The sequence below is a fragment of the Brachyistius frenatus genome, unplaced genomic scaffold (genome assembly GCF_029030835.1).
Source record: "Brachyistius frenatus isolate BFR_SWC_R1_liver_20210118 unplaced genomic scaffold, ASM2903083v1 Contig_38, whole genome shotgun sequence".
NCBI classification, from domain to species: Eukaryota; Metazoa; Chordata; class Actinopteri; family Embiotocidae; genus Brachyistius; species Brachyistius frenatus.
Genome location: NW_027210637.1, coordinates 99,023 through 220,918, shown reverse-complemented (window position 1 = coordinate 220,918; position 121,896 = coordinate 99,023). Strand labels below are relative to the sequence as shown.

Sequence of the window (121,896 nt, the reverse complement as noted above, 5' to 3'; positions counted from 1 at the left end):
GTCTGTCATTTTTTTTTTTTTTTTTTTTTTTTTTTTTTTTTTACAAAAACTATTGCAGCCAGATATTGAAATAGAAAATTCCTCTTCATCCTAATGTAAATTTGAGATGCAATTCCCTTCGGACGTTATATAATAATTCTCTATTCTGTCAGAGTCACAGTGAAAGCTGTTTTGTACATAGAGCTGCAAAGATTAGTGGATTCATTCATACGTTTATTGACACAAAATGAATTGCCAAATTTTTTGATAACTGAATAGTCGTTCTGACCCCTTTTTAAATAATACAAAACATGTTTAAAAAAAAACAAAAAAAAACTCCAGCATCTTCAATGTGAATATTTTCTTTTATTTGCTTTGACTCATAGAGAACACAATCGACAGATTAATCGATAATGAAAATAATTGTAAGGTGCAGTCCCTGTTGTGTCACAGCAGTGTTTGCACTGGAAGCGGTGGCTGCTGAGCATGAACAAGTACTCGCTATCTAGCAGTAAAACACGAATGAGCTCCTCTTTGAACCGTGGAAACAGTTTTGTAACACTGCAAGCAAAAGTTGATACCTCACCAGCTGCCCAAAACGTGTTTATAGGAGTTAGTTAGATAGCTGTTAGTTTATGAAACTGAATACCAGACTTTCTGCTCCTCAAGATATAATAATAATAATAATAAACTTTATTTGTATAGCACATTTCATACAAGAAATGCAGCTCAAAGTGCTTTACAGAAAGAGAATTACGTGCAGTGTTTCACATAAAAACAGATATAAATTTTCTTTGGGCTGTTTGCTGGGAAACCTCCAATAAACCAGCAGCAGATGATCTCAGTGTTCTTGAAGGCTCGTAGTTCACCAGAGAATATATATATATCCCAGTCATAGATGATGCCAGTCCAAACTTTGCAAAAAACCCTGCAGACGCTCACTTTACTCGGTGATATTCTTGTCTCTCTGCTGACCCCTGGTGGAATAATCGGGCAGGTGCTGAAAAGGAGGGAGGCGGAGCTTCTCAGGACAGGTCTGCTTGCGCGTGCAGTTTGTCCCGAAGGTGTGTGCTCACGCGCCGCTCCTCCCTCCGGTTTCTCCAGCTTTCTCTTTCCTGGATACCAAAAATACAACTTGGCGGTTTTCTTTCGTGCTGTTGTTCCCGACAGGGTCTGTGTCCTCTTGACATCCAGGAGCGACAGCACCGCCTGTGTCTGACAGGACTCTGAAACCTGGACGGACAGTCCGGCAGGTAGGTTACCACCACTACTATTACGTTGCTGCTTAGGAGTCAAGAAATAGGCTCACTTTTCTTGTTAAAAAAATCAAATTTTTCTTCGTTTGTTATCCAACATGTTCAACAAGTTGCGACAATAGTAGTTTTAGCCTCTATATTCAAAATGTTAACAATGTTTATTGATGTAATAATGTCAGAAATATTGTGATAAAAAACTGTATTGCCTATTCAGTTTATTTTTTTTAATTTTTTTTTTATATTTTTATTCCGAGACGCAGTAGGCTATACATTAATGGCTCTATTAAAGATTAATATGATTAAAGCCTGGAGGGTTTTTCAAAAAAAAAAAAAAAAAAGAAGAAGAAAAAAGATAACTGTGCATTTCTATCTTACAGATAGTTTAATTTCGACAAAGATGCACATTCAGAGATTTTACATTTAGCTTGGAAATGTTCTAACATACAGAAGAAATGCAGTTTTTTAAAATTTTACTCACTGGGGAACCAAAAAGAAGAAACACCGGGTGATTTATTTACGACTTGAAATTTATTTCTAAAGGGCTATTTATCAATTTTCTTGTGGTAAAATAATTTTAAATATAAAACCAAAACAGTTGACAGTCTTCCTGGAGATGGTTAAGAATCTGCAGCTTTTTTTTTTTTTTTTATTCCAACATGACAGCAGATTAATTCAGGGAAACCACTTCCTGTAGTGGTTGATTGAAAGCAACACCTGCACACTCTCAGTGTTATGATTTAAAACAATTGAAAGTTCTTACTAGTTCATACAAAGCTAATGACCACCTTGTACCTGCAGGGGGTGCCAGAGGTTAACGTTGATGTCATTTGTTTATGGGGACGAATCACGCACAGCTTCATGTCTCCTAATGCGATCTGAATTTAGAAGTAGAAGTCAAGTTTGAGCCTTTTGAAGTCCAGTCATTGATGGACCAATCGCAACGTGTCCAAACCAAGTCAAATCTAAAGAGTCTAAAATTGTGAAGTTTGAACTCGTGCATACAAAGACACTTTCAATCATGGAGAAATGACGGCGGCATTCATCTGCTGAAATTAAATGAAAATTTGCTTCTTTTTTGCAGAAATAAAATGCAGAAGGAGAGCCAAAACTGCAAACTTTCAAATTCACCTTTCCAACGGGGTATTTAAAATTGTTTCAGTGACTTATTTGACCTCCACAAACTGATCTTAGCTTCTCTATCTTTTAATCCACACGTTTGAAGGCTTCTTAACGGGTTTTTTTTCTCCCCCCCCAGCAGTTATTCAAAATGTGGTTGGTCGCCGTTTCCCTGCCGCTGCTTCCCGCCATCGTCATGGTCTCCAGGCGTTACGGCGCGCAGGTGGCCTCGCTGTGCCGTCGAGCTCTGGCCTGGGCAACGAGGTTGGCGCGAGGGAGGGCTTGTGTCAGGAGCACCCACGCCTTCGTCTTCTCCAACTGCACCCACGGCAAAGCCGACAGCGTCCTGACGACCTTTGACCTTTACGCCGAGACGCACCGGTCTCTCTGCGTCGGCCCTCGGATCGGTGAGCGAGCGTTAGAACGGGTGCATGAAGTAAGAAGCACCGAATCAAATCTTTTTGACTCCCACTTACTTTGTTTTTCCATAAACCTCAGAAATATATTGCAGATTTTCTTAAAGGACGTTAGAAAGGCAAAGCTAAACATTCTCATGAACTGAGCTTTAAAGTCAGGGTTCAACCTCGGATAGCACAAAACGTGGCGTAGTCGTAGGTGGAGTGATGGTGACGTTTGTTGCGCTCGTCTCCCAGAAGTGCAGATTGGTGGCAAAAAAAAAAATAATATTTACAAGTAGAAAAAGGTACCAACAAACAACAACAATGTTTCCAAACAAACAAATTCTAAACCGAAAGGTTGCACAAGTCAACAGTGTCTCAACAAAGTAGCTGTTACCTTCTCTAACTTGGCCCACACTGACTCCTCCATCCTGAGGAGACCCCTTTAAATGGAGTAAGCCCCTCCCATGAGGCTAATTGATTATAATAAATCTATGGTTTGTCTGCTTACTGCAGAGAAATAAAACAGAAAACAATTTTTTTTTTTTTTACTTCGCTGCACTGAGCCCAACAAATCTCTCAGATAAAATCGTGAAGCGTTGTTGTTTATCGCCCGGGTTTATTAGTTTATTAAGTCATTGCATGATGCTGTAACATAATTTATGAGCAAGTTTCAGAATAACTAAGACACTAATCAACATCACGTGCTGCTCTAAATTCCTCATCCGTGGCGTAACAGCCACCGTTTATGATCCAAAAATGTAAACTCCACTCCGTTGATGTAAGCTGACGAAGAAGGATAACGCCAGGTGTGTTTCTTGCGGGCTCAGGTGAGGCGTTGGATGAGGCGGTGAGGCGCGTCCGCCCCCTGCGGTCGCTGGAGCTGGGGACCCACTGTGGCTACAGCTCAGTCCGCCTCCTGCGTCTGCTGCCCCCTGCTGGCAGGCTGATCACAGTGGAGCTGGATCCGCTCACAGCAGATCTGGGGGAGGAAATCATCCTGGTGGCCGGCTTCAAACACTCTCAGGTACAGTCGGGGAAGGATTCAAAAAAAAAAAAAAAAAAACATCCCAATGAAAGACGAGCAAAACTGACAACGGTGACTGAAATCCAGCTGTGAAATTTTAAACCTTCTTTTCGCTCTCCCCTCATTTCTGATCTTCCTCAGTTCCAGGTGTTGACGTGCAGCTCGGCTGAGGCCATCCCGACGTTGCGCTCACGTCTGGAGCCCGATCGAGGGGCCGGCGGCGAGGCCTTCGATCTGGTGCTGATGGACCACGATCCCCAGCAGTACCTTCCAGACCTGCTGGCCTTGGAGAGAGAGGAGCTGCTCTGCCCCTCCGGCTGCTCCGTGCTGCTGATCAAGAGGAACCAGAGCGCTGACGACCTCGTGGGCATCCTGGATCACATCAGATGGAGGGCAGACTGCTACTGCATCCAGACTGAGCTGCAGTTTATGATGGAGATCTTTTACCGCAACGAAGGTAACAGCTAAGGTGTGGACTTTACATACTACTTGTGTTAAGTATTTTATAATGTGTTAGTGTTATAAATGGGGTAATGAATGGAGTTTGAGTAAAGATTTATTTCTAGTAATTAAACAACGCAAGGTTATTTGTACAGTACATTTCAACGACAAGGCAATTCAAAGTGAAATAAAAAGAAATTAAAAAACAACAACATTTAAACGGTGCGTAAAACATTAAAATGAAAAAGAAACAAGATAAAATAGGATAAAAGGAGTAGTGGAGTGTTAAAATTTAAAATACAGAAATAAATTGCAGTGTAAAAAAATTAATAAAGACTGCTCTTCTCTGATTGGCTGTTAAACACAACAGGAAACACACGTGATTCCGCCAAAATAAAACGACAAAGGACACATTTTTCCATGACAGCTACACTTATAAATAACAGTCGGTAATTAAATCGGAATCAAAATATTTTTTCGCAGGCTAGTTGGTTTCATGAAAGGCAGCAGCAAACAGAAAAAAAAAAGAAGTCTTTAAGCGTGATTTAAAGGAGCTGAGAGTTTGCAGCAGACCTGCAGGTTTTCTGGGAGTTTGTTCCAGATAAGCGGAGCATGAAACCTGAACGCTGCTTGTCCATGTTTAGTTCTGACTCTGGCAACGGTAAAGCAGACCTGTCCCAGACGACCCTGAGGGGGGTCCGGATGGTTCATGAGGAAGCAGCAGATTGGAAATGTATTGTGGCCCCAAAGGATTCAGATGATTTATAAACCAACAGCAGGAGTTTATAGTTGCTCTGTTGTTCGACTGGAAATTAGCCTCAGAACTGGAGTGATGCGAAACAAGTATTATTTTTTATTACAGTATTGTATGTAAAACAGCAGTCATGCTATAAATGACCCTCCAGTTCTCAATCATTTTTAAATGACAGATGGTTTTGGTGGGATTCATTTTTTTGTGGCAGCATAAGAAATTATGACATATTTCAATTTTAAACATTTCACTTCAGCTTATTTCATCTGCACACTGAATCATATGCAGTTTAGCCCTCCCCCCCCCCATACAATTAAGCCCATACAAGATACAAAACAATGTTTTTTTTTTAACGTTAGAAAAATCCCAAATGTGCTCACTCGCAATCACGTCACCTCACAACAAAAGAAACAAAAGAAATTTACCAGATGTTGGACCACAGAGGAACCACTGGATGGCACTCTCTGCTTTTTTTAAAAGAACATTAGCTCAGATCTTGAACTGGCTCTGACATGTGGAAGCCTTTAAAGGGAAATACCACCCATTTTAAGGACCTCCGTGTTATCTTTGCACACCAGGAAATCTTAGTTTATACAAACTGGAAACATAACCTTGAAACTTATAATGTAAACACCCCCCCTCCCCCTTTTTGTTTCCTGATTTATTCATCTTGTTTAGACACACACTCTGTCTCCTGTCCATGTTGTGATATTTCCCATCAAACCCCAGTGTCAGTATAAAATAAAACATTTGCAGGGAAAGTGCTCCCAGTCATTCATCTCTCTCCCCCCCCTCCCACCCCCTCCCCTCTTTTCTGCTCATGCTCAGCTCTAAATGGCTATCACGTCTAAGATTCAGCGTCCCAGAAAGCATCTCAAAGAGACTCTCGGCGTTGTTCTTCATCGGTGGACTTTTTTTTTTCTTTCCCTGCGTCTAATGGCGCCGCCGAGGCTTTCAACACAGCTGGAAGGCCGTTACATGCTTTACAGACAATTTAGTGCCCAATTTCAATAAATAATATTTGCGCAATAACGATTTAATTAAACGCAATGTTTCCGGGAGCCTCGGGGTGGGTTTAGGTCGCAATTGTTGCACAACGGCACGATGAATGCTGTAATAACTCAAATTATACGAAAGTTAGAGCAGTTAAAAGGGGGAGAAAACGAGCGTTATTAAGTTTAGGGCCGTACACAGGAAAGGGACCGGAGCCGTTCAATGTGTCCACAGAGCAAAAACGGGTAATGGGGGGAGGGGGGGTGTGTGTGTGTGTGGGGGGGGGGGCTTTCATTAATACTTTATAATCTGATACTTTGATCACTATTTTGCGCAGCGGGGGAAGTCGTGATTGTATTTTCCTGATTTAAACTTTGAGGGGAAAAGGTGTTAGACTTCCAGGAAACTCCGATATAAAGTTTTATTTTTCGTTTATCAAGACGACTGCCCGGCCGTCTGCGTTTATAGCGGTGACCCTTATTTCAGTTCAATATGAATTATTACCATACGAAAACAGACCGCGGGCATGAGGGTTATTGTTTGTGATTGTTTGCTCTCCATCTGGTAACACCACCTCTAATATGGAGAACTGCAGCAACACAAACAAAGTGATTAGTTTTACAAAGTTTTTATCTTCACAATAACAAAATTAAAAAAAAAAAAAAAAAACTCCTTTAATTCCAAATTAAGACGTAGCATTTGGAAAAGGAAAAAAGGTGACGCCCACACCGAGGAAGTGATTGCCTGCGTGCAAGCGAAAGTACTGAATATTATTATCGCTAATTAGCAATCTGGAGCGTTTCACTTAGGAAAGAAAATAGCAACATCCTGGGTGCGTGTAATCATCTTTTCATCCATTGTAAGGCGTTTGCAATTTGTGCTTTGGAAGGAAAAAAGAGCTCGTTTCTCGATGGCAACAAAGGGTTCTGCTTTTTCCAGCTTTGTAAATATTTACAGCGCGTTTATGAGCCGGTTAAAGCGTTGTGTTTGAATTCTACGACAAAGAAAACCAAAAGGAGAGATGTGACCGTAAAAACAGGGTTTTAGGGGCTTGCGCGTATCTCTTTCTCGTCGAGTCACATCTCGGTGGACAAAAGCTACGTGTATTTATGCATTTCTGTGCAGCTTTTGTGTTTATATTTACATATTTGGACATCTTCTCCGATCTCAGCACGGATAGTCCCCGAAACTTCCCACGAGACGAGCGTTCCGGCCAAAAAAACGCCAGAGGTGATTTAACGTTTCCTTTCCCTCCATTTAGAGCACCGCCAGTGTACACACTGATGTACAAGCATATGTAAACACCGTGCTCTGTGACCACCCCAACATTTGCCCCCTTCTTTCAACTCTAACCTCCCACCCCCCACCCCACCAATTGAAAAAAAATCTCCAATTTTAATGGGTTCAATTTTCGGTGTTCCTCCCTCGCCGAGCTATGAAGTGCACTCTGTGCGACGGAGGCCCGAAGAGCGGATGTAAACACAGCTTTCAATTATAAATCAAACCCCTAAAAGAGCCACGCTCTGCTGCCCTCGGGCTCTCCGCACAAAGGCACGGCCTTCATACCAAAACAACCCACGTTGCACTGCTGGGAACTTCTGGCCGCCTATTCACTGGGATAAATTCATAACCGAGACAGACGCTCCTTCACTGGCTGTGATTTTTGTGAGTTATGCGGAGGATGTTATGCTCATCTTTTGTGTTGTGCCGGCTGCTGTGTGGCTGCTACGATCCTACGTGACACTTAAAGCAGAATTTAGCCTGATTCCTTTGACGTATGTGCAAATTAAAATGACCAGATGCGAGATATTCTGCAGCTTGTATATATATATATCACAGTTCATTTTAATTTCATGAAAAAAATGAAATACTATTTTCTGACCTAATCTTTTAGATTAGTAGTTCTCACCTGGTCCAGTCTCAGGACCCGTCATTAAGTCATGATCCAGATTTTGGAGCCATTCAAATTGATTTCCAAGAAAAACTGTGAGGTAATCCAAAATATGCAGTTAAAAACACGAATTAAAAATGCAACTAAGCCTAAATGATATAAAAAGGCAACAGAGAACGGCAACTGGACGCACGCTGCATTATGGGAAACATGTCCTTCAAAATAAAAGCGGAGCGTCATAAATTCTGGTGATTTCATAAACAAAGTTAGTTTTTTGGGGGTTTTTTTTCCTCAACTTTTTTTTTCATGCACACATCTGATACCCACATAAAACGACCCCGTGACCCCGTTTTGGTTTGTGACCCACCACTTGAGAACCGTTGGTTTTGACACAAAAAGGACTTGGTTATAGTTTGAGAATGAGGTCAGGAAAAGATGATAAAAAAAAATACTCCTGTTCAGCTGACAAATGAGCAAACTGAGATGTGGTTGTAAAAAAAAAAAAAAAAAAAAGCTTTTATTATGAACCCAGAGTCCAACTACTTCGTTAAACCTGCACTAATTAAAGCCTTTGCACCAGACGGTGACATGTCATGACCTTAAAATATTTACAGTGAAAGTGTTAGCAACGACCGACACGTTCAGCCAATACAGAGCAACGTTCATTTGAAGTCCTGCCTCGAGTCAGCGGACGCATTTAGATGCAACATCACTTTGTACTTCCATGTTTTCTCCAGACAGCCGAGAGTCGTGATTCCCACAAACAGCCCAGAGGACCTCGTCACATAATTGTAAACAAGCAGTGGGCCACACGGGGATTTTAACAACGACAGTAAGAAGTGAATGAAGATGACATTTCAAAAATAATATTCAGCCACAGAAGTTTTATTGTGCCATTGTAAACAAAGGTTATCTTTCCATCATCCCACACCTCATCACAGTGCCTTCCCATCTCGATTCCGGTTCTGCGTCTTCATTTCCTTTTTTACATCCGCTCGTCTGATAGCACCATAAACATTTATTTTACAGCGGCGTAATTTTTTTTTAGTTTTTTTTAAAAGATTCATATTTTATTGAGTTTTTAAGAAAATGATAACAATAAGCAATAGAGCAGCTTCATTTTTAAATTCACACCATGTTTGCTCTCGGTGAAGGCATAAAGCTTCGCCCTCTGCGCCCGGTTCATCAACTGGAGTGGGCAGAGCAGCAGGAGAACGGAGACGCTTGATGGGCTCTCCAGAGACCAAGGGACTTCTATATTTGGTGCACTTTGAGAGGCTGCGATCCCACCCCACTCACACGCACACACACACACACACACACACACACACACACACACACACACACACACACACACACACACACACACACACACACACACACACACACACACACACACACACACACACTTCATTTCAGAGTTGTGTAATGATGCTGTCACTTGAAAATCTTGTTTGTCCGACGTGTCATCTTTCCTGGGGGAGGATGTCGCCTTGTTGTCAGATTGTCACCTCTTTATTTTAGAGATATCGCTGTTTCTTAATAAAAGAGTTCGGCAAGCTGAAGGTTTGTTATAGTTTTCCAATCAGTGACTTTTTAATTTATACTATATTTATCATTTTGCTTGATATAAGATTCAGTGTATGCTGCTATTTGATTGCCCTGTCCCTCCCACACCTCCTTTCATTTACACTTTTCTCAGTCTGACATTATTAATAGGAAAATATCTCTGGTTGCCAAGTGTGCAAATATGCAAAGAGAGACTTTCCAGATTTATAACATGCCTAATTAAACTGATAAACTGGGTAGCATAAAGATGGCTTTCTGTGAGGGGAAACCACTTTGATAAATGAATAAGCTGGGATCAGATCCAGGAGGTCTGTGTGACCTCTTCCTTTATTTCCTATGATTTTGATTAGTGTCAGCTATTGAAAAATGAAAACACTCCCGCTCCCTTTTTTCTTTTTAATCTGTGGAGGGATCCGATAATATGAAGAGACTCCACCGCCCGCCTTTGACCCAGACTTCAACCTACACACATACACAGAACAACACATATGTAGTCACACACACAGAACAACACATGTATTCACACACACACACACACACACACACACACACACACACACACACACACACACACACACACACACACACACACACACACACACACACACACACACACACACACACACACACACACACACACACCACCCCCACCCCTGTGGAGAGATGGAAGATTGAGAGAAAATAGACCTCCCACCATGTGGTGTCTTAAGAGGGCTGAAGCCTCTCAGAATGTACTTTCTCGGCTCCAGGTTTGAAGAGACCTCCTACGCTTGACAATCTTATTTTCGGGGTGGAGGGGAAGCAAGACATGCAAAGCACGAACACGCTGAGGGGCTGAGGGGGAAATTTGACGAGCACTACTGCAGTCTTTAGACATTTTCGCTGAAATGGTGACCGTATGTCTCCATTTGGGGACAAAATATAGAGCATGCGGTGCTGTTCAAAGATTATTTAACTGGTTATTCATTATAGTCTGCATTGTAAAAATGTATAAATAAATGCAAATAGATTTTCAAAATCAAAAAACAATCTGGATGTTGTGTTCTTATTCGCTACCAATTGTAAGCATTCTAAAGAATTTACATTAAAATTGGAGAAAAGTGAGTGTTTTATCTTTAGTTTCAGCTTGATAATTTGCTTGGTGTGCACATTGACAGGTGTTAACCACCCAGCTAATTACCTGGAAAATTGCACAATTAAGCAGCAACTGCATAATGACAGTAGTATTGGTTTGACGGTGACCTTCGCAGCGTGTCACTGCTACAGCACCCCCTGGTGGAAGCTAGAGGACCCGCACGTCCACGAACACGCATTCAAAGTATATAATGAAAAGGTTTTTTTATTTCATTTTCATGTTCATTTCCTAATGACATTAATATTTTGGTTGAGTAGTTCATAAAATGGTAAAGAAATTAAACATTTATATCTGGTGTAGAAATCACGTTTGAGGCCAGATGGGTCAGAGGTGACTTGAACAGAAACCGGCACGTCGCGGGAAAAAATGGCGCCGCGTCCAAACGAGCAAACGCTCCGTTTTAAAACTGTACAACGAAGGTGATGAGGCCTCTATAGGTGCCAGCCAGGGGTCATGATAGCTTGTCAGGAAAGGGGGCTAAATTACACACGGTGCCGAGCTGCATCTTAAGTTAAGCTTCAGGTTCCCAGCTTTCTTATGTTGTTTACCACAGACACTTTTGACCCGCTATCTCCCTCCAAAGATCCCGTTTTATCATCTTTTCTTGTGTAAATCGGGTTTCATGAGCCTTTATTTTGTGTCTTTTCGTACATAATTATTATTATTATTACTTTCATAGACAAATATTATAGGTTCACCAAAATATACGACTTACTTTTTGAAGGGTCATAAACGTGCATGTAAGAAAACATGCACAACCAGTGTTGAATTTTGCAAATACGATCAAGATATTTCCATGGTAACCCATATTTAGCTCAGGCTAAATGCATTAATATCTGCTAAGCACAAGCTAATGCTATCGACCTGCTAACTGCTGGTCTAAAAGGTATCGTAATTTAATTGTGTCAAGCCACACTTGAGCACTCCAAGGCGAGAAAATATGATCAACTCTGATGTCATAGTTTTAGTTAGAGATATGTACAAATTCACTTAAACCAAGTCAACCTGCTAACCAGCTGGCAAACTGGTGGTTTAAAATAAAATTTAAAAAAAGACTGACCCCTCAAATAAAACATAAATGCTTGATTTATTTATCAACAATGTGTCCTTTCTCCCTATGAAGGTTGGAGCTTTTAAAGTCAAAATGCTGCAAGGTGGCAGATCGATGTTCAATGTCAACAAGGGGAAAAGTCGGCATTGTAAAGCAGGAGAGTGTTGTACTTTGTGTTTGTGTGGTTCGTGGCTGATGAGGGCACAAGACTTTTAGTCAGCAAAGCAAATTTGTTTGTGACTTTTGTCATATTCTGCTTTTAGTGGAAGAAAGTGGACAGAATTTTTTTTACTTTGGTGTTCTTGCTTTATGTTGGAAAGCCTTTTCAGCTTCGGAAAAAAAAAAAAAAATATCCGGCCAATTTTCCTGTCAGAACAGTCGTTATTAAGGCGTATATTCAAAACAAGGCACAAAACTAGAGTACAGAAGAGAGAAAGAGCCAAATGGGACAGAGAGAAGGTCGATGAGGGGGATGCAGGAGGAATACTCTCGGTGAAGAGATGGAACAAGTGCAATTAGTTCAATAAGCGCACATTGGCAGGACATCTTATTATCATTGACCTTTTATGTATTATTCAAGCGTTTGGTCGCCCACCGGGGTCGAAAAACAGATTGTGTGTGTGTGTGTGCATTCTCTTGTTCACTATGGATTGAACTCGACTGCATCATCAACCTTTCAAAGCCCACTAACGGTGTTATTGATTCCTGCACAAAATATATACAAAAAGGTGGAACGGTGAAATGTGAAGTTGTTGATCTATAAGTTAGCGGGGAAATAAGAGATGAATAGCTACTAAATAAAAAAAAAAACAAAGTTGCTCAGCGGAGAGCAGAGAGGATAATTTGACTAAAATGTACAGTGTACACTCCATCATCCCTTATTTTGGAAAATACAGCACAACAATAATTAATATGGTATTTTGATGTTTATATCCGGGATACATATAGTATGTTTTCTCAAATCGATTCAGCCTAAAACTAGGGATAGGTCATGATTTTTAAAACGTCATAATTTTTTTACATTTCTTTTTAAAATCCAATAGTTTCTGCGATTATCGTCTTGTTTTATTTCCTTTATTTTTTTCCCACTCCTGGTAGTAATGCCTTACTTTCACCAGAAGGTGGTGTTAATACACCTAAAAGCTGTTTAAATAATAGTCAAATAGTTTACAATACTATCAGAAAGTATTTTTGCAGAAAAACAAAGATCAAACTCAAATGTGACTTTAATCATACTCTAGCAGCTTTGTGAGCAGCCATAACATTTACCATGTTAAATATTATAGTTTTGTATGTTTGCATGCAATCAATGACAAATTGGTACGTACAAGTACAGCTGAGGCATTTCAAGCAAAACTACTATTTGCTCGGAACTATTCCATTTTTAATCGAATATCCCTGAAAGCAACATGTTCTTCTTCTCCTTATGTTATTTAAAGGCGGCTGGCAGGCAGCTTTTAGGTGCATTACCGCCACCTTCTGACGGGAGTCCCGCATTACATCCAGGCGCTGGTAAAAAAACAAAAAACAACAACAGGGGAAATAAGGAAGAACGATAGTCGCGTATACCAATCGATTTTGTAGATTTTAACGAAATTTGTGCATCATCCCAAGAACGTACAAAATGTAGCAATCCCCGTAGTGGTTGTTGATATATTTCAGTCTGGACCAAACTGGTAGATCGATGCACTGACTGACATTACCATCCCGAGCTGCTGACGTGATCAAGAAACCCCCGTGTATGTTGGTGGAAACGGTTGCTAATTATGAGGTGTTTAGCCCGCCGCACAGGTTGGTTTCCACAATTGTCAGGTCTGCTCCTATAGTTTCAAAATGGATTCACAATGAGCAGTTAACGAATGACCAAATTAAAAGAATTTCTCTGGCAAATGGCAAAGACGGTACCCTCGCGCTACATGGTCCACCGTGCCCCCAACAGAAAAGGCCATAATGACCTTATTTCAAAAGGGAGAGTAATTCCAACAAACTGCCATGGGTGGAGCAGAAACGGTTATGGAGCCGCTGAGTTTATTTCCCATGAGTCCATTACAGTTGAAGTAGCCATAGATATATTAAGCCTCGAAGCAGGAAAAAAAAAAAAAAAAAAAGCAGCATGTGATCCAAGACGACTTTCAGGATAGCTGGTAGAGCCACAACATCATATAACATTTAAATTGTATTATTATGATTTTTTTTTTTTTTTTTTTTTTTTTTTTCCATTTTTGATCAGCACATGGGAACTGAGGCTATCTTTCTGAATCCCTAATGGCCTGAATTCACTTCCAGAGCCATGTTTTACCCACACCCCCCACTGTTCAACCTCTTTGCTATAGCTGTAATTTCTGTTTGAGATCCCCCCCCCACCCCCCTTTGCACACAGCTGCTAATGGCTGCTGTGAATGTGTAAGCCAATGCATCTCCGCGGTGTTTCATCATTTCATTGGGGGTGGGGGGTGGGGTGGGGGTGGGGACGAGGACGAGAGTTCCTCAAACCCTCTTGTGTGTAGACCCTTCGTTTTAAAAGCCCACATGAGAAGAGGAGGGCTGCATTGCTCTGTCGTCCAAATGGACTTTTCATTAGGACGCAGAAATGGGTTCGGGTCACGCTGGCGGCATCACAGATGATCAAATCTCAAACAATGGAAGCGCTGGCTCCGCTCCGGGTCTTTGTTTACTTGTGTGAGTCCAGGTGTGTGTGTTTGTGTGTGTTGGTTGGACCTGAGCCCGCCTGTGATCAGCTGTATTAACAAGTGAAATTTAACCATCAGTTATTTATCACGGAATGGGATGAAGATGATTTTCTCAACATCAAATGAATATTTTGAGGAACACAATATGTGTCGTCATTTTCAGGTTTTTCAACGTTGCTCAGTTTCTTTGTGATCACAACATATTGTGGTTGCAATAAATCAAAGCTTAAAGGGATCGCAGCTGTGAAGATAAGAGGACTGATACCACTCTCACACCTGTCCATTCAGTTTAAGGCTCCGGCCGGCTGCCGGTTGGTTAAACTCAGCAGGAGGACTGGAAACAAGTGGGTGAAAAGTTCTCCTGGATCTGTCCTGAGGTAAAAAAAAAAAAATGCACACTTCGGGGGAAAAAAGTCATCATTTTGCGCTACAGATTGTCATTTTGAGAGGGGACCCTAATTAACAGTGATCTCACTCTACTGGTTATAACTTTAAAACTGAACAATTAATAACCCACAAGAAAGACGTGTTCATCGCAATTGATCAATTTTTTTAATTTTTTTTTTACCTATGTTTTGTCTAGTTGGCAAATAGTCACTTTGCTCCCGTTTCCTGCACTGAAACACATTATAAATGAGTTGTTACTCCCCTATGCCACAGGAGTATACCCTTAAGTGAGCGCTTCTGTCGGGCGTAAAGCACATATGATAGAGCGAAGAGAAAGGCTGAAACATAAACATGTAGAGATGGGTCTGTGTATTTTGCAGAAGTGAAGGAAGAAATAATTTCGTGCAGTATATTCATTCTTTGTACTCCTGACAGTAGAATAAGCCACGACAGTCCGATATATAAAGGCCCAGTTGTAAAAAGAAATATACTCTGACATACTGTAAAACCGCAAAAAAAAACACAACTTAAAAGCAACTTAGCTTAAGTATCTGTGGATTTCTACCAAGACTTTAGGAAGTTATTGTCCCTGCCAGGAGATAGTCCCCTCAAATAATCAATTTATTTTTTTCCATTTTGGTTTGTGTACAGATTGAACTAACAAGATCTAATGTTTCAATTAGTGAGACTTGGAGATGGAGCTAGTAAGCTTTGGACAGAGTCAGGAAGATTCTTCCTCTTGTTTCCAGTCCGTGTGCTAAACCACATTACTGGCCAGGCAGCAAATAGCTACCATATTGGAATCGTAATGGTGTTTTCGTCTGTCTCGCGGCAGTAAAGTAAATACAAGCAATTCTCAAAATATGCATTTCAAATTTCTGGTTTCCGTTGTTGTTTAATTATTTCTTGTCTATATTGGCTCAGAAATTGAGGTTCAAAGTTATTTCTTCGCCCTAAAAACAAAAGGAGAAAACAATCACACCACGTGGTCCATTTAGTAGCTGCTGTCAATTACACCTTCCGGCCTTTTCACAGTTTTTATGCAGACTGATTTGGAGCTGAAAATATGTGTTTGTGCAAATGAAAACATCAGCATGAGCACATGAGCAACAAACAACCCCCCCCCACACCCCCCCAAAAAAAATCACTCTTTCGGGAGGGTTAATGCGTCCCGCTGCCTGTAAATTGCCTGCTTTCGGATCGTTTAATTTTCTAAGGCATCTCTGCGCCTGAAAATCCATTTCCTTACACCATAACACCCTCATGTTGTATGTCTAATTGCAGGGCAGTGTTTGGTATTGTTTGGGATTTCTTTGTTCTATCTCGCTCGGTCCTCCTATTTCATGGAAATTATGCTCCGCGAGGGAGCTGAGAGAAGCGAAGAAAAACACTCCAATCCAAAAAATAAATAAAAAAAATGTGCTCCCCCCCGCCCCCACAGGCATATTGTAGTTCTTTGATAGGGAAACAAATGAGTGTATCATGTGAATGTGGCACGGGGACATACAGTGGTTAGAGGTTGTAAATCATAACCCTGATTAAATCCGTCTGGGACCCCAGTTGTCCATTTGCCTTGAGTGCAAAAACCGACCTGATTTGGGTGATTTTCCTGACAGGTCTGTAGATCACGGCCGTAGCGGATCCGCACGGTGCTAGCTTTTATGCCATTAAAGCTATCTGTGTATATTATACGCGAGAAGTACAGTATCCTCGAAAAAGCACTTATATGACTCGGGGACATCTTTCAACTGTAATCGTCTCTTCTTGTCGGGTGCATCTTATCGTGATGTGCAGGGAGTGAGAGTTGCTGACAACGTTAGCATGTATTTCCGACTGTCTCCCCTAAAACAATAAAATCATAAAAAAATCTGTACTTTCTTCTCTTGCTGAGTTTTCTGTTTTTGCAAAACACAAATTTGAATAAAAGGAAGCACCACGTGCTTTGTTCTTTTTCTCTCGCAGCATTTCATCAGCCGAGTGCTTTTTCTTCTTTTAGAAATGTCAGATCTGTCAAGGCCAGTTTAAAATTGAATACTTTCTCTCCTATTTTTCTCTGCGTTCTGGGTAGAAAGTAAAAAAATATATACGTTTTAATGAGTTAAAGCACTTTGAAATCAGTTGTATCTTCCACTACTCGTTTTTTGCCACCTATGGTAGATAATTTCCTGGTACAATACAAATGCCACTGATGCAGACGTAATAATATTACATCTTTTCTTATTACACTTCCAAGATACCAGTTTTATTCTTCATCTACTTTGAAGGTTTCAGTACAAAAGAAAACCTAATTGATGAGATATAGTGAAGCTGTAAGAACTTTATCACTTTTAGGTTAAATGCAATTTGACTGTATTGGTGGAAGCCATTGACAAAAATCGAGCAAAAGTTTTTTTTATTTTTTTTTTATTAGCATCGAGCTCTTTGGACTTTAATATTTCTTCCATGTTAATTGTTGCTAGCAATTTATGTATGTCTTAGTTCAGGCTCAGAGTTGAACAAGTACAGCTGTTTTATCACGAGGCCTTCACGGTAAACTGAATCGTTACTTTCCCCTGATGTTTTGCTCATTCTACTTCTAAGTGCGGCTCTTCTGACACGTCTAAAAAAGAAAAAAAAAAACAGTAATGTGTTCTCTGCAAGCTCTCGGCTAAAAAAACACGTGGGGTACTTTTTTTTTTTTTTTTTTTTTTTTTTTTCATCCAACTCCTGAAAGACAGATGTGAGAGTGTGTTTAGAGGGCTGAAATTTCACTCTTGTTTGTTTTTTCACACAGCATTTGGAATCGGACTGCATTCTGCCGTCACGAGTAGGATACGGGGCTTGACCTTGTTTTTCGCACTATTCGCATTGCTGCCCATTATCATATGTTATGCAGCTATTCTTGTCAAGTGCAGAAGCCATTATAATCTGTGGACGTTCAGGGGGGACGGCATCTACTGTAATTAGACCAATCTGCATGCACGCTGTGTGTTTTGCGCTGTTAGTTCTCAGATTTAAGATGCAAATTCATTCGCGCAGAGTCTTAAGATCACCTAATGAACCTCTTAATGCAAGCTTTGATTGCATTCCAGTTGTCATAAAAAGTGATTTGAAAGCTCCTCTGTCTGCATTAAATCTCCATAATGAAGCCAGACAAAAATGCCATGGCCATTAGCGCATGGATTACAATTTTTTAATATGTTTGAAGCTCGTTACGTTGAGGCTCATGTACAGGAGGGAGGAAACTGCCATATTTCTTTAAATATTGGACTTAACATCTGGTGTTTACTACAAATAGGATGCTGCACGGTGCAGTAACTTCAATACAGTGCCAGTGCTTAGTGTAAACTTTGCAATTTATTAATATCTTTTGTTTGTAGAGTATACAGAGGCAACGAGGGCAGAGGTCTCCAACGTTTTTTTTTTTTTTCCTCTGAGAGCTACTTTGACAAAACGAAAGCGCCCGAGAGCTACTCATGTTTAGTAACGTTTAATCACATAGCTGAGCTCCGTCCAAAACCAGCTGAATAAGATTATTTTCATGTGAACAATAACAAATTTACTCTTTACACATGTTTTGTATCACAACACCTTAAATTCAACAGCATGTGCTTTTTTTTCTGTACGCATTTCAAATTTGTTTTCAACACATATTCCCTTAATGCCTACTGCAGTGCATGTAATTCTTCTGTAGTCGTCCGAATGTAAGATTTAACCAGGAAAATCCAGTGTTTCCCCTTCGATTGGGACCCCCTGCGCCTCCTGAAAAAAAACACCTGTCAAAACGTTGTACACGTCTGGACTTTTAATTTGAAAAGTCGCAGCGTTTTGACCGAACTGCGGTGTTACTTTGAGCTCTCCCTCACTCAGTGACGGACACTAAGCTTTATAGCTCCAGGCAGAAAATATTGTAAGTATGTTATTTAACTCAGTTTTGAGCACCCGTTTCTTTTTCAGCTCAGTGTGTGAATGTCTGCTGTGTTTTGCAGGCGTGTCGCAGGTCGCTTTACGGTCATCTGATCTCTGTGCGTTTCGTGAAGGGCGGAGCTCAACCTACTTAAGTAGTTAACCTGGATACTTTAGTTAGAAGGAAAGAAGTGAATTCAAAATAAGTATGCCACAAGGATACTGTAACCTGTTTTTCTGATTATAAGATTGCAAAATAAGGAGATTGATTACAACATGAACCCTCTTATTCGTTTACACGCGCCCCACTTTAATAGAACTTGATGAGCTACTCTTTTAATAAGACAAACTGATCAGTTAGATTCAAAATGCCTCTTGTTTTCATTAGCTAAATATAATTCAGTGGCAAAGCGGAGATGCACTTTAAATGATGATTATTTTAAGTAGGAAGTCATTGAAGTGTCTGTTTTATTGTACAGCCAGCTGTTGAAGGAATAAGTTAAGCTTCTTTGCCTGTTCAATGGTTTGCGTGCGGTAGACTTATGATGACCCAGCTCCAGTGAATCCTTTCAGCTCTTAGCTGAAAGCTCCTCTTTGCTTCTTATCTACCTAGCTGAGAAGTCTGCCTCGTTCTTTTTGGAGTTTTCTTAGACAATTGGCCACAATTAAGGGCGATCATCCTCGGCTCTAAATCACCTCCATCGATTGACACTTTGTGTGGCTGTGGGCCGATGATTAGCCAAAAAGTCTTTGACATTAATTTGTAATCCTTTTTTCCTGCTTCGTGCAAATCCACAATTCTCGATCTTCTGAGATGTGTTATTGTGCTAGATGAAGATCTGATCATATTTGAAGACAAATTTAAAAGCAGATAGCTCCGAAGACTTCCTATTTTCTTGCTCGCTGTGAGTCCGTGAGTGCGAGAGACTTTGTTGTTTTTTTGATTCGTAACCAATCGAACTCCAAAAATATAGCAAAAGTTAACTTTTACAACTTGTGTTTGGACCCAAGAAAACCAACCGGTTTCTTCTTAAATTAAGAAGCCTAACAAGCGAAGAAGCTGAACTCCAGCTGTAAGCTCTAAAAGCTTTTCTTACATTTTCAATCTAAACTTTTCTGTCAAGATCCCCCCCCTCTCCCATCCCCACTTCCTGCCCCCCTCCCCACCTCCCCTCCTCCTCCTCCTCACCTCTGCAAATATCCAGCAGTAACAACAGCTGACCTTGCGGGTCTCACCTCTTGACAGAGCTCCGTGTTTGTGTCTGTGTTATTCTATAAATACGAGATAAGGGCCATGGCAGATCCCATGTGTAGCCGTGTGTGTTAATTGAGACCCGGCGTCGGCGACCCCGGTGTATGGCCGAGCCCTCCACGCCACCGCCTATCACTCATGCTGGGTAATTGGTAGCAGTGCAGCAGCAGCAGAGAGTGAACGTCTGCAAAAAGAAACCAAAAAAAAAACCAACTGAAGAGCCATGACTGACAGTGAACTGTTGAAGAGACTCGTTTGGACAAAAGGATGTGTTGCTTTTTTAGACCGAGTTTCATTAAGGAAACTAGAAGGGGGTGCAGGTGCTACTTTTGTCTTTTTAAACGTGTTCGTTTACACGCACAAAGCTGCACGATCGCAACACTAAAAAAAAAAAATCACACGGCGCTATTGGAAAGAACATCTCCATTTTTTCATCCATACTGCATGAACTCTCCCTGTGAACTATAGTGAAGCTGTGGTGCCAGATGTTCGTCGAAAGACGAGGCGAATCACTTAAAAAATACAAACTGCCTTCCTAAATAACAGCCAGTGCTCCAGCACAGAAAGCTGCACGCTGTGTCTGAAATCACTGACTCGTTTGCTCCTTCAATACTCCTTAATAATAGATACGATCGGTATGATCGGTGTTGGAGTTCACCAGAATGTTTTGTGTCTCTAAAATGCAACACATTGCATTGCGAATTTTATATCCCAGTGTCCTAAATATTGTAAAGCTTTCAGAGTTGTTGAAGATGGATAGTTCACTGACATCACAATGCGTTGGCTGCCCACGATTAGGGAGAAACTCCATCACAAACTTCATAACACTTCCCTCAGAGCATCTGAGCATCTTGAGTCTATACACTGGCCTTTTAAAGATTTTCTACTTTTTACGGGGTTTTTTTAAGGCTCTGCACTCAACAGGACATTTTGCACGCTAGTGTATTTGAAATGTTGTATTTATACAACATATATTTATCATTATCTTGTTTTGTTTTGTTTTTCTATCCCGGTGCATACGTGAGCGATTGTGGTGTAGTAATTCCTCCTGGGGGAGATTAGAAAAGTATTTCTGATTTTGGATGTTCAACCTTATAACATCTAGAAATGTAGTGCAGAAAACAATATTGACCTCCTGAGCTACGTTTCAACCCCTATGTTGGTTTGTATGGATGACGACCGGGTTGTTTGTCACTTTTCTGTATTCTGATAACAGAAAATGTATCTCTATGGACTGTACAATTAGTTTACATCAGCTGATTCATTTTTGTTTTTTTAGAGAACACAACCCAGAAACAAATTTAATTTCTTTTTTTTAATCTGCAAAGCCTTCACTGTGATCATTATCTACATTATAAAAGCATTATTAAGGTTTTTAATATTAGGTTTGAAATAGAAACAGTCAACGCTGACTTGAATATTAGCTTTTTATTTTTATTTTCCATATGATGAAATCTATACTGTGCATCAGGAGTAAATGTCACCAGTGAACGTAATGCAGGCAGTAATTACTTTTCCCCCAAAGTGTATTTGGCAAAGCAAATTAGCAGCCTAATACCGTGTATAACTACATTTAGCAGCAGATGTGATTGGCTTTTAATGAGCAGCACTGCTCAAAGGTCCGTATGAATAGAGAATTTGAAATGAAACAATACTGTGTATGAAGTTGTGTATCTCGCTGTCACACACTAAATTAGTGGGGCACTGAAATATTTTGTAAATTAAATTTGAAAAATAAAAAAAATATTCTGCATCACAACTGAACCTCGCTTGCATCCAATATTCATCCATCAATAGTGAATATCTTCCTGAAGATCTCCGCTGTTACGTTTCACTACTTTATATATATATTTTGTTTTGCCATTCAATTAGCATGACCCTCCAAAGAATATGCCCTCCGTTGTGACTGCGCTCACTTCCATCCTTCCTGAATGCCATTTCCACCCATTGGAAGAGGTGACACAATGAGCAGCCCCAGGTATTTTTCACCCCTCCTGAATGGGTGGGTTGTGTGTGTGTGTGTGTGTGTGTGTGTGTGTGTGTGTGTGTGTGTGTGTGTGTGTGTGTGTGTGTGTGTGTGTGTGTGTGTGTGTGTGTGTGTGTGTGTGTGTGTGTGTGTGTTGTATAGGGGAGGGAGAGATGGGGGTGCAATATCCCCGGGGGAGGGCAGCAGAAATCCAAGGGAACAAAAACGCATCCATATTTGGCAGGGCTTTTGTCTCCCCTGACAGCTGAGTGTACCGAGGGGGGGGAGGGGGGTAATAATGAATTGGATTAAATGTGAAAGTAAGAAAGCCTTGCTCCTCAAAGGCCAGGAATAAGGGGATGGAGGGAAGGAGGAGGAGGGCAGAGGGGGCTGGGGGGTGCTGTGTGTGTGTGTGTGTGTGTGTGTGTGTGTGTGTGTGTGTGTGTGTGTGTGTGTGTGTGTGTGTGTGTGTGTGTGTGTGTGTGTGTGTGTGTGAGGAGGGTTTGATGGGAGATATGCTAATATGTGTACAGTTTCCACATCACGGATGTGTTGTTTAAAAAAAAAAAAAAGTTGGCTCCCTCGAGAAGATTAGTGATGTATAGGAAAACAATTTCCTGTTCTTTTTTTTTTTTTTTCTATGCTCATTAAATGCGCTCTCTGGAATTTGATTTGTTTCCTAAATGCTGTCAGAGCTTCCCCTTTGTTGATTATTGTATAGAAACACGCAAAGAAGCAAAAGAAGATTGTCTCCCTTAACGAGTAAAGATGAGCTCGGGCAGCGCTGCAGCAAATATAGGCTACAGTGTATGAAGTGTGTAAAGCAAGCTGATTAAAAACACCTGATACCGTACATTACAGTGCGCAGATAATTTAATCCGCCATCTTGCTCATTCTATATTCCATTACTCTACACTCTTTCCACATGACCTTAAACCTCAGCGGATCCCTTTTATTGCTGCACTTTAATGTATAAATCTCCCGAAGAGCGAACAGCACTGAGTTTGATTTGCATTTTATTGAGTTTTAGATTGTGCTGGGATAATGATGAGGTGTGTGTGTGTGTGTGTGTGTGGACAGTGTTAATGCTGTTAATGTTGACCCACCACCGTGCACCCTCTTTGTCTTCACTGCGTAGATCTGCTGCTTGTAATTACTTTCAGATTCCCACAGCTTTGGTTAAAAAAAAAACAACAACAAGGCGGTGTGACCGTGGAAAAGAGCACAAAGAATAACACTACTTTTTCTGCGTGTGACACCACAGAAAGAACACTCGCCAACGCATTAACTCCTTTCTAATATCGAGAAAAAAGGAACATGTGCTAACGCGCAGAGACGAGCGGACGCTTGTTTGGATTAAACCCGCTTTGAATCGCTGATTTGGTCATCCGTGAGTTTAATTTTTTAGAATCGGGCCAAATTTCTGTCAGCTCAGCCCGTAACGTGCCAAAATGATAAATGTGGGACGAACGAATGGCATGTTAATTAATCTGTTTCGGTTGTCTTTATCAGATCTGTGGCGTAGCTGCTGTAAAAAGATTCATGATGAGTTTGTTTTAATATAACTGGAGTGGTATCAGTTGACTGTAGTTTTGACTGAGGCTGTGCTGTGATCTTTGCACAGGAGATCCAACTCCTATTTTTTGCATCTATGAGCCCACATTTAGACTTGCGCTTACAATGCGTACCATATTTTTGGTCAAAAATGTGCACAAGGGTTGTTGTTTCTACCTCTTACAAGCAGCTAATGTGATGCTGCATCCTTTGAATCAAACATCGTTGTTTCACTGATGACAGTCGGAACGTGGCGATTTGGTCCTCAAAACAATATCGTGATATTTCGAAGGTATTTCGGCGGTGACGACGTTCTCGGCGAGATGAGAAAGTACTTAAAAAGGTTTTGAATGTCAAGAAAATAGAATTGCAACAAAAATAAGTGTCATGGTTTTGTATGTCTAAACAGTTATCCTTCAAATATGAAATAAAAGCTGAACAAAAATGATCTCGGTTCATTAGTCGGTAAACAACAACAATAACTGTATCAAATAGAGTTCCTTTCAGTCATTCTTGTTGCTGCTGCACCCGAACTAGGCACATAATATATTTGATTCCCTTACATATTTCAATCTTCTTAGAGTACAGCTATTATTGTCAGTCTGAGATCACATTCGCCACAATAGATTCCTCTGGTGATGCGTTTCCACCTGAAAAAGCATCAAAGTAGCTGCAGAAGCTCAAACCAGTCGTGTAGCGAGATCAAACTCACCGTACAGTCACAGTTTGACGTGTCTCCGTTTCTGAAGCAAGACCTTGGTGTCCTTGAGGAAAGTTCTGTTTCTTACCGTGCACGTCCGGAGATTGACATTAAAACACTCAACTCTGCCTTAAACAGTGGCTTTCACCGAACTAAATTACAGCTTAATGTTTCCTCGTTTTGTGGAAGCTGTTATTCATATTGTACAAGAATGAATGGCAGCTAACAGCCTCGCTCGGAAGGGAGGAAACAACTGCGGAGTTCCAAAACATAAATGATTGACACTAATGGAGAAAAACACTCGTACTACTGTTTAATGCGATCCATCACTTTTGCCGGTTAAATGTCACATTTTAAAATGCTGGTGGAAACATTGAATTAGATCTGGAGTGGAAAACTGGCTGAACCCGTTGTACATTTTCTGAAAGTGAGCACACTGACAGACTGCTTCTGCAGAAAACTCAACATCCAATATAACATAAATAAATGGTATGATGAGTCTATTCCATTCTATTCTATTCTATTCTATTCTATTCTATTCTATTCTATTCTATTCTATTCTATTCTATTCTATTCTATTCTATTCTATTCTAACATAGACTTACTCTCAGTCTGTTAGAATAAAGACCGGCAGGTGCTCAGCAGATTTACAGATACATATTGAATTTTATTTATTCAAGGTGTACAAGGACGAAAAAAAAAAAGAAAAAAAAAGAGGCTGCAGGCGTTTTAACGGGACGCCATCTATTTTATATGAGAAGAGAGTGTTATAACCTGCAGGGTCTGAGGCTACTGCTAGGATGAGAGAGTCACGCCGCACATACAGTATGTGATGTTGGGAGCGCGGACAGTGATGGATATCGGTCACCCACGAGCCGCCCAAAACCTGCCCGTTAAGCTTTTGGCCACTTTTCGTTGTGCTGGTGGGACTCGGATTTAGTCGTCTCAGACTTTGCTGAATGCCGAGACGCATCAGCGTTTCTTTGAACTCTTGTTTACTGTTGTCAGATCTTTCCATCACTTTATTGTTCACAATCTTTTCAGAGCCCCCCCCCCCCCACCCTCCCCGAAAGCGAGTCGGTGTTACTATGACAACTAGCATGAGCTGTGGCAAAACTGCAGAGTTTTAGCCAGCCGTTCATGAGCTTCAGCTTACTCAATGCAGTCTCTCACGTAACAATTCTTTTAGGTAAATATGAAGCGGGTTCCTCAGGGGCTACTCACCATTTTAGGATAGAAATTTGGTGATTTTTGACAGCAAAGATGAGCATCGTTAGCACAAGAGGAAAACGACTACAGCTCCCACGACGCTCGGCCTGGTGTGACGACGTGGTTACGTCACCCCAGGCCGAACGGGAAGTCTGCAGCGTTCGGTAACCCGAAATAGATGAATAGACTCAACAGAATCCCGGCTTTCTCAGTGGTTCTGCAGTTAGCATATTCAGCAGGTTCAAACTGAGATACTTCTTAGTTGTGTAGTACTTTTTTTTTTAAAGCGCACACTTGCTGTTTTGCGCTTACCGGAAATAACCGCAGCATTTGAAAGCATCACCTTGCCAACATTATATTATCCCCAAAATATATGTTCTGGTGCCTTCTGTTTAACACATTCAGTGAACACACTAACGGCTGTTTGTCCCAACAACAGTATGTTTCAGATGCCGTCATCAGACGCCAATCATTTGAAAATGATTTACGTCATCGGGCGGTACTTGACGGTGTGAATGCACTAATGCACTCAAAATAGTGTGCAAGTAGTGTGCAAGTACGCCATCTGGAACACAGCAAAGGACTTAACTTGGGTTAAGTTACGTGCACATGCACAAAGTAAAGATTTAAGCACACTGACATCCCGTGCGCTGCAGCTCTAACGTGGTTTTCCTTCGTCATCCACGCGATATTACAACGGTAGTGCAAAACCACCTGCTGGGTGTATCCGTTTGTCACCGAAAACACCTCTTTGTTCCAAGTTCAGTGGGAGTAATACCCGAAAATTACGCACTCACGGCCTCCCTCGACACGGTTAAACTACGCTGGAATTGCATGATATTGCCCTCAAGCTGCAACGCTCTTGAGAGCCCCCCTCTCCCCCCTCTCCCCCTTCCCCCTCTCCGAGGGTAGCACCTGTCCTCTGTGAATTTTAAAGGTCGTGGCAGTTTCACTCTCTCCCTCTCCTCCTCCCTCCTCTCCTCTCTCCCTTCCTCTGTGTCTCTCTCATGCGACTGAGAAAAGAACATGAGCCGATGGCCTATTGAGAATATCGTGCTCCATCTCGGGGGCCCCTATAGCGCATTTCCAAAGCTGCCCTTGGAAATGCGTTGAAAGGCATCTCGCAGCATGGCAAAACACACAACACGCTCTTGTTGATGCCCTTGGTGCCTCTCAATATGCAGACCATAGATAATGCCATTCACCGCACAGTTGGTACCGACTTCCTCTCCCATCTTTTGAACGGGTACACTGCCTCACACTGTGCTTTGTGTTTTCGCTCTCTTGGTAAACAAGGAGAACTGCATCGACGGCGCAGAAAACGTGCATCGTATCTAGGCACCGGCAAAACCCCAGGGAGGACGAGCCCGTGTCGTTATTAAGCAATACCATCATGTATTTTTCAACAGGCAGCGGCGCTGGGACACACAGGACACAGCTCGGGTAGACTGACGTTGTCTTGCCACAGATAACGAGCTCTACTTGCCCCCTTCGCCGTATCTCGGCAAACGAAACAAGATATCGTCCCAGTTTGTTGACAGTCAGGTTGATCGGATCATTTTACAGCGAGCCGGCCAAACAGATGGTGGCACGTTTGGGAAAACAGTGTTGCACTGCGGTGAAATTTGCTTCCCCGGTTTTGTTTATTTCCATTTATCTGGATCAAATAAGCAGCGAGCAGAACAAGCAGGGAGTGGAAATTGAAGACCGGCTGGTTTAATCCAGTGGGATGTGCTGTTGACGTGATGTTTTTTTTTTTTTGTGTGTGGCTTTATTATTTCAAACCAGGCTTCAGTTAAACTTGAGCATGCTGTCGTAGATTTTGAGGCTTCCCTATAACCCGAGTAGAGGTGGGCGATATGACTATAAACATGCCAGGTATCAGGCCATATCTTGTAAATACACCTCAGTCCACTAGAGGACACCTTTTCGGTGTCACGCATTGCCTTGGGAGGCCAGGCTAAGGACGGAGGTTACGAGATCAAGTACAAAGAGTGCTAAAGTCCGAATAGGGAGGAGATTGTATTGGTCGGATGGAACAAAGTCAAGACGGCTGGTGTTTATGTCTGTGAGAAAGCAAAAGTTAACGTGGATTTCCTTTAAGTAACTTAAGTAAGTTATATACAGAATGCAAGGTTTTTTTTTTATTGTTTTTTTTTAAATATTTAATATTTGTACTACTTCTATTTGTATTGCTTTTACCCTGCATCTTTCCATGATGCTGTAGCGAAAGAATTTCCCCTTGCAGATCAATAAAGTATATCCATCTATCCATCTATCTATCTACCTACGTTATTCTCTAGTGGACTGAAAGGCATGACAGCAGCTTGTTATATCGTAAAACAGAACAGATTTGTCTTTTTTGTCTCACATAAATTGATAGACCTTTTATATTTGGCTATTTTTCTTTTTCGTAGTTATTCGAATTGTATTCAGCCATTGCGGGCAATGTGTGATGTTTCGTGACTTCTGTGCAGTTAACTGGGTTAGAGGAAAAACCCACTTGCACCCACTGCTTCATATTCTTGTCCGGCATTTGTTTTTAGGCTCGTTAATGTAGAAAAATCTGGTGTTTGTCAAAGTTTATACCAAAAAAAAAAACAACAAAAAAACAAAAAAAAGTAATTAAAGCTGGGTTGTTTGGGTCATAGTGACTTAAATCGTAATGTGTGCTCAAATCTCTTCCGAAGACCTACAGTAGGTGTTACCTTTGTTAACAAGCTTCAGAGTGTCCTCAAACTTTAGAAGATGTAAGGCACATGAACACTTCCCCTGAGCGGCTGTGAGTTTTAAAATATACATGTGGGAATAACTGCTGCAATTTATAAACACTCACTGGGCACTGGAAATCTGAATAATTTATATGTGTTCGTGATAAATGTGATAAACACTGGCATTGTTTTATGAAATTGTCCAACAGCACACTCTGGAATACAAACTCCCATGTGCACAACACAGACGAAATTAAAAGTTTTAAGGAATATTAAGAATTAATTTACTATTTATACTCGCGTAACCTTTTTAATTGCTTGGAAATGTCATTATGTTTTAAGCGTTTATAAACTGCCCTGCCTCAGGAGTTGTTTTACAAGTGCACGAACACTTAAAACCACGTCCACGTATATGTTCACAGCTCACGTTTTCAGTGTGTTGTGAAGCATTTGTAGATTTCTAAATGGGGACGATATGAAATTGTGAAGACTCCGTACTTATTTTGGCCAGAAGCCATATTGCCATGATCGCGCTTTGGATGTCAAACAAACAATATAAGCAGTGTTTAAAATTCTAACAGTTGATCAGCCAGGCAGGTTGATTACTGTCAGCACACAGCCTCATTTGCAGCAGCAGCAGCAACAGCTTGGAGGAACAGCTCCACTGGGAGGGAGCGACAAACACACACATGCATACGCATGACTTGTTGGAGCACTTCGATGGTACTTGTTGAGGGAAAAGAAGTCTGTTGTTTATTTAGATGAGCACTTGGCAAGATTTACATATAAAAAAAAAAAATTAAAAAAAAAAATCTTTTATAGATAACAGAGAAGATCAATCTCTATCCGACGGAGGAACTGAAGGTTCGTTTCCCCAACATTAAGTTTGAGTTTAGCTATGGTCTATACATACAAATAGTCTCTTAAAATGTATTCCTAGTTGCTGAATCTGCCTTTATCGTCACTTCTTGTGACCTTTTGACAACTGGCCAACATGAGCAGGCTGCTTGCACTTTATTGATAAGCACTGAAGATCAACTTTATCCTCACTACTATCCTAGGAATTTGGGATCATTTTGTAGTTATTTGCCTAAAGAAAGTAACCCGTTTAATCCCAACTTTTTCTTTGCTACTGGAGTACATGCATACATTTTACTCCTCAGACTACACAAACTGTATGCCCTTTTTGATTTTATGTTAGTTACATTTGTGAAATATCAGGTTTTTAGCTTCAATCACAGTAGTGTCTTTTAACAAATTTACATCTCTTATGAGTAAAATATATATGCAAGAGTTCAATTCTCAAAATCTGTCAGTATTTGACACTTGAAAGAACAGATGTACAAAAAAAAAAAAAGATATTTCTATCTGCTAATTAAATGTGCCAGAGGAAGACATCTTCGCCTCTAGAACAGGCAAGCAGGAATGAAACTGATTTGGCCTTTCACACCAGTCACATGATATTGATACACTTAATTAACATTTTAAAAGTGGAATTTCTTCCCCATAGCCAACAATAACACTTTTAGCGCTTAATAATTAAGCAGGTTGATCTATAACAGCAGCTGTGACTTCTAACAGTTTGGCAAAGACAAATTGTCAACTTGTATTTATAGTGCAAAAAAACCCCAATATGAGAGTTTAGCAATCTGAATGGCTGGTAGTAATCATAGCAGCAATGTGGGTAAAAAAACAATTACTCTTCATCAAAAATAAGAAACTGAACAGAGAACAAACATTAATAGCCATCTATCCATTATTATTATTACAGGGTCCTGGGAGGCTGGAGCCTGTCGCAACTGACTAATAATATAATAAAACATGAAGAATGAAAACAATTTTAAACAGAATTTACTGTTGTTGTAAATGGGTAAATAATCACTCCAGACATTCCATTAAATGTGCTGTAATCATACAACATGCACTAAGAGAGACCGAATGACGAGATTGTGACTACCTGGTTGGTTGTGAAAACCCTTAAATGGATCGTAAACATGCTTTTGCTGAAGGGGCCACTGAGTGAAGTACGATACCCTTCTGCCTCCCTCAGCAAGCCTTCGGTTACATTGAGCAGCTCCCAGTGTGAAGCTGTGCAGCTCTGTGAAGGCGATCCTGCTAAAAAATACTGCGGATTACATAAAGTGTAATAAGTGCAGTTACAAAAGGAAACGAAGGGCACTATTAATTCACAATTCATTTCCCCCACATATATTCATGCTAGAATATGCAGCGAGTACATCTACACATTTATGAACGTTGCCTAGCTACAGGGTAGGCAGGTTCACATTTAAGGATTCATGGGGACTGACACTGGCTAAATAGCTGCTGCCGAAATCTGCCTCTCCCAGGCTGATTGTTGACTGCAGTTTCATTTAAATATTTATCATATGCATATTGGACCCCTAAGGGCAGCATTTGAAATTACAACAGTCAGTCCGTTAATTGCCAAAAATGCCACACAAGCTTTGGGATCTAGATGTTCTATTTTATTATTAATGAGCCGTAGAGTGCAGTTTGACATTTATGTTGGGCCTGCAGATGCAAATGAGTCTCTGCATCGGGAGTCCAAAAATGAAAGCATATGCACTGATAATCTGATTTGTGCTAAAAGAGGACTGCTGCTTCCTAGTGGTTCTTTGGTCAGTTTTTTTTTTTTTTTTCCTGCTTAACGCTGCAGACGTTATTTAGAAATCTAATAATAATTCAGATATTTCTTTCAATCTGAAGGACCAAAGTAAAACACAATGTCTCTTCTCAATAGACTGTATATAAAAGTGGATGTAGCTTCCGGGTCTGAAAAATGAAGCCGATGCGGAAGTGCTTTAAACTGCGATACCATCGACTGCCACTAGAGGTCGGCTCCAAAAAGCCTCCGGCTCCATTGACTCCCATTGAACTAGTCTCATAAAATTCTGAGTCAATAAAATTTCTCCACAAGTTATCTCGGCCTTGCTGGCTAAAGTCGCTCCTTCTTATTAGTTTTCTGGTTGCCACTTGGGTTTGAATCAACACTACCTTATTGAAATTCCTGCACTACACAAGTAAGATTCCTAACATGTAAGAGTACTATTTGTCTGTGTGCCAAGGGAAGTATGCCGTTTGGAAAACGGTAACAGTGTCTCTTCCAAAGGGTCTTTTTTTCTTCTTCTTTTAAATAAAAAATGCCTTAAGACCTTTTTGGGGTTAATTTTAAATTGACCTCTTCCAAAGGCTCACAAAAGTCCGCAAAAAGTCCTTCGTGTATACGGACACAAACACTTCTTTAAACTTCAACTTTGCTGCAAGGGTCACTTACAAACACAATTCTGACGCAGTCACAAGCCCAAGCTGTTTCTTTTTTTACTTTTGCAGTCCCAAACTGACTACTTATGAGTTGCTCCCCCACCGCCCCGCCCAGAATTCAGACATCAATAGACGTCCTAATCCATTCAGACTCAAACCGAGCCTAATGCCTGCATGCAGGTAATGTCGAAAATGATGAAATATAGCACAGGCATAGGGCTTAAAAGGTCACTTCTAATGCAGTCTCTAATGGGCTTTCCATATGTTGTTAGTGCCTGCCACCTGAATTCCATCAAGCCAGCTAAATGGGGGGGGGGGGGGGGTCGGCCCCTTCCGTAAACATCTGCCATTAGAGTTTAGGCCGCAGAGGGCGGGATTAAAGTCGTCCCAGGGTTCCTGACAAGATAACTTGTAAAAGCTTGGCTGAGGGTCAAAGGTAGCGGATATCAGATGAGGTGCATTCCCCCAGTCCTGCAAAGACATATAAATCAACCTGGAAAGCTTCTGCTGCCCATTTGTATCTGTCCGTCTCTGTTTTATTTTTTTTTTACTTTCCTTTCGCAAGCCTGAGAGATTCACCCAGATAAATCCTCCACTGTAACTCCCTGAACTTTGCAGCTTACCGAAGAGAGGAAATGAGGACAGGGGAGCCGCTGACACGACGACATTGATGAAGCACTCCACCAAGGCCTCAGACCAGCACAATTTAGGAGAGATTGATTATCCAATTAACATCTGGCAGGGTGGAGAGCTTCACATGTTTGGAGCGGCACTAACAAGATGCAACTGTCCCGTCACGCTTTCTCCGCACGTTATGCAATTCCTCATCAGCTGCAGAAATCATGCATTTTCATAGAGGGCGGAGGGCGTTCGATATTTTTCATAATTACATTTTTATTGTCTACCAATCTGCATTTGGATTATAACCATTCTTTACTGTAATATATTCAGTTTATATTGGCTTTGGTTGCCTAGGGATTCTTCGTATTTAGAAATGCAGAGGTTCTGGAGGATGTTGTTATTATATCTGCATCTCAATTAGGCAATAAACCTTTCTTAAAGGCAGAATCAAATGCTGTTCTAACTCAGTAGTAAAATTAAATGCCCTCAATTGTAAAGGGGAGAGTCACGACGAAACCTGCAGCTACTCAGTCTTCAGTCTGGGATATTTTTTTCACACCAAAGCAACTAGATAATACGGTCTAAACATCTCCAAAATAACAAATCTCTGTACTTCTGTTTTAACTGTTGGGGTTTCAGGCTTTTTTTGTAGCTGGATAAAATTTGTAGTGTTTTATAACATGAATATGATTAGTGATAGTGAGTTGATGCAGTTTCAGTAGTGATGAAACCTCAAAAACATAACAAAAAACAAAACCTTTGACGACAGAGAATTTGGTGCCTCATTGAAATACTTGATGTAAATTTGTGCAGCGAACTTGAGGCAGAAGATTTCCTGTGTTTTGTCTCGTTCTCCTTTTGTTTTTCCTGAAAGAGTCCCCCCCCCCCCCATTTAGAGGAGTTGGCGTCTTCTCTAATAAGCAGAAAATACTATTATTCCTTACGTTGAAAAAACTGCACACTTCTGACTTCATAATACCGTCAGCCGACTCGAGTCGAGCTGAGACGGGACAGCTCACACTGCAACAATTTTTTTCCCCCCTGCAAACAGTTAAGACTCGTTGCAAATCTTGGGTCTGAACTGGGCTCAAGTTTAAGCCACAAGGAGTCAGATTCCAAGACCTCAAGTTTAAGTTCAAATCCACTCAAATGATTTCCCTTTTCTGTAGTGTAGACTTTAATTCACAAAAGACATCATATTCTTTATTGTAATAATAAAAAAAAAGAAGAAGAAAGATTGTTGACTCGGGCGGTGAAACGTCGGCATGTTTTTTCTGCTCGAAGGGGTTGGTCACACGTTTCAACACCGACCCGTCCGTGCTTCTGTCCGACTGAAAGATGAGATTAAGGGCACTCCTCGTCATCACCATTCATGGTCCTAATGTCACATTACACAGGTCATTAAGCTAGCGGGATAATGAATGATTAGGAGAGGACTACATTTGATCTCTCTTGCTGAAGCAAATTTGTGTCAACACGATGGCGACAAGCCGCGCCGCGTCAAGTCGGCGGCCGAACAACAGGATTTAAGGTCTATTGTGTTTCAGCACGCTTGATGTATGTGAGGGAATTCGGGTTCAGATGTTCCTAATGACTCCCCGCGGGGAGTGCATGTGTGCACTTTATTGATTTTATGCTTGCCAGTCCATGTGTGTCCACAAAAGCTTTTAAATAGCGGAATCTTTTTACCACTGCTGTTTCTTTGATTGTCACATTGATTTGTTCTGAATGTTCGATAAGTACACAAATAGTAGTTCTAAATGCACATTGATGAACTGTAGTCACACCATTGGGAAGCCCCACAAATAGAAGCTTAAACTTTGAGTCATACCATCTGTGTATACTGTAATTGGAGGGCACTTTGATGATTGTTATTGTCTTTGCCCGTTTTTCAAGTTTAGTTTCTTTCAGCTGCTCCTTTCATATGTCTAAAATTAGAGGTGGGGAACTAATGGGGTGTTGAAAACAAAACTCTGTAACATAATCTGATTTCTTTTCATTAAATTATTTTGCCTCCAAAACCCAAAGGATATGGGCTTTAAAAAAAAACAAACAGCAGATGGTGACAGGACTAGAGTTTCTTATACAGTCCCTAACAGACTACAGCTGCTAATATTTTGTATTCAGATTATTGTAATCCCCTTTACATAGAATCTGTTACTCCTTTAACCATTCACCTCTTTCTCTGGGAGCAATTAAAACAAGCTCTTGAAGCTGCAGTCCAACAGGAAGCATTAGCAGACTTATGACATCAAAGGCTCAGCTCGAATATACTACAGTGAGATGCGTTTCAGTCGTTGCTCTTTTACAAAAGAGAAGCCTTTTTAAAAAAAATTTTTATCCCTTCTCCAGAATTCACAATGATTATTCGGTCTTCAGTGTTATCTAAGAAAACAGGAGGGGGAAAAAAAAAAAAAAAATCGGCATTTTAATCCCGAAAAAACAATTCAACAGCTGAGAGTAACTATTGCTGAGCAGCGAAAGAAACAAATGTAAAATATGGAGTCAGTCATTGTGTCCTGAGCAGTTTGATTTGCTCACAGAACCTCTGGCAGTTATTTTTCTCATACATACGAGTGATATGTAATTTTGCCCAGCAATGGGTGAGAGCCCAACAAGTCATGGGCTGTGAATTTTGACAAGCCTGTGGAAATGTTGTTTTCTTCCTGAAACCATCAGACCAACACCTTTCATTTCTACTCTGTAGTGTTTGTAAAGGGTTTTTACGCTCTTGTTTTGTAATGCAGAAACATATTCTGACATATGTTGTTGTGTTGACACAAATTAGCTTTGTTAAATTCCCTTTTTTTATTTTTTTATTTTTTTTTGGACCTTGAGTGATACTATCAATGAAATTCTTAAGTTTTTAAAGTAGAAGTATGTATTTCCACTTCACCCTGCAGCTCAAAGAGTTTACAGTTCAGCGTCTCCCCTCCCGTTGTCTTGGGAGGGCGTGCCGCCAATGGGACCTGAAAGAAACAAAATACAAACGTATACTCGTAGAACTGCAGTTACGTCCAGTAACTACTATTAATTTACTTAATTGCTGTGCACCTGTTTCATTTCAGCTCGGAGTGAGAGTCTAACCTGAAAGGGAAGCTGTTAATCAACAAATCTCGATCTCAAACTGCTGAAAATTTAGTCCAGAATATCAGCATTTGTTTATATGCACTTAGGATGCTAATGGATAATGCTGTCAAGCCAGCAGTCCAACCTGGAACTGCACCCCCCAAATCATCCCGTCTTTTCAAGGCCATCTGTCTAGGGGAAACAGAGTTCCCAGACAAAGCTGTGATTAGTTGGTGCTATTTGAATAGTTTTTAATCTGATGCTTTGGTAAGACAGTAGGAACAATTATATATTTCTGAAACCTTCTTATGTGCTCACAAACGTATAGCAGCATCTATTCTAATCTTAACTTCCAGGTAAAAAAAGCTTTTGTGTGAATTCCGGATGGGAAGTTGCCTTCTTGTAGTAAATTTAGCTGTGACTGTTAAACCATCCTCTTTGGCAGAAAGCCAGTTCTCATCTGGTAAATTTCATTCTTTGCCCATACTAGACAAAAATAAAATCACCTGTGGCTGTGAACTCACTTTTCTTTTCTTTTTTTGGCCCTCTCTGTCGATTGTGGCTGCACAGATGAAAAAAACAAAACTTTCCCGGCTTTAATCCTTTGATGCATTTTGCACCAAAGGAGGACAAATGTGCATTTCCTTTGTTGTGCACCACCTTTCACTAGGTCGCCTCAATGCATGCTTCCGTGCCACTTGAGACATGCTGCCACTGATTAGGCTAATTGCCTGCCACCCCTCCCACCCCCCTCTCTTTCTTCCCAACCTGCCCTCCCCATTCCCAAAATTCAGCTGGATCATCCATTTGTCTTTGTGTAATGAAATCCCATGGGCTCCACAAGCTGCAGCGCCCCATCGCTGAAGCTATTAAATACAGAGATGGCGCTTTCTGTTGCCCTCTTATCACTGGCCTTGTTAATCCCAGGCCTCTCCCACTCTGCAGCCCAGTTGCCGCTAATGTAATAACTCTAAATCAATGAGACGAGCAGTGGGATTTCACCGTGATGGAGTGGGGGTTCAAAAAAAAGAAAAAAAAAGAAGAAGAAGCTGTAAACAAACTGAAGAAGGTGCGATTGTGTGGGCAAGCTGGTGCATTTCAGTCGCCTATGTTTTGTGCTGCTTATCTGTTGGGTAATTTGATGCTATTACTAGACCTTGGCGCAGAGGCACTTGCCAAATGAATAGTGGAGGATGTTTTGACTTGGAGCACCAGATGAGCGGTGGAGTCGGTACAAGCACGATTTTGGGTTTTTGGGGATTTAGTTTTCAGCTAAACTTTCTGGCACTTAGAGGGAAAAACTATTTGCTGTTTCACACAAAGAAATCCCCCTCAGTGTTCAAAATGCAATAACTGATTTTTTTTGTTGGGCCACTTGGAAACAAATCCAGTTGATATAGCAGAAATGCCTTCAAGCAGTTGCTGAATTACATGTCTAACAGTTACACAGTTATACAGTATGACAGGCTCCAGTCATTTATGCAGTTCATATTCAGGCTTCTCAAGAGCATTCAATGCCGTGTTTCTTCTGACAATGTTTCCATAAACGTGTTCAAAAATAAATTATATTATCCTTTTGACAAATGTAAATGTTGCTGCAGTATGACAATCATTCATATTTCCCTTGAGAAAAAGTGAAGTTAAGTTTAGTTTTCAGTTTGACCGTAACCGTAACTTCCCGGTTCTTGTTGAAAGTAATGTCAAAGTCAGAAAAGGACAACCTGATCTTTCCCCCGATTTTTATTAATGACCCATACATGTCCTTGAGGAACAGTTAGCCTTTTCCCTCTGAAAGTAATATCCTTGATTAGATGATAACAATGATGATTGTAATGGACTGTCTTCACTTCGCTAATTACTTGTGTCATTAATATGCAATAGTGCGCTCTTACAATCAGCATTGAGAGCCGGGCAGAAACCACTGATTGGATTTGTAAAATCCATTGCTGCTGTTTTTCTTCTTCAGAAGCACAAAAGATTGCATTCACTTCATCAAGTCAGACACATTACCCCTCAAACGCAAACAAGATGATGTAATGCGGAGGCTTAATACAGTCATATCGTGCTGCTTAATCCACACCGAATGCAGCACATCGGGAAACAAATGGAAAATGGGAGCATGCGGAGGGAGTGGTATTATATAGTTTCTAGTTCACTGGGCCCTGCAGTGGCGCCGGGGTATTATGCGAATGCATATCATAAACCACCAGCACACCCCCGGCTCCCTCTCAGCGGGAAGACCTCCCCCCTCTTCTCATCACCAACGTGCAAAAACATGATGAATGGCACCTTCGTCTACAAGTGGCGTAATTTTCACCACTTGCATAAGCAGAAAACAAGCTTAGCCCAGCACTTGGAAAATGAGCTTCAGTATTAGGAGGATGCAAGTGCAGCTGATGCTATTTGCTGTAATTTCATTAATTGATACCGGGCGTGCTTCTCTCGTGTGGCGGAGGAGGCGCGCGTGTTGCCGAATCAGGATGAATTCAAAGGGGGTGCCGGGTTGGTCGAGAGGTGTTTATTTCACGGGCCCCCGGACCCACTGACAAGCCTTTTCATATCTGGACATGATATAGAGCCTTGACCTGGGGGACATTACGCCTCTGGGGGAGCAAAGATAGCTCTTCCTTTTGAAATCCAGCAGACCAGCAAATGCAGGAGCCGTGAAGCGGCTAACCCCTCTGTCTTGTGTTTCAGTTGAAGAAAAAAAAAAAAACAAAAAAACAAGGGGGTGGGGGGGGGGAGTAGGGTAGGTAAAGTGTCATCAAAAGCAGCACAAAAGAGTCCGATATTGCTGTGGTCCAAATAGGTCAAGCCTGTCTGACAGAAGTGGGAGTGTTAGGAATCCGTATCTCAGCCACCCGATGCGATTTATTTGACACTACATAGAGCCTACAGTACAAGAGGGGAGTTCAACAGGAGGGAAAACAACTCGGCGGCTATCGGAGTGTTTGTTTAGAAATTTAGCACAAACTAGGGCGGCGTGATTCTGGATCAAATGACAGACGAGAGCACGATTCTGTCTCGTGATTTTTTTTTGTTGTTGTTGTCTCCAATATAAAAGTATAAAACGCATCATAAATATGACGGTGAACTTTGGACAGCAGAAAAGGGGACACTCTTGTCTTTAGCTCATAAGCAACAGCATCGTTAATTTGACAGTGAATCTACAAAACAATCAACAATCAGTTTGTTGCCTTCTCTTAATAAACGCAACCTCTGAATGAGGATTTTTTTTTTTTTTTGCCCCGTGCGATTTCTTTTCCTCTGTGTCTCTCACTGGGTTTACGTTCTTTCTGCTGTTCCGCATCGCGTGGTGTAACGCTGCGGCGGCCATTTGTTAAAGGAAAAAGTAGGAGCGCTTGTTTTGATGCAGCTCACGTGCCGAACGCAAAAATGCGTCAGTATTGTCGTCATTTAGAAAATGAGTTTGCACTTTGAATGTGATTTATTGTTTAGCCCTAGTTTAGGCAATTATGGTTCCAAGAGGATTTTCTCTTTAGCGCCAACAAGAGGTTGTGGTTTGAGTGAACGTCACTAAACCCCTATTGGATAGAGAACCATTCAATTTTGTACGTTATTTTCCCCTCAGAATGAATTATAAATATTAGTTACTTGTTTTTTTTAAAAAAAAATTTACTGATGCTACTCTGATCAAAGTATAAATCCTACAACACTTAGATTTTTGAACAAATTCCACTTCCGCCTCAGCCGCACTTTGTTTAGGACCAATTAGCATGGTAACCCACTAAACTAAGACAAGCATTATATCTGCTAAACAGCAACATCTTAGCATTGTTATTATGATGATTTCATAATAGCTTCAAAGAGCCACTGGCATGGCTGCAAATTCTTAATAGACAGAGTGTCTCTTTAAAGCAGTATTCTAACACAACTGGCAGCTGCTTTATTGAAAACCATTGCTCACATTATAATATGTTAAAGAATTTAACTCCTAACCTAACAGTTATGGTCTGTTTTCCGTACAAGCCTCAATATCGCATCTTAATTATATGTGATTGTTCCCCGAGCAGAATGTGAGCAGTAGGTGACAGTCCATACTGCATCTTGCCTTGCACTGCAGTGAAATGTCACATCAACTTTTCTTTCTTCTTCCTCTCTTTTTTTTATTTTTTTTAAATTTTTTTTGCTTCCCTCCACTCCACTCCCAGCACACACTTGTAATCCAATATCCACTCCAGCATGGAAATGAGAAATAACAAGATTAGGAAACAATTTATATGAATCGTCTCATGTTCACTCACTGTTTACGCTTTCTCAGGAGGGAAAGGGAGGCTGTGGTCTCCATGGAAACTGCGGCTGGCCAATGGTGGGTGTGTTTTTTTTCCCTTTCTGTCTGACCGTATGACGTGCCTGCCTTTTGAGATGGGTATTGAAGTTGGCAGCTGGAGTGTCTACCCATAATGTTTTATAGCAAAGAAAGTAGGAACCAGGGAAAAGTGCATTACTGGAAAGATCATTTGTATTTTTTTTGCTCATCATGCACAAGCTGAAGATGTTTGCTTTTGGGTCGTACTTCTCCTCTTTTAGTATGTTTAGACACCAAATACACCCACAGCTATATTTGAATATAGCTGCTGTCGTTGTCATTGAAAGTAAGTTGAAGCTGAAACTGCAGTTGAACTGATTCATTTTATGATTTTAAAGAAACGCTGTTGCACTGCTCTGAAAATTGGATCCGCATTAATATATCCAAAGAAAACGCATTCATTTGTGTTTTTATCGAGTACCTCCCTGGTTTTTATTGTTTATAAAGCACTTTGTAGATGCGTTTTTTGTGGCGTGCCACACAAATAAAGTTTGTTATATAATTTAGCAGGCAAGATACAGCTGAGCCCTCAGGAAAATGTGCTGCTCCCCGTTCTGGGCAATATGAGCAGCGGCCTTGAAACTACCTGTCGACATTGATCAGTCACGCGCCGTTTTTTTTTTTTTTTTTCTTCCTCTGTCTGAGATGGGACTTGCAGTTATTAGAGCGAGAGGCTGTTAGATGGAGAAACCTGTCGTCCGCTGCCTCTGATGGCTCAGGTAAGCCCCCTGAGGGAAACTGCTCCCCCCCCCCACACACTCCCCTTACCCCCCACCCCCCGGTGCACATCAGCCCTCGCCATCACTCGAATTTCAAGTGCCGGCCTGATGTATTGGCTCTCACTGGCGGGCTCTCCAGAAGAAATTGCATGACCCATTCGGCGCCACAGCTGCGTAAATTAGGACATCAAACCGTACTGTAGATGCAGCTTTTAGGACGGTGATAAGTAAGGTTTTTTTTTAATGTTTTTTTTTTTATTACTGCACCGTGACAAAGATGACAATATGTCTGTGGGGAGGTTTCATAGGGGTTCTTGATCAATACAGTTGCCTCAACAGTTACTTTTCTTTCACTGTAGATTATGTCTAAAACAGAGCAGGTGATTTCCCGAACAGCCAGAAATAAACTCAGCTGCAGGTTTTCTGAAATGGTGAATATTTTAGCTACACGAATAAGTTAAATCAAGCAGCAGCAGCAGCAGCAATTATAATTCTCCTTTTTTTTTCCTGGTGACATTACCTTTTCAGACATTTTAATTAACTTACCCTTCTCTGTTGTGAAGATATGAGTTTATAATGTGTATCAGGTGATGCAAGGAGTGTGGGATTTATCCAAAAAAAATGACACTTGTCCAGAAATGGAAATTTTTTTGCTGGAGGTTGTTCTGCTAGAGTTTAGAGATCACAAAATGCACCTCACGTATGTTGACTTTACAGTTGCCTCTTCAGGTCAATCTGACTCCTTCAAGTGCTGAAGCTCTGCAGTTTAGTTTGGTTTCAGAGGCGTATGTTAATCTTGTGATATCATCTCTAAAATGTATTCTCTCAACTATCTCTCGGATATTATCTCTCAGACCGTAGTGTGTGAATCAAAGGTTTCTATTCATTACATTAATTTGAACATATTTAAGCATGTCTTCCCACCCTGGAAACCGTCTAAAAATACTGTGCAACAAAGGAAGGAGATATTTGTGTTATTTCATGTTTGCACTGACAGTGGATAATAGGCCTGTGCACTTTTCCTCTTGTTTTTGTCCCTCATCTGTCAATACCACTCAAGTTATTCAAAGGTGTTAGAAATATTCCTTAATGGCTCCGCAGAAAGCGTCACCCAGCAGTCGCTCCCTTCCTCGTTCTTATGCTTTGTCGGTGTTTCTCTGAGCCTCTTTTCATACGACCCATCTAGCCGCTGTCTTTAGAAACCCCCCACCCCCTCCTCCGTCCTATAGACCCACACAGCAGGTAATATCTCACTGGGGCTGCCAGCGCCGATGTCTTTCATGCCGACGCCCCACCATACGACATAAGAAAGCAGCCCAGGGCGTGTTCGCCTATTCCCCGGGTCCCTCCGCTGTGGTCCCGCTCCATCGGGAGGCGGGTATCCGCTAAGGCTTGGGAACCCATTTAATCAATTGCAAGAGATTACAGTAGTCACGACCAGCTGGCGCCTGCTCAACACAAACGTCTTTGGTGTCCTCGCGGGGGCCTGTTCCCCCACTGCCGACTCCGCAGCTCCCTGACTACGAAGGGGCAAAGACCACCAGTGGACCGCAGTCATACACTGTGCCTTATGATTGACGGCGCTGTTGTGTCACATCCCATTGAGCAAAAGGTCACATAGTTTAGCCTCACAAAGCCGTCTTACAGTGCATTGTGAGGCAAAAAAAGTCGTGAACTCGTGTTTACCTTCTTGTGGTGACGGGTGCACGATGCCACATGTTGTACTTATTTGTGTAGAGTTTTGTTTTTTGCCAGCTCTCACACCGACGTGATCTGCAGCGGATGGTTTTGCACACATCAAATCTGTGATTAGATGCTGCCTTCGCTTCCGTCGCTGAGAGATTTTCTCTTGCCGGCACCCCGTGGCATCCTTAACATATTTCCCAGCGTGCAGCAAAATAACATTCTGAAAGAGACATCTCTATGTCCCCCCGTGTTATTTTTCAGCTGCAGTGATTCCTAAAATATTCACAGTCATATTGGGTAAACCTTGTGCTCCAAGGTTGCCAAGCAAATGTTTATAGAATTTGTTTCCCCCCGCAGCTGCTCTTCTGAACTCGGGAGCTTTTATACAACATCACTGCTGGGCTCCATCACACGAGTCACTGTGACTTTTTGAAGCTTTGCGAAGAGACTTGTTATATTCATTCAGAAAGAAATCAAACTATTTCATTTTTAATGATATCCTGATGAGCGCCATTGATTTCCCATGGGGTTGATTGTGTGTGTGTGTGTGTGTGGAGGGGGGGGTAACTGTACTAAGTTTACTTTTTCTGTTTGGAATACAGAATATGGTCCTTAATTACTTGTTGGTACAAGTAAAGTGCCATTTTATTATGTAGGTAATTTGATAATTAGGGACTGAAATACCTTCAGCAAACAAATACAAACGATGTACTTAAAACTGCTGCTTTCAGTATTTTTATATATATATTTGTATAAGTAGACGCGTAAAGGCTACTAACAAATATCTCTGGGCAGAGATCTCAAAGACGGTTTGCGAAACGGCTGTCCTATGTGGCTATTTTCTGTGTTTCTGTTTATAATAATTCACTGATTCATTTCAATCACAATTCAAGGTACTTTATTCAAGAAAAAAAATCCTGCATCAGTTGCCAGGTGTGAGTTTTTGAATGTCCATTGGGGAAAAAAATGATGGAGAAAGCTCACGTGATCGAGGACGCCAATGATCATCCTAAGACTCCAAATTATGGCATTTAAAATGAAACTAAAGAAAAATAAAGTATACAAACAGATGATATGTTTCGTATTTAGCAGCAATATGAAGCCGAGTGGCCTCATTAAAATATAAATTACACAGTCTGACTGACTTTTCACGGTTCTCCTGAAAATGACCTTGGACGACTCATCTGACAAACTCTCCAGAGGGAGTTTCCTGGACGAGGAAACAAGCAGCGGAGTGAAAGGGCGCCTTGTCCCCGCAGTCAGGTATGAGCTGTTCAGTTTAATGAATGTGCATGTTATATCCTCAGCCAGGTGAGCGTACAATCCGCTGGCTTGTTGCTAGGGAGTTTTCTTTGGCCCCGAGCTTGCAGAAGAGCGATAGACTCAAAGGGGATCATACAGCGCTTGTTGGCCGCCACCACCTCTTGCCGCTTTACCCCGAAATGATGATAGAGAGCAGCTCCTCTGGTGATGCTTTGAATTTTTATGGAGCCTTTATTTTCTTTGGCAAAAAAACAAGAGTGCAAGAGAGGGGATCGTTTGGTTGAGCCCGTTCGGTTTACCCCGCAGTTCTTGGCATGACGTCTGAAAACGGTGTCAGTCATTTTTTAATTTAGTTTATGTTGATTAGACGTGCTGCCTTTGGCTTGTATGTGACCTGTCATGTCGTTGTAGATGAAGTTTGACGGCAACATATTACACGATTCATGGCCTCTACATTGTCAACTGTAGCATTGTCCACATTTTGTTTTACTCACACATTTTGCGTCTATCCGGTTTAGTTTCTCAATAAAGAAAAAATGACAAACTGGGTAAATGTTCTGTTATATGGCCTGATTACCCAGTGTGTGTGTGTGTGTGTGTGTGTGGGGGGGGGGGGGGCTCTCGTAAGCTGCCGGGCTCCCATTAATCTTTTCTTCTATTGTCTAAGATTTTCTTGTAAACTTGAATTTCAAAATAAGCTAAAATGTAAAGTTCTTTGAATCTAGATTATGAGAAAGGACCCTCTTTTGGGTCTTTTCCGTATAAATTTCTATTGTCCTTATTTGGTGCATATTCCCAAACTATTTCCAAAGAAATTAACTCTATCCTGTTGCCAAATCCTGACTTTTTTTTGGTGCCCTTGTCATTTGGGAAGTAAACCACTTGGCCTGGCCTTGAATCCATTTAAGAATATGGTCTTCTAACAGTATTTTTTTTACTACAGGTCAGGTTGCCAGTGAAGTAACTAAACATTCCCACCTTAATCCCAAAAGTCCTCCAAGCTGAATGAGCATAGACCTTATTTTTTTTCTCCTACCTTCTGAAAACAACCCACGGCAGCTTCTCCTGAATTAGGAATTAGCAACCCTACAAGGGGCAGCCAATTAGACAAGACACAAATGAGCAAACACTTACCAAACATCATATAAATTCTAATCAAAAGAGCGAGAGGAACGCACTCCTTCCACGCAACGACATTGATTGAAAGAAATGACATACTAGGAAAAAAGAAAGTGGGCTCCATGTCACCCAATAGAAAGTAATGATATGAAGCCAAAACTACAAAAATGAGATCTAAGTTTTAAAGAACCAGAAGTAACCTTGAAAATAATTCATCTTCACGATGAGAATGTTTTTTGTCCCAGTTTTTTCTTAGTCATAATCATAAATTCAATAAATTTATACATGAATGTAATTATTTGAAATGACAAATCATTTGATTAATGATCGTCGAGCCGTCTTGCCGCCCTAAAACCTGAAACATAAAGCATAACTCCGACAGTTACTGGACAGCACAGACCCCTGTGTATATGAACTTAATAACTGAAGTTCCTGTCGTAAATTTTTTTCAGAGAAAATTGCTTTGAGTCATAAATGCATCATGCGAACGGGGCGGTGGGGTGGGGTGGGGGGTGGGGTGGGGGCTGCAGCCAGACCTCCTGCAACAGGGCAACACGATATGCATCACCTCATAAGTGGCACCAATTAACAGGGACCGTCATATATCAACTACTACCCACTTACAAAGTCATTGCCTTCCTTCCCCTCTCTCATTATCATCACATACAGTAGGAACCCACAAGAGCGCACTTCACAGCAGTTGAAGAGGGGGTTAAGGGTGTTTTTTTGGTGTTTTTGTTTTTATATATCAACGAGGGTTTCCTTCTGTGTTCTCCAGGGGCGGAGAATAGGGGGCTGCAACGTTCCACACGTCCCTGTGTGACATCTCCATTGTGCCGGGGAGAAAACACTCATGCAGAGCGGCGCAGACGGCATCCTGAAGTGTATGAATTTTGACAGAGAGACATATATCAAAGCACCTGCTCTGCATATCACCCACCCATCAGGTTCACTGGTGAGAAACAATGAGGCGGTTAGTAGCAGGCTTCACTCAGAGTGCTTGTTATTTTCCTTCGACTCAAGGGGGTCAGACAGTATTTGTGTCAAAGGTCGCAGAGGCCTTTAATAGCTTGTGGACTTCGTATTATTACTTGAATGTTCATCACCGTCGTAAGGACATGAGAAGAATGGGCAAATTAATACATATGAAAACTACACTTTGAAATCTTACAAAGCTTCAGATTAATTTTAAAGTATAACAAATGTCTCGTGTAGAAAATGCTATTGGTTAAATGTATGACTGCTTCTGCCTTCTTTATCAAAGTCTTTCTGGTTACCTCCCAATTTGAAATTTATGAAAGGATTAATACCTGGACTTTTTAGAAAATGTAAGACCAAGTGGTGAAACGTCAAAAAATGTCATGTAAACTTGTAACTTAGAAACTTAAAATCATAATATTTGTTATTACAGCACATTACCATACATTTTTCTTTCTATCCACACTGGCCACATGGCTCTAAGGATGGTTGGTCCATCACCTTGTTTCAGACTGAAACATTCACACAACTACTTGACAAAATGCAATGAAATTGCAACTGGAATGTTTTTCATGTATCATTCTTTGTCTTAAAATGGATTTCATAAAATTTAAGATGTGGTTTCGCAGTTTGTTGAGCATCACCAGCAGGTCAAAATAATAATAAAAAAAATGCTGCTACTTTGGTGTACTGTATAATGAAAGAGCTGCAAGCTAATAGCATTCCAATCATGATTATTTTGCTATTACAGTGGATGTTGAAAACAGTGGATGTTGAAAACAGTACAGCCTCACAGAGCCATTAGCGTGCCTCTAGACTGAAATGTGTTTAGTATTTATCATCACAGCCAGAGCACCATTAAAAAACATTCACTCGCGCACAAAATCTTTAAAAAAGTCTCCATTACCGAATTTAAAAAAGTTCGGCTAAAAAACATTCTCACACAAGTGCAGCTTCTTTTGCCAAAAATCAAACAAAACATCTCGTTCAAGCTCAATGGAAATCCGACTGAGTGGCACTTTGCTGGAGCGGTGGTGCGGAGGCAAACAGGAAAGTGAAGCAGCTTCTGATTGAGATGAAGAATGTTCCTGTGTTTTTATAGCCTTATATCTCCTCGCAGTAAATGGTGCTGCGCGCCATATCTGCCCCCTGCGTTATTTACACCTCGTTTTTATTAGGGCAATCTTGACATGTGTACTCGATGATCGATGGGGGTGCTTTTTTTTTTATTTTTCTTCCTTTTTCTTTTTTTTTTTTATACTAGCCCTGTAGGGTTGCCAAAGTGGGACAAGGGCTGAGGTCTTCTAAAAAAATAAATAAAAAAAAAAAAAACTGGTGAGGGGGGTTAAATATAATGATGGCCTGGAGTATATTTACTGCCTTTGTTTGGATTTTTTTTTTTTTCCGAATAGCAAAGACTGTTTTTGGTGGAATGAATGTTGTGTTGTAACACCCAGAGGGGGGCTTTCAGTATTTGATGTCACCGAGTCAAAGACAGAATGTAAATACACCTCTTAGTGTAGTAAATGGGTTGACCTGAGTCAACATGCATCCAATTACTTCTTAATTTTAATCACACACCAAACCAAATCCCCAACCTGCTATTCATCCGTGACCACGTGGTATCTAATTTGCAGTGGGGCGAAAAGGTCACTCCAACAATTCACAGAGTCCGAATAAATTCATTTAACAAGTGTAGAAAATGAGGAAGGAATTCCCACCCCTGTGAAACATGTAGAAAGACTTTATTGATGCATAATGAAACAAACAGAATTCGAGGACCCCCCCGCCGCTCAACTTAGACGTAATATACTCCACTCATTATGCAGTCAGTGCATATTGCTCGCTTTTCTTGTTGCCATCACGACTGACACGTCCATACAGTAAAGAGTGAAGAGTGGAATTCGGGAAGAAGCTCGTCTCAATAATACATATTTATATTAGCTGCTGTTGAAATGCTATCCAAATAGATCTGACCTTGCCACAGCTGGGGAACAAAAATGAATTATATATAACCTATACAGACTTCACTTGGCAAATAAGGGGGGAATAATACATACTATGAAGCGCTGAAGATGCACTTTTCAAGCCGTTAAGCCAGGGGGACATCGACATTGGTGAAATGTCAAAGCCTGAAATCCACAGGAGATGCATTCCTGGATTTGTAAAGGGGATTTTCTTTGAAGCATGATGCTGGTGAATATTAATGTCCAGAGGAACTGCGGTTGTCTGGCTTTGTGTGGCTCAAAATGGTCACGACAGTATGGAGAGAGGCTGCACAGGTTGTATTCTTGAAAACGGGCATGAGAAATAACCCGAAAATGATCTTAAAAATGACTTCTTTCCTTACCTGAGGTCAAATTTGGCTTCACCGCATTGAACCCATTCAAGAAAATAACCGAAAAATGTTCTCGGCGAAATCAGCTTTTAAGGCCTCGGTGGTATGAGGGAATGGAGGGAGTAGTGGAAGTTGAAGTCACCTGCTCTAAGGTCAATAAATTCATTATTTCTGGAATACAGTTTATCCACCTTTTAGGTTATATCAAACCATGTCAGTATCACGTTTTAAGTCACCCGGCGTGGAAAGTAATGTGCTTTCGATTTAGGCACCAAAGAACGTGGTTAGATTTAGGAAAAGATCCTGATGAGGCTTAAAATATATAATCGTCATGTCAGTTACCTCGGTTGAATATGTTATGCGAGTTAATTACTCGCTACTAGAAATCTGCTTTGACTTTTGGCTTTGTCATAGATTAAAACTCGGGTCTTCTGGGTGAAAGTCCGGCCTTTGCTTCATCCAACCACCCCCGACCTCCTCCCTATGCGGACTTCATTACTCTTTGTACCCCTGGGAATGAAAACGCACTGTGGTTACACACGTGTGTACTTTTTTATGGTCATGATTCTTTATTAATCCAAAAAATATTGTTTAGTTTTAGGAAGAAAGTATTTTGATAAATGTTGATTTTTTTTTTTTTTCAAACTTCAGTCTATGAAAATTGGCCACATTTTTTCTTCTTCTTCTTCTTCTTCTTCTTCTTCTTCTTCTTCTTCTTCTTCTTCTTCTTCTTCATCATCATCACCATGTCCATTATGAGTAATGTGATGAAAGCGAAGGTTCACCGCTGGATGACTGAAGGTAACTCCTACGCCTCTATCATTTCAATCAGATGTTTTATGTTCTGTCTGCATCACTTTTTGAAGGAAGTCACATGGTCACGGTGCAGCAAGGATGAAGTCATGACTCCCATTTCATATTTCAATCCCGTCTTCTTTGATTTTCCTCTGATGGTGATGACGGTGTTTTGCTGCGGCTTTCAAATGAGAACACGGCTGCCTTGAAATGACTGATACGTGCGCAACAAAAGTGGATATGGGTGAGGGTGAGGGAGTAAAAAAAAAAAGACAAAAAGACAAAACTCGAGGTAGAAATGCTTTCTTTAAGCATAAAAATGATCAGTTCATGTCCACAGGCTTATGTTTAAAACTAAAAACGCACAGGTTAATTACAAAAAACCTTTACAGCAAACGCAATAATAACAACAACAATAATACCATACAATACAATAATACCACATAATTATATGCACCCACTCAGAAACGTAGCCACACTCAGTCGTGTTTGCATCACTTCAGAGGACATTACATTGACTTGCATTCATTTTCTGGAGACTAACTCTAACCACTACTATAATAACACTAACCCTTAACCTAAATCTAATCTTACGCTCCCTTAAACCAGGTCTTCAGCCGGAAATTTTAATATTCAAATTATAGGGACTAGTTGGTTCCCACAAAGTGACTAAACAGATTTCTGTCCCCACAACATGAGTAATAATGGCACACACACACACACACACACACACACACACACACACACACACACACACACACACACACACACACACACACACACACACACACACACACACACACACACACACACACACAGTAAAACATTTGCAACCTGTGGTCTGAATATGCCATAAAGACAGAACACAATACTACATCATGTGATGTAATAAAGAGCCCCATGCTTAACCTACTTATACTACTAATAAGTGATGTTTGCACAGTGTTGTATGTACACAGTATAAAGACGGTTATATCATCGCAGGACATGCTGCTATATTGTATCTCCTATAATATTTGTAATTATATGTTCTTGAAATTAATAAGATCATTTTCTTTGCCATCAAGAATATTGTTATTGCGGAAAATGTGCTGATATATCTGGATGTTATTTTAGGACCACAATGCCCACCCCCTGTAAAGTGCATTATAGGTGCAGCGTATTATGCTACAGTGTATTACAGTATAGATATATCTGATCATGTTTGCATTATCGAGTGACACTAAAACTGACGTTAGGGTTTTATGTAGCATAAACCAGTGCCACACACCACAGCATTCATAGCCGAAGATAATTTGCAATGTCTGCCCTTGATGGGCCTTTAAAATACATAAAACTCTCATCTCATACACAAAAGACAGCAGTCAAGTCAACAATAAGTGTGTACATTGAAAACACAAAAGTCAACAAGAAAATACACACTCTGGTAATAACCTACAAAATAGTAAATAGTTAAACGAAGTAGTAGGGTGGGGGTGGGCGGGCGGAGGGGGCGGGTTCACTGGGACAAACTCCTCCTCTTCCTTCATATTCATTTTTGTTGCTCTATCTCTGAGGTGTTTGAAGAAATTAGTGATTATTCAAGTGTAGTACGAGTTATGCTTCGGCATTGAGGACTGTAGATGGGTTGTCATTTTTGTTGACAGTAGAAAGTTATAATCAAGTGATATTGTAATATTTAAGCCGTACAAGAAGAAAAAACTGAAAAATACAAAGATCATAAGTAGCTGGGATCTATTATTCCTAATAGATAGATGAAAATCTGAAGCACTTTACAGAAAAAGATAAAGTATTGCACAATCAACTTGTTCATTATTGATTTAGAGCCACCTCTTACTGAACATGCTTAATCTGTGGTAGGACTTTAAATCCCATTGAAGTGATGTTTTTAACAACAGATTTACAGCAACCATGAGTGAACGCAGCACAAACAGGCCTCCAACCTACAGAACGACAGATTTTTAACGTCAGCTTCTCGAAGAAGAAAAGGCATCAACACCTTTAAGATTGCCCAACTGGAACTGACAAGTGATATGTTGATAAAAAAAAAAAAAAGAAAAAGAAAGAAAGACACCACAGCAATAAACACTCAGCAGTGCCAAAATGAACAATGACAAACAGCTGATAAACAAAATGAAATTTAAAAAACAAAACAAACAGCTTACTTATCAGGGCTTGATATGAATAATAAACGTTTAAATGGCGAGGACATGGTAATTAATTCCGCAATGGTTAGAAAAAGGTATTCGAAAGTCAAAGCCTGGCAGATACACCGCACTACAAGGGCATTTTGTTTTTTGTTTTTTTTTGTCTTGAAATTTTGAAGTAAGACCTTGAGAGTCTTTAATCATGAGCCGGGCACTGCTGCAGAGAAAGAAATAATGATCAAGACGAGGCTCCGCAGACATGAAGATGGTGCGCTGCTGCATGCTGCATGCTTGGGCTAGTAGCAGGAGAACGGATGAAAGAGAGAGAGAAAGAGAGAGGGACTGGGATACGAATTTCAGTGATTTTGTTTTGGACTGGGGGAATTGCCGGAGAACACCATTTTGACATAATTGCCTCCATATGGGGAAAGGGGGGGGGGGGGCTCTTGCGATGTAGCCGCGGTGCTCTCAGTTCTTCTTCCCCCTCCGTCAGATACCAGTGTCTACAAAACCATTTAAGTCTAGCACAGAGACCCAGGACCTCATGCCTCTTCCAGCTCTAAGTATGTCACGCTCCCGTGGAGAATAACGCGAGCATGTGGACCCGGTTGAGGAAAAACACTCCCATATGTTGGCGTGGGCATGCTTTCCTTTCAAGATTTATGAATGAATAAGCTTCAGTGGCTCCTGAGTCTATGTAGCCGAAGACACGGTCACGTTTGAAATCCCCCAATGAAATCCATTTGCTCTTTCTGCAGTGTGTTTGTTTGTGGTTTCTCCACAGTACCGTCTTGTAGCTGTGCGTCTGGGATAGTGGAACTGATTTCTTTTTTTTCCTCTTTTACAATTATACGTGGTCATACTGTGACCTGGTCTTGATTGTTCACTGCGCTGAATGTAAAGACCCTGCATATGGAAATGACTAAAGAAGTTCCGACCTCGAGCTGTAACTTAATAAGCTCCTCTTTCACTCGTTTGTTAGCGGTTCCAGAAACTGTTACGTTACTTTTCTTTATTTCTACTTTTATCAGTAACACATTTATTGACATGACGATGTAAATGTTCCAGATTTATCCACTGTTCTTGGGCAGATTAACACTAAAAGATTAAAACAAACAATACGTAAGGCATACAAACAAAACCAAACTATTTCACATGATAAGTCCTTCAAGCTAAACTACAAAACATGTCGTTTCTAATTGCTGTTTTTGGATCCGATGCCTCCAGATGTCCTCGTAAAACTTGCGACCTCTAGTGGTCGTAGTATTTATGACGAGAAAACGAAGGTCGGGTGACTCCATTATGAGGAGTGAGAAAGTCTGCTCAAACACAGACTGTGATTTAGGACACTGCTGTTTCTGCTGCGTATAAAAACAAAAGTCAACGTTGAATAATTTGGACTTTACGAAGATAAGTTAACGTATTTAACTCACATCATGTACATAGCTTAATGTACATACCAATGCGAAAGTTAAGTTGCGTAACTAACACTTATTTTAACCCAAACCATGAGTTGTTTTTTTTTCCTAAACCTTAGCAAGCAGTACTGTGACCATTTCACAACGCTAACCATGTGTGAATTATTGTTCCCATGACGATGCAAGTTATTGGTACGCCTGTCGCTGATACTCTCCAATGGTCATAAGCTTAATGTCGTTTTGGCAAATGAGCATTTAGATACGAGAACGTGTTGGTCCTACAGAGGTCGCTGGAAACACTCATGTACTGTATGCAGTTGTTTCGGTATGAGGACATTATTCGATGCCTCAGAAGGAGAGGTGGTGTTTTTTTTTTTCATCGCCTTCCAGAATTGAAGATTCATACTATCCTTTCATCTGCCACTATAGTTAATGTTTGGTTCGGTTTTGGCACAAGAAGACTTGCTTAGGGAAAGACCGTTCAAGAAAAGATAAATGGTAAAATATTCTTTTTAAAACAAACGTTTTTTTGTTGTCATTTTTAGTCATTTAAACAGACTGATGGTGTTGTTTTTCTTGTCTGACAGTCTCAGCAGGATCTAGAATAAATGGTAAAAGAAAGATACAAAAAAAATTAGCCTGTCGACAGGACAAAAGTATTAAAGAAATAATTGACGTCGGTAGGGAGTTGCTTTGCACACTAATAGATGAGTTCATATCGATCGATCTAATAGGTTATATCTATTCTACTGTTTACTTTTCTTCACGTTTCATGAATTTATCAGAAGCCAATTCATCTTTACTCTGTACTTTCAATCACAAATGGCTGCATTTGTATAGCGGTTTATATCCAAAGTGTTTTGCCCAAGGTTACGTTGACATAGAGTTATTAAAAAAAAAAAAAAAAAAAAAAATCCACTGACTTGTGATTCTTATTCTGAAAACGTAAAAACAAAACAAGCAATGATAACAATAACTTCATAAAAACAAAATGGACTCAACATTCAATGGAGAAAACAAGACAGCAGCATGAGGAAATAGGAGAGGGACATGGGACAAGCACAAACCGGTAAGACACAGACGTTAAAAATGAAATCCATCAGTTTATTTAAATCGTTACCTATCTCTACCCCGACATGTTCAGCTCCTGTCTGACCTTTGTGGTTGAGGCTCGACGTTGCTTTGCAGAGTCGCCCTGAGCCTCTTGAGGGCAGTGCACGCAGCGAGCTCTGCAGAGGCTCGGCCTCCGCCGCCACCAGCAGACTCTCCCAGGTTTTTTTTTTTTTTCTCCAATTGACATTTCCCATCATGCCCACACAGCCCGCATCAGTATTCACAACCTGAGTGGAGGAGGCCGCTGGGGAGAGGGGGAGGAAAGTCAGAGTGAAAAAAAAAAAAAAAAAAAAAAAAAAATAGAAGACAACACAGCAGGAATACAGTAGGGCATTGAGCCCGAGCTGGGTCATTTAACTCCCCATCTGTACTTTCCTTATTCACTCGCTGCCGTTATCTTTTGGCTGCGGTTTCCTGCTTTTTCTTTTGAAAGACTGCTCATTGTATTAAACACCGAAATGGGAGTCGAGAGCGGGACAAAAAAACAAACGGGGAGAACTGATAGACAGGAAGACAAATACAGATAGGTTGAGAGGAAGAGACGGATGATGTGGTCTGAGTGCCGGAGTGCTATCTCAGGCCCAGGCCCGGCCCCGCATCAGCATCTCAGTGTCTCAGGAAGTGTTTAACCCTTCTCAGATACCACCGGGCGATGAGTACATGCGTGTTCGTCTGCGAGCGTGTTCGTGGGTCGGGCTGGAGAGTTGGTGGGAGTCGGGTGTGGGCAGCCAATCTCTAAGCCCTTCTCCTGAGGCTCTCCCTAAAAGTGGGGTCATCACCTCCTGATCTCGAAATTGAATTCCGATGATTCTGGTGTTTCTCCCCCCCTCCCCCCTCTCCCCTCCCCCCCGCCTCCATGTAAATCCTCTTCCCCTCAGGGCCTCCCACCCACACCCACACACACACACACACACACACACACACACACACACACACACCGTGCAACAAGACGTACTCTGCAGCTTCTATCTTCTTCTTCTCAGTTTCATCTAAAATCTAATTCCAGCTAAATTAGATCCTCTCTTTAGCATGCTGCAATCGAGAAAGTTTTCTTAAAACGATTTCTTTTTGCACCTACTGTACTCACAGTCGGCGCAGGAGCCAAATTACTTGATTATTCCTCGATGTAAATCCTTCTTTCACAGCCTGTAATCCTCACCAGACACAAAACCGAACCCGCCAGCCAATGAGATAACTTATTTGCAAGTCAATGTTTCGGGTAAAAAACATTTGTGTTTTGCGCAAAAGCTCGGCATCAATTTAATCTCAGCTCAGAGGCAATTTAATAATTTCTGAGATGACACCAGCAGCGGCGGCAGCCAAGCGCCTAATTTAGATTCCACCGTTTTTTTTTGGGGGGGGGGATCCGACCACGAGCGAATCTTAAGGTGCTCTGCAGACAAAAGCAGCACATTTCGCCGGCTGTAATTCGCTTTCAGGAGAAGGGCAAGGCAGATGTTTGTGTGGGTAAATCTGCCAGACGAGGGAACCCGGCCAGCGAAGCGAGTGAAGAAATTGCGTACATCGGTTTGGTGTTCACCGCAGCTCCAAACACACACCGGATGCCAAGCGTGAAGCACCACATGCCAGAATGAACACAACAAAACAGATGCGGCAGAAGTGTTTCTCTCCAAGCGGCAGCCGCAAGCCCACTTCGACCTATACAGAAAACCTTTTTGACAAATAAACACGTAAAAACCTCACGTTGCATGTGTCTAAACATTATGGTCATAGTGTTTAAACCTCATTTTCATTTGTATGTTATGTTTTGTAAGAAGTGCAGCGGTGCCCGCATTCGTTTCATTAGGATGAAACGGTGGATTTAATATGAAATGTGTTCAGTTTGAAGACGCGTAAATAATGTTCTCCGTGCATGTACAACTGTAATTGATGCAACTGAAGGAGCGACATGCAGGTCGAATTATTCCCTTAATTGGCACTTACTTCTTGAAAATGATTGTTTGAAGCATTAATGCGAGATTCGATGTGCTTTTAGAGGCTTAAAGGCACAAATTTGGGTGAAAAAGTTCTTTTTTTCCCCTCCGTAACGCGTCATGTTGATGTCATATAAGGGAGTTTTCTCTGCCGCAGTGCACTGGTCAGGTGCCTCGTATTTGGTAGCGAGAGTGAGTGGTTGGGATTTAGCGAGTCGGAGTTGAGTTGAGCATCTCACGACTTTTTATCATGGTGATTTAATGTGTTGGGGGTAGAAATGCTGCAGCTTGTTTGCGTTTCTATAAAAACCAATCACAATCGTCTGGGTGGCGCCAAGCGCAGGATGCAGCGACGGCACCTTTTGCAAAATAGTTTCAGCGAAAACTCGGCGGGAAGGCGAGCCGTGGCATTAAAATGTCTGGATCTACACCAGAGTCGGCTTTTCACTGCATTATGTGGTTTCGCTTCAATCTTTATAATAGTTTGCGAAAGTGAATACAAATTTGGTGGACTTTCTTTTCCGTGTGTAAATACTAGCCATAGGTTTTCCAAGCAAAAATACTACTCGAGATTCGCTTTGGAACTATTCGACTATTAGCTGACTTTGACACGTTTGTTGTTTGCGCTGCAGCGTCAAGTCCACTTCCTCTGGCCGTCGATTATTGATCCGTGGGTGGACCGTTTGCTTGGTGCTTCCCTCTAATGGTCGTCGCTTCGCTTTTGTGGACACGTACGCCAGCTCTACCTGCAGAGTTTGACAGCACCTCGTCTCCATTTATGTTTTCCGGAGGAGTTCCACGCCGAACTTTCTGACGGCTGTAGTCGCCTTTGTGTGTTCCTCCTGTTCGCGCAACTTCGCCCAGTTTTACCCGGCAGAGCTCCGGAGACTGGTAGCAACGTGTTCTTCTTCTCCTTACGTTGGCAGACAGCTTTTAGGTGCATTACCGCCACCTTCTGATGGGAGTGGAGCATTACTACTTTGGCAACTATTTTTGGAACGGCACTTCGTTAACCTCTCTTAGTAGTCCATCAAATACATAGAAACTAAAATGCTCGCGCATCCTTACACCTGTGTGGTGAAAGCAGCACTGTATTATTTGATCACTGTCAAGGAATTGATTTGTTGTACAAAAAAGGCCTACAGTACACGTCAGCTGGGTTCAATCTAGTAAACATCAGCTGCTGTCGCTCTCTTAAAAAAAAAAAAAAAAAAACTCTTTGAAGTTGAACTTGAAAAGCTGAACGGACTCGCTGTTTGTTCTCAGAGAGAATCGTCTCTCTTCTCGACGCTCAATATTCTTTCTCGGATTTTATTTGGAGTCGTGGCGGTAGCACGAGCAATAGCGGCGGCGAGGTTTGATGCGAGGGTTCACATCATTATACCAGTGCGCTTAAAAAGGCGAGCCACAGGGCTTAACAAGAGATTTTTACTTCACCTTTGACATTTAGCATGTCAATGAACCGCTCAGTAACTCTCTCTCTCTCTCTCTCTCTCTCTCTGCAGCTCCTCTCCTCATTACCCTCTTTGGCAGGAGAGTGCAGTTGCTCTTCAACTCTCTCTTTTCTTTCTCTATCTCACAATCTTTCTCCCTTTCACACCCCCCCCCCCATCCTCTCCGGCTCCCCCCCCCCCCTCTCTCTCTCTCTCTCTCTCTCTCTCTCTCCAGCGAGCACAACCATTTTACTCTGCAAATGACTGCACCGAAGTCAAGTGGAAAGGAGAAGGTCCGGTCTGCTCACGTAGTCGGACCACAAGGGTCTCCGTCTGCAGAGTCAGTAGTGCTGCCCCCCCCCCCTCTCTCCCAATCCCCGACCCGATCCCATGCGGGGGTCAGTATCCCGGGGACTATAGAACGGCTCAGCCCCCCGACCCCCCCATCCTATTCCAACCTTGATAAAGTATGCTCGCTGTCAGCACTTTTCTCCAGCAGCCTGGCACTCTGTTTATTTTTGCAAGACACAGAGCTGAATAGACTTTAATAAATACCGCGGCCTGAGAGTGAGGGAGCCATCTGAGCTTGTCACAACTTGTAACTTAGCCGGTGCACCAGTTCGGACCTGCGATTGGGTGTTTCACTTAACGGATGAGCGAGTGCACGACTCTCTCATCCAAAAAGGCCCCCTTTTGGAAATTGTACCGGTCAGGGACACTGCGAGGGGGGAATCACTGCTGCAGGCGTTTCTTGTTTTTTGTTTTTGTTTTTTTTACTGAGCTTTACATGTACACAAACAGAGACACTTGCACCTCGGCGGTGTCCGTAGCACAGCGCTGTCTGAAAGGATGCCAACCAGAAATTAATCAGCGATACATAAGGGTACTACATTAGAGCTATGACATATTGGAAGTCAAATCCGACAATCCTGAAATCCATTTGCGGAGGATTTATGTTGCCAAATATAGCCAAGTCACATCCTGCTGTTGTTTTGAAGGCATTCGGATTCACCTGTTGGAAAAAGGAGGACAACAGACAGAGAAGCCAAGTTTAGAAATGACACATACGAGGCGTAGATGTGATGAAGAACTAAAGATTTGCTGGTTCGAAACAGAAAAGTATTTTCAACAAGAAAAAAAAAAACAGGCTTTCATTGCAGAATCTGTTTGCTCATTCAGTCTGTACACAAAAACTAATGTGACCTGAATGTAAAACACCTTTTTTTGGGGGGGGAGGGGGCTTTAAAGGACAAGTCACACATTTTTGGGGAATTCTCTTATTTTTGAGCGATACCGCTTACTATGTGATGAATATTAAGATAATAGCCAGGCTAACCTGCTATTCACCTTATCTTCATGTCGACTGTACAAACATGATCTCTACGTAAGAAAGGGTGTGTTTATAAAATCTGTAAGCAGCACATAACCAACCTGTTAGAGTAGAGTAGTGTCTCAGTAGCATGCGAACATGAACCCGTAAGTGGTTGTTTCATTAGTATTATATAAAAGTTACAGAGTATAATTGATGTTTGCTACATTCTGCTACAGCAGCTGCAAAATTTTGAGAAATTAGGTTTTTTTCAGTCATTTATTGCCATCTGGAGATCAATGTTGACCTGCTGCACCTCATTATGTTCAGTGCTTGTGTGGTTGTTTTTATTATTCATTGCAAAGTATTGGATTGACAAGGGCAGCATTGAAGGGATTTCTTTTTTTTTTTGTGTGATTTCTTTTTTATAAAGACAATAGGAAAGAATGAGAGTAGTTTATAAAAAGGAATCATGGAGGATGAAAGTGCAGCTATAAAATGCCTTTTGAACATGAAACAACATGAAGTAAAGGGGGATATGGCTTTTTAGTTTAGCACTGGACGGGCCAAGTCAAGCTCTGTTGCTGCTATTGACTTCTCTTTTTCTTGTCAGTGGGTTTCAGGGTTTTAACTCGGAGTTGCTGAAAATTCCACAGTGGTTTCATCCGGTGTTAATCTTTAGAGATTTGCATTAGTGTCCACAGACACCTTTGATCTTTTCTAAAGACTTTGATTGGATGTGTGAACGAAGGGGGCCACTTTCCCATCATGGATCCGCTGGATTTAAAAGGAAGGGAAGAGGAGAAGGAGGAGGAGGGGGCGTTATTTATAATTTTGGAAGTTGTTTTCAGGTCAGTGCAGGCTTTCAGAAGCAATCAGACAAACACATTTCAGTGGCAGTGGCGCAGAGACAAGGAGAAGGGGGCGGGCGCCCCGGGGTACGATTTCAAACTCGGTGAACTTATGACGACAACGCTCACCGTTTCAGTGGTTTGTCTCTTGTAAACTGGTGGGTTGAGTGGAAGTCAGAGTGCACTGAGACAACACTGGCAAGAAGGGGGTGGGGGGAAGATAGTGTGTGGTATTCTAGACAAATTGAAGTCTAGAAAGCCTGAAAGCACAGGTTAAAAAAAAACATGTAACAAGATTGACATGTTGAAAACATAGCTCTCAGGGATGATATCTCTCGCCTGCAAGACCACATGTTGTAACCGCGGATTTCCACCTTCTTCTGCCTTGTGAAACCCATCCTGGAGAGCAATCATTAACAGCAGAGCCTCTTTGCTGAGTCAAATCCATCGGGCTTCGCTGACAGCTGGTCTCTGCCCCCCGCCCCTCCCCGCACCCCCTCCGTCCAACGCTTCACCTTTCAGGAGAAATCAGAGCTCGTAAACATCGTCTCAGTGATGCCTGAAACAAGTTTCCATGCCACATTAAAGCGCGGCGGCGGCGAGAGAGCAGCTCTCTCGTCGAACAGCTGCCACCCCTGCCTGCCTGGCAGCAGCGCCGGGTTCGGATTTGCCATTAATTTGTCGCACCTGACAGCCAACTCTGCTGGGTACCCTCCGTCTACAGCACTCTGCTGCTCTGTGCCTGGGAGGGACATGTCTTTGCCCTTGTGAGAATAAGCCTGAAATATGGTTAGGGAAGAGAATGGTACAAAATAGGAGCCTCGAGGCTGGTACATTTCATGTGTATCTAGGCCAGGCCACACGATTTGGTGGAAAAGCTTGAACTGCAGGGTTGAAGTCCATGCAGTGAACCAGCTGTGCCTCCTATAATAGAACTGGGACTGCACACAGCACCACCGTAGCCAAGTCCAAAGACCAAATCCAGGTAATTTTAAGAGCAGATCAGGTCCCAAAGAGGATTCAACTTTTGTGTTTGTCTTGTATTTGGGCCAATAAACTATTGTACTGATTTCATTATGAGGTATCTTTTCTTTTGAAAAATACCAGACAATAGTGGAAAATACCCGTCATTATCCTCAGAGTCAAAGATGTCTTCAAATAGAATATTCTGTCTCACCAACAGTCATAAAAACAATCAATTTACAAATCCTCCAACTTGCGAAACTGGAAACAAAGAAAGTTTGAGACTCAGGGACTAACTTAAAAGATGCTGGCAATATTTTTTATTGATTGAGTGTTCAACTTATCCTTTCAGCTTTGCTTATGGTGTATATAAGTTCATAAATCACCAACTTTTCATATTGTTAAATAGGCAGGAACTCAGCGAGTCAAGTTCAAACTGTCAGGCGAGTGAACACCAACATCTGCTTTGGTCTTGAATTCATATATATATATATTGATATGTGTTTACTGAATGGACACACATACTGTAGTCATGTCAGCTGAATCCCTTATTTAGTTCTTTTGTGATGCTGTTTTGTCTCTAAAATGCTGCGTATCAGAAAATATATATTAAAAAAAACAAAAAAAAACATTCATCCCGAATAAGACGAACGAATTTGATTTCATATAATTTACCTTTATTCTGTGTCATCCATCTTTAGGTAAACTGATGGGTATGTGTTTCAGAGCAAACCTCTTCATTCATTGTAAAGGACGATTAGATTTACTCTGATGAATTGAGCTAATACGTTCCCTTAACGTAGGCAGTGATGATCCAGAGCATATATCATTACCTGGAATGACATGAATCATCTTTTTAAGTTGAAATTTCACAGCTTGCTGACATTAACATCTGTTTCAGGTCATTGCGAATAAAAAAAAAAAAAAAAAAAACTCGAAGGAAAAGATAAAAAACGAAGAAAATCTTATTGAGAGAAATCGTGCCGCTGTCCTTTTTCTTCATTAAGGGATGGATGCGTTTCATTATTGATGAGGTTGACATTCACCTCGGTAATGGAACCTGTGGTGAGTTGGCAGAAGTTGAAAGCGAGCTCACGACTAATAGTGGCGAACGCTCGAAATCAATGCCTTTTACCCATCAGGCCGAGCACTTAAACCCCACCTATCTGATGCATGGCCTGTACTGTAGCTCTATTACCATCATCGTTATGCAAGAAAATCTACAAACAAACATCGCGGCATCGGCAGCCGAAGCGGGAGCGCAACGGGCGGCCTTGGCTCGCAAATGGACAATAACATTTTGACAAAGAGCTGCAATAAATGAGCCGTGAAGGCCGGGCCTCTCACCTGTCAACATGTGACACTTAAAACAATAATTTGTCCCCCTCGAGGCGCTGTACTTTCCAAGGTATTGAATTCCCCCTGTGGATCCGAGATTATTCAGCTATCACCTCGACAGAAAACAATAAAAAAAAAAAAGACGGCTTAATGTCAAGCCAGAAAGAAACCCACGCTTGAGCTGGTACAAACCAAATTTATTAAGTCGCAGTTTTTCCTATACAAGACACAAATTAGTCTGTTTTTTTTGTTTTTTTGGGGGGGGGTGCTCACACACAAGGCCCTCGTGTGTCCGGATTCTGTCGAGAGTTGTAATGAAGATCTCGCCCCAGATACCCGGTGAATAACATTTCATAGCTGTCATCGTCACATGGCTCATAATGCCTTAATCTTTTATGCATATTTCCCCTTAAAACAACATAACGTCCATGAAACAGGCCCTCCTTTGTCGTCCGTGAATGTCAACATCCCTGTTATCCCGTCAGTTTTCCCCTCCGCCTGAAACCTTAAACCGACAAACACCTGTTCTTTTGTGTGAGCTGGCATTTTACAGCAGGGTTTCTCAGACGTGCGGTGGAGCCTTCGCTCGTTCTCACTCGACCCCTCTCATTTGGTTTCGCCTCACTCTCTCTCACTCGCTCTGCTGTCCTTTTACATGTCGTCACCCCCCCTCCCCCTCCCCAGCCACCCACCCACCCTCTCATACTCGGCCCCCTTTTCCTTTTTACTTGCTATTGTCATTTCTCTCTCCCCTTCTGTCTCTCCTGCTCCATTTACCACATCGCCCCCTTTTCCCCTTCCCATCTCTTTATAGACCCTCTTTTTTCCCCTTTCAGTACCCTCTACTCGCTCTCTCTTCCTCCCCTTATCTCCTGTATCAGTAGCCCCCCCTTTCTTCCTCCTTGAATCTTCCTCATCTTTCTCTTTCTGTAGTCCCTTCGTCTGTTTTTTTTTTTTTTGAGGGGGGACTTGCTCTGCCTCGCATATCATCTCCTTTAACTCCCTTCTTTGTTGCTCTTCCTCTTCATATCTTTGCTATTTCCCTTTAAAACGAATCGACCTTTTATTTTTTTTTCCGCGTGTGTATTTCATCTACACTATAAGACCAAACGTACCCACTTCAACGTGTCGTTCCTAAAACAAAATCCTAGTCATTACTGTGATATTCAGCTGAAAGTAGCTCTCGGCTCAGGAAGGGCTTTTTGGCAGATTTTGGGGAAACTTGTCTGCAGGGATTTTCCTCCTATTTTGACACAGGAGCGTTGGAGAGGTTTGGCCGCTGATGTTAGGAGATAAGGCCAGTTCATCCCGAGGTGTCGGCTGGGGTTGAGGTCAGAAACCGGTTGCAGAATAGACGTATTCTCTAACACCAGACTTAGAAACCCATTTTTTTTTTTTTTTTTTGTTCCTTGGCTTAGTTGAAAGAGAAAAGAGGCTTTACCTTTTTTTTTTTTTTTTTTTTTTTTTTGGAAGACCGCTGTTGAATAAAATATAATTAATGCTGTAACATTTGAGATTTCTCTTATCTGGAACTCAAAAGGCCCAGAAACTCATGTCTACATACTTTGGTTAGTGCCAGCAGAGTGTTCACATCCAGACTCCAATCTGTGTTTCGGCAACAAAAGCACTTTGTTAAAGGTTGGGCAGAGATCATAGCTTCCCTTAAATGTCAATAAACACATTTTCTGTATTAAACCAGACTGTCATCATTCCTTAAGCTTTAACCAAGTAACCATAAAAATGTAATGATAATGGCTTTGTCACTATGAGCAGATTTCGTACTGCCAAAATTTTTTTTATTTTTTTTTTGTCAGTAAGCAAATTAAATGTTGTGCGATAACATTTTACTGATATGACTTGACATGTTAATTAAATTTTTTTCCTTGTTATTAGAAAATGTAACAACTGCAATCATAAAATTCCAGTCGGCAATTGATTGTCATATAAGTAATTGGAGTTAACAATTGAATTGTATTTTTCGTCCATTTTATGCTAAATCGTAGTTTAATAGTACACCTTATGAGGAAGAGGAACCATTTATCGGCTGTGATATTTGGGTTTGCCACTAAAATGATGTGAATGTCAATAGACAGTCATCGAAAAGCAATCGGTTGAATATTGCGTTATTTGTCTTGAGATGAACAGTTGGTGGCGCTAATTCTCCTCTCGTGTGCCTTCAAACCACAGCAGAAGAAGAAGAGGGCCCAATGAGACGATGTCATTGAAAGAGTGACAGTCAAACCTCAAACTGGGGAAACAGGGATGGAAATTGGACATTTCTGTTAGTTTCAACCAGCTGTTTTTCGACAGATGATTGGAAAGGATGGTGACGATCATGCAAAATGATTGCGGTCGGCTCAAATATCATTATGTAATAATTGTGAGGAGCCTAAATGTAATCAAGATGGCATTACATTTCCCTCAAAACATGTAGGAAACAGGGTTTTTTTTTCGAGTCATGTAAACCCGCTGTCCTCCCTGAAAACAAAGCCGAGACTTGTTCTAAAATAACTGACTCAACACTTCCCGTACTTCTGAAGCTTAGACCTGATTCTCTGCGGTTTGGAGTTTAAGCTCACTCCTACGTGCCGGTCTGAACTTCCAGTCAACACTGTTAATGTTTAGCGATCACTTTCAGCCATTGTGGAGCTCTTTTCACTTCTGATGTAAACGGAACATTTCCCAGTGCAGCTTTAAAATCTCTCCAACATCAAAAACTAGATTTTCTTCTCATGAAGTAATTTAATACAGCTCAGCTTTAATATCGTTATTGCCGCACGCTGCCGTCATCACACCTCCATGCATAATAACATCATAGTCATACATCGAAATAACTACAATGTACATCACAACAACTGTTTCTCTTGATGTCTGTCAGTTTTTTCCTGCTTTTTATTCCTTTTTTTTTTTTTTTACTCCTGTCTTTCTCATTATATTGACTTTTTAATTTCTTTGTCACATTTACATAAAGAACACACACAAAAAAAGAAGAATCTATCCACTACTGAAATTTTGGCTTTTATTTTGAAGCTGCTGCAGGAAATGCAGCAAATTGGTAAACACGGTGCCGTTCCTACAAATAAACAAAGTCTGTATGACAAGATAGTTGTAAATATTTGGCAATCAGCAGTAACAGCCACAGTGAAATGTTGGTAAAGAACAACAAGCTCTGCTGAGATGTGTGCAAAACCAACACACCTTCGATGTGTCATCAAGGTTCACTTCACTGTACCAGCAGTTTTTGTAGTCGTGGTCGCTCACAGCTCAGCCGGGTTTGAGTGGCCGTAGTTGCATGGAAAAACACTAGCAGCATACCTCTGTATCTCTATAAACCCTTCCGATTTTCTCCCCGTCATCACTGCAACTTCTGTTTCTAACACCTTTCTTTCCCTTTTTCCACCAATATCCCCCCCTTCCTTCTTTGTGCCTCTCTCTCTCTCTCTCACTCACACTTCATGCCTTACCCACTGCTTCTCTCTTTGCCCTGCTCTCCAACAAGCCTTCATTCAGGTTCTATGGTAGATGAGGTGAAAGAAAGAAAGAAAGAAAGAAAGAAAGAAAGAAAGAAAGAAAGAAAGAAAGAAAGAAAGAAAGAAAGAAAGAAAGAAAGAAAGAAAGAAAAAAGGAAAAAAAACAAAAAAGGAAAAAAAAAACCTCTAACCCTTCCCTCATCTCCTTTCTGTTTTTTGAAAGCTGGCCTTTGTGGAGCTGCCGGGAGCAGCTCCAGTGTCTCCAACCGCAGCCAGGGACTCTTTTCATCGGGAGAGGTTTGAAATCTAACTGACCCTATTCATGCACTGCCAGGGCCTTCGCTTGTGCTCATGCTACATAATACGAGGCAATGCAGCGACTGGGGAATGCGAGTTATTCAGCGAGAAGGAGCAGGGGAGACAACAGCAGAAGAGCACAGAGGGAGTCTGGATCAAATCAACAGGGGGCAATTTAGGATGCTAAGTTTTACAAGCACTCTTTAAAACTCTTTTTTTTCCCCTTTAGGAGAGGTCGTTACCTGGAGGTCGACATTCAGTAACCGTGCTGGGCCCGGAGTCCAAGAAGGTTTTAGTTTGACCTCACTTCCAATTTAAAATTGAGAAATGGCACTTGTGTGGTTTTTCTTCTTTTCATTTTGGCCTCATCTTGTTCATTTGTCATGCTGTGGTCTCTTTTTGTTCTGCACTACCCAGAGATTCCCTGTCAATCAAACAGTGGGCGCAGAACTGGAGTGGCTTTTCTTTGTGCATATGCTCTTGATAAAAATTGATTTATTTCTGGAGATTACATTTTTCTGTTTAGAGATGATAGTGATCACTGCTTATTTTAACTCCCCAGTTGTTCTCGTGCTTAGGTGGTGTTTCAAACAAACATTACAGCTCTTGGACAAAAAAAAAAGGAAAAAAAAAAAAAGCTTAGCAATTCTGCTTTGTGGATGTATTACAAAGCAAACTTTCAGAGCTTGATAAACCAGAAAACTTTTATTGTTGAAGCACCCATCACATTTAGAGCACTCTCGAATATCTTCAATTTTATTTTATGTTGCGCCAACACAGGTTATTTCATGGCACTTAACACAGTAAAAGTCCTTACAACAGAATTTTACAACATTGTACAGAGGAACTCTTGTTCCCACATAAGCTTTTATGTGGGAACCCTTTAAAGTAGAAAAACCTCCAACAAAGGGAAGGAAAAACTCTCTTAACAGGAATAAACCTCCGACAGAAGGAATGAAAAACTTTCTTTTAACAGGAAGAAACCTCCGACAGTGTTGATAGCTGCCACAAACAAAGAGGACAAGAAAGGTTTAGCTGTATTTTGTAATTTTCCTGAAGAAATATCTGGAAATGTCTATTTTTTTTTCTGAGAAGTTTCAGTGCTTCTCTTTCATGTTGGCATCAAAGCAGAAGTTCAAACTTCATTCTTGACCTTGGAAACAGGGAAAAACTATCCCACAACTAATGATTGACGTGTGATGAAAGGTCCAGATCAGCAAAAATTAACCTCATGGTGCAACCGAATCATCAGATAAACATATTGGATGAGTCAGCATAACTGAGGATTTTATTATTCAGGGTTGTGTGGTTAGAGTTAGCCAGTGAAAACACTCGTTGGTTGAGGATGAAATGAAGGGGAACGATTTTTGCTGAAGATGAAGCGCAGGGTGTGTGACAGGACGCCCTCCATAGTGTTAACTTATGCTTTGCTAAAAGAAGCGGCACTGCTTTGTGTCTAAATTGGCACTCAGTGTTGGCACCGGACAGGAATCTTGGCATGTGGAATCATCCAATAAAAATGTAATTCCTTGAATATTGGCTGGGATCTAAGGCGGGAAGCTGAATTCCTCACTTGGATGATTGCCTCTCCGATATTACTGCAGTAACATAAAGAGATTTACTTGTAATTTTCTCGTGTTAGACCGCGATTGGTCCAAAAGTTTTGTTTTTCTAACTTTCAACTCAACTGGGAAGATTCTGTCTTTATGTTGATGTCGAGTGAAATCCCTGCATTTCTTAACCTTTTTCTGCAGTGGCAGTTTTGGGCCTATTTCTAACCGCACATTGCTCTATTTAATGTTTAATAACGTCTCATGTAAACCTTAAAAAAACAAAACAATGATTGATGTTTTTAAATGGAAGGAGACACTTGTACCATCAAATTTATATTTATTCATCTCCATTTAAAAAAGCTGGTGAACATGAATGATATAAATACCTTAAATCATCTCTGGTGCAGATCATGTAACTGTTAGTCTACCTGTTTTCAGTCATCACAAAGCACGTCTGATTGGAGAGACAAAGTGTCTCAGTATGATATGTTGTTGTCCGAGTCAGTGAATATGAACATTTGTCATCTGCTCACTTGCCAGACTTCAATATAAGCGTGGGCGTACCTCATTTTTCTTTCCTGCAGAGCGGTGATAGCGGCATCTAGTTGACAGCGTGTCACTGTTTGAATGTAAGTGTATCGTTTTTATCACGCTGCATCTTCACAACCATTTGTTTGAAGCTGTGAAGAACCACAAAATTACTTTTGGTGTTTAAACATCTCAGGTACGTGTTTGACAGTAAGAAGTCGTCGCCTTGTCTGCTTGGTTTGGAGCATCATTCTGCATATTAACACCCTAACATGCTTCGGTTCGGGTCAGTTGTATATAACTATATATATATGAATTTCAATGTTGACAAAAAGCAGAATTGCAAACACCTCAAACCACTTCTAATCACTTCTTTGAACTTTTGCTTTTGCAATTAGACAATTGTCAGAACACTGTTATTATCGATAAATCATTTTCTCTTTGGATTTTCCATTGAGCAATCACATCATTATAGTTTTGAATTTTAATCTGAATATTTTTGTGTTTTAGACTGTTGGTGGGACCAAAAATAAACCCCAAAACATACACTTTAGGCTCTTGGTAACTGCATACAAAACTAGATACTGAAAATAATTTTCAGTTGTATCCCTACTGTCCATCAATATCCACAGCATGTTTAAAATATCTGTAATTTTGCAGAATATATATTTATCCTTATCATTTAATCATCGAGCAGCTTTGAAAACTGTTTACAAAATGCAATACAAATAAGGAATGGAGCGATGAATCCAGTAAAAAAAAAAAAAAAAAACATGCAGGTAAAACTAAATTATTATCTATTGCTTCCTGTATGCGATGAATCCAGTAAAAAAAAAAAAAAAAAAAAAAAATCTAAACATGCAGGTAAAACTAAATTATTATCTATTGCTTCCTGTATGCTGCTGTAGCGGGAAAAAAAAATTCCCCTCGGGGATTAATAAAGTAACTACCTAACCTAACCTAACCTAATAAGTACAAACACCATCAGTTAAGAATCAGACGAAAGTGAGTATTGAAAAGAGATTGTCTCCAGAATTCCAGCTATCGGGCTTTGAACAGATGTTTTAAATGTTATGTTACTCCAAAGACGTATTTCATGAGGAGCCATACAAAAGAAAGCAAACGTGTTATCCTCCTGCTACTGGACTGGTCTCTCGCACCACGAGGCCACACCGAGTCGATGTGCAAAATGTGCTTGTGTCAATACAGACAAGCCTAATGGTCTGTGTGTATAAACTCCTCAATGGGACGACACCGGGGCTTTGGCGGGTTATAATGGGAACACCAATGTGTGAAATATGTTATGCAAAGAAAGCAGGCAAGTGATGTAGCAAAGGGCCACCGTTTGGCACTAAGTCGAGAGAGTCAGCAATAAATGAGGACTAAAATAAACAAGCCGCTAGCATTCAGTTTTGGCCGCCGCGCCACAAGCAAGAGGCGCCTCCCAAACTTGGCCGAGAGAGACGAATCGAGGGCCGAGCGCTCTGTCTACGTGGAGCTTTACTTGTCGTGTGCAAATATAATAAATGAGTTTAAATTTTTTTTTGCAGGATAGTAGCCGAGATGCAGATCATTTTCCTCAGCTGAAGCTGGATCTGGATCCTTCTAACGCTCTTTAAATATTGAAATTCAAACCAGCCATTCTGTGAGGCATTTCCCTGCTGAACTGACATAAAGTGTGTCATGATTTATATATAAAATTCTTCATATATTAACACATAAGAAGTTTAGCTCAAGAGCACTTTCTCTGAAAGTGAAATAGGATGTCGCACAGCCTCCGTTTCGTTTGTTTTATACGGCAATTCATTTTTGATTCCCTTGAGAAAAGAGTGAAATACATCAAACTTCCTCTCTGAATTAATTCCATACAATTTAACCACCAAGACACGTCTCCTGCCTCCTAATACGACCCCAAAAAAATGCCTTTTGTTGCCTCTGTTGCTGGACCCTGGTCACATGATCCCGCGTCACATGAAATTTACGAGCGTGTTTTACCCCCAGATAGCCCGAAATGTGTTTTTCATTTGTTGTTTATTTGTTGTGTTGTTTACTTCACGTTTTGCTGTGGTGGACCGACGTGTCAATTTTACGCTTTGCCGTGATACGGGGTTGGCGGGTAATTAGCAACAGGCATTCATGGAAAAAAAGGAAGTGTTTAAAAATGGTTCAATAAAGGTTTTCATTTCAATTCAATTTTGACAAGATGTTTTGCGTATATAGTTTTGAGTATGACACAGACCCAGTTGGACATAAATACATCAAATTGAAAACAAGAATAAAGAAATTAACAGGATCCGGCACTAATACTGCTTCAATATACCGTCCAAAAAAAAAATGTAAGTTAAGTCATGTTGAGTGGGAGCTGTGATTGAGCTTTAATGTGAATAATTATTCTGAGAGCCCATTCAATTGCTGCCTCGGCTTCCCTTCAATCTCCTCAGACAAATCTCATTGTTTCTGACAGCTGAAATATGAATAGCAAGTGGTGTGGAAGTCACAAATTATGAATAAAAAAACATGAAACGTGCCGTGTTTGACAATTCCATCACTTTTACTAAAATGATGGGTGTGCTGGGCTTTTGCCAATCATCACACTGATGGCATTAATTGAAATGGCAACATAATTAAAAACACAATTAATCATGCAGTCCTGGACAGAAAAATGTAAAAAATAACGGTTTGACCTTCAAAATGCAATTTTCTCTGCCCATAAACTTAAAGGAAGAAGAAGAAAAAAAAAATCTTTATTTAAATTAATTAGGAGAGGTAAATTGTTTGTACCTGGAGACAAACATGCAAACATTGATTTGGGTTTGCGACAGACCAGTCAATTCAATTACTGTATGAACTTTTAGGGATTAAGCTATTATGGGCATTTGTATGTAGTTTGATGTAGATGATTGCAAAAGAGCTTCAGGGTGAATACTGAGAGCAGTTTGAGCAAATCCACGAAACTAAAACTAAAATTTGCCAAAAGTAGCAGTGTCACCTTTAGTTCTTTTCATAATAACTTGTACATATTGTTACATTTATTCAATTACATTTTATTCATGTAGTGCCAAATCACAAGTTATTTCAAGCCACTTAAAATAGTAACGTCCTTACAACATTATACAGAGAATCCCAACAATTCCCACGAAAGCTACGAGGAAACAAAACTCCCCTTTAAGAGAGAAAAAAATCTCAGACAGAAGGAAAGAAAAACTCCCTTTTAACAGGAAGAAACCTCCGACATGTTATCATCAAAATTGAGCTTAGCTCAACTGAAAAAACTGCACTCAACTCCTTAAGAACATGTGAGTATCTACATCATTCAAAAAACAGGCACAAAAAAAAAAAAAAAAAAAAAAAAGGCTTTTAATCGCTCCCAACAGTTAATTTGTCAACCTATATGATCACTAGATGGTCTGGAATAACTCTAATCCCCAATTTTCCCCCTGTCATCGACCTGCGGGCCCCGTCGGGATCCTGTTTCCAGGGCGAGCCTCACTCCTGGGCCACTGACACACAAACCTCTGGAGCTCAGCACACATGCCAGGACAAACTCATCCGGACACATTCAGCTACAATGGTGTCACGCTCGGATTGGCTCTGTGAGCACTGTCATGGCCTGTTGAGCACGAAGAGGGGTTTTGGGTGGCAAAGGCTATGAAATAACAGGGGAAGGGGAGGTGTGTGTGGTTGGGGGGTGGGGAGACGAGAGGGGGGTAGGGTGGGGGTCACGACTCTGCGGCGTGTTGACTGCCTATCTAACGCCATGAAATGAACCAGTCTGCAGCCAGCAATAAGTCGTCATGAACAGTAATACCGGTCAAAACCTTGGGATAGTACTTTTCGTCACTTTACGGATCTCGACGACAATTTGCGCGACAGGTTGTTTGTCGTTTGGCTCCATTGTCTACGTCAGGAGATGATGACTTGTCAATCCTGGAAAGTGAAATCATTGTGCGCGTCTACTGCATGCAAGAATCATCCCTTTTATGCCAAAAGAAAAAAGGCTACCAACCCCCTTATCCAGGGGACACTTTAGAAAAGCAAACAATCGGGTCCTGGAGCAGCAGCGGTATTGTTGCGTCCCCCGACGTTTCCCTTACGGGCCCTCCTCGGCTCCTGCCGTCCCTTCAGGGTTTGAATCCAAAACCTGAATGAGACCCGCACAAAGAGAAGCTGTCAATGGCCGGCTATATGTGGTGGATTAAGCGGAGAGATGAAGACCTGTTGTAGACTTCAGACAAATAGACTCCCCGTATCTAAGAGGCAGTGGCAAGGAGCCACATTTCTTTCACGACAGCTTTTTAATGAGCTCTAATTAAATATCTGAGGGCTCAGTGATTGTCCAGAGGTAAGTGGTGGATCGCTGGCCACCTAAGACCGAACTAACAAGAAAAGGAAGAGATAAACTCTGAAGGGATAACCTGCCGGAACCACCCTGTCTTGTGTATGTAATAACCAGTGGTGGCAAATGGAAAGTTTTTTTATTTTTTTTTTTTTACTGACTTCAAGTACCTTCATGTGATTAATATAAACCAAGCAAGACTGACCCGAGTCCAATAGGCACTCTACCGGATCCCTGAGCCGGTAATGTTCGTTAAAGTGGAGTAAAAACAGATGAAAGTGTTCATAAACACCATGATTCTCAACAACTTTTTGAAACTTATGTAAAGCACTTTTGAATTACCTGGATGTACCTTGGTGTTGCCTTACAAAATTGAAATTCAGTCAACAATCATCGGGACATTTGGTAAAGAGTAGAGGGGAAAAAAGGGGACAACATTATTAAAATCCAGCCTCTTGGCAACATCTGCACCAAAGATTGGTGCCAATTCATCCAATTCAGCTGAGATTGGAGTGGAAACTTCTCAGCTGCTGGCAGCAAAATTACAGGATCACCAAAATTGCGTGCAGTGATGCATCACTGTCGTGCCAATTAGTGACATTAAAGCACACCCTCATGTGTAATATTGTTTAATTCTAAGTAGCCTAAGTGTTTGCGGTGTAGTACTTCCTTAGTACATCAACACAAAAACAACAAAAAGTGCATAAATAAAAGCAAATATATGTCAGAATCTCCGAAACCAAAATAACAAACACTAACTAAAAAATAAAACGCACAAGTGAACAACAGAAACAGAAAAAAAAAAAAAAACATGATACCAAGCTATGCTAGCCACACTTCTATCGACTGGTCAGCCAACACAACGCGTGAGGAAAAGAGAGCTGTGTTAAAGAGCAATCCCAAAACAGCATGAAGCGAGGTTTATATCCAGCTCCACCGACGATCAAAAGAAGTCCAGGTGCGGATGGTAGGGATACACAGAGGGGTGTGGCCGACCTGAAACAGGGACATAAATCTCATAGCTAAGCAGACGTAAAGTTTGGTCTAACTGGTCATTAATCGCTGTCGTTGAACTTTTCAACTCCCGTTTTCAACACTTGTCGGAATTTTGTTTAGCTCGCGGTACAGCTGTACAAGAATGATGAATACTGAAGACTCAGCATGACATAAAGCTGTCAAGTAGTACTTAAGCGTTTACCGCAAGTTGCTGTTAATTTGAATGAAACTGACGTAGAAAAGCTAAAGAAAAGGTTGATAGAAGAGGTTGCCTCTTGGCAGACTCTGGCTATTCTCGTGTTAACACCTAAGTCAAGGCGTGGAACCAGAAACCGGTGTGCTTTCTCCTAAACTAATTTTGGACATAAAACTCAAATGGATCAACATGTCCATCATGTAATTGCACATTTCCCCTTCTTTCACTGTGGAGCAGAAACTCCTCCGCCCACTGTGGGAGGAAACGTTTCGGCACTTCGGTAAAAGTGAAGACAACGAAAGAGACTCGCACCGGAGCTTCCGATTCATCATTGTGTGTCACATTCCTGTGCACCATCCGTGTGAACACCTTCCAGCAAGTGCGATTCCTTCCACCTGGCTGTGTTTTATTCATGGTTGCCTCTCTCTGCTCCATTAAGCAAGCGGAGGTATCTCAGCTCCAAGAGGATGCGGTACAATTAGGAAGGAGGCGATCAGGCACATTCTGTGATATTAAAAGAATTGGGTTTTATACTTCTTCTGTCACTTTATTTAGAAATCTCAGGTAATAGTGTTATCACTCGCAGGATATGCGGGCCACAGTTCCATCGTAATATCTGTTTCGAACAAAATCAAGGCCACAGGACGGGTAGAGTCCTGGCATCGAACGTGCAACTTCAGGACACCAACCATTACTGTCATTAAGAAAGAGCAACACGTTGAGCTTTGTAGATTGACTAACCTCAATCGGGGCCCGGCTGTATGGCTACCAGACTTGACTAGCAACGACTGGTTAACTCTGGTTAAAGCCCGATTCAGACCAAAGATTTTCAACTGGACGAAACGGTTTTAGAAAGTCGCAGTTGAAAAGCTGCAGCTGTGTAAACTGGCCCTTTCTTATTTCGACTCAAGCAAGTCGACGGTTTCTCCCAAGTCGCAAGTATGTCATTTTTTTTTTTTTAACCTAAAACACAATAAGCGAAAGTTTTTTTTCTGCTTATCAGAGGACACAAATATTCCTCTTCCGGAAAAAGACGGCCGGAATTGACGAGACAGGGGAGATCTCCTTTCTCGAGTTCATGGCTTCAATTTGCACCGGCCCCCTGCGTATTCCACTGAAGCACCTTTTCTGTTTTTAATGTTTTCAACCACTAAGAAATGCAAGTGTTGCAAGCAACTCGCTATCAATGTCCTCATTCATGGTTTAAGATGCTACAAATTATATCCGGCATCGAAAAGCTGCCGGGTAAAAAAGGAAGCACAGGCAGTCGTTGCTGGAGATGCTGGCGTAAACCGGTGTGAACATGTTCAGGCCTGAGAATGACACATCTGATGCGTCTGTTCGCAGGGTAACATGATGCCTTTCGAAACTAATGTTGAAAAATTATTAAGCTTTAGAACGTTCCAACGCTACGGTTAAAATTTGGTTAGGTAGATGATGAGTACTTTATTAAGGGTAGGGAAAGTGTGGTTTCAGGTTTAAAAATCCATTTAAATATCAGTGGAGTTTTGTTGTCATGGCAACAAATGTGAACATATGGTTAAATATGGTTGCTCCGGTTTTTTTTATTGTTTTTTTTTTTAATCCAGCTTTGACTGTCAATTGTGAAAAGAAACCCTCCAGTACATGGAAGTAACCCCAACTTCCTCGTTGGCTCCCTTCATAATTTCTGCTTCAGGGCTTCTATTGTTTAATCTATCTGCCATTAAACAGCAGCTCTCATTATGTACAATCACAACTCCCCTGCATTTTTTTTTTTTCTTCATGAACTCCGTGTCAAAGAAATGCCTTATCCTCCTGTCACCTTTTTGTCTTTTTCACAGAGCTGCTGTCCTAAAAAACTACTTATCCAGAGTGCCCTCGGTCCAGCCGCTAAAGTAAATCATCCAATGAGATTATTTCTGCTTGAGCAGCTGAGAAATGTTCCTAATTCTGGACCTCACCAAATATGCATTTGGCGAAGATGCTGCCTTTTCCCATGATTCTTTCTCTCTGTCTCTCCGAGTGCTTGCATAAGCGGAGTTATATATTTTTGCTAATGTTGTGTAATGCATCCAAATTGAATTGTTTATGGAATGTTTAGATTCCTTCAAGCTGATATGCGGAGGAGGGAGAGGGCGAAGAAAGAATGCAGTGTGAGGAAAAAAAAAAAAAAAGAGAGGAGGGATACAAGGGAGAGACAGAGACAGACACAAAGAGGAAAGGGAAAAAAAAGACGCCTGCACAACTCGCCCGAACTGAGGAGCCGTCTCATGACTTAAACATTGTGGGGGATAAAATATGCCCACACTGCAGGGATTCTTCAGCCCCGTAAAACTTGCTGCTTCAGCAGTGTGAGCGGCACGCATCAATGGGAGTATTGTATCAGTGTGTTGTGATCATATTGTGCTGCCTCATGGTTGATGGAGCTGCTATGTTCACTCTGTGGAATTATGAGGGGGGGGGGGGGATGGGGGGGGAAGCAAGGTAGAACAACGCCTTTGCACTTTGCAGAAAAAAAGCATCATGAAGGGTTATTACTGAAATACTGTGAAAACGTTTATGCTTGTTAAATGACATTACTTCCCCTGGTTCATGTCACTGTAACAAAAAAAAAAACACAATGTCATTTCTTAGTGTCTTCAAGTACTTTGTCTTGGTATGCAGTAATGTATGGCATAAACCAGATCAGGGGAATACACACGAGATCAACCATATGTTGACCAAAATACGCAAATAGTGTTTGAACTTTTAATGTCATTATAATTATAATGTCACATATAGAACGGAATTTCTTTATTGTCATTGTACTGGACGTGTAACGGAATTTGCAGGCACTTCACCTGAGCGTACAGCTACCATAAAAACAAACAAGAATACGAATTTGATATAAATATCAAAGTCTACAAAAGCAGGAGGTACACAACCTCATACAATCATGCCCACGTCCACAGTCATTGCTACATTTCAGATGTCATATTCAATGGGAATATGATGAGGTACTCTTCCACAGTTTTAGTATTGCACAGAGGTAATGGTTGCACAGTAGAGGTATTGTGAGTATTGCATTGTGTATGGGGAGTGTTCCTTTTGGTGCAAAGTGTGTGTGTGTGTGTGTGTGTGTGTGTGTGTGTGTGTGTGTGTGTGTGTGTGTGTGTGTGTGTGTGTGTGTGTGTGTGGGGGTGGAGGGGTCTGAACAGAATAGTGACAGCCTGGGGGTAGAAACTGTTTGTTAATCTTGCGGTATGTGTGTGTGCTGGGATGGACCTGTAGTGCTTTCCTGAGGGCAGAATGTGCAAACAGAGACCATGTTGGGAGCAGAACTAGTAAACAATCTCATCGACATGCCATCAAAGTTTTATATATACATGTGTATATATATATCCATATACAGAATCGGCAGAAAATTAAAGGGCAATACGTGCGCCTATACAAAGAGTTTCAGTGCTCTTTGATTGGATTTTCTGAGCTTCTACGGTTGTTGTGAGGATTGGTGGGTGGGGAGAGCACGAGTTAAAGTCCTGCTAATAACTGTATGTGAGACGTGTCCCGTCCATGTTTTTGGTGCAGTATCCACTTGCGTCTGAAAGACTCCCGCCCAAGAGTTCCCCCCTTTTTTTTTTTTTTTTTTTTTTCAGCTTTACTGTATGTTAATCCGACAGAAACACTAACAGAGCTAAAATGCCATCACTCTAGCGTGTCCTGCACACCTGGTACCAGGCCGTAGACTCCATTTACGGTTGTGCTCGTCATTTGTTTTTTCGTGTCTGACATTGCAACTGCTCTGGGCGGCTGAGTGCAGCACAGTTACACTGAATGTGAATGGACATGTCAGCTCGTCCTTCCAGAATCTTCCCCTCGGTGGTTCCACTTGGTTTGAGATTTGGTGTGAACATCGGCATATGACTCCAAAAACGTTCACACTCCGTGACTGTGAACAGTGTCTTCTTGTGCTTCATATCGAAGCACCCGCGCTTGTCATGTTTCTGCAGCAAAATACGGGTTTTTCTTTCCTTTCTCACCTGTCTGAAGATTTCAGTTCTGACAAATCTGCACAGCATCCACTGAAATGCTGAAACTTTGCTTTAGAAAAATAATCACAAAGAGTGGAGCTCCAAGTTTATTTCCATGTCAACTCCCTGCAGTTAATCAACACAGAAATAAATATATATATTTAATGAATTCTATAAAGACAGGAAAACTGTTTATTCCCTAATGCATTCAGTTGCTCTCAGCTGTTGTTGGCCGAGAACTGAGGAACTAAATATACACCAAACATGAAGGATACTTGAAGGGCGCTGCTACATGACCAGCACCAATTTAATTTCTCAAATCTCTCAAAACAAGCAAACACATTTGACTGTTTTGACCTTAGTAAGAACATAAAAGAAAAACGGCGACATCTGTTCCCCATCAAAAGACAGCCGTTCAATACGTTTATATATTGTTTGAAAAAACACAGACAAATGATTTTCTTAGTTTTTTTTTTCATGACTTTTGGTTATAAATTGTCACCTTTACTAAGCAGGAGGCGGGACACCGTAACTGTACAGTGATAAATCTGGGAAACTAAGTCAGAGCGTCCGCTTGCTGCTGCTGTTGCTAACACTCGACCAAAAACTGGAATGCAGTGAAGGTCAGATTCCATTGGAGAAGCGTTATACAACCCGGGGTGGGCGGGTGGGAGGGCACAGAGGAGGGCTTTCACTCGCTTGCCTTGCTGACTTCAGAAGCACCACAAATTCCTTCGGGGTATTTATCTGTAGCCAGGTGATTTCCAGCCTCTGACCATCCCCGGATTGAGCCGTGAAGGGGGAAGAACAGGCAGGAAAAGAGGAAAAAAAAAAAAAAAAGAGTTTATCTGCACTCAGGTGATGCTCGGTTTAAACAACAACTGCAGTTTGTATCCGGGTTGATTTTACAAACACGGCAATAAGAGGGGAAAAAAAAGAAAGGAAAGCAGAGCTAACGTTCTCCTTGCGGTGTACGTCCCACAAACCTGAAGGCCTTTTCAACTCGACCCTCGACCCAACTCCCGACACACTCGCATGCCATATATCACACATCTCTTCATGTCCTTGTGACAGAGGATACAATGCTATCTCCGATGCCTAATCCACAACAGCACTGGGGGGATACTGGAAGGCTCATGACACAAATTGGAACATTTCAACACGGCGTGCAGGAGTGCAGGGACCCGAGTTACCCTATCAGAAATCTAAATGACATGTCCATTGTGCCGATTCCTGCGTATACGCTCGGGAAATGGAACATGGGATTGCGGGAGTCATCCATTTTATGTTCTAAACCCTTCAATAAAACTCTTCACCTTTTTTATTTCACCACCACCACCACCACCACCTGGGTAACAAAGGAGGTTCTCTGGGTAGAGAAGCAGACCGAGCCTTACGTTTGATACATTGAGACATTAGCATTTAGATAACTCCCTCTGAATATAGGACGTGAGGGAATTGAAAACCGGGGGCCGAATAAACACTGAATAATCAGAAGTTACATTTTTTTGAATTAGCATTAGTTTGTCTGTTATCCTTTGAAATAAGGGAAGACCAGCAACAACTGAAATATCTGGTTTGGTTTGTTCTCCTTTCAAACGGAAGACACCAAAACAAAATGCATAGGGAGGAAATAGAGAGTATTTTATTATGTGGCTGCAACCAGAGCTGATGCTAAAGGTTGTCTGAAGGAGGGAGTTCACTTTCATTTTAATTGCACCACAAATGATCTGCATTCAAAAGTCATGTATTCCCACTTTTATCTAGAATCTAGTAAAAGTAAAATATAAGTTATGAAACTCTTAAAAAATCCCGTTCATACGCACCCAAGTTTAAGTGCCAGGAATTATTCCTGCTATTTAATTATTTTTTTTTTTTTAACCATCATAACAATGACATCTTTGTACTAAAGTTATTTCCCAACTTCTCACTGCTGGTGTAAGATATACAAAATATTAATTATGAATGTAATTCAACAGTTCTTTCTACAAATTTCCACCTCTGACAACTAAAACCTGATACATTTTCTTAGAGATAGGTCAAGAAAATATAAATCATATATTTAATATGATAAAAAAAAAAATATTGGAAAAGTCCATATATACTCTCACAGTTCAGTGTTAACATTTTCAATATTTAACCAAAACCATAATTTTGGTGTAACAGTGGCACATCAACACAGGCGTTATAAAATCAGACTCGGTAACATCAACTACACCAATAGAACGACACAACTATCAAAGTTCGTAACATTCGTTAGCAATAGTCGTTAGCGACTATTTGTACCAGACCAAGTAACATAATAGCAGCAATAGTCCCAAATGATAGCAAACTTACCTCACCATCTGAAAGCTCATACTTCACTTGGTCATTTTCCCTTTAGACCAGTTTCCCTGAATATCTGCTACCTTTGCCAAATCCAGATTGGTCATTTAAACTTTGGAATAAAGCGAAACAAATATTCGATGTATTTTGTGTTACATGGCAATTTCATCCAGTAAGGAAAACATTTTTTACTCGCCCCTGACAAAATGTCTGTAAAACTGGTTAATTTCCAAACCAGCTGTGGGCACAAGATCTCTTGGGCTCACAAACTCTGCCCTGATTCATCACTCGTGACTCTTCTCTTGCGCTCACGTATTATTCTCACATCCAGGCCTTTTATTTGATTTGAGTCACCAATCAGAGTGTGATGAAAATGTCTGGAACCTCAGAGGGATTGATCTGAGCTTCACGCTGAGACAGTCACGGCCAAGATATTCTCTTAAAGGGGAATTCCCCTCACGTTGGATGCTACTCTGCAGAAGTTTCTTCTTTAAAAAAAAACAAAAACAACAACAACAAAAAACATATCGCCAAAGGTTTTACTTTTCACTTTGAGCTAACAAAAACTGTAAAGCCCCTCAAGTGTTTCTTAATTACGACTGCAACACATTTGAGTGAAATCCTTTCTTTTGATCTCATTGTGCATTTTTTTTTTTTTTTTTTCCTAAAATAAAATTCCCATTTCTTCAGAGAAGCAGAGAGAAAGGAAAGCGTTGGAGCTGCAGGGAGACCCTGAGGCAATCAGTATGCCGGTCACCTGCTGCACAACATAAACAGCACACTAGCAAGCTTGTGGACAAAGATACCCCAACACTTAGCCCACCAATGCATATGGAGTCATATACACACACACACACACACACACACACACACACACACACACACACACACACACACACACACACACACAACACAATCAGCCACACACATGCTTTCAAAAACCTTCATTGAAATAAATGGCAACCTCTCCAGCAAGCTGCACCTACAGCAGTTTCTTGGTTCCGGCAGCCAGCTGGAAAGGAGGGGAGGGGGGGGGGGCTTTGAGGGGGCAGGGGAGGGGGGAGGGGTTGTGGGGGGGGGGTAACAGAGGGCCAGCAACAGATGATTAAAGTCTGACAAAAGGTTAGGAGATGTGACAACATGGCTGCAAGTCAATCAGCAGGGCGCAATATGAGCACCTTGCCCAGATTCCAGGTAATGGAGAAGAGGAGAGAGGAACGGGGGAGGAGGAGGAAGAGGAGGAGGAAGAGGAGGAGGAAGGATGGGAGGGATGTTGCACAACACGATCGACTTTCAAGATCCCTTTGAAGTCCAGAGTGGAAAAGGAGGGCATTTTCTCTGGACAACATCGGCCATTAAATGGTATTAGTGGGGTTCCCCCCCTCCCCAACACACACACACACACACACACACACACACACACACACACACACACACACACACACACACACACACACACACACACACACACTCCTCGAGCACTTGAATAAGAAACAGGTAAAATCAAGCAAAGAGTAAACCTGTCTGGGTGAAAACAATCCTGAGGTTTTGTTGTTGTTTTTTTTTGGGGGGGGGGCGCAGTGATTGGCAGGTGGTGTGGTTAACATTTCAAAGCGTAAGCACTCTGAATTCCAATGATCATTTCTTTTATTTTTGAAAGGTGACAGGAAGGGGGAAAATAAACAAAAAGAAGATTCCAGGGAGACAAAAGCTCCACCTGAGTGGAAGGTGGTGTTGTGGTGACGGAGGGAAGGAAGGAGGCCGCTCGGACAGGAGATGGATTTTTTTTTTTTGGGGGGGGGGGGGGGGGGGGGGCTGTCACATGCTACGTTAGGGTGCAAAAGCAGCTCACTGTGTTATCACAAGGGCGTTTTGTCTTTGACGAATCCTACTACCAGTAGATTTATGGTGGGCTGAGTGGAGAGCAAGCTATCACCATTGGTAATTGATGCCCTGTAGGTGTGTGTGTGTGTGTGTGTGTGTGTGTGTGTGTGTGTGTGTGTGTGTGTGTGTGTGTGTGTGTGTGTGTGTGTGTGTGTGTGTGTGTGTGTGTGTGTGAGCACAAAGGCGAATATGTGGAGCATGTATTCATGCGTGTGTGTGCACGTACATATTAAGTGTGTGTCAGTGGGAGTGTACTGCGCTTCAACCCCCAACAACACCCTCCCTCACCCTCCCTCACCCTCCCACCCTCGCTTGTCAGTAGTATGGGCCTCTGATTGGGGGGGGGGGTGGGGGTGGGGGGGTGGGGGCGCATGCGGGTTCAGTCGCCACGGAAACTGCACCAAAGCAAACAAAGGGGTGGAACGGAGCTTAGGGAATACGGTGACACAAAGGGGGGGCTACCTAGCACGGTTGAAGATCTCAGGAGGGATTCAGACAAAGCCGAGCCACAGCTCAACCTGGAGCGAACGCCGCTCGCCGTGCCTCGCGTCAACAACACATCCCGTCTCTCGACGCTCGGCGCTGAAAATCTGCGGCGTGCTGCTGCGCACAAAGCCTCGAGATTTTCAAAATTAATTCCGTCCTCCTTTTTTTTTTTTTTTTTTTTTTCTTCCCGGCGTTGCAATTGCTTTATTAACATATGCAAATAACAACGTTGGAGACGTGATTAGTTAAATTGCACAAAATCTGCTGTGATTTTTCATGCAGCGCCTAAACGGAGTCGATTCAAAGTCATTTCAATTCATCCTTTTGCTTATCGCTCTGCACTTTGTCAATCAAACTGCAGCGTCTGGCTTTAAAAAGATAAAGCTTCGATACCGCTCTAATTCCCGTCGAGGCTCCGGCAGCAAACAGCATTACCACGATAAGATGAATTTACACCAGATGCAACAATAAAAACAAAACAATAAGGTTATTAAGATTAGCCCCTGCTAATAAACATTAACCCTATTATTGCAAAATAAACCCCAGAACCCGAGCGTTATATAAAATCCATTAACGAAACTGAGATAAAAGACTTGAATATGTAAAATGTCATTCAAATCAATCAACATTTCCTCAGCCAAATGAACTGCGATGCTGGGAAATATAAGCAGACATAGGGCTAAAGAAAGGGATTACATTTTCTTAGGGGGGCCTGTGGTTGGTCCCGTCCACCGAGACTCATTAAGAATGGCCTTGACATTAAGGGCCCGCTTTCTTTCAACCTGTTTGCAGCCACGATGCCGAGATCAAACGGGAGTGCTATAGGTGAGGGCACTCTCAATGGCCTAAAGCTGGTCATTCATCCTTTTTAAAGACAGGAAATCAGGCTAAATGGAAGAGTGGCTCCTCCTCTTCCCCCGCTAAAGAGGCTTCAGAAGCTGCAGAGTTTTTGCAGTAAAGAATTTCAAGTGGCCATGGGCCTTTGAGGGGGAGGGCAGAACCAATAAAACTCTGGATTACTTGTGTCAAAGCAACACACCTGCATTTCATACATTGTCAGGGTCCTTTCCTCTAATCACTAACTCCATGTGAGGCAATGAAATGCCTCTTTACCAGGAGGAAAAATTCAACCCAAAACAACTTTGTTTCTGAATGGTTTTCACGTGTTTTTACTTGTCGAGTATGCATTTTGCCGTGTTTATGCCCGTGTGGTTGAAACAAAACCGGGGAAATAAAGGTCTTTTGTTTGACTGGGCTGACATATCTTTGACTCCTACTTTTCAGCCTTAAAGTCATTGCATTGTGGTTTCCTCGCATTGCTTTCTATTCTTCCCTTCATATAAAAGAACTACCCCCCGTGTCTTCATTATGTTCCCTCGTCTTCATCAGGAATAGTTGCTAATAGTCATATGGCTGATTGTACAGAGGATATAGTTGAATGTGGCGCGCTAGTGTGGAGTCAAGGTTATGAAACCTGCTACGACTGGAGATGTTTAGACAGTGATTGCCTGTTTTTATTGTTCGTCTCAGTTGTAATGTTTTTTAATTTTAAGTCCTTTTGTGCCACAAATCTGTAAACGTAGTCAGACAGAAGGCAAAGTAAAATTTTAGAAGCAACTGAAAGTCTGTATTGTGCCAAAGCGTGTAATACACCCGTCAGTCCACTAGAGGATACGGTGTCACATTTTGTGTCACGTAGGCATGAAAAAGCCAGTGGTTAAAAAAAAAAGTGGTTTGAGTGAGGGAGAAAAACGACTTGTTTAGGGTTAAGAAAAGATTTCTCTGAGAAAATCCACATCACTTCCTCATGGACTCAAACCTTGGGTGAAAGTCCAGAGTTTGAGCCATTCAACCACATCCAACCCAAACAGCAACCAATAACCGGTAGTGACCACATTTTAGGCGAGCTGGAGGGGTGGGGGGGGGGTGGGGGTGGGAGGGGATCTGACTCGATCTGATTGGAAACCTGGCGATACTAAGTCCCGCCCACCGGTAGCCATAACCTGACTGCACCACAGGCATGTCAATCAAACAGACACGCCCCCAAAAACACAGCTTTTTGAAGCTTATTTTATGAGACTAGTTGAATGGGAGTCTATGGCGCAGCAGGCGTTTTTGGAGCCACCCTCTAGTGGCCCTCGATGGTATTGCAGTTTCAGGCACTCTCGCATGGGTTTCATTTCTAAGGCCCGGAAGCTACGTCCACTTTTACATACAGTCAATGATTGGGACTTTAGCACTTTTATACTTCGTCAAAGGACCTCGGTTATAATACCTTTGCAACATGACCTCATACGTGCCAATGCTTTTCATGGCAAAGCGATGTAAGACGTGACACTGACACGACATCCTCTAGTGGACGGACTGTGTATTACATGCTTTGGTGTGACACAAAGCTGAAAACAGTGTTTGTTCTAAAATCACAAAACACCTCTTGAGCTGACAGAGACCAGGAAAATAAATGTTTTGGCACCCGACTGAGTTGTCACAATCACATCAGTGTCACAGCTATGCGTACCTTACACCTGACGAGTCAATGCAGGCTGCTTGCATCAAATATTTGCAGCAAAGGACTGTGGTGAATTTGCCTCAAGCTTATTATGAATTCTACCATGACATTCCTCTGAAACAGCAGCTAAACCTTCATATTTAGAATATCACCCAGCAAGCCGAGGTCCCTTTAATCATGATTAAGAAGTTTCCACAGATACCAAATATGTCAGGGTCAGTTTTAGGGAAATTAATATAACATGATGCCAAAGACATCCAAAATATGTCCTTGTGATTGAACGGTGCAGCCTCAACAAACTGCAAGTTGCGTATTTCAGTCAGCATAACTTCAATAAAGAGCTTCCAAAAAAGTTCATACAGAATGGACACGTTGAGTATAAGAAATCGTGGAATAAAATCATTTTTTAAAACATCAAAGTCGTTAAAGAAGATTAAAAAAAAATGGGACAGCTGGATGTTAAGGGGTTAAAACAATCCATTAAAAACGAGGATGACAACAAATAGATATATTACGTGCCAGTGGGCAAATAAAATGAATACTGAAGCAAAAATGAATCTCATTAACCATTAATCTAATCTAAGATAATCAATGCACAGTGACAGGCCAGTGTGAGATTTTTTTTTTTTTTTTTTTTTTAATGAAATGCCGTGATTGGTCTCAGCTTGAAATTAAAATTATGATACAGATGTGTCGTATACTGTCGGACAGCCTTGTACAGTGCAGTATCAGTATACAGTATCAGGCCTCTGGGCTCCACAGCCCTCATCGCTCTGTCACCCCCCCACCCCACCCCACCCCCACCCATCTTTCTCTCTGTGAGTCCATGACAGATGTGTGATTGATACCCATGCTGCCGGCTGATACGCTATTTCTAATTTTAGCCTCGCTCACTTAAGGGGCTCTCACAGCAACAGGTAAATTGGACACCGAAGCCAGAGTCCATCTGTACTGTAAATAGGCACTGATAAATTATTTTTCCATGACATGCCTTAGCTATGAATGATGTAGCATGTGCTTGCTCACACAATGGCACATGCGATCTATAAAGACTGCTTCAATTGTGCACAGCTACAGTGAGTGCTTGTACTCGTGTGCACACTCCCGCACATGCTTAACATTTGTGTATAAAGCCGTTAAGGATAGGTTCACAGATTTATTGAAGTTTTTTTTTTTTTTTTTTCCCCACTGTGGTGTTGAGATGTCTTGCGAAGTGAGAGTGGAACCAGGTGAAAATTTTGAATAGCTGGTGAAAGACTATAAGATATTAGTCGTAAAAACATTTATTGAAAGTTTAAATAATCTTGATTAGGACACATAACATTAGTCTAATGGTTAAATAATATTAGAATCAGGGCAATGGGAAGAGATAAAAGAAAATAAAACTATCAAAGTTTAACTGAATTTCTTGCAAATCTGCAGAAGAAAATGTGAATTAATGCACATTTACAGTTATGTTTTTGCATATGAAGATTTGGTTCAGTGAGATTGCTCCACAGCTCGTGGCACAAATTGTCCAGGCGAGTACCGTTAAGCACTGCAGAAGAAAAGCCAATGAGGTAATTAATCAAACCTCAAATGAATGAAAGCAGTGGAAACAGTAAATGGGAATATTGCATTTATGTGCTGTATGTTTTAATGTATTCATTAGACGATCTCATTGGATATTTAAGTCACGCGTTTCGAGTATTCAAATATTTACACTGACCGACTGGAACGTGTGTTCAACACTATAAACAAAGCAGTTATAAAACACGCACACCTTCCAACTACATCTTACTGTAAATGATGTGTTTACACACTAACCACACTCTATATGTATGTATTCATATATTTGTTAATAAAAGTATACTTAGATTGCATAAAGACAAAATACAGGCAACATATCACCATGTTACTCAGAAGTGTAATACCTCAGCTACCGTACTGTTCTTACAGATGACAGCAATACACACACACACACATTATCTGTATTTATATGGATATTTATACGCGTATATTTTTTCTTCCTTTATATTTTGTTTGCACCGATTGGATAATTTATTTGCTTAGCCTGTAATATGTCACATTTTGCTTTTATACACTTTTTCCACCTCAACAAACCGTAAAAACTTCTGAAAATAATGCTTAAACTTTTTCAGCATTTCCGCTCACAAATTGAAAACGTGCACAAAGACAAGTTGATGACATGAATATCTAAAGCGATATATTAGTTTGTTCGGAAGCTTTGCTGTTGTGTGTTCAAATACTGCTGCTTTAGCTATCCATTTAAATTTATATATAGTTTCTACAGACTCTAACAGTCTCTAATGGTTTCTAACGTCTTACACTTAACTCAAGCAGTGAGGTTTCTTTGACCTCCATCGGTGCTCCAAAGGTAGTAAAGTGCAACGGAAGCTTTGAATTCTAGATTTCATAATTTTCTGATATTTAATAATGCATGAGTATTAAGGTCACAGCATCAATAGGTGACTCTGGCTCAATAGTGAATGGATTCAAAATTACACATACAGCACAGTCAATGCAGCCTTTGAGCTTTTGGTTTCCACAATGAAGTTAACAATCAATTCCAAGGAATTTAAAAAAAAATAAAAAAAATCTTACAGGAAGAAAACGTTGTAGCTTAAAAACCACTCCTGTACTTTGTAAAAAACGTTATGCCTGTAAACCACTGTCTGCCGTGAGACGACCTCAAATCCGAGCGTCCAAAGTGCTGCCTTTCTCAGTCTTTTTCACACATTAGTATCTAAAAACACTCACTTGTGTTTTTTTGAGAATAGACCTTACGTCACACAGCCAGAAGAGAAACTGGGTCAGTTGAATCATTTGAATCTCATAATGTAACCAGGCCAGCAATCTAGCAGGTAACATGTAGGTCAGAGTCCATCTTGGCTCCCGTGTGGTTTCTGACCACAGCTTCCCCCCTCGACTGTCACTCGTGATTAATCTGCTAATGTCCACATGCAAATTCTCCAAAACAGGCCTCCTCGCCGTGAATGTACGAGTAATGGGTGCCAGCGGAGACTGTTAGCCATGTCATGCGTATGTATGAGCTTGTATATTTAGCAGCCAAGTTTCTTTTGATCATTGAGGGGATGGGAGGGGGCTGAGATGAATGGTGGTCCAAAGCTGGGGCACATCAGCAGCTGACCACCTGCCTTTCATTCCAAATAGAAACAACAGATGGGCCAAACAGGACTGTAACACACCACAATGTAAATTAGGGAGGCAGATAGTGCAGTGTTTCATTAAGTCAAATAATGTATTCCAAACCACTGCGCAGTTTGACATCCAATAAGGGAACAATAAATGTTTCATATAAAATATTCCAAAACCACAGATCACTGCAGCACAACTTCTTGTGCAGATTAATGTTCCCCTTTCAGTATTTACTCAATATTTTAATGTCTAAATGGCCAGTTTTCACTTCAGTTTGCAGTTTTAGTTAGCCAGTCAGGTCAAAGCTCTTTGGTCCAATTTTGGTGTTTTGGAGGAATTCCATATTCTTAAACTCTGTCCCAGTTTCCCTTTTTTTTTCTTTTTTTTTTTTTTTTTTTTAACCCTAACCCAAATGCGAAGTTTGTTTTAAGTATGTTGGAAAGATTCACTTTTGCCAACAAGCAAGATTAGCATGCCTTAAAAACAACAACCTCTGTTTACATTTAACTGACAAAGATCTCTTATGGCTCTGTGTAATTTATGGAAAAAAAAAAAAAAGTGGAAGCAGTGAGAAGTTTTTGCCGTCCGTTGCCAAGGGGGTCATTTGGGTGCGCTGTGACAAAACCGTGGAATCCTGTCAAAAAGGGTGGTCGACGTGTTTCATTCATTGCTTGAAAGGCAACAACAACTGACCGGTCTTGTCATTACATTTCTTAATAAGTTATTGCTTGATTATATTCTTGATGGAAATGTTTTGCAACATGATGCAACACACAGCAGAGATTGATAAGATACTTTTGAAAAAAATGTCAAGCAGTTGTCCATCTGATCAAATTACAGCTCAGCTATTCTGATTATATATGTAGAGCTAAAATTTTAAATGTTCTTGCAGTGTTCTCAAGTGAGCTCGACAGATGCAATCTTTCTTCAGATTGTCTGAAAAACAGTAATAATAACAGACGAATGTCTTCAAATAACCACCCAAAATATATCTCGTCAAGCACATTCACCATCGTACAGTGTAGAGTAGAGTATTCGTGGACTCGTTCAACACAACTTTAGTTCTAATCATGAAGCTTTACTTTTTTGCCAGAAATCATTTTGTACATGTACGTGTCCATTTTTTTGAGAGTAATTTGCTGTAAAAATTCAACTATTCCAGCCAACCAAACAAAGAAAATTTAACCTGAATGCATCTACACATCTGCTAACTTAAAAACCTAAACATTAAATACAAATTCAGCAGATATTTTCCGTGCCTCTGTATTTGTCCTCAAACCCAAATCCACTGTCATGTTTCAGGGGACTCTGGGACACATCTGGTGCCGCTGTGCGCCCGGGCCTGGTATTTAGTAAATTGTACCAATGAAGAAATCTTTCGATTAGAACTAGGAAATTGCTTCTGTCAAGACCGCTCAACTGGGCGAGATAGCTCGTGCTTGAATTGGGTCTCAATTTGAAAGGGAGGAGTAATCTAATGTGGCATCTTGATAACATTTATCATGGAAAAGAAAGGAAGGATATGCCCATGTGCCAGAGGGGGCCTTTGGATTTTTGTGTTTCCTTGTGCTATTTTTAAAGCTGTTCAACTACCTTTTTTGTGGTTTCGCTGTTCTTGATCACAAAGCAAGATTGCTTCTAGTGTAGTGATAAGTCGGATTTTCCCAAAAAAGAAAATCAAAGCTTGCTCAGCTGCACCATTTTGGGGAGGGGGGAGGGGGGGGGGACTCCTTATCGCAGTGCTGCGGATGTAGCCTGCACATGCTCCAATTAGGCTCTCTAAATGTTTAATAAGCACTATCAATGTGCAGAATGAAGTCTACCACATGGGGCTTAAAACTGAGTTGGAGGAACTGTAACTCACTCTGTGGGCTACCTTTACCTTATGGAGGAAAAGGAAAAATCCCTTTGTAAAGGACTCAGGCATTCCTTTTGTAACCATTTTAATGGCCAATGCGTCCTGGTCAAGAGGTGATCTCTGAATGCACTAATTCTGCAGGATTAGTCCTCTGTGGTGGTGATCCAGCCAGCCAAACAAATGCGACCTTATGGTGCCGAATCTGTGCATGCACAACTATACATTGACTGCGTCGGAGGGGGTTTAGTTCAGTCAGGGGATTAGTGAGAATCAACCACTCAGGCATAGCCCACCATTTTTTAGATTCTCTTTCTTGACTTTGAAAGACTTGTTTAACAATAATCACATCACAGAAGGGGGGAACTGGTGGCACAACAAGTGAAATACCAGCCAAATGACAAAGAGGAAACTCAGGGGTAAGGTAAGCCTATAGACAAGGAGAGCTAAAGCAAACTCCTAACAGTCTGTGCTCCGGGGATGTGTTTTCAGTCTCCAAGAGCCCAAAAGGGGAGGGTTATAGGGGGAGAGGGAGGGGGAGGGGGTGGAAACACAGGGAGGTGGACATGTTGGGTTACACAAAACACAGGCTTCATGTGTGTCAGGTGACCTTTTGTTCCCAACCAGGCTCAGTTAAGCAGGACTGCACAGCCAAATGCACATTAAATGTATTCCAGAGGATGGCCGATAGTCTGCAGGCTTAAGTAGCATCTGACAGATAACGTTCAAGGACAGATATATCTGCAGTGTAAAAAAAATAAAAAAAAAAAAAAAAAAAAGGCCACTGTCCAACTCTGTATCGCTACTACAGCATGATAATGATTCATCTCGTGTCCGGTTTATAAAAGCCTTTGAAGTGCCTCTTCCAAACTCTCAATATAAAAACAATATCATCTGGTACACAAGAAGAAAAAAAAAGGTTTCCTTTTAGATGCACTTTACATTTATTGCAGCAACTAAAATGCAGGCAGCTTTTCTTTTCTTTTTTTAGGCGATGTAGCGGAAAAGATGGAGGTGTGTGTGTGTGTGTGTGTGTGGGGGGGGGGGTTATTGGGGAGAATGAAACTATATTGATTTTGACACCACCTGGTGCATAAATGGGCATTGTATTTCCCCCTTCTGCAGCGTTCTGTACAGCTGGACAGTGCATACTGTGATTTCCCTGAGCAGCTTGCATGGAGGACAAAAAAAATAAAAATAAAAAAAGAGAAAGTGTTCAAATGTAAACAAACCAATCAACCAATCAATAAACACAGCGAGCCCTGAGGTGCTGCTGAGCGACTAATAAACAGAACAACAACGAGGGAGATAGAAAAGAGCACCGCTGACAGAATCCCAAACATTATTAACAGGAAATCCACGGGAAGATGTCACGGTGCTTCTGCTTGATGGGTAACTGAAGGAGGAGAAGCACCACAACAACCGGGAAAGCATATGAGAATGTCAAGAATTACTATATTACTACAAGTGTAATATAGTTTCACAGAGCACCTCTAATGCAGGATTTCTTATGAAGACGCTGGACTGCGCATCTTAACCGTTAAATAGGTACACAGACTAAACTGCGAAGGAACTCAGATGGCACAAACCTCCACCGATTATTTTAATAGCAGAAAATGTTTAGGAAGTTGTTGTTTTTTATCTGTATTTAAATTCAGACATGGATCAAAAGGCACGTAGTCAGAGACATTTACAAAATTTAAGTCCAATGCAAAACTATGGGCTTTTCACGTGGAAAAATTCTCTCAAATTCCACCCACAACCAATTTGTTATGGCTATTTCTTAAATCTGCTGTAGAACCTTCTGTAAATGGCCTTCTCAAAGTTTCCAATAACACTTGAAGTATATTTGCAAATACCGTATATGCACTAGTAGGGGCTTATTAAACCTACTAGTACATTCAGGAGTCTGTTATCAACGACACACTGTATATGACTGTTGAACAGTACCAGGCAGGTGTACCGGACCTTTACTGACAAGCGTACTGGACCTTTGTCCATCTGGGATTGTTTGCGGTCGTTGCACCCTAATTTCTGTAGACCTCAAGTTCATTTTAAAACCATTGGAGCACCCTTTAACCAATAGTTAGGTGGGCGGGGCCAGGCTAGAAAACAGTACCCATTTATAATGATAATTGCTGTCTTACCAAATTGATGATTTACCAAGAGTCTTCCTATCGGCTTAACCTTTCTCATTAGGCCTCACTGCTCAGTGAACCACAGAGGCAGCTAATATTATTGGCTTTATGACATGACTGGTAAAGATCACTGGGATTCCTGTGTGCCCCCATTTTTGACGTTCAACACTTTTGACCACATTGTAATGCCGCGTCTATTAAAAGCCATTTATGACTGCGATGACTGAAATGTACTTAACAAGTCTGTCATCTCTGCAAGCTTTGTTAGCGTCAGTTGAACCAATCGAATGTGAAACGGCGTGCTGGGTTGACGAAACCCCCGACAGTGAACTTTGAGGCTGAGGGATTTGGTTGTGGTGGACAGGTGGTTCCACTGGAGAGGCAGGAGCTCGGTACGGAGCCTTTGAAATCTTCTCAACTGGAAAATGTGGCTGCTTTTGAGTCGACAAGAGGTCTCAAGTCATTCAGTTTAGTGCGAGGGTCTTGCATTCTCACTTTTTGTAGAACGAGTGGTGAAACACTCTGCAACATGAATGAAGTCATTTACTCAATTTCTGGTTTAATTAGACAGTTTTAATTAAAAATGTGTCTTATATGACAATGTCACCTTGAGGTAGGTTAAAACTCACTGGAGCAGCTGAAATTATCTCGGTTTTGTGTGTTTGTTTTCTATTTAAAAACTCAAATGATGAAATCACCTGCAAGCTGGCATTCATCCAGCAGTGCAATCCTTACATTTGTTTAGATTTCTGTCACTGATCAGCACTGTCTCACAAGACCAGAATAAGACAGTTTGGCTTTGTTCATTGTCAACATCCCACATCTCCCTTTATATAGACAACGTAGTAGTGTGTGTTGATTCAAACGTCAAGTACATGCTGCATTAATTCACATTCCCCTTGTTTTTCTGTCTTATGACAGTGTTCAGTACTTCCATTTAAAACAAAGATACTAAATGCAGCCATAATATCTCAGGAAAAGGTCAACATTTCGAAGTGACCAATAAAACAAGTCCTGCCATAATATGTTTGCTTTTACAGCCCTTATCGCGCTGACAGCTGGTGACCCCGTCAACAAAACAAGTTCTTGCACTATCTACACATTGACGAGGAGTTGGATTTTATTTACTTGGTTCTTTTACTGAAATACCTTTTTCACAGCCAAGTTTCAGGATCCCAGTACTGTGCATACTGGCTGTTTGTCATCGCTTACTGAGAGACTTGATTAAAATCATGAATTAGTGTTTCACTTGTACTGTTTCCGCTATTACAAGTCAAATAGTGCCTTAAAATGGAATTCGTAAGCTCGTGGTAATGACATGGGACGCCGTGCGCGTGGCATGCGTAGCATTTTAGCGGGAAGTTGTGGGAAGGCCACAGCCAGGTAACGGCAGCATGGACGTCGTCTAGAAGACACAGAGGCTAACAAGTTAGCATGGTTTCAGGCAGGTAACGTAATACAGGAAACGGAAAGGCAAAATGACAGAAGCAGAAGATGAGGCCGTCAGAACATCAACATGTTGCTCAGATAGATTATTTAATTATGGAAAAAAAAAACTGTACGACTAAAATTATAATATATTAGCTTAACATCCCCCCCCCCAAAAAAGGACTTATACAACCTCTACAATATCAGCAAACGCATCACAACTCACGAACTATGAGCTTTCAGAAAATTCAGAGGTCCGAGGTCGTGAATACCGCGGCGCCGTTCATATGGACTCTTCTTATGAACAGTGTCTTGCACAAAGACCGAATGAGCACTGTGATTTATAGACTGGTCGCATTGAGCCTCATTCACCAACGCGACAACTGTAGTCTTGTGGGGAACAATCCGGGTTATGTAGTAATGGTTAGAGGACCACTCTTCATCAAGATTAGGAAATATCATGGTCATAGTCAAGGCTACAACTTCACTTGTCCATGTTGCTGCTTCCTGTATTGGTTGATGGTGATGTGCCAAATGGTTTTAAATGGATGCAGTTCTTTGAACACTATATTGGGATGCCTAATACAGTATAACTGGTTAAAGGAATGTATCATTAAAAAAAAAATGAAGGTTAGATTCTTGGCTGGAAATTTCTTTACTACCAAATGCTTCGAGAACATCGCTGAAATCAAGCTGCAATGATGGCTGAGTAATTGTATGTTTAATTTAATTTAGTTTTTAAAATCTGACCTTCAGCACCGGGCTGCCAATGTTTCTGCCTCCAATCAATAGAATACGCGGACAAAAAAATGATCCGAGCTGCCTGCAGAAACCTGCCTCTGGCTGCCCTTTTGAGTGAACTGTCCAGTTATCTGACATTCACTCCCTCATGACGGTTGACAGGTAAGTGCAGAATATGTGGGGGTATCTTCCAGAGGAAATGCCAGAGAAAAGTCCACCGGCCTCCGAGTTTCACACAGATCAGTGAGCACGGATATTATCTCCCCACCGCGTTCACTCAGACCACACTTACCGAAGCGTCCGCACATCACGCGCTCGCACGTACACAGATCAATCAGCTGGCTCGCGAGCGCACTAATGATGTTGTTGATGTTAATGAGGGAGGGGACACGCTCCTGAAGGCAGCTAACGATGTTAATCATGGAGATATCACACCGATGCCCCTGTAACAAGCCATCGTGTCATAGAATGAGTCATCGATTAACTTGGATCTGATATAGTTTTTTTTTTTAATGTGGTGCGCTTCCTGATTCGAGCCTAAAAAAAACCACCATCTGCAACGTGTTTCTCGGGTTATTTATACCGTGAAGCTGGCGATCACGGAGAGAGTAAATGTACTAATGTATCTCCAGTAGATGGGATTTATTTTAAACGCCTTTTTCAGATCGTAGTTTTGCAAAATTTCACATCATTCGACAGTTTCTGCTGTTTGTTATTCTCCCTTTTTCAAGATCATGTAGCTTTGCGGGTAGCACTCTTTATTTCTATTTGTTTAATTTGAAGCTGGAGCCAGGAAGCGCTCAGCTTAGCGTGAACACCGTGAGCACTGGAGGAAACAGCTAGCTCCAGCCACCAAAAAAGTTGAACTATACCTTCAGAGAAGCATACAAACAGGGGTTACGAATGTTCTAACCACATGCAATTGTGGTACATTTGAGGGGAAAACTGCACCATAGTACAAAGTCGAAAGTCCTTGAAGACCCAAACAGTACATCCATATGTGATCGTTGAAAATCTCAGTCCAAAACCATGGCCATCAATCTGCTTTAACAGCCTCCACTTTTCTGGTTTTCAGGCTCTCCACTAAAATTGTGGGATCCTGGCTGCTGGCGTTTGTTCCCAGTCAGCAATCAGAGCGTTAGCAAGGTCCAAAACTGATGGTGGGTGGTAAAGTTTGGCTGATTACGCAGGTCAGGGCTCTGGAAAGGCCGGTCAGCTTCTGCCACGGCTGGAAGCACACTACTAAAACTGTTGCTGTAGCATGAAGGTTCTCCGTCTTTGGAAATAAGGGTGTAGAATATGAAGAACAGCACAAAAGTACAGAAAAAGAGCAACGGAGTCTGTTTACTTTTGGGCACATTCAGTACAGTAGTGTCTATGAGACTAAGTTGGGTCTGTTGCGATGAGAAGTTATTATTTTTGCAGATCAACCAGCTGATAAAAGGTGAATAAACCGATTTCACAATTGTTGAGAGGGTGTCATTGTTTAAATTAGAAATATAGACATCGAATTATGAAAAACACATGTATAATTGGTAAGAGAGTAAAGTGTTAATTGGAAAAGAGTCAGACTTATTTGCATTGCAGGCTTCGGTTTCCAGCTCACTGGCAGCCTCAAATATGATTTACCATCCTCCAGCTGATTGCAAATCTGGGCTCTGGTTTCCTTTCTATATCTAAATATTAATAGTCTCCATTACACGAAAATTACTTTCATCTCCGACTCACATGGACGGATTAGATTTTAATCAAGGCATTAAATATGACTTTCTATTCCTGCAGATGGGAGAGGATGGCAGGCAGTCAATTAGTATCATGCTCTGTTTGCGGTCTCACAATGAAGCCTGATGAACTCTTTGTTATCGCAGTGAAGCTGCAAGAGCATAAACAAAAAAACAAAAAAGGCCAAGTGAAATGTGGGAGCGAGGCAACATAATGCTGAGCTTCTGTCAAGGCTCAGGGCATCAATATAACTTTAAAAGTGCTTCTGAAAAACATATTATTTTTTCATTAATTAATTCTGAACCAAAAGCTGCAATTATGGAGTGTTTGTGTTTATCAGCTCACACAACAAAAAGCTTCAAACTGGTAACATCATCAGCTCAATTCTCAATCACAGCTGCTCCAAAATATCAATATCCTCAAAAATGATGAGATCAAGTCAGAGTCAATCTGTTGGACTTTTGGCTGCTGTTGTTAGTGTTGGTAAGAAATAAGATTTTGTGAACCATTTTTGGCCCAGAAAATGTAATCCTTTTCAATTTATATCACTTAGTTCATTGTCCTTGCCGGAAAACGTTCCTTATGCTCACCATTAAAAAAAAATACAAGAAAATACATCTGTCCGTACATCCATCCATTTCCTCTAAGACTAGGTCGCTGTGGCAGCAGGCGAAGCATGTTAGTCCAGACATCCCTAATCCCAACAACATTTTCTAGCTCCTCCTGGAAAATTGCCAGGCAAGATGAGATACATCATCTGTCCGGCATGTTCAGGGTCTACCCCGGGGTTTACTACCAGCTGGACATGCCCAGAAAACCTCCGAAGCCCAGTAGGCATCCTGAGTCCCATCAGGTGGCTCATTTTGGCACAAAGGAACAGCAACTCTGCTCGGACCTTCCTCAGAATGAGTGCGCTCCTTACCCTTTCTCAAGAAAAGACACCAAGCTGCAACCAGCGGTGACGTCACCCTTTGGTTTGTGAATGGCAGTTATGAAGCCTCTAGTTTGGATTTTGGCCGGCGCCATCTTGTTAGTTCAGAGCGGTTTGTAGCTGGTAGTGACCATATTTGGTCACCTCTAAAACACTTCCGCATCGGCCTCATTTTTCCGAGCAGGAACTTTTATATACAGTCAATGTTTAGAACATAAATATATTTGAAAATTCCCACATAAACAACCAAAACCAGCAACCATTAAAACAAACCCAATTAATGAATTAATTAATAAAAGGCAAGAGACAAAAAAGAGGCACAATTTCCCATTCTAAGAAACATAAAAGCAGTACAGTTCACCACCTTTTTTTTTTTTTTCCCCAACTTACCCATAATGCACCTTGGTTTTTTTTGCACACCTGTTGCTCAAAGATGGCATGCAAATGACATTGTTGCCAATTTGTTTTTAGTTTTACTGTTACTCACGCTTAAGTTACCAACTAAGACAATTTATTTAAAAACCCCAAACCCAACCAAAAGATTTGAGTCACAATGAAAATGTGTAAACACGACTATAATGAGAGCTACTTTCAAGTATGATCAGTTAAACCTGATTTTCTTGAAGACGTACAGCAGGTTTGCGGTAAGTCGAACTGATTTTTTTTCCTGCCAGTGTGGCTTCTAGTTGGTTGTTTGATGTTCTGTGGCTGAACATGGTTCAGCTAATCATTTTTATTTCTGTGCTCATTACTCCTGCTGTTTCAGCAAGAAACACGATTAGCCGTTAGCCAAGTTACAACGAGCCTCTGCCCAGAAAACTCAGCTTTGGGGTGAATTGAGCTGCCTCATGAGTATTACTTTTTGGGCTTTTCGATTTCTGTAGCTTTCTGTGTTTTCTCTTCTGTTTGGCTAAATGCTGAAGCTTATTTATCACGAGGTAGCTGGTGAAATTAAAGCCAATGATGTTTAATTTTGTATCTGTATCTTTTCGTGGGGTCTAACTGAATTTAGAATATAAGTACCAAAAGCATTCAGTGTCTCAAGGCTGTTATTTGCTAACCTTAATTTTTGTGTCATTTATTGTCATATTGTTAAATCTCCTTTTTTGGTTATGTTTAAAAAAAAATTTTTTTGTACTTATTCATTCCTGCTTTGAATTGGATTCTTAGGCAGTGAAGAAAAACTAAAGGTGATGGAGCAGGCTGTAGTTATTTAAGGTTTCCGTGGTCAAAGTTGGGGTAAAGGACTCAAGTTTGAAACATGACAAGAAGAAATTAGTTGGTTTTTTTTTTTCCTATTAAAGTATGGAATTCTTGGTATGATGGAGTTTTCAGTATAGGCGAGGTTTGCTTGAAGACTCTGACTTTGCAGCAATTTCAGGTTTTGTCATTTCCAACTTGCTTTAATGCCCTTCATTCAGGAGTTAGCCAGGATTAATTTTAGACTTGGCTGAAACACACATACTTCACCAAATTCCTCAGTCTCTACTAATTTGTGATGAGCCTCGTTGACGCTCTGCACTGTGATTGTGCTGCCTCGCCATGGTAACCTTCCAGAGGTGTGTGGTGTGCACCTAGAAACCGACAGGCTGTCACTGTGAACCTATTAACCTTAAATCTCTCAGTGATTGTAAAATGACACAGAAAGGTCTCTCTCAGAGCCGCGGCTCGTCCTCGTGAACTCTTGAACCTCCCTCGGCTGCCAAAGTCCTGGGACTGGAGGAATGTAGCCGGCATCAGTACAACTCCTCGACAACACAACACATCTCTCTGTACTGTGGCTCATGGTGGGCTCAGGGCAGAACCAGTGCAATGACAGGTTCGATTTTTTTTTTTTTTCTCCGTTCCAGGTTGCTGAAATGGTTCAGTTGCCTTTGAATTATTGACGAGCAGTTTAGTTTTTGTTTTAACTTGGTTGGAGACAGCCTACGTAACGTCCGAGAGGACAACAGGCTGTGAATGTTCTTGTTTTGTCCTTATTATGATGAGCGAAGAATATCTAAATCATTTTAAAAGGAAATGAGACGTCTGCTCAAAATTCAAAAATATTTTTGCATTAATGGAACAGTTGTTTTAATGGATTAATGGAACAGTTGTTTAGCTGTAAATTGAATACTTGCTGAAGCTTTGAAAAAAACAAAAACATCAGGAGGGTTTATTTATTAGTTTAGATTCACTTGGAATTCATGTTGTTACTCTAGCTTTGGTTATTTTTTATCTTAATTTGGACTGAAGCATTGTTCATGGGGGAAAGATCTGACAATGCTCTCAAAAATAGAACGCAAATTAAATCATATGACAAAATAACAGATGGGTTCCCCTGTGATATCAAATCAGTTGAGCTGAGTTTTTCCAAAAACAAATGCATAATTTCTGGGGAACTTTTCTCATCTCATACTTGTAGACTGCATCAATGTCGAGCAGAAAGAAGGGCGGCCATCTGCTCATCTGTCCGTCCAACACCGACTGGACTGGGCCAAGTTCGCCACTTGTCACAGAGGGATCCCGCCCACCGATAGCCCTGACTGCAGCACAGACCTGTCAATCAAACAGATACGCCCCACCAAAAACAAAGATTTTCAAAGCTCATTTTTATAATTAATGACGGGCGTCTTTCTAGATGGACCGCCAGGAAATTAATAAGAAGGAGCGACTTTAGCTAGCAAAGGTGAAATAACTCGTAGAAAAATGCTATTCACATGAGCATTTTATGAGACTAGTTGAATGGGAGTCTATGGAGGCGACCTTTAGTGGACCTCGGTGGTATCGCAGCTTGAGGCACTTCCGCATCTCATTTTTCAGACCCAGAAGCTAAGTCCACTTTTATATACAGTCTATAGTGGCTTCACAGAAATCTGTTCTAATGCCGCAACTGAAATGTGCTCATTTTCAATGCCTTCAGTCTACTCGTCTGAGTGTTGCCTTATCACTTCAAATTTTCATCGAGCAATGACTGTAAATGCGAAATTGCATCAATCGACTCCGTCTTCCCTCGGCTGTGGAATCATAGCCCACAAAGAAACTCGATGAATACGCCGAGGATTTGGACTCCGAGTACGTTGAGGCTCCTTCGATGAACCACATTGTGTCAGTCGTCGGGTGGGAGGAAGGAAACGGCAATGAATACCAGATTGTGTGCCACTCATGGGGAGAGCCGTGGGTGAGTCATCACATAGTACTTAACAGCCTCATTTTTTTGCATGGTTCAGTAGCTTTTAAACTTGGCATTTGAAAATTGGATCTCAGAATGAATTGTAGTGGGTGCAGTTGATTTATAAGTGACCTTGAGATTTTGCTTCTAAGGTGAGAAGGGACAGGTCTGTAACAAGTGACTACAGAGGAGGAATTGGAAGCAACTACATTATTTCTTTGGTCGAAGTCTGTATGTGTGGAGACGTGATTGTACCCCTCAGCCTATCTATAGAGGTTAAGGTACATGTCTGTGCAGGAAATATAAGACACTGTCCGTAATACTAATTTCGGATTAAAGGTCAAACTTGTACAGTTTGTCCTTCTTTTTCCATTTTCCGTTTAGTCTTCATGAAATAATCAGTTCAGACTCAGATCAGCACCTCAAAGCCCGGTCATGTTTATGCCCGAACCCATTTGCGCGGAAAAATCAGGGTTGGATTTGCTCAAACCAGTAAAACAGAAGCCAATAATTTACAACTTATTGAAATTTCCCAAGTCAAAGTGGAATTCCGCGCAGTCTTGTCGGTGAAGCAGCAAAATCATAAATTCACGACTATTTCCCATCAGCTTATTCACATGTTTCTGTCTCCTGCCTTTTAAGTATTCTGACCATAAGTCTGCTGGTGCTGCAGCACGTTGGTATAGATGTCTCATACAGAAAGCATCACATTAAAGGGCTTCTTTGAGGAGTTTATTATTGCAGTGCCAGAGCTCACTTGTCACTCCAGAGGGACGTGGGACCAGACCGGAGTCAAAATCAATGCAATTAGGTGCTGATATTCCCTCCACAAAATACTACTATTTCTGCCGAGAAGGTTGCTACTGCAGGTCGCAGAAGAGCTCACGTGCACAGCTCTCAAATTTCAACAATGCATCATTCTGTTGTAGCTCAATAGGAAGGAAAACAAAAATATGGACTACATAATGTTTAAAAAAGAAATAAAAGACACATCAATGTCTCCGAACAACTCGTGTTCACCAAGATGCTCCCTGGAGAGGAAGAATTTGTTTGCTTCAGTATCTTGCAGGAAAACCTAAATGTGCTGCCTCGTTTTCCCTCAGATGTCGATAGATCTGGATCCGTTCGAGGTCAAAATCGCCAAGGCTCTCTACTGACATTTTGTCTCATGAATGACACGTGACAACCTCGCTGCCCTTACAGTGAGACTTCCAGGTCACAAGATGACTGAAGCTGAATGCCGTTCGTTTCGTTCGACATCTCACGCGCTTGATAAACAGACCGACCTCCCTCATTGACTGACATGCTTTATTAATTTCGATTCTGTCATGCTTTCTGGAGTAACGCTCGGTGTAATCACCGGTTATCTGCAGCGGTACACACAAAAACAACAACAACAACACAATGGCCTCCTCTGAGTTTATGTTCAATTATGAGGAGCCCGTTTTCTTGCTGTTCAGCTGAGGGAACAAAAAAAAAGGAAAGAAAACGAAGCACTTGGATATTTGGTTGAGGGAGATGCAACAATAATAAAAATGCAAAAAACACGAGCTGCTGTGCTTTGCTGCTGGTATGGAAATGCTTCCCATTAACTGCAGTTTCCATTCAGCATCTCTGGGGAGAACAAAGGATAATCAAACCTTCATGCGGCGCTGTTAAACTTCGAGCCTCTGAACCACGGCGAACCTTAAGCCTATAAAAGCTGCGGCGTGTCCGAGTGGAGGCGCACAGTGAAAACAAATATTGAGCATAATTTTTGTTGCTCAATATTATGCGATCAAGGCCCCCCCCCCCACCCACACACACACAGTCACACACCCAGCCTCCAGCAATCTTTCTTATGAAATCAAATTTGCGCTCTGATTAAATTTCCTGCATGTTTTCTCATTTGCATAATCACAAACAGAGCTCTAATGGCTGTGAATGAAAACACATGGTAATCTTTGGGTCTGAGGCAGAAAAAAAAAAAGGTCTTTTTTTATTTTTTTTGTATGACCAAAAAAAGAAAAGTATGAAAAATGCAGCTTGCAAAATGCACAACGCATTTTCATACCGAGTGATTCAGCATTCATCTTCATTACAGCGATCGATATGGCAAAAATGGATTTTTCAGCAATTCCTGCAAACCCCATTATGTATTGTTGTGATCAATATCTCACTCTGTAAACATGCAGATGGAGGGGTGGCGGGGGCGGGGGTTTACATGAAAAGAGTATTACTGAGGCCTTTTTGGTGGTGCAGAGGCCTGGATTATCAGCTTAAATAAGAGTTGGAGGGAATATCCACTTCTAAAGTGTCTTTGAGCAAGGCATTGTAATGATTTATCCATGGCAGCTGCCTCTAGCAGCAGAGTAGGAACGCAGAGAGCTTCCCGTGTGTGTGTGTGTGTGTGTGTGTGTGTGTGTGTGTGTGTGTGTGTGTGTGTGTGTGTGTGTGTGTGTGTGTGTGTGTGTGTGTGTGTGTGTGTGTGTGTGCGCACGCGCGCACGCTGCTTTGTCTAATCCTCCCCCATGCATTCGCTCTTCAAGGCCGCTGCTGAAACTTCACCTCACAAAATATGCAACAGAGAAGGAAGGAGACGCAGACGTTGTTCTCTGATTTAGTCTACAGTGTTACAGACATCATATCTGGTGTTAAAGTTTCACAACATGCCCCAGTGACACATTTAAATCCTTACCGGCCCAATGAGCACATGCACTTACAAAAGAAAAAGAAAAAAAAGGATGGCATTTCTTGTCTTCACACATTCCTCAACACCATCAATCATTCATTTATCGCCGTAAAATATGAGTCGAGCAGTTTTTTTCCCCACTGCAAACACGACAAGTCTTGTTCTGTTTTTCCTCAAATAAAGGCCTGGATGAGCACATAATGATCATAATCACAATGCATGAAACATCAGTGGAAGATGAGCTCCACAAGACGGTATAAATCAGTCATTATCATACTCCCGACTTCAGCAAAACGCCCGTCTCAGCTGATTTGCTTCGCGTAATGCGTCCAAGGCCTTAAACAGCAAAAGACACTCTGATGCCGGTCTCATATTGCTAATGAGCCCATGCAGGAAATATGACCCGATCATTAAAAAAACAAAACAAATGTCTTCCCCTCGGAAAGCCAGCTACTTTTTCCTGATGATTCATGTTTTATTTTTCATCCCCGTCAAGCTAAAAAAAAAAAAAAAAAAAAACCACTTACACAACGATCACTTAGTCAGTGTGATTCCTAAAATCGATTTAGCCACCCTGCTGATGTTGTGCATCATTCCGCCGCTAATCTCGCTTCCGTGTCCAATAGACTCGTGCAACCTCGAGGCGGCCGCAGAATTAGCTTTAGGTAATGGATGAGTATTAATCCCTCTTAGTCACAACAAAATTAAGGAATAATGTGTTCCATGAATATTTCAGTTACTCTGAAGCAACACAAGGAATCTGCTCCAACGATCTGTCCCGGCTTGCAAAAAAAAAAAAAAAAGAAAGAAAAGGAATTGGGTGATTAAATGCATTATTAATACTTCATAATAAAATTCAGATTTTGCACCGGCTGAATGTGCTCCGCAGTGAGAATCCAACGAGCATTTCAATACTATTCCAACCTAACTTTCTGAACACATAGAACAGAAAGAAGTGGCCCGTCTGAAAACGCTGCAGCTCGTTGAACCGTGCTTTTTTTGTTTTTGTTCCTGCCTTTTATCGCTCTCGTGTCTCTCCTATCACGGTGCATTCTTATTATATCCCTAAAAAATAAAGATGTGAACGATCCAAGTCAGTGAGTTCCTGCGAGCCTCCCCCTGGAAGTTTTAATTAGAACACCAGTCAGTCGTGTTATCGTTGTTTCAAGAGGGCCGCTTCCACATTCCTGAGCTGCCCACTTCATCACAGGATCAGAGGCCCACAGTGAGAGGACTGTTCGGGACGCCCGCCTCAGGTTTCCTGCGGATTTTAATTTTTTTTTGGCCTCAAGATGCAGAATCTGGATCACTAGTGTTACTGATGGAAGGAAAATAAGCTGCAATTTGATTGGCAGAATGATATATAGCCAATCACAGATTTAAGACGTGTCGTTCATAATGAAAAGTGCAAGACATACTGGGAGTACCATCCCACAACTTTCCATGTGCGTATGAAGATCCCGAACAAATTTCCTGCTAATGCTTTTGGGTGCTGAATAAACACTTTTGCACAATCACGTTAGAGGTCCGTGGATGACTGAAATGTTGTTAAAGACGAACTGATTTCAAACCTGAAGCCAAAAGTCTTTATGAACTTTATGCAATCTGAGCAAAATGTGACCTGCAGCACACGTGAAACACGACCAACCTACAGGACTGACTTTAAAGGGTTAGTTCACCCAAATAATGAAAATGCCTTCGCCTCAAGACAGCAAACGGGTATTGCATTAATTATGTGTTATTCAAAGCAGTAAATCCAAACAAAAGACACCAAAAAACATTAGGAACAAACTTTTGGGAACATCTTCTTGCCAAAAACCTGTCGACTCCCTCGTCTGTGGATTATCCGGAGCATGAGCGCATACTGCTTTCAGCGCTGTGAAACAAAAATATCATTCGCCTTCATTGTGTATTGTAATTTCAGAGTCTGATATCACAAAGTTTGTGAAAATATAAACCAGCATTTTACTGTATCTGCATGACTAAATTAGTCTTGTTCACTGAGAATTGTAAATTAGGTGAACTGACTCTAAACGGCTCTGGGTTGTTGTTGTTTTTTCACCCTGTTGAACACATCATACATTAACCATCATCCAAATGTGTATTTTCTCGTCTTTGGGTTTGATGCAGTTTGGTTTTGTGCAGGTCTTTCTCAAAGAACTTGCCTCAAAGGAATTAGAGGGAACTAATGACATCTGCTTATATGGTGGGACATAATCGGTGACTTTCATCTTCCAGCCGGTGGTCATCATCACCATCGTTTGTTGTCACTGTCATTCATCCAGTGGAGGAAAGAAGGGTCTCCCGGTTCACATGAAGTGACCTGTAATTGCGTGCTGCTGCCCCCTGTTGAAAATCTGATCTGCATGTAGTGTTTACATGGCGACTGTGTGGTGTTTTTTTATGAAGAATGAAAGCGTGCTGTGACCAAAACAAAAGATTAGTTCCAAGTTGTGAAATATTTGTTTATTATTTTAACATTTACAGATGTTTAATCCTGAATGTGAAAACAGTTTCTGCGGATCTTAATGCAAATCAAACTTTTTAGCATGCCGTCCTCAGAATATGAATCTTCGTTTTCTGTGTTAAACCCAGTTTGCTCGGCAGCATGTGTTGTGATGAAGAAAAAATACTTTGCAATGGAAAAAAAAAAAAGCAAGAAAGCTTAACCACCCATCAAGTAAATTGAAAATCATCTCACGCTAATCTGCTCAAGATTAGTGTGTCCAGTAACTGTAAACCTCTCAAGCATGACGAAATATGGAGATATGAGTGTTTGTTGAACAGGTTTGCCTCACAGGGATTCAATCTTCAGATCATAAAATGCACTGGCACAGATTATTTCTTCCAGGACACTTTGGTGTGTGTGTGTGTGTGTGTGGGGGTGGGGGGGGGGGGGGGGGTGTACTCCTGCATGAAACAAAGAGGTCTCAGCTCTTGGCACACAAGGGGTTAAGGTGTGTGAACGCCCGAGTTTGGCGTTGATGGTGTTCACGCACAATGGTTAACGATATTGATTTTTTTTTTTTTTAAACATGCGGAATTATAATGTTTTAGTACCAAAAGAGGGGGGGGGGGGCTTTCATTATGTCAATAATGTAATTAACTACAGTAAGGTTTTTGTGAGAGAAATGATTTCTCTACGCACTTGTCCAAATCATTAACTATTAACAACCTTTTTTTTTTTTTTTTTTGTGAAAGTGCCCGAAATCTCTAAACGCCAGAACGATGATTGATGTCGACAAAGCGACCCTGCCCGCGAGAAAACTGTGTCCAAATGTGGCTTTGAAGAAAAAAAAAAAAAAAAAAAGGGAGCTTGCTTTCGACCTGATCAGAAACTTGGTGTTTAAGGGAGAGTGCGCCCCGCCCTCCTGGTCCTTATAACCACAAAGCCTGTTTGCAGGACGCTCAAACATAACAGGAACACTGGAGACCAACATCGCTGTACATGAACCCTTTCTGGAGGCGAACTCTGGCTACAAAGACATTACGGATTTACACTGGCTGTTTCGCCTTTTTGACGGCAAGCAAAACGACCCGAAGAGGCCATGGATTTTCTCAATCACAACTATTTGAACGCGCGCAGCCCCTATGACTATACTTTTAATTTCTGGAACGACTATCTCGGGCTGACGACGTTGGTGACGAAGAATAATAAACTCAGCATGCCCCAGAATCCCAACTCCATCACCGAGTCCCTGAAGGCGACGCTGGGCTTGGACGATGCCCCGCCGTGTCCGTGCGTAATCGCGGGCGGCATCGGGGAGAGCGGGCACCTGGACTGCTGCTGCCCGTCCGGGAGCCCCCCGCCGGCCTCCATCCTGGACCTGAAGGAGCGTTTCTCGATACTCAGCCCCTTCCAGAACCAGCTCGGCGTGCAGCTGCCGGAGCGGGAGGTGGCTTTCGGTGGGAGCTTCGCGGGCTTCGATCTGTTCGGCATGGAGAGGAAGATGCGCAAACCCGCGTCCAGGAGCAAACAGGAGCCCAAAATCTGCGTCTTCTGCCGAAATAACGGAGCGCCCGAGGAGGTGTACGGCTCCCACGTCCTGAAGACTCCCGACGGCAGGGTTGTGTGCCCCATTCTGAGGGCTTATACCTGCCCCCTTTGCAGTGCCAACGGGGACAATGCCCACACGATAAAATACTGTCCTCTGTCAAAAGACCAGCCGTCCCAGCGACCATTAAAGGGGGGGAGGGCTGTGGGTGGTAAGAGGATGAAAATATTTTAAACAGACGAGACTATAAAGTAAATTGAATTGCACTGAACAATTTCCACATGACTGTTTTGATTTCGGCTCTAGCCTTTATCCCAGTTTCATAAACATATTGATTTTGATCTTTTCTCTCTCTCTCTCTCTCTCTCTCTCTAAGATCTCTTATATTTTTATAGTTCCTTTATCCACATAGAATAATTTTATGCTTTATACATTGGATTTATTTTTCTTTCTAGTTTGTAGTCATTTTGAACGTGTGCATATAAATACACCTATGTATCAATAATCACAAAGTGTGAATACATTTTAAAAAGAAGAAGTATTTTGCTCATGTAGGGAAACACACTGATATTGGCAAAGGGGGATGAATGTCATAGTCTATTTCTACCAAGTATTTTTGTACGGTGAGCTATAAGCTGGCCCGCAATTTTTTTCTTTCACGTTTTAGAAAACCAAAGTTATGTTTGCCATTAAAGAAGCTCAAGAATGTGTCATTAATGAATACTTGTGTGCGTCTGACTGGAGGAGGAAACTCTTTGATCCCATCTGCCTGTCTGAAAAAAAAAAAAAAAAAAAAAAAACTCCACAGCATATTTTCCAACTTGCTCTCAAAGTTGACATTCAATCTGGGAGGCAGGAAGAAAAAAAAAAAAAAAAAAAAGGAGAAAAAGACAATGTGGCCTCTGTTTAGGGCTCATATGCTCTGGGGAACATTATAATCAATTGTTGCCAAGCCAAACCTCTTGCTCCAATCTTATGTGATGAGAAAAGTTATCTGACTTTTACAAGCAGTCAGAAAAGAGAGATTCTACTTTTTTTTTTTTTTTTTTATGTTTACATTCCGAAATAAGGGTGACACACTGGATTTCTTCTCTCTCTGTCAGCTCTCTCTTTCTTCTTGGTGTCTTTTTTTTTGTTTGTTTTTTTTGTTTGGGGGTTTGGCCCTGACAGTGTAGTCACCATGGGGGCATGTCTACTCTGCATTATGTAGTGGAGTGAGTCCTGTTCACCTTTCCCACTCTGTGTGTGAAAAATAGCAAAATGAATGTCAGTAAACAACAACAACAACAACAACAACAACATGTTATCCCGTTATTTCTTTTTCTGAAGAATCCCAAAAAGAAAAAAAGATGCAAAAATGTTGTGAATGTATGATTGAAAGTGTCACTTGCAGGACTGCACATTTCTGACAGTTTTGTTTACCAAAGGAATAACAATTGCATTGAAGAAAGAAGAAAAGATTTGCTGTATTGTATATAAAGTGATGTTTATTCAGTATTTTAACATTACAAGTGACTTCAGAGGGCACTACCTCAACAGGATTTTGTACTTACATGTAAAATGTCAACAGCAGTTTATTGATATAGTGCTGCCATTTATAATAAGGGTTTTGATAGTATTTTTGATCTTTGTATAACATAATTGTATTTTCATTTTTGTTGCATTTAACATAATGGAAAGTCAGTTTCCAAGAAGCTATAAGCATTGCTCACCAAAAAGGTGATTGTCTGTAAATAGTGATTCTACCCATACTTTTCAAAGTTTAGTTGTTCAATGTTCTTGAGAGTGTGCAAGAGAGTGGATATTGAAAAAGGCTGACAAAAAATGTGCCACTTTTAACAGAGGTTTTGTTTTGTTTTTTGGATTAAATGAATAAGAGAAAAAAAAAGAAAAACACTGTTGAACTTTGTTATTTATATTTTACCACAATTTCCTGTATGCTGCTGTGCAGAATAACAACATATGAATTCACTAGAGAAATAAAAGCGTATCAAATTATTTGGAGCTGGTTTTCTGTAGTTTGGTTTACTCAGCGTCTTGACTGACAGGTTACAAAACCCCTTTATTCTAAACACTAAAAGTTGTAGAAGAGTCTCAGATTACTGTTTTACTGACTGATTTAATGATTTGCAAACTGGTCTGATTAAATCCAGCAGAGGAGTCGGCCAAAAACAAAACAAAACAAAACAAATGGCTTTTACTCGCCCCTTAATTGGCCGGCTAACCGGCTGCCTCACTAACGAACTGACACAAAGACTTTGTGTGGATCATGTTAAGTCCTGTGTGTGTGTGTGTGTGTGTGTGTGTGTGTGTGTGTGTGTCACATTCGACAGAGAGGGAAGAGAAAGAAAAAAAACAAACTCCCCTTTATCCTCAAACTCGAACCGATCTGTCGTTCTCATATCTTAAAGATTTGTCTCCCAAAAAGACAAACACAGTGCCACGGTTGTTTAAGGGAGGTCCGCCCACACAAGAATGTCTTGGCTTATGCCTCGCCATTCAAACAGATCATGTTTGCACTGAAGTGGATTGAATCGCTGGCCCGCTCTCTCTCCCTCTCCTCTCTCCGCCTGCCATCTGTGGAATGGCTGCTGCTACTGCAGACATATTATGGGGTGGTGGGCCCTCCAAAAACAGAGCAGGAAGCTTTTTTTTTTTTTTTTTTTTTTTTTGCTGCTGCTGCTGCTGCTTCTTGTGTTTTTTTGGAAAGCCATGAGCTGTACACACTGAGTCCTTGCAGCTGTGAGCGCTTATGACTGACTGCAGCAACGTGGTTTGTTACAAAATGTCCCATAAAAGGAGGCAAATAATGAATAGAGTAAAAAAATAAAAATAAATAAATAAATAAAAAAAAACATGAATGGCACGACTGTCTGCGGTCTCACCAGCAAAGAAAGAAAGAAAGAAAAAAAAAAACAGCAACAACCTCAGACGTTTCCTAATTGCTGTTGATGCTGAGCAAACAGTGCAAAAACAAATCAAGAAGACTGGTACGTACATTAGCCCGAAGCATCCAGCTGGTGTCATCCACACCTTGGTAGTGCTAATTTACCCCCCCCCCTCCTCCTCCTCCTCACCCCACCCCACCCCACCCTCCTCATCCTCCCCTGCTCTGTCTTCATGGATCTCTCCAGCTGAGGCTGTGGTATTAAAAATGGATGACTACTAAGTGCAACAGGGATTTATCTCTGTGAGAAACAGTGGTGGATAAAAAAAAAAAAAAATAAAAAAATAAAATAAAAGAAGCCTGGTGGGCTTTAGCGTTTCAGGCAAACGCCAGCCAGCAGGTCTTATTCCCACTACGATGAAGCCTCCATTAGCTCGCTCCGCAGACAGGGCCCCGCGTAATCTCGTCAGCTGCGCCATTTACGAGATATGTATCTTTCATGATCATGTCATTGCGTCTTAGCTGGCTGGGTGTTTTTTTTACATGCGATGCACATATATGTGTGTGTGTGTGTGTGTGTGTGTGTGTGTGTGTGTGTGTGTGTGTGTGTGTGTGTGTGTGTGTGTGTGTGCAGAGCTGTTCCGAGTTTTTTTTTTTTTCTGGAGATGAGATGTGAAACAGTGAAGTTATTTTTTCTTAAAAAAAAAAATAAAAAAAAAAGCGATATGAGTGAGGGGCGGGGGAGGGAGGGGGTGTTTTAATTAAAGGGCAGCGTTATTAGTCAGGTGTGGACTCGGACCACCTATCTCCACCAATCAGACAACTGGATCCCATCTGGCAGGTGATTAAAATGCAACTAACGCTCCGCGGCAGAAGTTGGTCTTCGCTGTTAATGTGATTTAAGGGATTCATTAACTCACACTTACTCCCTCATCACCGAGTAGTCACCGTGCGGTAGATGAATCTGAACTTTTTCGCCCGATGTAACGTCACGCATGGCTTCCCGGGTGGAGTCGGGCACTTCTTCGCGGTGCACTTCTGGTAGACGGGATGGCTGAGTGGAATCGGTTGATGAGGAGTTTCCTTGCAGAGAAAACACATTGGCTTTGGTCAGTACGCGGCAGCACCTGTGAAGACGAAGTTGTCCTGATTTTTTTTTTTTTTTTTTTTTTTTTTTTTATGCTTAGGTTTGTCTCCTGCAGGGTTTGGTCTGTTTGTTTTTGTTTTTTTGTAGCTTTTTGGCTTGCTCGTTTGGACGCACTTGTTGTTTATGTGTAACATGATCATCAAACAGTAACTTGGATTTGTTGAAGTACTCCGTGGAGTACATCCTGTTTTGGAGTCTGAAGGTGATGGTTGTGTGGTTTTCATTTTATTGACCTTTTAGTGGCCTCCGGTGTCAAAATAGTAGATTTGAGAGTCAAACTTTTTTTATGTTTGTCACGCTGTTCGTCCTCTGACATGTCATGGCTGTCTATGTGTTTTACGTATGCTTTCTCGTATTACCATATCAGTGTTTTAAGATTTAGGAGTCAGATTTAAGAGCTTGTGGAGGTTTTGGAGAGTCCCAAATTTAGAATTTCACCTTGTTTGTTTGTTTGTTTTTTACCATTTTTATCGCCCTATCTATGTTAAATTCTCCAATAATTTGGGAAAGCTATCGCACATACTAAATAAACAACATCTAAAAAGCCCAAAACGGCTCTAATGTTGCACCAATCAAAAAATGACAAAAATTAAACAAGATCCCTCTCCCTTAGGGACTGAAAAAAAAAAAAAGGGGTTGAATTCAAATGATGAATTTGAGAACTGGAGAATGTCTTCAATTCTCCCATTATATTATACTTTATTTCTTGAATTACATATTTTGAAAATACTGTTTAATTTGTCTTAAATATTCTCGAATGATTTGTTTTCTGACTCGAATTGAAAAGTGGCATTTAGATATAATATAATATCTTAGTTTACGCTCGGTTAACCTTTCTACTCTGAGTAACAGAGCTTAAACATTCAAACCCAGTCTGCCTGAATGTGCAGGCAGGACAAAGCAAACACTGGAATGACTCGGGTAATTGACCCTAACGCTCCATTTGCATAGCCTTTTTTCGCTTTCATTGACCCACATCACAACGGTGTGGAAGGCTGATAATAAGCCACACATCTTCAGAATTCATTTACGGGGACCCATCATTTCCCAGAATACACTTGCAATAAGGATGCTCCTGTCGCCTAGCAACTCCTGGAGATCAAATTGAGCAGCGGCTGAGCATGAAAGTCATTCCACAGAGGGAGCTAAAGAGGATACCACCTTTAGCCTTCATATTAGATGGCGTATTGGTGATTTGGTGCAGGTTTGATTTTAAATTGAGAGGGAAAAAAACCAAAAATGTTTTTTGGCATTGATGTATTTTTTTAGCTCATTACCACCCCCTGTGGTAATAAATACGTATTACAAAAACATGAACACCTGTTTTGTAACGCATCTTATATTCGGTGCTATTCAAAGCCACCGGTGTGGAAGGAATCATAATGACGAGTGTGGCGGGATTGAACTCTCCATCAACATCGCTGCATTGACCATTTTCTGGACTCTGCAATAATAACTCCGTCCCTCCAAGGGCAGATCGCAGCTTTGATGCTGTAATTGATATTTCACAAAGGATTTGTTTGAAATCAAAACTCGTTGCTGTTTAAGCGAGGTAGACAGGTTATTAAGTTTCTTTCACAGTATGATCAGCTTATTTCTCAGTGGCTGTTTCACCGGTGCAGATGCACTGTCAGTTGGAATAATCATCCGAATCACTGATGCGTGGATCTGGACAGCAGAAGAGCATTAAATGATGTTAACATTTATTCAGTGAGGGTTTTTTACTGAAGGGTTTTCTTTAAAAAAAAGAAAAAAAAAAAGAAAAAAAGAATGCCTTTGAAACACGTTGGTCTGTCTGACTTCAGTCACAGCCTGACTCGGGGGGGTTCTCCACCATTATTGGCATATTCTTAGACAGTCAACAAAAATAAAATGAGACGGCAGGGGCCTTGTTTTGTGTTCATATCTGTGCCTCTTTGTATTTATAAATAGTTTTTTTGAATCAAGAAGTCAATTTCCTCCAGACACCGTCTTCCTAACAAAGCCGTGTTGTGTGGGTTACAGCTTCAGGCTTTCCGCGATGATGAATCAGAGAGAAAGGAAAGCCATTGGACACTATAAATTATTTATTATATTTACTTAATAACATCCTGATGTAAAACATGCCCTCTTGCCGCTATTACTTCCCCACACTGTAACGTGTAAACTGCAACACCATGTCTGTATTTTTGTGTCACCATTCAGCTCGTTCCAGCTCCTACATCCCACTAAGCCCTCTATCAGAGGAGATAATCAAGGCTACTTAACATAACAAAAGGTACAACCGTGTTGCCACACTGATCAATGCAGTATCAGACAAAAACAGACAATTTCACATAATTCAAAGGAGAATTATGTTCCTCTCTCAGGTCACAGAAACCATATTTCATTTTACACCATATTTTTATCAACAACACGATTCTGCTTTATAATAGTGCTCTGTTACGGTGCTGTCGTTGTACCACTTCGGTATCACTGAAACCAATTAAGCAGGTTTAATTGGGAAGTTTGCTGTTCCAGTCTGAGTTGTGTCCCATGACTCACAGGCAGATTTGTTCTGCACTATTTTGTGCCAATTTACTTGAATTCCATAGAAGATATTTGTTTTTCTTTGTTATTTTTTTTGTTTGTTAGGCTGCCTGTTTAACTTCTGTCAGGGGACAGGAGAGAAAATCTCCTTATAATACAAACTCGGGCTCATTTGTCAAACCGGTATCACGGCAATAGGTGAAATAGACATTCCCGTCCACTACAGCCAAATGGGAGATTGCCACGCTCTGGGCTGTCTAAGCGTAAAAATTACACGTTATTAAAGCGTATAACTTACAGGCGTGTAAATCTCATGTGACACGGGATCATGTGATCAAAGTTGTGCAACAGAGGTTTTGAGGCCGAGTGCAAACCACATTTATGGATGCTTTTAGGAGGTAGAATGGATGGTTTAGTGGTATTTGTCACAGACTGACAAATCCAGGAAGTGACTGTGTTTTCCTTGAGTTGTTTTTTGTTTCGTAAACCCCAACTATGTCTGTTGTCACTAACCCCAACCATGTGTTCATTTAGTAACCACAAAACACCAGTTTAATTTTCCTGTAAATCACATGGTTTCATTTTCGTCCACTACTGGAAAGCGTGTAACTTTCACGCCAAGACAGCGCTTAAGCGTAGCTATCTCACGTTTTGCTATTGTGAACGGGCGTGCCTATCTCACATTTTTGCCCTATCCCTGTGAAATAAGCTTACAAACCGAAATAAATGAATAAACATATCGTGAATTATATTAGCAGTTTGGTTTATTTTGCAAATATAAGAACTTTTCTGAGAAGTATGTAAAGATTCTATTATTATTTGTGTCATGAGCAGCAAGTAAATACTGATGACAAAAAAACAAACAAAAAAAAAACAATCTGGAGAGTTCGATAGGCCGAGCTCTGATAGGGAAGTTTCTCTTAAGATGAAATAAAAAGACAGTTCTGCTACTCGTCACACCTCTGGTGGTTTAAATATAATTTTAATTAAGGAGCAGCGTTATCTATCAGGTGGTGGGCTTGGAGTCTTTATCACCAAGGATGAGGAAACTGGAATACCTCTGGCAGGTGATGAAGACTAAGTGAATACTGTGCAGCTGTACAGTCGCTCTAGATGTGACTTTGTGTGTATACTCATGCAGACCACACAACATCATGGTTGCCACACAGCATATTTACTGATTAAACAGATTTACTGTACTGTTGTGCTGCCATACGGAGATCCACTTACATAGCATCGTTGCATTTCATATGATCCATATGATAACTGTGTTGAAGGCAGATAATAAGTTACGGGGAATTCATTTATTGATCCCATCATTTCCCGGAATACACTTGCAATGAGGATGTTCCTGTCGCCTAGCAACTCCTGGAGATAAAATTGGATAGCAGCCAAGCATGAAAGTCATTCCATAGAGTGAGGTAAAGAGGATACCATCTTTAGCCTTCACATTATGGGCCGGCGGTGGATTCGGTGCCACTTATCTGCCCCGAAGTCTGAAAAGTGTTGATGTGCGTGCAAATGTTCTTTAGAGATTCCTCTACTCCCTGAAAAGTTGATTCCTTGTGTTATATAAACTGACAGAAGTGAGCAGAAGGTGTGAGTTCAACTCAAGTTCAGTGCTTGATCTCCATTGTCCACATTGCACTGAGCTTATAATAAACACGTTCCAACAGTATGTGGAAAAACAGCTGAATTAGAAGTACAGAAACATCAAGAAAGAACGTCCACCGCTCTGTTGTTTAGTATTTGTGCATATCACTCAAATCACCTGTAAAAGATAATCAATGAAAAATGGTCTTGATATTTCACGAGTGAGATTTATAAAACAACAAAATCCTCCTGTGTTATTTTGGCTGTTTGGACCACAGACTGCGCTTGATTGCTTTCGCTAAACAATACAGTTCAGATAAAACGATGTTCCGGCTCCACTAATTGGAAAAAGGTTTTGAGTGTAAAATGTGATTGAAAATATTCATATTCAGTCAGAATGCACATAATCTGGGGTTTGGGTGTGGGGACATCCTTTTAATTGGTTGTAGTATAACTCCGGTTATTGCATTTTGTTTGATATTGCAACACATGATTCCCAGGGAGTGAAACAAATAGAAAGAAATAGCTGGAAAAAAATAAATAAATAGGCAATAAATTGTTACATAGCGTGTAACACTACTTTAGTTGTGTTTAGTACGCAACTAAAATTTAAGTAATTTCTATAAACTGCAAAATCGTATATATACACAACATAGTATATTATGACAATTACTAGTATCTGGTATGACAACATGCCCTCGTACTGGAACGATGTAGCTAATAGCTTCCCAAAATGACATATTAATGTTTTTAACCCCCCGCTGTTGGACCAACGATGTCTCATACCGAAACATTTACCAAAATGACATATAGCCTAATAGATTGTTGGAGAGTGCCAGTGACAGCCATACGGGATCTTTGCTGCCATGGTAACAACAATAAACACGTGGTTAACTTTATGAAGTTCAGTTAGGTTCAGTCATCAAAACTACTTGGTTAGATTTAGGAAATAGATCGTGGTTTGGGCTATAATAAGCACATTCGTTTCGTCGGATGCGTAAAGCATTACGTTACCTAACGTAACTTAGCTTACAATGTCAATGTTGACTTCTGTTTTCATGCGTGATACCAACAGCGGTCTTTGAAGGGAAAACCGTGTGTTTGACCGATCCAACCACACCTCCGTCACCGACTTCCGCCTTTGGGCTTGTTATAACTACTACGACCCCTCGAGTTCACAATAAATGTAAACGTGTCGTATTAAGCTGCTTGCACAGAAGGAAGTGTACCATACAGCATGTTATTTATATTTCTGGTATAAACTGAGAAGCAGGCTCACTTTCATGATCTTTTGAATTGTGGTTGATGACCTTCCACCACAACTCCACCTTAATGTAACCTGAGTACTAATCAGCCGTTGTTTTAAAATGCTTTACTGTCGATTGTTACGCAGAAAAACCCCACCTGATTCAACAACTATGAGATGAATACTTCACACTCTGGCTGTACAAGAGCTTGGAGTGAAGTTTGAGAGAGAATACAGGTTCTCTTATGCACCACAAGTTCTCTTCATTCATTTCTACTTAATTCTTGTAGACAAAATGTTCATTAAAAATGGCCCAGGGTTCTTTTGTTGTGTGTGTTCGTGTTGATTGTGTTGCTGCATTGATCACCGTCCAAGTGGCAAATTGATCTGTTTTCTATCTTCTCTTATTTAATAATGCAGTGAATTAAAACTGCCGGAGGGCAGTCTTTTCCACTCACAGTAGATTGTTTGTGGGGGAAACTGATGAAAACGCTATTATAGGTTTCAGGGAAACTTGCAAGATTCATTTCTCTGGTAGGTGGAAGCAAACAATAGCCACCATGGCTGAACTGAACTCTATCCTGCAGTAATGGTGGCTTTTTTTTTTCTCTCTACAAATTGCTGCTCTCTAATGTTTGGACGTAGAGTGATACGGTATGCCGGCACTATAGAGCCGCCATGAAACCTGAAACCAAAGACGATACTGTGGTGAGGCCACTGACTTTAGATGCTCGTGTAATTTTCCAAGAAAAAGGGAAACTGTTGTTTTCGGATGGTTGATAGATGGAGGATGCCTTTTGGAACTTATCTATATTGTATTTTTTTTTAATTTATTGATTAGTCCAAACCATTTTGCAGCCAGCGAATGCCTTTCCCAAAAATCTTTGTTCCCTTTATTGTGATAAAAACGTGAGATTGCCACGCTTTGGCCTTTGTAGGCGTGACAGTTTTACGTCTTGCAAGCGTGAAAGTTACACACACGTAAATCTCACATCAGGAAGGAACATGTAACCAAGTACAAAGGACATTTCTTGGCATTATTGGCTTGAATCCTGGAGGTGACATCCTAACCCCAACCGTGTGGTGATTTTCTAAACCCAAACGTGTTCTTGAAGTTTCATTTTCTTTTAAATCACATGGCTAAAGGCAGGCAGCATTTCCGTGCACTACGGGAAAACGTGAAACTGTCACGCCTAGACAGCGCAAAGCGTGACTATTTTACGCTTTTGCTGTGATACAGTGTTGAAGAATCAAGGGGGAGGATTGGTGGGGAAAGCATCACAGGCTGAAACACAACACACAGGACAACCAGTACAAGTCAAACAAGTCAAACAAAAACCCCTCTGGAGATTAAAAATTAAAAAAAAAAAAAAAAAAAAAAAAAAAAAAAAAAAATCCTCAGGGCACATTTAAATTGAGTACAGGAGTGCAGGTTTTGACAGACTGTACTTCATTAGGCCCTATAACACATGACAGGTGCAAGAAGAGGCTCATTCATCGCAGGGATTCACAGCAAACAGCTCGGCCCGGCGAACCAGTCAGGCCCCATAGCTCTGTGCAGTTAATGTGTTTCTGTCAGTGGGAAAATTCCAGCGCTGCACCGGGTCCCATGTGGTTGTGGTTTGGGTGAGAGGCACAGTAATGCGTTTGTGACGCAAGAGGGAGGAAATTGCAGAAGCTTCCTGCACAACTGTGCTTTTGTACCACTTCCAGGTGGATACCGGACCAGTCTGCTGGCAAACAAGGCCACTTCGTTCCAGGCAGGGAGGAGGATTAGGAGGAGGATGGTGCAACAGCACAACCCGAAGGCTGGAAGAGGGGCTGCGGCTCTGAAGCTAAAAACCTCTCCAGCTTTCTGGAAATTTGAGGCAACATCCTTTTCAGATTAATGTTTCGAAGAAAGAGACTTTAACTTGATGTGCAGTGCTGTAGGGCTGAGTTTAGGAGAGCAAAGTGGCATGTGTGAAACATCTGTAGGTTGTTTCAGGGTCAAAGTTCAAATTGTCCAGTTTTTTGTAAGCGACTAAATACTGCTGCTGAAGAGGTGCATCTTAAAAGCTTTGGTGCAGCGTAAAAATACATTTACTCAAGTCGTGTCTTAAATACAACGCAATAATTTGCAGGAATCTTACCATGTTTCACTATATTTAAAGAACAACATGTTTCTCTTTCTTCACCACAGGTCAGGCCGATTGGGCTGAAAACATGAAGACTGCGTAGATTTGCAGCGATGTCGACAGATGCTGACTGCATTTTAAAAGGTAAGCAATGTTTTTATTCCAGGGAGACTGGTGGTGGTAGATGCGCTGAACTTTAAAAGGTAAGCCATGTTTTTTTTTTTCCTATTGTGATGTTATTAATTTTGTACAAAGGATTTGGAAATGTTTCATGGAGAACCAAAGTTTCACGGCGCCAGAGGCAGCACAATGTGTGAGATGTTTAAAGGCAGGGATGATTGGAATATATGTTGTCTCCAGGCGGCTGATGGTCAAAGGTGACAAAGAACTGGAAAAATATGGTTTTGTTTTTTTTTTTAGACTAAACCTAAAAAACAACTTAAGCAAAACACGACTGTTGAACTATAGTACAATGCAAAAGTGGCTCATTTGAAGAAAAACAAAGGTTTCTAAGTTACAAGACATTGTGGAGGGTCCAGTGTGGCATCCTAATCCTCTTAACTGTAACAATCCTGAGCATCCTCTGTATTACAGGAAGTATCTCGGCCTACCGGGCTTCAGAGTATATATAGCAACACAAAGTACACGCGGTCGGCTGTTTATACGTTGTAACCTAAGCAGAGATAACATGCTTGTAATGTGATTTGGTGACATCACTCCTTAAAACATTGGTATTTCATGAGAATAACATCTTTGTGACCAAAGAAAAAAAGCAAATCGGAAGATCTAAATAGAATTTACCTCGAACTTTTGTGGGTTATAATGCAGCTAGTTTTTTCAGAAAGTAAATCTTTGACCTCCCAAAAAAAACTCTCATTGTGTTCTGCATCCAAATCCAAATCATTTTTGCATTTCAGTTTAGAAAGTTTAGCACGTTTCGAACAGTTTATGGGGTTCTGTTATTTCCTCGAGTGGGAAAGCAAATGTCAAAACATGACACTGTTCATACCACAACTCTCCCAAACAGCTTTTAAACAGGAAACAACAACAAACTGCAGCAGCACTCTTATTCTGACTTAATGCTGTTTTAGTCACAGGGGAGCTTTGGTTTAGAAATAATAGCTACTCTCAATCTACCATCTGCCCCAATATACTTTAGTCTAAATTGTGTTTTTTTTTACAAAAAAAAATTCATAATTAACATGTAACATTTCCCATCTGGCACACAAACATTTTCCATCTGCTGTTATATACTTTTTTATTCTAAATTGCTTGACTGCCACTAATATTTTGCTGAAAAGAACATAACAGCCTCCCAGTTTACACAAAATGATCCTAATTTCTAACATTATGAGGAGGTGGTTGTTTTCTCACATGATTTCATAAACAAAACTGCATTGCACCAGATATACAACATTTTTTTTACCAACACTAAGTTTCTGCAGGTAAGAAAACTCAATTTATAAGTTCATATGTTTCTGCTGAAGTGTTGACATGTTTTACAAAGTTTACAACAGCTTGTTGAGGAGTCATCAGTGTCATTCATTCATTGGAGATTGATTCATAAAATTCACATGTAAATGTGTAGTTGTTAGGGATGGTAATGGAGATCTGTGTCCTTTCAGGGAGGAGTCGAGTTTTATTTTTTAACCTCTAGCACCATCTGCTGTTTGATTGGTTATACAGAAAGGGAATTAAACTGATTGTCATTAAAAAGACATAAGACCCAACAAAACACAAACAAATAAACAAGAGCTCAAGGTTTTCAGACAATTGATGACATAATATTAAAAATGCAACACACTTATTCAGTAGGCAGTGAAAACAATTCTGTGACCTGTGAGTTTGACTTCACTATATTTTCCAGGGCTGTTGGACAAATTTTCAATTTAAAAAAAAAATAATTTAATAATTATGTTGCATATTTTCTTGTTGATGTCATTGTCAGTTTCTTTGCAAGTTATTTTCTTTCATCCAGTATTTTTTTTTTACTGAACTTTAGTCTCAATATAAAGCCATACACCCAGTAAAATCATCCCTTTTCCGTTTCTTATTCAATATTAGTGAGATCTTTTTCAGCAGTGTAAATATTTATTTGATGGATACAGAAGTTGTTGTCTGGAGTTTTGGTAGCGGTTTAGTTCTGGATGCATGGTGGTTGTGGTGAATACCAATGTTTATTTCAATGGTTGCTGGTTTAAATCTGAGCACTAGCTGGGACAAAATGTGGATTAAAAAAAAAAAGCAGTAAAGAGTAACATATTCCAAAAATGAGCATGTGGAGGTTCAGCGAGTTTCTCAGGTGCATGTTGTCAGTATTTTTGTTGAAGAAAAAATGTCAATATAAATGCTGAAGGAAAATAATGAGCACGTTAAAAAACATGTTTGAACTGTTTAATGTCTGACTTGTGCTTGGAGAAGCTGTTAATTAAAACCACCGTCGGTGATTGTTTGAAATGTAACAGCTGTCTGTAATATACACCAGGAAGGAAATCAAGCTTTCTTTTGTTTTGCAGCCAGATACTGACATCTGAAAGCAGCAGGCAAATAGCGTCACAGTTTTAATTATATGTGTGTGTGTGTGTGTGTGTGTGAGTTGCATACTTGAGACAAGAAAAGTGTCAAAACACAAATCAAAGCGCCTTCAATAAGATCAGTGGGTGGCTTCTAGAGTATCGAGACAGGACTGTTGAAAATACGTATTATTATTATTAACCAAACTAATATGTGTTTACATTGTACAGATTACTTCCCTGCCCTCCGGCTCTGCCCAATGCTTTCAGAGGTCATGAGCGAACTATCAGAGATCCTTAGCATTCCCTCACGCCCCGTCAGTGCATTGCTTGGCAATGTTTCGATATTACATATCCCCCCCCCCCAAAACATTTTAAACTATTCATATTATTATTAGTAACCATCATTAAAAGCCACTTTAATGAACTTTGAAAAACAGAGCCACATCCTTAACCTACAAACAGACCATTCAAATGTAGAAACACTTACTTCAACTTTGAAACACAACATCAATGTCTATGAAAACACACGGTCCCCTTTTTTTCTATTATTTTATGATACTTTCAATGCCAATACAATTCTAAGTATTACTACTGTATCCAACTATAAAAAAAAAAATGTTTGTCTGTTTTCTTTCTCCTTTAACAATTTTACAAGAAAACACAATATGAAGTTTGTCCCATTATGTTTTCTTGTCTTCAATATTTTATGTCAAATTCTAACATACAAACAATGATATATCAATATACTGTACTTTGCAATGTGAAATTCTATGTTAAAAAAAATATTATTATTATTTTTTTTTAAATTATAATGAAAAAAATAATATAATATTATGTTTCTAACTCTTACAGACCCAAGACAAAACCACATGCTACAATAGGACAGTCATAAAATACAATCTCACATCTTCGTCACAATAATTTTGCTAATCTACTTGAACTACTTGTTGCACTGTTTTTTTTGTTGTTGTTGTTGTTTTTTTGGTAATTTCTATTTTTCAGGTGGATTTATAAGCGATCACAGAAAACTGTAATCTCAGTGGCGGCCACAAGGTGTCAGCAAGATCTTTACTTTGGAGGAGACAAACAATGGTTTTCAGGAAACAAGCTAATGAGCACAGGAGGCAGCATCAGAAAAAGATGAACACAAATAAATTCCACGATTTTGTTAGTATTATAAAAACAATGAAAAGAGAACAGAAATGTGCACATTCACACCCTGACGGACAGACAAACACCTGAAGTCATCTGATAGACTATCACCTGCTAATAGTGGGAAGAGTGAGGTTTATAGCTGAATACAATAACAATCATTACACCACTGGTTTCTAGAAAAGCAAACAGTTTAACTTGACTATCAACAAGTAATCATCGCCCCTCCCTTCATTTATTATTTAAGTTAAAAAAAAAAATGGAACTATAAAAAATACATGTTCGACAGAACTGAACGCTTGTATTGAAAGAAATTCAAATGAATAGGTTCATCTTTATCATAGAATATATACATCTTGAAAGCAACCTGATAACTAAACACTATTTTGCAATCTGTACCTGTAATGACCCCGTTGTCACACGTTGGTCATATTTTCCCAACTGATGATATGTTTTAAGTTTTTTTCATGCACATGTAAGAATCTTCCTTCAGAAAATAAATTAGTCAAGGTGATGTAAATGCCCCATTTTCTACTTCTTATATTCAACATTTTACACAACTTGTGTTTTACTCATATACAGTTTCTTTCACAATAAACCAAAGATAACAAATATTTGCCCATAAACAAACTTGATTTATTTATCATTTTCACTGATGTAAAAGTTTGTAGAGAAGATTAGCTCGGCAGCGATATCCGCCACTTATTTTGAATTTATTGCTCACTATTTACACACTTTCCCACACAGAACAATCTACATGTCAAAGGTTATCATACATAAACAAACCACGACTAACGGGGAAAACATTTTGTACTTAAATGTCCCCCCCTGGAGAACAGTACAATTCTTATCTCTTATCAAAATGTTCTGAAATAAAAAACCTGCACATTAGCGGTAAATCGGATACTTCTGGGAAAACATACTGGAGAGATTTGAGGCATGTATGTGAAATTAAAATGTGTTTTTAAAAATAGTACAAAGTCTTGTTAACTATTTTAAGAGTCCACACTAAAAAAAAAAAGAAGAAAAAAAAAAAAAAAAGGTCCGATGTCTCTAAAGCCGAGACATCGTGTGGACTTATCATCTCAATAAATGGGGATCATCTTGAGGAATAAAACTGTGTCTGGTTCTTACTGGCTGGATCTTCTATCCAAACCATCTGTTCCCTTCTGTTTTTATTCCTCCCTGAACTTAACTCACCACAGCCAGGAGGATCCATATCATTTCCAAAGGAATTTAACCATTCACAGCCTCTAAAATCTCCGCCTAGCCCTAAATAATAGCAGTTTTTTTTATTTTTTTTTATAGCCCCTCACACACACACACACACACACACACACACACACACACACACACACACACACACACACACACACACACACACACACACACACACACACACACACACACCCTTCAATGAATGTTAATGCAATATGGTGGCAGCCTGGCCATGGGGTGGGGATTGACTTGTTTCCAAACACTTAATTCAATTTGTCATCGCCATTCAGGGAGGCTCAAGTGGTCTAATTTGTGTTAATGAGGGGTAATAAAGTCATAGCCCCCTATATTACTGCCAGGGGGGGCATAAAGCGAGTGTGTGTTCAGAGGGTGTGTGTGTGTGTGTGTGTGTGTGTGTGTGGGGGGGGGAGGGGAGGGTTGTAGGTACGGTATTGACTCGCTTTGGTCTCAGGCGGCTCGCC

The 121,896-nt window shown here is 41.0% G+C and overlaps 2 protein-coding genes across 3 annotated transcripts; both read left to right on the top strand.

Annotated features, from left to right (window-relative positions):
• Nucleotides 1-1,199: 1,199 nt before the first annotated feature.
• Nucleotides 1,200-64,593, top strand: LOC138622719 (catechol O-methyltransferase-like). 2 transcript variants are annotated; one of them, XM_069701700.1, is made up of 6 exons: nt 1,200-1,232; nt 2,317-2,375; nt 2,494-2,758; nt 3,580-3,776; nt 3,918-4,233; nt 64,361-64,593. In XM_069701700.1, the coding sequence occupies exons 3-6, from the start codon at nt 2,503-2,505 to the stop codon at nt 64,438-64,440; spliced, it is 849 nt and encodes a 282-aa protein (XP_069557801.1). In that variant the 5' UTR covers nt 1,200-1,232; nt 2,317-2,375; nt 2,494-2,502; the 3' UTR covers nt 64,441-64,593. The 2 variants fall into 2 exon arrangements, with proteins under 2 accessions (XP_069557801.1, XP_069557800.1); XM_069701699.1 differs by lacking the exons at nt 1,200-1,232; nt 64,361-64,593 and adding an exon at nt 21,694-21,715 and having other exon boundaries at nt 2,227-2,375; nt 3,918-4,245.
• A 39,713-nt stretch (nt 64,594-104,306) lies between these two features.
• On the top strand, nt 104,307-107,028 carry nanos1 (nanos homolog 1). Its single transcript, XM_069701688.1, has one exon. The coding sequence runs from the start codon at nt 104,584-104,586 to the stop codon at nt 105,262-105,264; it is 681 nt and encodes a 226-aa protein (XP_069557789.1). The 5' UTR covers nt 104,307-104,583; the 3' UTR covers nt 105,265-107,028.
• Nucleotides 107,029-121,896: the final 14,868 nt, after the last annotated feature.

Excerpts from the sequence above, each read along its gene's own strand:
- LOC138622719 (XM_069701699.1), top strand. The coding sequence starts at position 2,292 with ATGAAAATTTGCTTCTTTTTTGCAGAAATAAAATGCAGAAGGAGAGCC. Across the intron at positions 2,376-2,493 it reads AAATTCACCTTTCCAACGGG|TTATTCAAAATGTGGTTGGT; the intron begins GTATTTAAAATT and ends CCCCCCCAGCAG. Across the intron at positions 3,777-3,917 it reads CCGGCTTCAAACACTCTCAG|TTCCAGGTGTTGACGTGCAG; the intron begins GTACAGTCGGGG and ends GATCTTCCTCAG.
- nanos1 (XM_069701688.1), top strand. The coding sequence starts at position 104,584 with ATGGATTTTCTCAATCACAACTATTTGAACGCGCGCAGCCCCTATGAC.